This window comes from Ruditapes philippinarum, unplaced genomic scaffold (genome assembly GCF_026571515.1).
Source record: "Ruditapes philippinarum isolate M1 unplaced genomic scaffold, ASM2657151v2 ctg1326_1_1_1_1, whole genome shotgun sequence".
In the NCBI taxonomy this organism is placed as follows: domain Eukaryota; kingdom Metazoa; phylum Mollusca; class Bivalvia; order Venerida; family Veneridae; genus Ruditapes; species Ruditapes philippinarum.
The window spans coordinates 41,831-167,219 of record NW_026865722.1 but is presented as its reverse complement, the minus strand read 5'-3'; the positions used below and the strand labels follow the sequence as shown (position 1 = coordinate 167,219).

The following is a 125,389-nucleotide window of genomic DNA, read 5'->3' as shown; positions in this document are numbered from 1 at the left end:
CGTCATTTGCGTTACATACAAACATAGTGGAAAAACGCTCTAAATTAAGCTTTTCACTATAGGCGCGAAATTAAAAAATGACTCTTTATAAAATGACAACCGTTTTTATTTTTTATATGATTGTGATAAAAAGAAAATAATATTAAATGTTTCAATGTGTAATTAATTTAACTCGTTACCAAAGCCTCGCATAAAAATTTAATGCTTATATTCACTTAATTTAATAAATCTAGTATTTAATCCACAGTCTCGGACATAAACAGTGTTAAGGTCTATACTTAAGTGTTGTTATATTTTTCTAACCCTTGATGATAATTGAATCCCTAGTATGCTAGGGGACGTAAGGAATTTTGCATGGTTTCATTATCCCTCATGTACAGAGTCAACCAAACAGAGTCTGCAATTTTCATGTTATTTTGTTGTGAACATGTGATTTATGCTTACGAGTTACCAAACATTTTGCAGATTTTTTAAAACAAATCCAGTGACACTCTACTAAATTCATTGTTACTGCTTTTTGATGAATGAAAATAGAAAAATGTTCAATTGTATTTTTAACAGACTACTCAAATTTGAATTAAGAAAATAGATACATGTATATTGATGTTCTAAATGGTTATTTACTTCAAATCACATGTTTAGATCACGTAAATACCAAGTAAATGCGAATGATTAAAATATCAGTCTCGAAATGAAAGCACAAATAAGAAATAAGCTTTGAATAGGTTTTGAAAATAAACTTTTCATACACAGTATTTAAAGTAAGATTATATTTTCTAATTAACTTAAATATCATCATAACCATTCCTAAAAACGGAGAGAAGAATTATCGATGAAAGCATGCTCGCAGATTAGATTTTTTGTTCAGGTTGGCATATAATGGCGAAAGGTTAAAGGCCAACCTTTGCAAGGGTTATCAAACTGTAAAATAAATACGAAGAGTGTGTGTATCTCTGTAACCAACGCTTTAAAAAGTAAATATGTAAATCAGATTGTTAATATTCGTTGTTTAAGTTTATTAAATCGTATCATTCAAATACACGTACATTATCTATATGCAATTTGATATACATATATATATTTGCACGACCTGGGGGTGTTTTAGACATAATTGTTTTTATTAATACTTATAAATGAAATATTGAGAAATATTGATGAAATAAAATGCGTATTTTCTTTTTCCGTATTTTCACTGTAAAAATTTATTTTTGACTGCAGTGAAACATATTTTCCGTATTTTCACTGGTGTCTTGCCGGACTACTTTCTTTTAAATTCTGCCAGTACACAAAATTTAAGTGAAAGTCTTTCAAATTTTAATGACAAAAAGAGAAAAGTGTATATAAAAACAGAAAATTCAAGTTATTTCTATAAATACATGATTTATTTTCATATTGTGGCATGAAAATTACCATATTTCACTCGTTTCTACCGCCACTCATGAACTATTTATTTTCAAACCACTCTATTAAAATAAATCATGTATTTATAGAAAAAACTTGAATATCCTCTATATATTTCACATTTGTTTAAGTTATTCTTAAGTATATAATTTTAGATCACAATTGTATGGTGGCTGATTTGGACACCTTTGTGCGTCGTGTTGTCGCTAGCGACGACACGACTATGCACCGTTGGACTTTCGTCTTGTCGTCCTGTCGCTAACGATGCACGCAAAACGGAGACAAGACGATAAAGCGATAACTCCACCATAAAAATCAGCCATCATATAATTGTACCATATTACACATTTTATACACGGGTTTCTGTGAATAAATACATTCATGATAAATATTGTTTCCGAGATGTTATCAAGCTGTCTTATCTCTTATTTGGAGGGGTCAGATTACAATGCCCGTTTTTGTTGTTATTTATACAATTTAAGATAATACTCGTATATACTTTTTTCAATCACATAGATATATAAGAATCTGATAATATCTGAAACAATTTCATATTTATATCTTTTTCAACAACGCCATGTTTTGTTGGAAGGAAAACTCAAAACCTGCATATATGAAGCGAAAAATGAAAACTATGTAAACATTTGCAAAAGAATTAAAAAATACAAGAATAATAATAATAAATAAATAAAAAGGATTAAGGACTTTTCTATGATTTCAAATGTTATCACACTTAAGCAAAAAACCCTTGGGAAATCCTGCAGTGGGTTCATCAGTTTTACAAATTAACCATAATGTAGACATCGGGAAATTATTATTGCCTGTTTATAAAATAAAATGACAAAAATGTTTTTAACGCAGACGGCGGTGGATTCGATTGCAACGCAATGCGTTAGGCCCGATACAATTTATGTATATTTTGAGGGTATAACTTGACGTAACGCACTTTTCTTTTTAGTACAACCCTTTCTTATTTTGACATCATCTGAGAAACGTGTTTATTTGATATTTAAATTGATATTATTATTTATACGCTCGTACAAATAGATGTTCGAGTTCCGCTTTCATTTTCCTTCCATTGAAAATTCCTCAAAAATTATCATGGAATAATCCACGTTCGGTTATTACTAACTATCAAGTAGTTTTGTGTGTGAATGCACCATTCAAGTTGAAATGCGCAGTAAAGAAAAAACATACATAATGCCCTTTATCATTGTATTTGTATTACCAAGTTCATATCAAGAATCATGCATTTGACAACCCGGACCGTAGATGACCCGTTAGAAACTAGGAGTTATAATAGTTGACCTTGATGCGCCACCGACAGGAAATTAAGCGATGCGCAGGGAATTCCACAAATGTGATGAATCCAGACAAACTATCACATGTGTCAGACATTTTCATGTTACACGTGGTCACGTATTACACCTATATACCAATGCCGATTTCTGACTAATTAAAAGCAGCATAGCAGGGCCGTGCATATATTTTTGTATTACTGCATATGAGTTATATAAACGGCTTTTTTGGAAAATACAGTAAAGACTGCCTTAGTGACCCCTTGTTTATATCGACGTTCTGTCTTTAGTGACCATAATTAGGTGCGCCGAACACTATTTAATATATAAATGGTCTGTTTGTAGCGACTCCTTGTCTATTCTGTACAGCGACCATGATTTAGCGTCTCCCGTTACAGTATAAAAGCTGTGCAAAGCGACTTTTGCAAAAGGAGCAACTCGAATGGGGTTACAAAAAAAAAAAAAATAATGAAAGTTTTTAAAAAATTAAAATTAAAGAAATAAAAAAGTGAAATCAAAAGATGAGGAAGCAAGGCAAAAACAAAAGTTAAGGACATAAGAAGGTGAATATTACGGTTTGGAAAACCAGAATGTGTACATAAAAAGTTTAATAAAGGTTTCAAACAAATTTTACACATTTTTTCCCCTACAATGTTTGATAAATGTACATCAATACAGAAATTTAAACCTTTATTCATTTTTATTTTACTGTATGTATTTTATTGTAGACATTGTATCTTATTAGTAAAATTGAATTTAAACAAAGTCTTTTTTACACACAGATTTATCAATATAAATTACATTTTTAATCAAGATGTAACTTTTAAATAGTAATGTGATGGTGAAGTTTATAATCTTAACCATTGATACATGCAATTTTAATACTATCTTGTTTTAATAAATGATACATGGTATGTTTAATATATGTTTAATATAAATAAAAATTTTAAATAAACCCCAAGTATGGTTTTTTACTGCTTTTCAACAAGATATTGGCAAAATATGTTCATATATTCGAATTCTGTTCACAGTTACTCCCTGTCTATAATGACTTTTTTTCTTTCCTCCCATCGAAGGTCACTGTAAACAGTTTTTACTGTAATTTTCTATTTCTTTGAAAAAAAAAAAAACAGTATTAAAATAAGCGCAAGAATGCTTATTGAGTTGCAACGTTAAACCACAGCTTAACCGACATATATACTAATTTACCAGAATAACCCATCCTTGTTAAATATCTATTTTGACAGTCTTCTTTTTTCTCCCCAATGTAAGATTGTAAAACTTGGGACAATTGCCAAGGGGACAGTGCAACCGGCTATATCACGGCAATAAGTACAAGATGAATTCTAACTGGAGTTGTTTCTTGGGGCATGGGATGTGGTATGAATAAAAACTATGGTATTTACACACACGTTGGCATGTTCTATGATTGGATAGAGAGCGTTACAAAATTTATTGACAAGGAGGCGCCAGACTTTATCAATCATACTTGATCTTAGAAAGTGAATATTTGTTGATTTGACATGACTCAATATATAGCTTAATAACTTGTATTGCTTGATTTTGACTTTACTACTTTTATACCTGTTTTATTCTAAACGCAGTTGATAGGCAGTGATAAATTTATAACATTATCTTGATCAAACACTTGATAATCTTTAATTTCTATTTATATCGTATTTCTGTAAATAACATGATGTTTATTTTCAACATTTATAAGAGACGATGCCTAGATGTGAACAATCTCATAATGAGATAAGATGCACTTTGAGGGAGCTTAACTGAAGTCAAAAAAGCCTTTAACCATAACATTTGAAATTCTTACATAGATCAATTGAAGCATGTAAAATGGAATAATCTGCAAATGGTAATTACGAAACCATAAGCTCATTATCACATTGATCATTTTGCAAAAGACAACAAAATGAAAACTTGTATGTAAACCTTAAAACTATGGTTATTGGATAATTATTGCTATGAAAATTGTTTGTATCAGGTATACGAAAATGCTTCATGATCAAGTATTATACAAGTAAAATGGTTTCCTGCGGTGAACATTTTAATGATATAAAGATAATTCATTTAACTATTTTCAACATTATTTGGGGGCGGGGATAAATAAACGTTTGTAACAGGAACATAGTTGGCAATAATCGAACAATATAGAAGAAGGTCTTTGGAAACTGGATGTGACCGTTGAAGACCGGAGAAGGTCGAACATAAAACAATTATTTCTTTTTAAGAAAATGATTAAATAGGCCTACCATTTTATGAATAATTCCGAGCAAAAAATAAAAAAAGTAAACACACAAGTTTACGCAGAAAATATCTCTATTTATTATGGCAGATGCCACTACGAATAATTTAATTTTGTAGATTTTCAGTATAAACAATTTATTGTTTGTAAAACTTGAGATAGATTTTGAAGAAACATTGATAATTTTCAAAGACATCATTCAAGTTTTTCCACCTTAAACGGTAAAATAATTATAGAAAATTAGAGATATCACGTAATAGATTTTTGTTCTCAATTAGGTGTAATTCGGACTAATTCCCTACAGGTAAATCCGTAACGTACCGGAAAACGGTATTTAGCTGGGTTTTCGAAAAGGTCAATTAACCAATCATATACGGTTTACAGATCACATGCTCCTCCATGTACCGAAAACAGGTCACGTGCTCCTCCATGCCTCAAAAGTTAAACTTGTACCAATACCCTGCGGTCTCCAGACCGCAGGGAATGATCCTAGCCATCAAGCGTTTCAGCAAGATAACCAACCTCCAGTACCAATTTATTGTGCTTGTGGACATATATAATAATCCATAGTGAATTTTAGGAAGTAAATCAATTAATGTTATATTTCAATTATTGTCTTTTTTCGTTCTTTTAATAAATCATTGAAAGGCATAATGAAACATGAATCGCATATGTTTAGGTAAAGAAGATAAAATAACTTAAAGAAACTACTCATAACCAATTCATGAAATTCTGCACAATAATTTCGAAGGAAGTTTACGAAATGACGTTTGCTACATGAAAGGCTTTGCCCCTTAACTTTAATTATCGAAATTGCAATAAGCATATATGTCAAGGGTTGATAACTCAACGGTGAGATCGGGTATCCCAAATTTGTTTTCGCTTAACAAATGTCTGCTAAGTTTTCAAAAAGCATGCCAAATTTACAATAATTCTGTTATGTAACCTTGTTATATTTATTATAGGCCTGCATGCATGACACATTTTACAGAACCATTTTCGACGTAGTTCATTCTTACAATTTGAGGAAAATTAAGAAAGTTATTATTTTTTTTAAATAAATTAAGAAATTAATGATTATAAGCCATAGCGTAATATAAATGTGATATTGTCTTATTATAAATATCTGTAACTGTAAAACTTTTCTGCTGAAAACTTTTAAAATCATAAGTAAATCTTGAAACTGGTATGTTTATTTTTCAAATCTTTGGCATATTTGCAAATGACAGGAAAACGAAAAAATTTGTCACTTGTCTTTATTCCTGCCCGTCTTGTAATTCGTTATATCGACACACTATTAAGTGTTCAAATATTATATGTTTATTTTTGCAATGTTAGATATATATACGTTAGACATCTTTTTCATTACATTAAGAAAATGAACAAACGACAACTATGTGTCAAACATGTCAGTCAATTATAATATATCTATATTGAATAATATGCATAGTTGCATAGTTACTATCAAGGAGTATAAATGACATAAATTTAACAATATTTCAGATATATTTATCGTCATATGGCAAGAGGTATTCTAGAATCAATTGCAATCACATTTGTACCATACATTCGTTCCTCTAGCAATTAATTGCATACGCGTCAGTTAATTAAAACAGTTGCTTCATCAAGCGCAGATTTATGATCTTGACCTTAACCGTTAAACGACTTATGAAAAATTGCCATCATCTCTGCGATCGGAAAATTTTCAAACGTTTTTTTTTTGTTTGTTGAAATGTAATAATGAGATGCAAATTCAAATCCGCTAGATAATAGGTAGAGAAATATTTGGTTTGTTCAATCATAACAGAAAGAAAAAAATATTTGGTTGTAAAAAGACAGGATTATTTAAGTTGCTGTTTTTTAAATAGAGAATCTCTTTCATGCACTTCTGTCAAGAATTACGACAGAACCAGTTTTCTAGAACTACATCCGACAAAAAACATTCGCTGAAGACATTTTTTTTTAAATGTCTACTCTGATTCAGAAAACTTTGCATCAAGTGAGTGGGTGAATGTATTCTGTTCAGAGAATTTAGATTGTAGTATATTTAATAAGTTACACACTGCTACAGGTGTCATAACAGTTGTATGTTGAACTTTGATCTATTATGTTTGAACATGAAATTATATGTTTGAAACATAACAATCAAGAAATCATGACAAAGATGTATATCACGAAAATCATAATTTGGCAGAATAAGCATCAATGTAAACCTGAAATATCTCGGGAACTTACCGTGATTTGCTCCCGGGACCTCTTGAATACAAAATATGATAGACAAGATCAAAAAGGAAAGGCGGCGTTTAATGAATGCAACCCCAACACAACCCAGTAACAAGAACCATGGGCAAGGAGCCCAAGTTGACCCCAAGCAAAAACAGGACAGGGCACAAGGCAGAGGATGACAGGCTTATCACTAAAATAATAATTTGTAACTGATACGACATTTAAAGAAAATAAATAAATGACCATAAAGTCAAACGTCACAGGTGAATGGGGACTGGAGACCTGGGGAAAGGGGAGGGTAATTAAAGAAATAAGACAAGGGGCAAAGGGGAAGAGACTTACCGTAGACGAGAAAACAACAAGGGACACAAGCAAAAGTGTCACCAAAACGGTATGAAAAACATAAACATACATCTGAGGAAAATAGAGGGGCGCCGCCTTGGAACAGTCAGCAGCACAAGAACTGCTGGGGAGTTTAAACCGGTTTATGGTGCACCAAACTTCACTCTTAGCACCGCCATGTTCCTATAAACGAGGCAGTGTAAAATGAATACCCGCCAAGTGAAATTCTAACACTTGTTATGGTTACAAAAGGTTAAATAAGTAAAACACAGAAACATATGAAAGTAAACCCAATGACCATATCAAAAGTACTCAATGTCCTAAAGGAAGACAGAGCAACACGAAAATTATCTACAAGGGCCCGACGAATTAAGACAGAAGACGAGCATTAAGACAATTCAGTCCTAAAAGGCTTAAAAATTGTCTAGCATAGAGTATCCCACTTGATCCGTCAGTGTAATCAAAAGTGTCCATCTGTAAAAGGGTTGATCACCAAGCATGCAGTATGCCTTAAAATAGTAGGGTCATAACCTCTTTTAATAATACGTTTAATGATTTTAGTAAAAATAGCAGAAAAATTACCATGACCCAAGATCTTACGAAGCTTGTAAATCATATCACAATATAAATCAGGCTGGCTAATCCCTTATCGCAGAAGTGTTTTCAAATCACTATTGAATCTAAAAATTAAATAAAAAATTACGTTTGTAAAAATTTTGCAAAATATTTACGTAATTTATGATAGCGGTAGCCCTGCTAGTAATAAGATATTCCGCTCGTTGAAATCTTTAACGTTGCTACAAGCTCTAGGGAATGTAATTAACTGAGATGTTGCGTGGGGTACATCTCCGTCTAAATGTGGATAATTTACTATACAAAAATCAAAGTCATCTCTTTCATCATAGATTTTTGTGTGAATAGAATTGTTGTGAACAGTAATATGAAGATCCAAAAATGATGAAATAAGATTTCAAGAGTTAGCTTTATTAAGCAGTTCATGGGGTTAAATATTAGCCACAATTTGATCAAAGTGCGAATAATCTAAATTAAAAATATCATCAAGGTATCTGGAAGTATAATTAAATGTTATTATAACATTTTGGTGTGTATCACAGATAGCATTCTATATGGGACCCATATGGGCACCTAAATGGTCCTATTTGGGCTGCACATATGGGCCCCACATGGGAAATGCAACCGGGTTCCAAATGGGTCCCATATGGGCAACCCTTATTCTCAATATGGGATCAACATAGGCCCCATCTGGGCAGCCCATATACTCAGTATGGGCAGCCCTTGTACTAAATATGGGTTTCAAATGGGCAGCCCAGATACTTCCATTATGGGTAGATTTTGAATTCCGGGGTAGATCTATTATTTTCAAGTACTTCAATTATAAGTTTGCTGGACGTTAAGATAGCAACTGCTTGCTACAGGGCTTGCTACTTGTATTAAATATTCAAGTGTTGTTTTAACTCATTCTGTTTCCTGGAACAGACAGATTATGGTACAAAGCCTATATTATCCTGCAAGAAAACAACACACAATGTATATGCTTTAACAATGTAATTTTATTTAGTTATCTCACTCATAGTAAGAGTGTATCATATATATACAGATTCTCAAAGACACAACTGCAAACCTACTCCTGCAGCTCAATAACATTCTGTGAACACCTTTTATGTGAATTTAGATGTCAACAAAGAAACCTTTACTTATGTAAATAAACTTAGCAAAGTGTACAATATAAAAATCCGAGTAAATGTGTACATATTTGTAAATCCACATAATTTCATTTTGACTACATGGTTTTAAATTCAAAAATACGGAAATATTAATTATTATTCAAAAGTCCTATGTAGTAAATATTACTTTGTTAAACTAAATAAGCAGCATGTAATGGAAAACTGTTTATAATGTGTGAACAAAATAATTAAAAATGCAGTTTTATAACATTCGTTATCTTACAGATCATTATAAGGGAAAATGAAACTTATGCTAGACACTGGTAAAACTTTACAGAAGGTCTTTGGAACTCCAAGAAATATATGTGTATAATGTTTAAATTTTAGTGAATCAACAGTATGACCCCCTTATGTATTTTTAACTTTCTACATAATTCATAGAAAAGTATATTTACATTTACTGTAATTCATTACAAATTTCTATCTACCAATTACTTTAATTTTCAAATGAACACGCATTCTCAATACCATTTACAAATATTGAATCACGGAAAGTAAAAAAATATTGTTCAGAGATCATAAAAATAATGTTTGATTATGGAAAAAGAATATCTCCCGGACATAAATTTGAATTATTAAGATACCAACCATGTTCTCTCAGTTCCATATCAAATTGAGCAGGTCACTCTTATAAAAACAGGCACAGAAATGTACGTTATTTTGAGTGTCCCTTAAATTAGCAGCTCATAAAAATTTAACTGTTGAACTAGTAAGTAATTTTGTTTTCACGATTCCCTTCTCAAAAGATGTAGGATGGAAATAAACACATTTTTTGATAAATTATACCAATATATTCATGTGTTTGGAATTTTAAAACAATAACAAATTTTACAAATGAATGATACATATTTAACTATTTAAATGCATACTTCGAAGGTCTTTATATATTTATCAATGAAAATTAGTTCGACATTAGAATGTAATTGGTTATTTATGATACATATAAACTCCTCATATGCATGTAGCAGTTGTTTTTTCGCCCAAAATGCCTAATAATTTTGTAACGTACATTTCAGTTTCATACAAAAAACTTCAACAATAAATTAATTAAGAAGATCTGACATATTTCTGTTTGGTATTTTATTCCTTTTCTAAACATTTTAACAATTTACTACAAAAATCATCAACGCTAGGTCAGAAAAAGATATTGTATATGCACACAGAAATAAGATGCATTTTAATTGATGATTCTGTTCACATAAGGTAGAACGTACATGTAAACAACATTATATATATGCGTATTTAACCCTTTTTGACAAATACGTGTGTGATAAAATGCTTTAAAATAGCAATACCTAGCATTTTTGAAGACTTTCTTAAAGATTTTATTAAATACTGTTGATTCTCATTGGTAACGTACATTTCAGTTTTCTGGCATGGGTGTTGTACATAAAAAGACACCAAGTAATATTTAACATTAAATAAAATGTTTCCTTTTAAAATTTTTAAAACAACAAACATTTTAACTCCATAAAATAAATTAAAAACAAATGTGATCATCCTTGTATGTTACGTTATTCATTGTTATGAGGATAATTTTGCAGCAATGTCCAGAAATGTTTTGAGCCCCATTATGGTGTAATTGATTAAATTCGTTGCATTTTCATGTAAAAAAAAATATAAAAAAACATATCTTACTATCGCAAACTTCAATTTCATGTGCAACTTTGCAAGTAACATACATTTGAAGATGATTCGTCGAAAGTCCTGTTAATATAATTTTTTTTAAAAATTCGTATGTTTTAAGACATTATGTTTACCAAAATCACATTTGTGGAATGCATGTGTAACACATGGTGTTATGACACAGGGTAGATGTGGTAATTCATTTATTGTTTACATATACAGTCAAACTGAATATACAATATATCTTCTAAGTTCTCTATTGAAGTCAACTTTAATCAAGGCAAGATCTATGGGATCTTAAGCCTATTCCACAATAAACCAATGACAAATTAGAATCTATAGCACTTCACTTCACATCACATACATCCTGTCTCACGTGATGGTTAAAAACACTTGGATAGCTCAACCAAATGTAAATCATATAAACAAGTTCAAATTAACAGAATGTTCTCTTCTTCAACCATGTAAACCCTTTTCAAAACCTGCACAACATTCCCGCCAAACTCTCGCGAGATCACACAGAAAACAAGAAAATAAAAGACCAGCAAGAACTTATCAAAACCTAAAGAAATAAAACACCGGAAAGAGCTGACACGTTTCATAATACTGTCATACGAAAATATGACCCTGCTACACATGTAAAAATAAATGCTTTAGAAGTGTGACACATAAACTCGATTCTTTGTTGCTTTACAACATATTCCAGTGTTCTGTACACAATAAGGTAAATTCTGAAAAAAAATCATTTACTTTATACGAAACATTGCTTATATGAAACATTGTTTGCTTCTATTTTATAAAATATTGTTTCTTTCATTTCTTGCTTTGTTAGTCAAATATTTCGGATTCTGCAATAAGTAATTCTACAATAACGCACTTTCCAAATATAACTTTCGGTATCTTTTTCTCTCCCTGTAGCCTTTTTGAATCTCAGCCCTTAATTTGGGTCTCTGAAATGTACGTTACTACAACTGAAACGTACGTTACTTCTTGTTGATGTTAATGTTAGTAAGAAATCATTGTTTTGTAGACCTTTATAGTTCATATACAATGCACATTTGAGTGTGCAGATGCTAGAGAAAAGATTAAAATGTTCAATATCACCACAACTTTCAACTTAAACAACCACATATTGTACTAGTCCCAACTTTTGTAGATATAAACAAATATCTGAATAAAAATCATATGTAACTGATGTAAATACAGTTATCTTTAATTTGTTTTCGTTTCTAATCATCATATTCGTACTTGTTATGACGTGAAAACATATTCATGAACTAACTTTTAGAATTCGGGAGATACTCTTCATTGAAATTACTGATGCTAGTTTTGAAATGTACGTTACCAACAGTAACGTACATTTCATGGTACTTTTGAGCAGAAATATACTTTCCACTACTACCTTTAGTCTATATTATTAGGTATAAAGATCGTTGACAGGTTACATGGCCCTATACAAACGGCTATTTGTAAATATAACCCGAGCCATTAGGCGAGGGTTATATTGCAAACAGCCGTTTATATACGGCCATATAACCTGTCAACAATCTTTATAACGAATTTATAATACAGCAAGCATCATTTTTATACGAAAAAGTAACATTTTTATCATGAATCGACAGCAGCCGTGTGTATAAAACTATATAAACGTCACAATTATCCAATGAAAAATGACGTTACAAGCGTGCAGTATTATAATGCGAAAAGAACATGCTACCACATTTTTTTGAAATCCAGCAGAATGTTTTCATTTGATATATGTTTATATACATAAAATGTTTTCTAATATATATTGTGATATCATATATCAAACATGAATTTACCTTATAATATATCCACAGTGACACAATGCAAGATTTATTTAGGCTTTGATGTTACAAAGCTCTTCACTCCATATAAATTTTCTTCCCAAAGGTATCATAATTTAAGTGTAGTGGATATTTTTTAAATTGCGGCAACGTTCGTTTCGGTAACGTACATTTCTGACCACTTTTCAATGCAGATCTGGACAGAGTCTTGAGCAATTATAACAATTTCTCAACACATAACTTCTAATTGAGGGAAGCTTTAATTGCTTGACACAAGTCTACCTCTTTACATTTTCATCAGTTCCTGTAGCATCAGTAACGTACGTTTCGCGGGAAAATTACGTTTTAATTTTCTCAGAAAATCATCCGTCAATTACAGCATCTTTATATACAACTTTTAAAATACATTATTTTGGCCAATTTGGCCAATTATCTGCCAGAAAACTTCAAACTTTGAAAGATCTTACTTAAAAAAAATTTCTTCACTGTTTAAAAACGCACACCACAAAAGGCATGTATGAGTGGACTGGGAGAAACAACAATTTTTTTTAATTTTCTTTCATAGTTTTCAGTATATTCCACTGTTAAATTCACGCTAAGGCATTGTGAGATACAAAAAAAACCCCAAACAATTGTTTTATAAAAGACCAATTGAAACATGAACATATTTAAAGTTCATTTTTCTAATAGAGACAGTCACGTACGTTTCAATTTTAACTATTGTGCAATAAATATTTTTTCAAATCATGACATTGGACCATTTTTTGGTTTTGATTTAATTAAAACGGAACATGTTTGATGGAACAGATGCCTTAGATAAAATATATAGCACATAATAAGACGAATATGCTGCGTGAAAAGTGTTTTTATCTATTCTGTAAATGATATTGAGAATGCATGGAAATAGTATCTATGCTTTATATGATATTTAAATTTTCAGTTTTCTTTGTTTTGGACAAATTAAATAGATCTACATGAATAAATATAAAAAGTTGTTCATTACAACCATATATTACAATTTGGTATGGTAGTGCTGAAAAATAAAATATAATGCAGCTCGTGAAAAGTAACAAATATAATAAAACAAAACCTTGGCACAGTTGTTATACTGTTCATAGATGTGTAAACATAATATTATGCAGCTGATGAAAAAAAATTTAATTAACAAAACCTTGGCACGGTTGTAATAACAAAACCTTGGTACGGTTGTTATACTGTTTATAGATGTGTAAACAAAGTATACAGCTGATGAAAAGTAACAAATATAATACACAAAACCTTGGCACATAGAAATACTGTTTATAGACGTGTAAACAAAAAATGCAGCTTATGAAAAGTAACAAAACATTGGCACATAGAAATACTATTTATAGACGTTTAACAAAACTTATCCCTTATCCAAGGTCAAGTCCCTGATGATCTTAAATCTGCAAGAGTTGTTCCCCTCTATAAAAAGAACGACAAATTGTCTGTTGGTAATTACCGGCCTGTGTCCATTTTAAATGTTGTATCTAAAATCCTTGAAAAGGTGGTTTATGACCAGGTTGAAGCTTATTTTAAGGATAAAGATCTGCTGTATAAATTTTCATCAGGTTTCAGGAGTGGCTTCTCTACTGATACTTGTCTGATTCACTTTACAGACTTTATCAGGTATGAAAATGATAAAGGTAATGTTGTTGGTATGGTGCTGCTGGATTTGCAGAAAACGTTTGACACAGTCGACCATTCCATTCTTTTAATGAAACTGCAAGCATCAGGTCTTAGTATTGACGTCCTAAATTGGTTCAAATTATATTTATCAGATAGACAGCAGCTTGTAGATGTCTCTGGTACGTATTCTTCCAATTCCAAAATAACATGTGGTGTTCCTCAGAGCTCAAGCCTTGGACCCCTTCTCTTTTTAATTTATGTAAATGATATGTCAGCTGTGGTCAAAAATAAATTGCTTTTGTATGCTGATGATTCTGGTATCCTTGTATCTTGTAAAAGTTTATCTGTTGTTGAAAAGGCATTGACAGATGATATGGAATTGGTCAGCCAATGGTTAGTGGACAATAAGTTGTCATTGCACTTGGGTAAAACCGAGTCAATTTTATTTGGGTCCAGGCAAAAACAAAGGTCACAATCTAACCTGCATATAACCTGTTCTGGTACATCCATTGAATCAACTTCATCTATCAAGTATCTTGGGATTACTATAGACCAAAATCTGTCATTTTGCGCCATGACCGAGTCTGTTCTTAAAAAGGCCAACTCTCGGTTAAAATTTCTTTACCGCAAGAAAGAGTTTCTTACTCAGCATACCAAGAAACTTCTGGTTATGTCTCTTATTCAGTGTCACTATTATTACGCATGCTCTGTTGGGTATAATAGCTTGACACAGTCTTTAAAAAATAAGTTACAAACTTGTCAAAACAAAATAATGAGATTTGTACTTGACTTGGACTCTAGAGCCCACATTGACCCATCCCACTTTAAGTCCCTTAACTGGTTACCGGTCCACAAAAGAGTTGAACAGATAATGTTGTGTCATGTTTTTAAGATAAAAAAATGGCCTATCTCCGGATTACATGTCTGAACACTTTATTTCACAAGATTCCATTCATAATTATAGAACAAGACTTAGTCAAAAGGGTGGATATTGTCTACCAAAGGCCAGGGTTCTAAATCATTTGCTTTCTCTGGTATTAAATTATGGAATGATTTACCTGTAAAGTTAACGGAGATCAACAGGTTACAAAGTTTTAAGGTTGCCATCAAAAGTCATCTTATGAACAGTATTTAAAATTATTTAAACATGTTTTTACATATTTCGGCTCAGGATTTTAAATTGTCTGCCATTTATCTTATTACAATTTTGGTAATGTGTTTTAAATCCTAGCTGTAAACAGGAGTATCATTAACTCAAGATTTGACTGTGATATACATTCTTATGATTTATTAGTATTTTTAAACATGATTATATTTAGGTTTGCTTCTCTATGTCATGCCGCCAATACAAAGGACCACAATGGAAATAAGAGCTTTTTTGCCCTTTTTTTGTGTTATCCTTGGTTTTGGTGAGCATGTCAAAGTTTTACTCGTATGTGATATAGTATTTAATAATGCTCATTATTTAATCCTATGTTATATTGTCAACTATGTATATGCTTCCTTTGCCGAAATAAATCTATCTATCTATAACAAAATATGCAGCGAATGAAAAGTAACAAATATAATACACAAAACCTTGGCACGGTTGTAATACTGTTTATAGACGTGTAAACAAAATATGTCGCTGATGAAAAGTAACAAATATTATACACAAAACTTTGGCACATGGAAATACTGTTTATAGACGTGTAAACAAAATATGCAGCTAATGAAAAGTAACAAATTATGAATATAATACACAAAAGGTTGGCACGGTTGTTATACTGTTTATAGACGTGTAAAAAATATGCAGCTGATGAAAAGTAACAAATATAATACACAAAACCTTGGTACATAGAAATACTGTTTATAGACGTGTAAACAAAATATGCAGCTGATGAAAAGTAACAAATAGTTTGTACCAGTTTGTAAAAATAACCAGCTTCATTTCACATATCTTCATAAACAATAACAACAATAAAGGTAAGAAATAACAATAGTATACTTAACATTATTCACAGTATAACGCATTTCAATTGTTATTATCAATAGTTATAGTAACCTGTTGTGAAACTTTACTGTTGGTGTCAGTTTTCTGTTTGCTAATTTAATTCTCAATAAGAATTTAATTAATCTTTAATCTAATTTTATTTTATGCTTTTCAATGGTTTATCGAAATTAACGTTGAATTATATCCTGACTCACTAGCCACTTAGTGAAAAAAAATCATCGAATTTGATAACTGGATAAATATCAAAAAAGTTAACAAAGTATAATGAAAGCCGGAAAAAAATATGGCGACAACGTCATTAAAATGACTTCATCTTTGCGATGCTTCCTGATAAAAAATTTCTGGCATATTTCGACATTTAATTGAAATGAACCAAACAATAGTGGAGTTTTAGACATAAAGTAAACACATATACTGTATCAATGTAATATCATAATTTCACTTCTGAATACCAAAAGTTGTTATTTTCACTCATGGCTGCGCCACTTGTGAACAACACTTTAGGTATCCACTCTATGAAATTAATAATAATTGTGATATTACCCCGAAATGAACAATTATCCTATATATAACAGAAAAGTAATTAATTATGAATATATTCCTTTAAAAAATGTGAAATAATATAACAAAATTATTTTCAAAGATCAAATTTGTTGTGAAGAAGTTCATTTAAAAATTGTCAGTAAAATTAGTTGTTTCAGTAACTTATCTGATATTATCAAAGTTTCAACAATAACAACAATAAAGATTACAAGAAGCATCATTGTAAAGTATTTCAACTTATATCAAAGTTTCAACAATAACAACAATAAAGATTACAAGAAGCGTCATTGTTAAGTATTTCAACTTGATTTTAAAGGTTAATACCATATCTATGTATGTGTTCCCTGTTAGAAGATGCTATAATTGTATTGATCAGTATCAAAAACATTCCCGAAGCATTTAACGTCTTGATTTAAATAGTAACAATGATTAATGAAAAAAACAACAACAGCATATAGACAACAGAAAAACAGCATATAATGTCAACAACAAACATAAAATAGCAGCAGAATAAACTGACTAGAAGGCAAAGAATTTTGCATTTACAAGAAAGACATGCTATGCTGATGACCTCAAACATTAAAATTAGCAACAAAAAGTATAACAAGATAAACAAATGAGCCACTTACTGTAGTTCTGACACTTACCACATTTTAAAAATGGGTCAAAGACAGAAAAGGCCGGGTTGCATTTGTATACCAAATATCATGATGCTGTGATGTTACGAAAAAAATTTCCACTGACCATTAATGACGAAAATTTAACTAAGTCGGTAAACAGGAAGTGGATGAGCAACAGACCTGAACTAAAATCCCAAGGTATGGGACGACGTGTCAATGCTGTATGCCAAATATCAAGAGGCTGTGATAAGTAGTTGCTTAGAAAACTGTTACGAAAATTTCCTATCATTGACCATTAAAGTCGAAAATTTAACTAAAATAGATAAAAATAGAATCCCTAAAGAAAGCCCAACACGGCAAAATTGAAAATGTTGCAGGCTCGATTTGATTGAGCCTGTTCATGGACGGTACTGGAAAGTGCAAGCTACCGTCCACGCCCCCTAGCACCGGCTTAAGCAAAATTCAACATTTAAACATGAAATGGTAAAATTTTGAATTTAGAAACATCCGCAGATGTGTTCAAACTGTGGTTATCATGGAACCTTCAATGTGACACAGTAGTGTCATTCCATAAAAAGCGGCATATGGTGCCCAAGTAATAATAAGCGTGTGCCCTAAACGAGAAAAAAAATTGGCGGAACTAAATAAAATGGAATTTTGAAAGGGGATCAGAGGTTATGAAGCCTGCGTATCACAGATAAGACGTCAAAAGACAAATTTAAAAAGCAGGCAACATATCCTTAGGGTGATTCAACATTATTCAAGTAGGAATATTTGGAACCATCAAACTAGAAAATGCCGAAAAATTGAAACTAAAAATACCACAAGCACAACAATAATGTCGTGCTGAACGATCTTCAAGGATCGACAATATTACATCATGGATTAAATGTACGGTTATGTCGCTTAACAGGAAAATTATGAGCAACAAACCTGAAATCGAATCCCACATTATGGGACCATGTGTTAATGTTGTATGCAAAATATCAAGAGGCTTTGATTAGTAGTTTCTGAGAAAACTGTCACGAAAAAAGAATATACCATTGACCATTAAGTCGAAAATTAAACTAAGTCGATTAATAGATTGTGGATAAGTGACAAACCTGAAATCGAATCCCACATTATGGGAATACGTGTCAATGCTGTATGCCAAATATCAAGAGGCTGTGATAAGTAGTTGCTGAGAAAACTGTTACGAAAATAAATTTCTTACCATTGACCGTTAATGTCGAAAATTTAACTAAGTCGATCAACAGAAAATAGATGAGTGACAACCTGAAATCGAATCCCACAGTATGGGACCACGTGTAAATGCTTTATGCCAAATATCATGAGGCTGTGATAAGTAGTTGCTGAGAAAACTGTTATCAAAATTTCCTACCATTGACCATTAATGTCGAAAATTAAACTAAGTCGATAAACAGAAAGTAGATAAGTTACAAACCTGAATTCAAATCCCACAGTATGGGACCACGTGTCAATGTTGTATGCCAAATATCAAGAGACTGTGATAAGTAGTTACTGAGAAAACTGTCACGAAAATTTCCAGCCATTGATCATTAATGTCGAAAGTCGAAAATTTAACTAAATTGATCAACAGGAAGTGGATGAGTGACAAACCTGAAATCGAATCCCACAGTATTGGGCCACCTGTCAATGCTGTATGTCAAATATCAAGATGCTAGGATGAGTAGTTGCTAAGAAAACTGTTATATCCTATCATTGGCCATTAATGCCGAAAATTTAACTAAGTCGATTAACAGGAAGTGGAGGAGTAACAGATCTGAAATCGAATCCCAAAGTATGGGACCATGTGTCAATGTTGTTTGGTAAATATCAAAAGGTTGTGATAAGTAGTTGCTGAGAAAACTGTTACGAAAGTTTTTCCCCAACCGCCCGCCGCCCGCCCACCCACCGCCCATCATTCACCATACTATAACTCGGGTTTGCACATGTGCAACCCGGCAAAAAATACTTTGATATCTATTGACTTTCAATCATTGGAATAACTTATATGCCGATGACGAAAAAGTTCGAAAATGTAAAATAAAAGTCATTCATTTTATGCTTTTGTGTGTATTACTGATGTATCCGTGAAAATTATATTTGATAATTTCACAGTGAAAATGATCCAAATTTCAAACTTTTCAATGACGAGACTACTTTTTAAAGATTTTCCCCATGTGGTACCTTAATATCATTTTTGCTGACAATTCTGACATTCTCAGGACTGTTTCAAGACTAACCTATCCAAATAATATTCCTCTGAATAAAACAAAATTAATTTTCCTTAAAATACACAACTTTTAAAAATGGCCGCCACTTACATTTCACAAAGCCAGGTCATACATAAATTGCCTGAGTAACAGAAATAAGGTGGGATGGTGTGACTTTTTCTTCTAGAATTGGTTGTTTTTATAATTAAAACAAGCGATCATCCATATTTTTTGAATAAAATAAATAAAATCATTGTTATTCAACATTGATTGTCAAACTTATGTTTCAGCCCAAGACTTCCTGTATTTAAGACAAATTGGACTAAAATTCAACTAAAATTGATGTTAACAGTGGGGAAAACAGATTTAATATTAAAATTAATATTTCATTAGCATAAAATAAAAAAAACACTTTATTGTTTGTTGTGTAAGATGTTATTTTATATCATGGAGGAAACTTTAAAAAACTGTGTGAGAATACTGTTTTGAAAGCTCACTTGATGATATAAAATTTCATCTTACACACAAACAAACAAATATCTTCTATAAATTTGCATTTTTTTAGAATAAAAATATGTCTTATCACTTCCTTCATTTGCTTCAGGTAAGGTCTCGGACACTTTGTTTCTTGCTTTCCTTCCCCCATCGCGGTCCCGCGCCCCAGACAGCCACTTTGAAACCTCTATTTCTACATCCTTCTTCGTTGCAGTCTTTGTCGGCAAGTTCCTTTGGACATTCTACAAAACAAGCATCCTTATCCTTAAAGAATGAAATGAAATGCAGTAAAATGTAGGTATTGAAACCATTCAAAGGTCATAAATCACCTTGTAGCTTTTTGAGCAGAATAAATTGGAATATAAACTAATTGTGGTATGTTTTAACAAGATGTTTGTGTCCCGCTTTTACATAGCTTTAACAATATTTCTGTGATATCGCTACAGTCAGTTGTAAGCTGAGATCATTTACCGGTGTATCAGTGAAGAATGTTAAGGTAAGCAAATAACATGCTTTACAGGAAGGTTATTTCTGCTTATATTATGCATCATAACACAATGCATGTGATCAAAACCACAGAGCATGTAAAATATTCTCTCTTATTAATTTCCATAAAAGCTAGTCAAGCATTTTCCTTCATTAAAGCGATACCTGAAGACACAATAACAAAATCTTGGATAATTTATCTATTTTGAAAACCTTACTTAAAGACACCACTTTGCAAATTCGTAAAATATCACTTACTATACAATACATTCAGTATCTAGAGGTCCTCAAATTTTTTCGTCTCCTTCAGCCCCTTCAACATTCCTGCCAGTTCATTTGACATGGTTTCTTTCATCAAACAATCAACAGTTTCCCGCATTTCTGCCCCACCAAACATTGAGAGGAACAGCACCTTAAATAAAGCAAATAAACCTTAACCTTTTTTTAATCTAATTTTCACACTACTTAGTTTCAAAATTATATAATGTGCATTTGTGATGGGCTGCAAGTCACCAAATGACAAATAATTGTCAACTGGGCCTAAAAAACATGATCTGCCAAGAAAACTGTTTGGATTGACAAATTAAAAGATCTTTCCTCATATATTTACAGCCTAAAACAACACGTTAGTGACTTTTGCCTTTATGTTTGTCCCCTCCACCGAGTGTTATGGGGCACATTATCATTGGGTTTTTTTTTAAACAGGATTTTATACAATATCAACAGAATAATTTTTGTTATTATAATAACAGCTCAATTCCTGGATTTTGCGGGTACTAGTCATTTTCCTGGTATTTTGAAAGCTGCCAGTATTGGATTAATGAATCGACTGTCTTGTCCTAATAATCAATGTTGAAAACGAGGCCAACTGTCCATGTCTTGTGCTCACGGCTATTATAGCATATCTAAATAATAAGATAAGTGTGTCAATATGAATCAAACACTTGGTCAAAGACAGAAAAGACCGGTTGCATACGTATACAAAATATCATGAGGCTGTGATGTTACTAAAATTTTCCAACACTGCCTTACCATTGATGTTGAAAATTAAACTTAGTTGGTAAACCGAAAAAGAATGAGCATCAGACCTGAAATAAAATCCCACAATATGGGACCACATGTCATTGCTGTGAACCACATATCAAGACGCTGTGGTAAGTAGTTGCTGAGAAAACTGTTACGAAAATGTCCTACTATCTATTGATCATTAATTATGTCAAAATTTAACTAAGGCGGCAAACAGGAAAGAGATGAGCTACAGACCTGAAATCGAATCCCACAGTATGGGACAATGATTTGATGCTGTATACCAAATATCAAAAGGCTGTGATAAGTAGTTGTTGAGAAAACTGTTACGAAAATTTCCTACCATTGACCATTAATGTTGAAAATTTAACTAAGTCGGCAAACAGGAAGTAGAGAAGCGACAGACCTGAAAGCAAATCCCACTGTATGGGACCATATGTTGATGCTGTATGCCAAATATCAAGAGGCTGTGATAAGTAGTTGCTGAGAAAACTGTAACGGAAATTTAACTAACTCAGCAAACAGGAAGTGGATAAGCGACAGACCTGAAATCGAATCCCACAGTATAGGACTATGTGTTGATGCTGTATACTAAATATCAGAAGGCTGTGCTCAGTAGTTGCTGAGAAAACTGTTACGAAAATTTCCTACTATTGACCATTGATGTTGAAAATTTAACGAAGTCGGCAAACAGGAAGTAGATAAGCGACAGACCTGAAATCGAATCCAACGGTATGAGACCATATGCATATGCTGTGTGCCAAATATCAAAAGGTTGTGATAAGTAGTTGCTTAGAAAACTGTTACGAAAATTTCCCACTATTGACCATTAATGTTGAAAATTTAACTAAGTCGGCAAACAGGAAGTAGATGAGCGACAGACATGAAATCGAATCCCACAGTATGGGGCAATGTGTTGATGCTGTATACCAAGTATCAAAAGGCTGTGATAAGTAGTTGCTGAGAAAACTGTTACGAAAATGTCCTACTATTGACCATTAATGTTGAAAATTTAACGAAGTCGGCAAACAGGAAGTAGATGAGCGACAGACCTGAAAGCATATCCCACAGTATGGGACTTTGTGTTGATGCTGTATGCCAAATATCAAGAGGCTGTGATAAGTAGTTGCTGAGAAAACTGTAACGAAAATTTCTTACCATTGACCATCAATGTAGAAAATTTAACTAACTCAGCAAACAGGAAGTGGATAGGCGACAGACCTGAAATCGTATCACACAGTATAGGACTATGTGTTGATGCTGTATACTAAATATCAGAAGGCTGTGCTCAGTAGTTGCTGAGAAAACTGTTACGTAAATTTCCTTCTATTGACCATTGATGTTGAAAATTTAACGAAGTCGGCAAACAGGAAGTAGATAAGCGACAGACTTGAAATCGAATCCAACGGTATGAGACCATATGCATATGCTGTGTGCCAAATATCAAAAGGTTGTGATAAGAAGTTGCTTAGAAAACTGTTACGAAAATTTCCCACTATTGACCATTAATGTTGAAAATTTCACTAAGTCGGCAAACAGGAAGTAGATGAGCGATAGACATGAAATCGAATCCCACAGTATGGGGCAATGTGTTAATGCTGTATACCAAATATCAAAAGGCTGTGATAAGTAGTTGCTGAGAAAACTGTTACGAAAATTTCCTACTATTGACCATTAATGTTGAAAATTTAACGAAGTCGGCAAACAGGAAGTAGATGAGCGACAGACCTGAAATCGAATCCCGCAGTATTGGACTTTGTGTTGATGCTGTATACCAAATATCAAAAGGCTGTGATAAGTAGTTATTGAGAAAACTGTTACGAAAGTTTTTTTCCCCGCCCGCCCGCCGCCTGCCCGCCGCCCAACATTCACCATACTACAACCCGGATTTGTACCAGTGCAACCCGGCCAAATATTAAAACATGCCAGTTTTTAATTCCGAAATTAATGCAGCAAAGAGTTTGTCCATTGTGCAATATTTTCCAACATAAATACATGTATAGCAGAATAATAATACATTATCACCAAGTGTTCACCACAGACCAATATGTTATTTTGCATTTAAGCCAGTGGATATGGGGTATACTTTTTTCAGTTACTAATGGAGCAACATACATGACTAACACTGCTTACCACAGATGACAGCTTTGTCTGATCTCCCAAGAAGCTCATCTTCCATCTGCTCAGGAGAACACATAGGGAATGAAATATCTTCCGGAAGCTGTAGCGGTTGGTCATCTGCTGCTAACCTTGTCAACATTTGCATCGCTGCATCATCCTCATTCTCCTCCCGCATTGTCTCCAGTCTCGGAGAATCTGTGTATCAGCAGCTGAAAAAAAGGATTCATAATTCTAGGCCATATACTTTTAGAGCTTTGTGAATTACAAATGAAACAAGAACTTGTTTGTTAAAAACAAATGTCCCCGGCTCAGATTCTTGTCAGTAGCAATATTTAAAAAAATGTTTACCCATTCACTCAGTTATGGACAGAAAAATTGCCAAAAAATTGTTAACTCAAGTTATATTGCTTGACAAAGTCATGGCATTTTGTAATTATGAAAAATATAAGTTGCCAAGTCATTGCTCTGACTTGTGAAGTTGAAAAATACTCAACTTTATGCAAGTTATCTTCCTACCAAATATGAAATACATCTGTCATTAAATAAAGGCTGTATGGGCAAAAATGTAAAAATCTATTTTGAGCAGTGGTGACCTTAACCAAACTGACCCCTAGCTCTATCCAAAAGAATACCATGTAAGTTATCTTCCTACCAAGTATGAAATACATCTGTTAATAAATAAAGGCTGTATGGGCAAAAGTGTAAAAATCTATTTTTAGCACTGGTGACCTTGACCCAACTGACCCCTTACTCCATACAATGCAAGTTATTCCTACCAAATATGAAATACATCTGTCAATAAATAAAATCTGTATGGGCAAAAGTGTAAAAATCTATTTTTAGCACAAGTGACCTTGATCATATGATCCCTACCCCAACCAAAAGGATGAATACCATGATAGTTATTTTCCTACCAAATATAAAATATATATGTCAATAAATAAAGGCTGTAGGAGCAAAAGTGTAAAACTCTATTTTTAGCACTGATGACCTTGACCCAACTGACCAATAACTCCATCAATGTTTATGTTTCTATCAATTATAAATAGCATCTGTCTATAGAATAAGGTCAATACACCTGTAAAAATCTATTTTTAACATTGGTGACCTTGACATTGGTAACATTGACCTTGACCTAAATGACCCCTTACTTCACCCAAAGAAGGAGGATCACCCTTGGCATGTTTGTATAAAACTAAGACATCAACTAAAATATAAAGGCTGTATGAGCAAAAATGTTTATATTTATCTTTTAAACCAGTTACATTGACCTTGACCCTAGAGACCGCTTACTCCACAAAAAATTAGAGGACCATCAAAGGTATCCACCTACTAAATATGAAAGATACCATTAAAGAAATTAAGCAATTAGGAGAAATTTAAGATAAATCCCACTTGCTGAAATAGGTTAACCAGACAAGGCCCTATTTTCATAGTGAAAAAAGGGAAATAATTGGGAATTATGGATGACACAGTTATATAACTTGGCAATATCATGTACTTTGTATTGATAAGTAATTGTGGAAATTATAAAGCCATTAGTACAGATAGAACTTAAGATATTTCCAACTTGCCGTTTTAGGTTAACCATTATTCATTTTCTAAGTGCTGAAAAGGGCACTTACTTTGGTGACACTTTTGCTTGTGTCCCTTGTTGTTTTTTCGTCTACGGTAAGTATCTTCCCCATTGTCTTTAGTTTTTATTTCTTTGATTACCCCCCCCCCTTCCCCCGGTCTCCTGTCCCCTTCCCCTTTGTGGGCCTATTATTATTTTCTTTGAATTCCTAATCAGTTACAAATTATTTATCATTTAATGATTAACGTGTCGTTGCCCTGTCCTTTTTATGTTTGGGGTCCGCCTGGGCTCCTTGCCATTGGTTCTTGTTGCTGGGTCATGTGGGGGTTGCGTTCATTGAACGCCGCCTTTCCTTGTTGATCTTGTTTTTCATATTTGGTAAATATGAAAGCCAGAATTATGTAACTTGCCCAGATCATGTACTTTATATTGATTAGTAAGTGTGTAAACTTAGAAGCCATTGGTACATGTAGAACTTAAGAAAAATCCAACTTGCCATTCTAGGTTAACCTCGCACGGACAGACGGACGGACGGACGGTTCAATCATTATATGCCCGGTGGCATAAAAATCCAGTATTTAAAATTGTCCTTGTCTTTAACAGTAATTAACGCTAATCTCAAAAGGGTTGTTGAGTGCGCAAGGTCACAAAATGTGAAAATGATAAGAAATCATGAATTAAACTGATCTATTTTTTGAACTAGGGGAGTCACAAGGTGAAACTTTCCATTTTTGGCTGTGTCACTCAATCCAGCTTGTTATAACATTTATTGGCTTGTTTTGACGATAGAACATTTAATAAGTATGTACTGTAATGAATATATTTACAGCTCTGAAGTTTATAATAATCTGCCCCCAGGAGGGCGTATCAGAAGCACCTTGTATTGGAGAAGCACTTTGCACATCACTGATGGTTTCTCGCAATGCCTGTGCAGATAAGCGGGACGGAGGTGAAAGTAGGCTTTGTGCCTGTTTGGGCGTTGTTGCTTGGCCAATAACTTGTGGTGGCCTACTCTATGTGTCTGTCTCATTCTCATCAGTGCCACTATGGCCTATTTATAATAAAATGAAAATACATTAATAAATAATTATAAAATACATATACGTTAAGTGAGTTATTGCGCCAAGTGACAATATGATTATGACCCGTACTCAATGGCTGGCAAACATGTATTAGTTTATGTTTATGTACCGAATTGGTGTGCCGCAATTTTGTCTACCAAGGATTTTTAGCACAAATGCGCTCGTTTACTGATAAATATTTCATGAACTGGAAGGGCTAGAGACTTGGGGTCGGTCTCATTTGGAAGCTTAATACAAACGTGAAATAGTGATAAAAGTTTTTTTTTTAATTGTCTGGAGAATTGTTTTCACAACGGCCCCGGAAGTGAATCCCTTGCTTGTAGACTCGAATCTGGAATTTCCCTTATAGTATGTTTTTAAAGAGGGTCATGATTTACATTTTTTTTTTGGTTTTTTACTTTTTAAGGATAAACACAGGTTTAATTATCTACCAGGTCATATTTTGTCTTCCCAGGTCCGATACTCGTGCCTGTGCAACAGAGGGTTTGGTTGGTACTTGGAAAAAAAATGAATTTGTAATAATATTGTTTTTGCATTTAATATTTTAAAATGCTTATGAATGAAATGTTGGTACTAAATGAAAGGGGATTCTAAGACTAGGAGAGGACACTGGATATCAAATGATGGCGTCCCTTCAAAAAAGGATCTTTAAAATTTAGCCTAGATAGAAACAATATTATTTAAATTTTAGTGTCGACTCCGTCACAGTTAAGTAATTCAACAATAACAACTATACACATGCATAGGTCAGCTAAAGTGCCTAAGAGTGGGTGTAAATCATAGAAAATGTCGCAAATTAAACTGACAAACAACTATCGCGAAATTATGTTGCAAAGGCAAAACCAACACTAAGCGGCGTTTACAGCTTATGCCCCGGTCACATATTCACAAATAATGCCACGGAAGAGCTACGGTCTAATCGTTCACGGATTACTACGGAAATTTGTGAAATTCCGTAGTCTGCTACGGTTCCAGTACGGACTCACAGCGGTATGAGTACGGAGTTCGACGGATTTACCACCAAAAGCCCCGGGAGAGACATGAATTGTTACGGACCGACACGGTTTGGTACGGAGCGACACGAATCAGGACGGATGCACTAAGGAAATACTACGGTCTGCTACGGTATAATCACGGGTTAGTGCGAATTAGTACGGGTCTGATACGGAGAAGAACGAATTGATAAGGAGAAGAACGTATTGCCACGGACCTATACGGACTTTTTATATCCGTCCACAACCTCATGCATGCTCATTTTCAAAATGCCTCACAAGAAAAGAACAACTAGAAAACGAATTGCAGAGTTCAATGATTTTGGCGGAGAGGATTCGGCCTCATCGCGTCCGACCCCCGAGACATATCAGGTCCGATTAAAGTGAATTTCGTGAAGGACGCCGGATCCTCAACAGATTCGGCCATGAGAGCCTCATACTTAACATGAAGGGGATTTGTAATAGCCCATCTCTAGTCCACCATCTCCTCTTACCTGATTAGATATGAGCTAGTAATCATTAAAGAAAAATGTTGGTCAATACTGATTCTCTTTTGATTTTGAAATTCACTGTTCATTTTACAATAACATTAATTATCGTGAATGATTATGTTTTAAAAATATGTAGAAAGCTTGTTAATTAATCTTATTATCACATAAGGTGCAGCGTCCGAGGTTTATGAGACACTACGTTTTCTATACATATTTACTCCAATTTCACGATCCATATTAATGTTTGTAAATATGTAACATTTAATGATATTCTTTTACTTATGAATTGTAGTACGATATTAATATATTCATATATTTTTACCTATATGCATGTCATCAAGCAGCTCGACCACTTCCTCTGCATTCTGTGCTATTTCAATATAAAATTGCAGCCAGTAAATGGCAATAATCATTTATTGAATGTTCACGCAAATATGTCTATTTTAATAAGAAGGTACATGTAGTATTTATACCCTTGAAAAAGCACATGATACTATTAATTTATCCCACGTATGCAATATAAATCCGTGTTTATCCGTACTAAACAGTGGTGGACCGTACCATTCCGTATCGTTTCGTGTTGCAACGCAATAAACCGTATAAGACCGTGCTAATCCCTGCCTCTCCGTAGTACAACGTATTACGATCGTAGCTTTCCGTGACTATGCCGTATTAATCCGTAGCTTATACGTAGGGTAACCGTACAAATACGTAGTTCTCCGTACCAAACCGTGGAAATCCTTAGCAGGTTGAGGCCTACGAATCAGTACGGACTAGTACGGTTTCCGTACGGACCAGTACGTATCTGTACGAGTAGGGATACGCTACGGTTGATTTTTCTGAAGCAAATGTTTGTTCATGTTCAAAAATTGTCAAGGATCGCTACGGATATACAAGGACTACTACGATTGATTTCAATTACAATACGGAGAGCTACAGACTAGTACGGGTAGCTACGGACGATGCCGGAATTAATCCGTGGCTCTTCCGTGGGCGTATTCCGTAAATATGTGACCGGGGTATTACCTTCACACAATAAATGTGTTAATACCTAACCTATTTAAGTAAACTTCAGCAATAGTTATTTAATAATTAAACTGAAATGAATTTTCAAATTTTAAGCCAAAATTTTCCAAAACAATTCTTGAAGTTAAGATACTGAACATTTGAAAATTTCTAATCAATAAACAATTGCGAAAATAATGCATCTGCTGAAAATTGAAACATCAACAATCATTTGCTGAAAAAGAAAATATCAACAATCATTTTCCAATTTGCACCAACCTATAATAAAACACATTTAAAACACATACTCTATATCATTTATGTATACTGAAATAGATATATAAGAATAACATAAAGTTGAAATTTAATTCAAGGGTAATGGTACATTAAAGGCACATAATGAAATTTAACATGTTAAGGGTACAACACTTAATTTGTCAACATTAAAGGTATTGCACCATATTTTCTGAAAAGATAAATATAACATTTTCAGACACAAAATTCAGTTTAATGTCAACAAGAAATGCATTCAATATGAATAATGAAAACAAAGGCATTTCCTTAAACATTTCGAAATACAATATACATATTTCATTTACTTGTACTCTCTGTAAAATCTGAAATGTAAATTGCACACACAGAAATAATAAGGATTTCTGATATAGATTTCATGTTTAAACTGAAACTTAACAACAATTCTGTAATGTAAAACACAGAAATTGAGGTCAGTAAGCAAAACACATAAATCAAAACTGAAATAAATATATTTCAATCATTTACATGAAAATCAAAAGTAATATCTATTATGTGACATTCTCCCCTGATCTGCAAAAGATTGAGGATACAAAATGTCATGATTTTGAGAATCAACATTTGCTGTGATGGGTCTTACCCACTCACCATACCTATCTGGTGGTTTTCTAATTTGTGTTGACCTTTGAACAATACTGGGGTCATCTGTAACAAGAGAAAAATTGTTACCATTAGAAACATTTAAATTTAAATTAGATTTACTATTTGATAAAATAGCATTATTATGGGAACTACAAGATTGGTTTCCACCTGAAAAATTAGAATTAAGGTTATCAACAGAAAAATTATCTTTAGAATGTCAATTTGGAGAAACATGTTGAGTCCTTAAATTCTGTGAAAATGATGACATCTCTCCACCAGTAAATGACAACTGATCTTCACAAACAACATGTGTATCCTTGGTTGGCTGCACCAGTCTTAGTACACGGGGCTTGAATGCTGGTCTTATATGGGGTGGATGTATCTAGGAGTTTCACTTCCTGTGATGCAGTCTGAGTTTGACTTGCTCTGGTTTAACTCCTATAGTCTGTTCCCATCTGTCTGGTCTGGCTTTTGGCTTAGAAACTTGCTTTTCACTCTGTGTCTCATCGTCAGTGTACGGTATAGACATCAGAGGAAGAAGGAGGTTTCTATGTAGGGTCTTCTCTTTTCCCTTGCCAACTTCCTTCTTCAGCTTGTAGACTGGTATGTCTTCATTGGGTATGCCTAATATGATGTAAGGTTCTTTCTCCCACTTGTCATCTAACCTCACATAGCTCCTCTTCTTAATCAGACATCTGTGGGTAGTGCAAAGAATGTGTGCAAAGATAGACAAAAAAAGTGCTCGATAGTTGGGCAAGAATAATTCAGACCAAGAAAGGGACAATGAGTCAATAAATCAACACCCCAAGTTTTCAAGAAAAAAATACTGTGTTCGTAGAAAAATACCGATGACGCTGTGTGAAAACAAAACTGATCAAAATACAAAAATGTTACCTATTTATCTCAATAATATTTACTGTAAAATGTTGCTAAATGGTCAAAATATATCTGATCAAGTAATTACTGAAAAAAAACAACCTTGCAAAGAATGACAGACTATTCTCCCTTACCAGTTCCTCCCCCTGACGGTTCTCTCCCAAACCGTTTCCTCCACTGACAGTTCTCTCCCAAATTTGAAACATGTAGACTGTTCTTCCCCATTTTTTTAAAAGTTATCATTTTAGATCATTTTAGTTTTGACTTAATCTAATAATATTTCTTAAAGAAGATTGATAAAATGAATGTGTTAAAATATTTATCAGCTGAAAAGTGTGTGTAAATTTAACACCTTTTTTCCCTATTTTAATCCTATCAACACCTTCATTGTGAGAGATACAGATTATTGGACAGTGATTGATATACCTGTACTTATGTTAATGTCTAGCTTGTTATGTTCTTTCATTTGTGAAGTACCGAATAATGCGGTAACAAGTATGTTCTAGAGAATAAATAAGCAGCAACTGGTATCTGTATGTACGGAGCCCCTAAGGTGACATTTTCCACACTTTTTTCCCCGGAATTTAATTCGTTTTTACGAAATAATAATTCGTAATTACGAAATAATAATTCGTAATTACGAAATATTAATTCGTAAAAACGAAATATTAATTCGTTTTTACGAAATATTAATTCGTTTTTACGAAATATTAATTCGTAATTACGAAATATTAATTCGTAATTACGAAATATTAATTCGTAATTACGAAATATTAATTCGTTTTTACGAAATATTATTTCGTATTTACGAAATATTATTCGTTTTTACGAAATATTAATTCGTAATTACGAAATATTAATTCGTTTTTACGAAATATTATTTCGTAATTACGAAATATTAATTCGTAAAAACGAAATGTTATTTCGTAATTACGAAATAATAATTCGTAAATACGAAATAATATTTCGTAAAAACGAATTAATTTTTTTCTAGCGTTTCAAAGAGTTTTGGTAATAGTTATAAATAAGGCCTCAAAACTAAGTTCCTGACTTTATATAAGGCATGTACATGCAATATAATTAGTGATTTTTGTTCTTCCCAAGTTTTTTAACTTTACACTATTGTACAAAAATTAAAATAATCGCATGTCAATAGCGTTGAGCCACAGCCGTGATAGTACATGCGCTAGGAAAATTTAGTTAAAATGGGGGTATTGTGCTTCAAATCCAAACACGGACATTTCTAATAATAAATTGTGAGGAAATATTCATTTTTAATTGATTAGATTAGTGAAAGTCTGGACCCCCCCCCCCTCCCCCTCGTCCCATTAGTTTTACTAATGTATATGATAAAAGAACGGAATAATATAGCATGTTTCTGTTTTAAAGATACATGTCGTAAAAGATTGCCTCAAACATTAAAACATTGCTGATAGGAACATGTATTTGACAATGGGGAAAAAAGACCACTTTGGATAGAGAATGACTTCGCACTCGAAAATCCTGATCACTTAAATATAATAACTTGAAAACCATTCGGCTTATAGTCGCAAAGTTGATCAAGGCCTGTAAATGACCCATTTGCGAGATTAATAGGTTCTTTATCTAGGTCAAAATGACCTTAAATAAGATTTCGTAAAACGAATTAATATTTCGTAATTACGAAATAACATTTCGTTTTTACGAATTAATATTTCGTAATAACGAAATAATAATTCGTAATTACGAAATAACATTTCGTAAAAACGAATTAATATTTCGTAAATACGAATTAATATTTCGTAAAAACGAATTAATATTTCGTAAAAACGAATTGATATTTCGTAATTACGAATTAATATTTCGTAAAAACGAATTAAATGCCGGGGGAAAAGTGTCGAGAATGTCACCTTAGGGGCTCCGTATGTATGCAATCACATTACACATTTATTTTATACAAAATTGATTATCTATAGATCATGAAGTATTAACATGAAACAATATATAATACCAAATAGCTAATAAAAATACTTATTCATCAACACCTTTTCACAGCTATTTTAATCTAATCAATAACCTGATTCTTGAGTAATGAATTAATCAACACCTCAATTATCTTTGACAGCAAACTTAAAACACATGTTTATTGAAGTCCTTTCTTCATTATATAAAAGTATGAAATTTGGCAATAAAAATTCATTTATATTTTTCTTATAAATTCTATTCTTATTTATTAAAAAAGGAACAACACAAAACAACACAATAATTACTATCTAATGATTATCCTTATCAAATAAATTATTCATTATTTATCTTCAATGACTAAACACATTAAAAAGTATAGATCTACATTAGACCTAGTAAAATAAAAGATCTGAAAAATTTACTTATCAGCTTTTTTTCTAATATATATCAATTGATAATAAACTTATCTATCTAAATAGTTAAACAAACTATTTTTTTCTTTAATTTATATCAATTGATGATAAACTTATCCATCAACATCTAAATACTTCAATAAATTTTTATTTTTCTAATTTATATAAATTATAAATATATTGTATAAATTAAATTATGAATTAACTTATTCATTTATTTGACAGCTAAGCACTTCAATGGAATTTTCTTTTCTAAGTTATATCAATTAATAGCGAGGTCGATGAGCTGGCCCGAAGGGCCATGCTCCCAAAGCGAGCTTTACGGTAACGCGAGTACCTGCTATGTGATGGTTTTGAAAACATTCGTCCAAAGTACCGAATTGGACACATCGCAACTTTTCGAATTACAAGATAACGATAAAAGCCGATGTACTCTGATTGAAAACGGATGTGTTGACTATAGTCCAATAGATTAGACGTTACAGGCTTGTTATAGTTTTATGTTGGTCAAATCTGAGGTCTAATAGTTATTGCTCATAAACGCGAAGCATTTTTAAAAATTAAAAAAAGTATATTGACTTGCCTTTCAAGCTTTATTCAAAAGCGTATCTTCTGTTCTTGCAATTGCATAGTCTATCATTAACAAAAACTTTCAAACAATGTACTTATCAATTAAAAATAAAATATAAATATCAATATATTTCGCTCATCGGCCATACTGGTTAAGTAAAGCGTTTTACAGACTGTTCCAATTTTTCGAACGGAAAAATATATTCGAACACACTGACGGTACATGAGCAATTATTTCTTTGAAAAAATATTCCGTTAGAAACTTCTTGACTCTTTTAAACGCTTGCATTTGAATTAGCCAATCAGATTTCGCGCACTGTATGGCGGCCATTTGTATATCGGCTGTACAAGGTATTTTATTAAATGAGAGGATTTAATCATGACTTTTCGGATTTGACAGTTCAATTATTTTGTTAAAAGGTATTTATTTTTTAGTTTTGTTCATAAATATGTCAAAATTAAGGTGAATGCACGCTGTTTTAATTGTTTAAATGCATTAGATCTAAATCGATGTCTTATGTCATTTATTTTGCTACACGATTTTGCAAAGATCTGTTAAGACCTAACGTAACATGGAAAATGAAAAATGTAAAATATCAGATTAATGAATGATAAATATGAAATAGGTTACGTATAGGTATAATAGAAAGGGGGAACAAGAAAACGGAAGCAGTGTATAAAATACCGAATGACAATTTTAAAACGGAAAATGTAAAATAAAAATGAACGATTACTTTAAACTATCTTACGGTAAAAGAAATTCGAGCTTGCTTTGAGGCTTTGCCTTTTTCATATTAATAAACTTGTTAACCCATTTATTTAACATCAAAGTACTTCAATAATAATGTATGAACTAAAATGAAAATGGGGAGGAACTGTCTCCTTATTTGCAAATATGCAGACGGTTCTCTCCCAAAAAAGGGAGAGAACCGTAAGGGAAGAAACGTCACGGAAGGAACTGGTAAGGGAGACAATAGTCTGACTACTTGTCGGAGACCTTAAACCGGACACTTTTAGAACATTTTTCCGTACAGATTTCATAATTTTTAACCTAGAGACCAAAACATTCGACACATTTCAGCTAGGTTCTTATCCTAACTAGCAAACTAGTTTGTTTATTTATGATTTTATTGACATTTATATCTGAGAAACGGCAAGGAGGCTATCAAAATTACCTAAATTGTCTACACTACAGTACCATGTGTCCGGACAGATATGTACATGACATGATTTAATTCAGATAAAAGCTTGGGTGTTTTGATTTTTAACATGATATACAATATGTCAGCAACAAATGGTGAAGTTTGGATATTCTATTATTCACTCTGCAAAAGATTATAGCTGATATATGAGGTCAGGCATTGCTTTCTTAACCCGCAAATTTCAACGTCAACATTCTTGAAATAGATCCTGGTGTACGTAGTTCCGACGCACCTAAGAAACAATCACTATTTACCGTAACAAAATAAGGTGAAAACTAACAAATTACCTAAGCAGTGAAAAATTTATTCATTTCTTCATCTTTTACAACCTTTTTCATTAACTAAAAACTATCGTTAACACAAATATAATTAAAATATGACAAGCATAGATTTCCAATATGGCGGATATGAGAGTACAGAGAAACGACGCATTTGATTGGTTTCTATATTTAATCTTACTAAAACGAAAGTACACTTACTTTTTACTGGGAGAATGATGTACAGCAATTTTGTTAACAGCACGAAACATTTCAAGCACAAAAGTAAATAAATAAAAGTTGACGATTATTAGTTAATCAGGATTTCAGTTTTTTGAGAAGACTAAATTCAAACATGCTTTACAAATTACAGGTAGACCAAAACAATAAAGATAACATCCGTTTTATTGCCCTAACACTCACAATTGTGCTAAAATATTTTCTTTCATTAGTAGGTGGCTTTTTACATGTCAGTGAGGTTTCTTTGTACAAGAAAAAAGAAGCAGGAGAGACAGTTTCAGATATAACAGGAACAGTGTCAGACTCAATGAGTAGCTCATTTTCAGGCAGGAAAGAAGGTTTAAATCCTGGTCCTGGCTGGCTGCATGGCTTGGTCTTCTGACTGAGATTTCTCTTGCTGTAAATCAGTGAAAGGGAGAGGTTGGACTGGTTTTCAAAGGCTTTCTGAAAACAGACGGCAAAATCTTGGATAACAGTGCTTTATATTTAAATAGGCACTGAATTCAAGCTTACATATGTCATTATGTAATTTAGTGATTGACCTTTCACAGGACCAGGGTCTTTGAAATATAATTTCTATTTGAAAGACCCAGAAAAGACAGGTCTCGCAAAATTTATGTCCGCACCTATTGAAATGTTTTTCAAAGGCCTGAAACAACCTATAGATATCCATGGGCTGTAGAACATTGCATGTATGAGCAAGTGAATAAGTAAAATAATCATTTCTTGTCTTGTCCATTGAACAAAATTGAAATTGATGTGATATCTATGCTTATGATCATAAAATATAACAACTGGGCAAGATTCAGACCTTTCTGGAAGAAATCAGATGTGATTGGAGATAAAGCTTAAATCATATGCTTCAATCACTCTCTGAAACAGTACCATCTGTCACAGGAGTACTACCATTCAGCAATGCTGAATTTATGCCAGTAGCTGATATACAATACAGCATATTGACAAGCAGTAATTATGTCTCTTTGCATTTAAAAAAAATAAATAGCTGTTGTCATTGAAGTTGGTGAATAATTCCTGATCTTGACTTCAGGGATCTGTAAAAAATAACTTAGATAATATTAATAATAAAGCAATATAACAAAAAAGAACTTAATAGAATACAAATTTTAATATAAATGCATCCATAAAGTCACACAATAATGAGCTAACGTGTACACCTTCCTACACAGTGAATTATATATTTTTGGTGGTCACATACCATGTCATAATACTACCTCATGGCTTTCTAAAAATAGCGACGAGTTAGGGTATCGGCTGGTCCGACTGTCTTTTTATCAATTTTGAGAAAACTATAATTTCAAAATTATACAAAATTAGTAATAAGAAAAAACATCATTTTTAAGTGTTTTTATTAAAAAGTACGAAAAGGTTACGTCAAAACCGCCAACTTTCCACATTTTCGCTGATAGAAATAATCGAAATATTAACTTACAAAAAGCGCGGGAATGACGTCACACGGAAACCCCAGAACGAAATCGAAGTCTAAACAAAATTGGCGTCGTAATCAAGATGCGTCAAAATAAAGTACTGGAGGAGACATTAAAATATCACCATTTACGGACTGTTGAAATAAATTTATTCACTTAATTTTAAAATAAACATGCACTTATTGTTAATAAAAAAGTGACTGACAACCACCGAACAAAGAAAATACTAAATTACGCATTTTCGGAGCCGTCCGGGTTTGTTGGTTGTCCGGTTTTGGTGGTTCCCAACCAGTATCCCTCGCGAAAATATATGAAAAATTTACGTTTTACATGTCAACACATAAAAAACACATACCTCAATATTCACACTATACACAATGATATATAATCAAATTATTTACAAAACAAAAATATTTACAAGGAAATTTTACATGAGTTACCAGTTAAATTGGGATTCAGAATAAAAGTTCTGCTCACTGTCCATTGGGTAACAAGACAACTCACCCCCAGACAACTCACCTCCCAAAAAACCAAGACTTCTCACCCCTCAAGACAGTTCACCCCCCAAAATAGGTAAGACAATTCACCCCTTATAAATGATTATCATGTTTTCCTCAAAAGAGTTTTAATTTAAAAAAAAGAAATCAAAAAGTCAGTATATTTATTTGTTATGTCATATTTATTCACAAAATATAACTGTATAACAAGTTATACATGTAACATGATGTATACTGGTCTCCTGCTGATAAGAGGGCCTCAGGGTAAAAATGCAGATGTATGCAATATTTATTTAAAATTTCCTGTTTTTTTCCATAATACATGTAAGACATAGATAAAAGACTATAATTTTTTGTATATATAATCAAATGTAAAAAGTAATCATAATGGCATAAATGCATGTTAGATACATGTATTATTGTCATTATTGTCTTTGAAGTGGAATTTTCTAATCAGTGTTAACTATTCTAGACAGACCTAGATTTCTCAAAATAATTTAATTGGGCACGCACAAAATTTATTTGTATATGATGTATCATAAGCATCCAATGGGTTGTCTGAATATTTAATGTGTTACTTTAATCATTAATTTTACATAATTTAGATCTAGCTTTTCAATTTCATTTGTAAAATATAATAAGAAATTAATCAGAAGTTCACAGATTTAAGATAATTACCATATCTACCATCTATCTAGATAACTACCACTTTAATTGCTGAAAAAAATAATGTATATTATACTTCTCTTTAATTTATCTGAGTCACTTAACACCTAATTAGAGACAATCAAGTTCAAATGAAGTGTGAAAGGGGTTAAGGCCTATTAATTATCATAAATGAATCCCTTCCACAACGAAAGGGATTAAAGAGATATGATTATCACATATTTTATTTTATAAAAATATATCAATTAAGTAAAGAAACACAACAAATTTTTTTATTGCATCTTCTAATTTCTAATTTTAAGATAAATTTCATCAAAATTAAATTAAAAGAAATGGGGGGTGAATTGTCTGTGTCATTTTTCCAATAATGTGGGGTGAACTGTCTGAGGGGTGAATAGTCTGGAAAAACTGGCTGAGGGTGAATCGTCTGGGGGGTGAATCGTCTGTAAGCCGTCCATTGTAGTGACTCATCCCGGCTCCTCGTAACTTCTACACGTCGAGAATGACGAATTTCTATGGAACGCGTTATCTGCCAGTAACTTATGGTGGCTGATTTGTGCCATTCGTGTTTTCGCCCTGCGACCCGGCCAAGCGAAAAGTCGAGAATTAACAAGTTAAAATGGCGGAGGCGCGGAGCGAAAACACTCTAATTAGCCGGAGCGCGGAGCGAAAGGTTAAGATTTTATTGTAAAACCGCGGGGCCGCGAAGCGAAATATTTATTGTTGTAAGGCGCTAATTAGCGTGCTGTTGTTCGCGCCCCCGCCAAAATATTCATTAAAAACTCGACTTTTCGCTCTGCGCCTTTGTTAATTAACGTGTTTTCGACCCGCGCCCCCGCCGTTTTATTTCTTAAATCTCGCCTCGCGCCGCCGCTAATTAGCGTGTTTTCGCCCCGCGACCCCGCCGTATAATTCCTTAAATTTCGCTCCGCGCCCACGCGGGGCGAAGTTGTTATTTCTTGATTTTCGTGTTTCCGTCTTCCACAGAATAATAGAAGAAAATATCTATTATATATATACAATGTATTATACTATCAGTATCTATACTGTATTGATTTTTTTGTTTTACCTGTTAAAATGTCACAAGTTTACAGATACAATGCAAATCTCCTACGCAGGGATCTCCCCTTACAGGATTAGAACAGAACAGAGCATACGTTTTATTTAGACTTGTACATAGTACATCGTCATGCATATAGATATATAAAACAATTATCACGTCACGTGATCATGGTACTACAAAGTACAATATGATACTTAGAATATATAATAAAATGTAAGTTGTTATGAGTAATAAGTAAATATTTTCTCAATCAAAGCAGTAATAGAAATTCTACTGGCAACCTCACAGGATATTGTATACCATATTTTACCTAGTGAGTCTAACCATCCAACTGAAAGTAAAACTCTCTCCCGATAAAGGCGAAGGATAGATGTTAACCAGCAGCAAAACTAAATACTTATTGAGCAGTTTCTTTCTAGATATACAACAGTATCATTAAAAATTATACATGTTAACACACAAATATCATATGATTTTGTATCAAATAAGAGAAGATACTTTTATTATTTAAGAACAATGCATGATTACACAAACAAACATGATGTTATAATATATGAGAATTGTAAAAAAAATATTTTCCAAGAGGATGTTAAAAAATCAAATATTTAAGAGAGTATTTCTGATTGCCAGACTTTCTTTAATGTATCTTGCTAAATTCATCAATAAAAGCTTGTTTGAAGTTTGCAATAACTGAATAAATTTGAACATCGATGGTCTAACATAAAAATATTTTTTTATATATGTCTTACGAATATTATTATAACAAGGACAAACCAGAACAAAATGATATTCATCTTCGATATCAAGAGTATAAGACGGACGAGATTTAAGAAATAAAACGGCGGGGCCGCAGGGCAAAAACACGCTTATTAGCGTGGGCGCGGGGCGAGATTTAAGAAAAAAACTTCGCCCCGCGGGGTCGCGTGACGAGATATAAAACGGCGGGGATGCGGAGCGAAAGCACGCTTATTATCGGGGGCGCCAAGCGAGGTTTAATAAATGTATAAAACGGCAGGGGCGCAGAGCGAAAACACGCTAATTAGCGGCTGCGCGGAGCGAAAACACGAGATTTTAACTACAAAAACGGCGGGTTGCGGGGCGACAACACGCTAATTAGCGGGGGGGGGGCGGAGCGAAAAGTCGAGGTTTTAAAGAATAATTTGGCGGGGGCGCGGACAATAGCGCCATATAACAATAAATATTTCGCTTCCCGGCCCCGCGGTTTTATAATTTAATCTCGACCTTTCGCCCCGCGCCACCGCTAATTAGCGTGTTTTCGCTCCGCGCCCCCGCCATTTTAACTTGTTAATTCTCGACTTTTCGCTTGGCGGGGCGCGGGGCGAAAAAGCGAAATGGCACAAATCAGCCACAATAGATAATAGATTTAAGATGAAAAAAAAAACAATACACGACGACTTTTGCATGAGAACTTTGAAATGTTAGCTGAATTATTTTACTTGTGTCACACAAGTGCCAAGTGGTAAATGCAAAAACTGAAATGATCTGACATACATAAATCTAAACCTCTTAGAGCTAAAATAATCTGTCAAGTAGATTTGTGTTTGGTTAAGGTTCTTGTAACACTTGTAGCATTTTTTTTGTAAGTGATGTCACAGCAAGAGATGGGAAAGGGATAAATATTAAAATAAACAGTTATTTATTTATTTATTAAGATGTGTTCAAACACTTTTAACATGGCGTTTTCTTCGTGAAATATTGTACAATATAAACAAAACGTTGGTTCTTTTTGATAAACACTCGATCCAACCTAGGAATATATTTTGCCCTGGAAAATATAAAAGATAAAAAGGTTTATTGTAAAATTAATGTTTGGGTTTTATTCAACTGTCGACCACTTTCGGCAAAACATACGTTAAAAAATCAAAAATGACTTTTATGGGGCATGGCAACTGTTTTTTCAGGAAGGCAAAAGCTATAAATAAGCTCTACATTATAATTAGATAATGAATTCGAAAATACACAAGTAATTTTGATAAAGATCAGTAAAAGAATAATTATAAGATAATAAGAAAAGTTAGCGAAATATGATGGTAGTATCTATTTTCACAACAGAAGAAAAGATATAACTAGAAAAATAACTATACATTCATCATGTCCGCTTTTGAAAAAAGGGTGACTAAGAAGTTTCACTGACTTTTTCAAGAAATGTTTTAATATCTTTACTCAGAATCGACTTATTGTCATGTAAACATCTACATCAGTAGTTTACTTATGAAACACTTTCTAGTTTGAATGATATTGCTAACTGTTGTCTGTAAAATTCTTTATGCATGTAGGTAAATGTGTACAATATATAATTTGAACATATATTTGTGTTTATAATGTGTGCGTATTTGTGTATATATTTGTGTATTTGATTATTGCACATATTTTGTATTGATTTGTGTACTACTGATTTTTATAGTTATTCGTGTATAGGGTTTCACTTGAAAGAAGATAATTAGATATTGTACAGCTTTCATCAAGAATAAAAAATGAACTATATTGTACATTATCTAAACCTTTCCAACACTTTTTATTTTTCCAAAAATCTTTAATTCATAGAATCTATAACTTTATAGCGAGAAATAGGTTGTTTATAAATACAACAGGCTTTCTGCTAAGTGAGCTCTTGAAACACTCGACCTAACCAACTATGTTTCAGCAGGATAAAAAAATCACATCCTGTTTTCCAAGTATCCGAGTAATTTGAGATATATATACATTGTATGTACGAGAAACAAGTGAATACTTGGATTTGCAAGCCAGTGTGAAACCAGCGTCTGTTTGTTATAAATGCGTTTTATAAAAACAAGATGCATGGATTAAACTGTTTGATTTTCGCCATTTTGGCGAAGTGTAGCTTTTCCTACGTACTATTTCCAGATGTTCTTGAAACGGCTTTACAGAATTTACGTTCTAAGAGGGAAGGTAGGTTTAATTTTAGATCATGATAACTTGATAAGATCTATTTCTGGATTTTGATATAAATACACATGCATTTACTTATGATAATTCCTAACTCAAGGCGGTATTGATCGAGCATTTTGTTCAGACTTTCTTAATCCCTTTCCCCATCTGAATATGTGTATCAGTAACGGTCTTTTTCTAACTTTGATTTTTAAATACACGAAATTAAATGTAAATATACTATATAATACTTTGTCTTATATTAAAATGATTAAATAAATGTATATAAACAATTATAATCATTACTGTTTCATTTACGTGTATTCATATGTTGAGATGTATTGGAAATCAGTATCAGTATAAAACTCCTACTGTTTATTGAATTAAGCTTTCATGATATATAGGTAGATAATTTTATTGACTTGAACAGTACAGATTTTTTGTCTTTTTATCATACATTTGCATATACATATATAACATAATTTTATCATCTAACACAATTTACATTGTTAACATATTGTGGAGGATGAATAAGATGTTCACATATAAATCAATTTCACACACAAAAAATCAAAGTGAAGTAAATGCCTTCCATAATCGGCATTGTAAAAACATTTGGAAATATTTTATATTGTAGCTTGATTTTCACTCTTTAATAATAGGCTTTAATATATTGTTTTCTAAAATGTTCTTACAACAAATAAGAGATAGCAAAGTGGTTTTCATCTCCAATATCTCTATTTTGACAAAAATACAATATTTTTTCCACTCTGTTTCTAGAATAGCGTCAAGTTTCAATAGCCAGTTTATGTGAAGATAATCCTAATTTTTGATAAAGCATTTCTAAACTTGAATGACAATTAATCTAAATATGGTTCAAAACTAAATTCTGTTTTAAATTGCTTTTATATATAGCAGTAATGTTCCACATTCCTGCAATCGTTTGAACCAGTTTTGCTTAAAAGTTTCTATTAGCCGAGCTTAAAAGAATGTGGATGAAACTAACCTAGATCAACTAGATCGGCTGTTCCAAACATATGAAAACCAATGACAGTCCTATGATATGCCCATTTATTTTGATAATGTTACATTTACAAAAAATACCATATAACCTGTTTAATAATGAATCATGTATTGCCTCTCATTATTTAATCTAAAGCTGCATTTTCTATAAACAGCACCATGTGGTGAAGAAATTGATTTAGAACTAGAGGGCGGTGTAGCTGCAATTCAGCTCCGGACGGAAGAATTCAACGGCACAGAATTTTACAGGTATTTCATGTTGAAAATTCAAAATAATTGTTATAAGACAGATTTCTACTACGGCGGTAGAGGAAAATTTGTTTCTACGTGACTTGAGTATACCAAGTAAAAACAAAAAACACACACAATAAATGAAGCTAACTCTTATCTCACACGATATTAGTCTATTTATAAGCTGTAAATATGTTATGCACCAAAACAACCAATCTTGTTATTTCACAGATGGTAAAGTAAACAATCTCAAAAAATTTAGATATCAAGAAGAATTTGAAAGTTTTTATGGATATAGGGTATACCATCATCAAAACTTTTCTGAACTTTGTTGTTAAATTAAATCTGAAGAGTTCAGTGTATATCCACTGCTTTTTCTTAAGTCCTGTCCATACACATTTCCGTAAGTTAAGCCTTCATTATATGACACTTAAACAATCATGTATATATAAACTAACTTTCCAAAGTGAGAAAATTTTAATTTGTTTTCTCAGCCACCAACTATATAACAGTTCTAGGAAAAGTAGAAATATTCAAGTAATAATTTACATGTTATGTGATTAAGAAATTATTGACTGATTTAACAGTATTTATCACCCTATTTCAAGTACGTGACGAACGCAATAAGTGCTATTGCAGCATATTTTGTACATATTTAGGTCATAATTACAATTTGAAATGCGTTAATTACTTTCTTTATTCGCTACAAACCTTTTTTACATTTAAATACATTTAAAAAAAAGATTCATGAAAGTTTGTATGAATCTGGGGGCATGCTGGCTTTAATTAAGAAGACATAATACTTTTAAGAAGTTAACAAACGACCTGATTTACAGATTTCTATTGTATATGTTTTCAAGTTTATTCAAATTGCAATCTCCTTTCTATTCAGAGTAAATGAAGACTGTAAATGGACGGTTAAGACCGCTCAAGATCATTTCATGATCTTAAAATCCGACTACTTCAGCGTCGAAGAGAGCGAGAACTGTATGTAAGTAATCAATAGTTTTCTAAAATTCATATTGTAACCTATATAAAGCTAGTACAATAGAGTAACTGGGAGTCATTTTCTGTCTCAGGACTTCAGTTATGCAAAATGTATGTACCTGAAGTTTTGAGACATTAAGCGATTTCATCTCCCCTTGTTCAGCAAACTATCATACAGGAGTTGAGACAGGCCCTCTTAGAGCAGTAGGTTCGAATCCCACAAGACGCCATACGCGGGCTTATCAGCGGCATAATGAGACAGTGTCAGGTCGTAATCATCGGAAATGGGCGCAACACTCGATATTGAGATCTTTCCACTTTTGGCTCATTTTCAAACGCATTCCACTTGTATCACCCATGCACACAAAAAAACAAGAAAAACCCTTATCTAGAATACACGGTTCTCAAGCTTCAGTGATAAATCAACACATAACAAAAAAACAAAAAATTAATATACTTGAAATTGAATATCAAAATTATCAAAACATTACTATTAACTAATTAATTGTTGTATACCCATTTAAAATATACACCATCGTGATCCCTATCAGATTCTGTGTAGTATATTTAAGATATCACGCACGTCAAAATCAATCTATCCCTCGTAGAATGCTTCTACGACTATGTATGGTGGCTAATTTGGTACATTGCGCGTTGCAATTTCGATAGCGACAACGCAACCTATATCGTTATCGCCTTTTCGTCTTGTCCCTAACGGCGCGTTGTCGCGATGTCGTCTTGTCTCTAGCAAAGCACGCCAAACGGCGCGTTGTCGTGCGGCGCGTTGTCGTGCGACGCGTTGTCGCGATATCGCATGGCTAATAAGCCAATCCTTCGACAATGTGACATCGCGACAACACGCCGCACGACAACGACATCGTTAGCGACAGGGCGACAAGCCGAAAGTCCGACAATGCGCCGTTTGGCGCTTTGTCCTGTTGACGCTAGCGTCAACACGACGCACAAAAGCGTTCCAAATCAGCCCCATAGCTATGTTATATAACAGGCTCTCATAAATATGGCCAGTAAAGACAACATAAACATCTCTGTACTGGTCAGGGGAAGTAACCACTGCGAAAATTTTTAGTGTATTCACAAACTCCGTGTAACGGTTATTTTACCTGATTAGTAGTGCGGTTTGTTTAGCAGACGCTTGGCTATTTGTCCCAATTCCCAGAGTTCAACAGGGACAAAATTTAATGTTACTCCAGCAGCATAGAAATTGAATCGTTGCAACACTAAACATATCACAGACGCGTTGATGTCATGCTCAGCAATCTTCAAGGACTGGAAATAAGACATCTCTGACATCTTCTACACAATTCAAATCACACTGATATACATTGATCTACAGTTCCCAACCTTAATATAAAGAAAATTTACATAAAATTTTGAAAAAGAAAATGCAACGGTTGTCATGGAATATTGAATGTGACACATTTGTCATTCAATGAAATTCTGCATCTGATACCCAAAATAAAAGTCACGTGGTAGAACCTCTTTAATAAGATGCGTGCATGTAAAAGCCAATGTGTTTATGTATGAAAATCTGCATCGTCACGTTAAACCCAGCTTTGTTTTCACAATACCGGTAATTCACTACAAATTTATAGAAATAAACACTTCACTATTAAAAAAGTCTGTAGTGGTTGATCTTATGGTATAAACTATACTTAAATTATATACGAGTATCCCGCCTAAACACTTAAAAGTTTATAAGAGCATCCACTTATGGTACAATGTCGTAGCCTGACAAATTTACACATTGTGTTCCCCCCGAAGTGTATTATTTCAACATATTTCCACTACAATGTCGGATCTTGATCGTATTTTATTGTTTTTCTCTGTTATAAACTTATATGTACTGAATATTTTGTCTTCCCTATAATTATATCGTCATTTAAAATTAATATTATTAAAAAAGATTTATAGCATAGTTTGTCAGCGGCATTTTTTATACTTTAATTGACACAAGTTGCGAAGAACGGTAGATGATAAGGTACATTCAGCATGTTATCCAGATAGGCCATGCCAATCTTTTGAAAATAAATGCCGCCCTTTTGGTTAAATATATGGCCATTTTTATGTTTACTTGCTTATAAAATTACAGATACATATCAGTAAAATGAAATTGTTATTTGCGACTTTTAAAATGACAACTCTAACACAAACAATAACACTTGGTTTGGAAATCTGTATGTAACTTTAAGGTATATAGTTTCTCAAAATCCATCTTAAAGCTACTTGCTTTAAACTTGTTTATTATAAAACTGTGACGTCATGTCAAACTAACAGATAATTCGAACCTTACCTTTTGCAAAATTATGAATGCATTTCAAAAGTGCAAATCTTGTTTTGCCCTTTTTTGCCACTTTTTAACATAAAATTTCTTGTTAAACCTTTGTAATATTTATCTCTCAAAAATTAAGTTTATGTTACAGAAATCGCCTGCAATAGCAATACGTTTAGTTATTTATCTGGATAGCTGATAACAGATTCACAAAATAAAAAAATACAAGGCATATAATGCTTTCAGAATGACTTTAAGGTATATTTTATGCTTTATAAGTGCTTGTTTTTAATCACTTTTATTAATATTGTAATTATTATATTTGGTAGCTGGGACTATGTTGAGATTACAGAAAAGGGCGTTGATGGGACAACAAGCAAATACTGTGGTTGGGACCCATTGACATATATCACATTTGGGAGCGAAATCCAACTACAGTTCAAGTCGGATGAGACATATGAAGACAAGGGTTTTAAATTCATCATCGAGTCGAGTAAAAGTAAGTATTTTACTACTTATAAAATGATACCAATTGACTTCCAGCGTTTTGATTTAATCTCACCAATTAAGCATTATCAGAGTCAGAAAAAATCTACATAAACTCCATATTGTACTCTAGGTAATTCTGTTACAATACAAAGTTGTGTTGATTTCTAATATTTTCTTTTGTTATTTACAATTTATGGTCTGATTTATATTATTGATTACAATACTGGTTCTATTGGATTTCTTTACAGAGGTCAAAAACGTATATTTGACTTAATTAGCGTCTTGTCCAATATAGGCTTCACAGGTGTTTATTCGTCCAGCAGAATTCAATATTGTACTCAACAATGTATAAAAATCTCAACTTATTACTATTTATATAAGTCAATGAAATCTGAGACCAATTTATATACACTCAAAGTCGGCTGTAGCTGACTCCTCACTTTTTATGTCTACTGCACTTACAATTGAAACACCGACAAAAATCCTATTTTATATTTTTTTAAATACTTTAAAATCGTTGATTTATGTTTGTCACAATAACTTGACCTATAAGAGGGAGACAAACCCGCTTGGTATTATCGTATCATGCTTCGTAGATTTATACCGCAGACCCTATAATATACCCATTACTTCATGAGCATTTTGTGAAAAATGGCTGTTTTCATTGAAAAGTCTCCCGTTACAAGTTCAAATTGCTATAAAACTATAAAAACTGCTTCAATACTAATCAAACTTGGCACAAGTGTTGACTGGACCCTTGCCTTTGCAACAACATGCTCAGGCTCAAATTTCCTGTTATCATGGCAACGTGTGAACATCTCAAAATTGCCAAAAATCACTATTTTGCGTTGATTTTTTCCATCAAAATTGACTTCAAAGTGCTGCAACTTCTCAATGGATTGAGATAGAGTCAAATGCTTTTCAGCGTTGGTTACCTTATGATCGATCTGGGGTTATTTTAGCCTCTAACAAATCTAAAATTTTCTTGGCGATGAGAGGGACTCCGCCCACTTCAAACCCCCTAACAGAAGGGCGCACATCCCCCTTCTGGCAACCCCCTGATGTATTTTTTTTGTTGGGGGCCGCGCCGAAAAAGTGATCACATTTTTTAATAACATTTCTCAAACAAAAACAAGTGTTGGGGGCCTAAATTAGGCATTTTTTTCCATTTGAGACACAAAAAAGAGGGGGGGGGGGGTGAAACAGGCGTTAAAAGGCGTATATATCGCGTAATGGGTTAACAGAAAATGATGAAAAAACTTGAAATTACCCAAAATCGCGTTTTTGAATGTTTAAACATGGCCTAACATATAAATTTGAAGAAAAATTGTTGTTTTGTAGATTTTTTTGATTTTCTTCATTAACAGAAAATGATGAAAATACTTGAAATTGCCCAAAATCGCGTTTTCCCATGTTTAAACATGGCCTAATATATAAATTTGAAGAAAAATTGTTGTTTTGTAGATTTTTTTTATTTTCTCCATTAACCTTTTCCCCCATGAGCATATTGTGAAAAATGGCCATTTTCACTGAAAAGCCTCCTGTTACAAGTTCAAACTGCTATGAAACTATGAAAAATGCTTCAATACTAATCAAACTTGGCACAAATGTTGACTGGACCATTGCCTTTGTAACGACATGCTCAGTCTTAAATTTCCTGTTACCATGGCAACGAGGGGACATCTCAAAATTGCCAAAAATCACTTTTTTGCCTCGATTTTTTCCATCAAAATTTATTTCAAAGTGCTGCAACTTCTCAAGGGAATGAGATAGAGTCAAAGGCTTTTCAGCGTTGGTTACACGTTACCTTATGATCGACCTGGGCTCATTTTAAGCCTCTCACAAGTCCAAAATTTTCTTGGCGATGAGGGGGACTCCGCCCCCCTTCAAACCCCCCAAACAGAAGGGGGCACATCCCCCTTCTGGCAACCCCCTGATGTAATATTTGGATGGGGGACGGCACCTAAAAAAAAATGGTCACTTTTTTTAACAACATTTCTCAAACAAAAGACAGTGTTTGGGGCCTAAATAAGGCATTTTTTCACTGTTTGAGGCCTCAAAAGGGGGGGGGGGCAAAAAGCCGTCGAAACACGCTTATATAAGGGAAAAGGTTAACAGAAAATGATGAAAATACTTGAAATTGCCCAAAATCGCGTTTTCCCATGTTTAAACATGGCCTAACATATAAATTTGAAGAAAAATTGTTGTTTTGTAGATTTTTTTGATTTTTCTTCATTAACAGAAAATGATGAAAAATACTTGAAATTGCCCAAAATAGCGTTTTCCCATGTTTAAACATGTAGTCCAAGAGATGGCGGGGTTTTATTGCAATTTATCGTATCACCAAAAGAAACATTGCCATTATGAAGTATATTGTTTGTAGTTTCTAAAAACCCATTTCTTAAGATACGCAGCCCGGGCAAAAATATGAAAATTCAAGATGGCCGCCAATATGGCCGCCATAAATTACAAAATACCATATAATTTTTGTTTCTTGATTTTTTTACATACGGATTTTGTACAATATAGTTTTAATTGCACAATATCAGGTAAAATATGGCTACTTTATGATTCAATCAAGCAAAAATGACAGTTTTATGGCAAACTTTAAAATTATCACTATCAATTTACCTAAAAAGTGGTAAAAATAGCATTTTTTGACAATATGATGACTTTCGTTTTTCCGTATTAAAACAGTATAAATGGAATTGCATTGAAATTGTGTGTACTTTATCAATTTAACATAGCTAGACAAGTTAAGCATAAAAAAATTATTATCTGAGTATTTATGATGTAACAGTAGAGCTTCAAAAGTGGGAGGGGTAAAATTACCGATTTTTTTTTAAAAAAATTACAATGTTCCCAAAACATGCCTTTACATTATAATTTCAGTTTAATGTATAGGATATTGTGTTTAAATTGTATCTTATTTGTCATTTGCACATTTCTTGATAAGTTAAGCAAAAAACTTCATTACCTGATCATTTATCACAGATGAGTACAGCTTCAAAAGTGGGTGGGGTAAAATAACTCCCAAGAAAGCGCGTTAGAAATAAATAAGCTCCTAAAACTTGCCCTTATTTTACAATTTAAGTGCAATAATCATATATTAATTGAATTTTGTGGTAAGATATATAAATATGTATTACATTTAAGAAAAAAAGAAACATCATGTCATAGCAACCTTTAAGATTATCACAATTAACCAAAAATTTATTAGGTAAAAAAAACCGCAGTTTTTGCATTTTGTTGCCTTTTAGTATATCTTTTTGACATAAAGTAGAAGAATTGGGCTACAGCTGTTTTAGTTGATTATAGCTGTAATAGTTTGCCATAAAAATCATTACAAGAGAATGTATCACAGAGGGATAGAGTTAAAAAAATGGGTCCGACATAACATTTTAAAAATTAAAGTGCTAACAGAACATGCTTTTACTTTTTAATGTTTAATAGTCATGTTTTTGCTATTTTCTGACAATTATTATCAATAAATTATGTTAACGATGTTCCTAGCATAGTAATATTTTGGTAAAACACTTTTATTGCAGATATTTATGTGAAATCTACGAAATTCTTACTGAATAATTTTGAATAAAAAAAGTTTGGAAAGCTGCACTCCCTATTGTTGGTGAAGTAAATATGGTCTTTACTAAAAAAACGCCAGTTATAATGACGTTATGTATTTATACTGTGTTTATCTATAGTGTATGGAGTGAAAACTTATCAAAATATTGTATGTGTGTACTCAAAAAGATGTTTTTTATGGTAAAAAAGAGGCTGTATAGCAAATACAAGTATTTTCACATTTCAGTATATAAATTCTTTAATCCATTAAGAAAAAAACATCATTTAAATGTTTTATTTATCATAATTAATTCACACACAAATGTATAAAAACAACATACTAGTATTTTGGTAACTTTTGTTTCATCTTTGTAATATAAAATAGATGTAAGTGTGTTTTAATTGAAATTGTCGCGAGGCATGTGTCTCAGAAAAGAAGCTCTAAAAAAGTGTGTGGGATAAAATTGAACTTAGACCAGAAGACATCACGATGCTTATACAACATACTCTTATGGACAGAAAACAGTTTTTATTACGTTCTTTCTACAAAAAAAAAAATGTAATTTTATTAATTTTGATACATATTTATAACACCTGTAATTGATTATGTTTTTCTTAAAGGCCCATTATGCCTCAGAAAAGCTTTTATCTTCCTTTCTCTAAAACTTTTTTTAATTTTGGTATAGTTTTATGTTATCGGCATATCTTTACTCACTGGCAAATCACTTGAACTATTTTACATGTTACATTTTTGCAATACGTATAGTTTTTGTGAATGGAAGGAAGTTAAGTACTACTTTGCTTACATTTTGCTACATTTACTACAAAGTATTTTAGATTTATTGCTATTTTATTCAGGTAACAAGCATATTACATTCTCTTAAACCGTTATTTAATTTATTTGTTTTTTTAGGCATAATTTGCCTTTGATAAAGGTAAGAAATTTTGCATCATAATTACAATTAAGAAAGTGTGCATTAAAAACATCAAAATATACACTTATATATTAATCAAGAACATTATATCTGTGAAATGCATTTTGTGAGAGTGTAGTTGTGAAATATGATATGAACACATTATCATTTTTTTTAATTTGACAAAGGTAAGAAGAATTGTCATTTATAAAATTAGCAACCATATTTGAATAAGTTTAGCAAAAGTTGTGAATGTTACTGCACACAAAACATCCAAATAGTTAAAACATGTTTAAGCTATCAATACTTGTCATAGAAATACATACATCTTGAAATTATGCACTAATACATTCTGTACAAAAGTCGATTTAAAAGCAACAATTTTCACACAAAGCAACCGACCAGCATTTAGTTGTAATTTACATTTATAAGTACATAGTCGCTTTTCCCTTCAGATCAACTAGCTATGTTATGTGTTGTCTCACTATTCAGCAGAAATAAGATTTTAAATGTCAGTACTTTGTGAGTGCATCAAAATCACACTGAGCACTGACTGTGTAGATGGCAAAAATGATGCGTCAGCTCCTGACAGTTTGATCAATCTGTGATGTTATCTTGTATATATTGAAAATCTTTCAGCACAATAACATTGCTGTGTTGAATAGTTTTAGTTTTTTTTTCTTTTTGACTTTTTTTCCCATTGGGTGAATCTAAAATTCCTTCGTGAATACTAAATATCACCCTTAAGGATGTGTTGACTGACTTAAGATTTCTCCTTTGGTGGCTTTTATCTGATATTAAGACTCCATAACCCTATCTTAAAAATTTTCAATTATTTAGTTCAACATAATTTTCATATTTAGGCTACATGCATTATTTTTACTTGGGTCCATATACTGTTTTTTGATGGAGTGGCGCAATGGTTACATTGAAGATCCTTGATTACTGTCTTATGAACTTGTCTACGGATGTTTAACATTTTAAGTTTCACTTTTATAATTTCACTACATTTTTGTTTAAATACTGAATTTTGCTTGGAGGACGTTGTAAGAAGCTTGCATATATCACTGCTGTCAAGAAACGAGCGTAAGTGTGCCATATTGTGTATTCTTAAAGCTTTCCGTTTTTCATTCCATTTGCTTGAACGATTTTGAGCATATTTATTCTAAACAATGCTAGTCTGGCATAAGTTACAGGTGTGAATAGGGAAAAAAATACAATCCCTAAAGAACTTAATTCCAATAAACAGTAAAATTGAAAATGTTGCAGACTTGGTTTATTGAGCCTGTTCATGGATGGTACTGACGAGTGCAAACTACCATCCACAACCCCAAGCACCAGGATAATTCAGCCTTTAGCATGAAATAGTTAAATTTGAGTTTTGAAACATTCGCAGATGTGTTAATACGGGGGTCATCATAAAAAAGCTCAATTTGACTTTTTTTCAGCCAGTAACATTTAAAAGTGGCGTATGGTCCCACAATTATCAGGATGTGTTAATGAGAAAGCGATGGGTGAAACATAAATTTGGTGTTCTATAACAAATGTTTTTGGTCTTATTTCGGCTTTCGATCCACCTAACCAGATTTCCTTGATAATTAAGTAGCCTATTATATGAGCAAGTGACCCCTGTTTACCTCACATGGTATTTGAATAAGCGATGAGAGATTTATTTTCAAAGAGAAATTTACTTTGTCGGAGGATCAAGCAAGTGACTCCTTAATTTCTTATCTAATGCTCTCTCATTGAGCTAGGCAGGCATACTACAGATGGACATAACGACTGGCTTAATTATATGGCATTTATTAACCTTCTTTGTTGTTGTTATCATGCCCTAAATCTATCTATGAAAATTGTGCTTGCATATTACCTGCATAGCAAGAAACCTAAGCTCTCAGATTATATTGTATACATTTGGAAACATCGTCATAATTATAGTAAAGTTTACATCTTGAGTTCGTACAATATGAAATGGAGTGGTTGAAAGGAAATCAAATATATCCTGACACGATGCTTTATAAATGATGAAGATGATTACTGGAGATCTGGAAGATAAAGATGATGATGATGATGATGGTGATGATTATCCATTTAATAAAGCAGCATTTTTTACGCATAATATTTCCAAAATCTATCAAAGATTTACAAATTTATGTACAAATTATGACAATTGACAATTATGACCTTAACCTTTGAGCCAGAACTTGATTATTTCTTGTTCGACCTTAAAATGAAACACACATCTGTGCAACTCAGAATTGTTGACCAGACAAGAGTATCAACGCATGAAATGAAAAATTAAGAGGTGACTTTGAGCAACACATCTTGTTTTGGCGTGATACACATCAGATCAATGTAAAAAAAGTTATGCATAATTGTAAAAAAATCATCCATGAATGACAATGTCGTTGGAAAGACAACACCATATATTAATCATATTATGAATATGGAAGTACAAGTGTGACTTGTGATGCCAACACAAGTGTTGAGAATTGAGTACCGCTCAAGCCGGTGCTAGGGGGCGTGAGGGATGTTGCACTTATTCATTATCTCTCATGTACAGACTCAATCAAACCGAGTCTGCAATTCTTATGTAATTTTGTTGTGATTAATGCTTCCGAGGGATCACTTTGTTTCCAGAATTTTGATTTTTGAATGTCACACATCGATATAATGTCAAAAAGTATTTTTATTAATTTATTTCAAAACTCCATCCAGGAATGACATAATTATTGACTTGACATGACCATCAGTGCACAATTTATGTATGCAAAATATGCAAAGGTATGGACCACACTCAAAGTAAGGAATATGGAAGAAGGGATGGCACTGTACAAATAATAATTCCTCTCAATTTTTTTGTAGGGGAGGGGCATAAAATGCTGCTTTTATTTTATGTATTGAAATTGACTTTTTTCTTTTGTGCAGAAATTGTGTTTTAAATTTAATTGATATGTCCATTAAGGCTTAAGTACCTTTTGCTATCCACTATAATTGCAATTTTCTATGACTGTGATTTTATTCAGTATGATATTTGCACAACATTCATTAATAAATGCTCCTTTCATCAATGACAATAACCATTTCTCTTTTCTTTCATGTTAGATAATAAAGTAGTCAAAGTTAAAATGATACTGATGATGCGTCAACCAAAACTAAAGTTTATATTAAAATGTAATGAGATTGAATATCCATTTTACAAATTTTGCTGAAAGAACATTATAAAAAACATTTTCAAAAAAGTATTTATCCATACAATAATTTTGTTTTCAAAACATATAAAATGCCATCACATAATTGTTTGGACATATATTATAGAACAAAAGAAGCAAGTTTATTATATTTAATGGTTGAGGTGTTATTTTTCCCCACCGAGTTTTAAAAAATCTAAGATATATGATAAGTTAACTACTTTTAATGACTTGTCAAGCTATAATCATCAACTGATAAAAGACAGACAACTATGACATAATTTTATTCTACGATATATCTTTAGGCAACAAAATCTCAAAAAATGTGTTTCGGTACCATTTTTTGTGATAATTTTAAATTGCGATGTCATGATGTTTCTTTCTTCTTTAATGTAATTCAATCTTTATTTTTCTTTATCACAAAAATTCAATTACATCATAAAATACACTAAAATTGTAAAGTAAAGGCAGGTTTTAGAAGCTTAATAATTTTGAACTTTTTTTCTTCTTTTTTTTCCTCTTTCTTTCTCGGTTATTTTACCCAACCCACTTTTGAAGCTGTACTCATTTGTGATAAATGATCAGGTAATGAAGTTTTTATGCTTAATCTTATCAAGAAATGTTTCAAATGACAAAAAATAAGATTATAATTTAAACTCAATATCCTATACATTAACTGAAATAATAATTTGTTTTGGGAACATTTGTAATTTTAAATATTTTTTTTTCGGTAATTTTACCCCACCCACTTTTGAAGCTCTACTCTTACATCATTAATACTCAGATAATGATTTTTTATGCTTAACTTGTCTAGCTATGTTAAATTGATAAAATACACACAATTTCAAAGCAATTCCATTTATATTGTTTTAATACGGAAAAACGAAAGTCATCATATTATCAAAAAATGCTATTTTTTACCACTTTTTTGGTAAATTGATAGTGATAATTTTAAAGTTTGCCATATAATTGTCATTTTTGCTTGATTGAATCATAAAGTAGCCATATTTTACCTGATATTGTGCAATTAAAACTACATTGTACAAAATCCGTATGTAAAAAATCAAGAAACAAAAATCATATGGTATTTTGTAATTTATGGCGGCCATATTGGCGGCCATCTTGAATTTTCATATTTTTGCCCGGGCTGTGTAACTTAAGAAATGGGCTTTTAGAAACTTCAAACAATATACTTTATAATGGCAATGTTTCTTTTGGTGATACGGTAAATTGCAATAAAACCCCGCCATCTCTTGGACTAATGGCCTTACACATAAATTTGAAGAAAAATTGTTGTTTTGTAGATTTTTTTTTGATTTTTTTCATTAACAGAAAATGATGAAAATACTTGAAATTGCCCAAAGTCGCGTTTTCCCATGTTTAAACATGGCCTAACATATAAATTTGAAGAAAAATTGTTGTTTTGTAGATTTTTTTGATTTTTTTTCATTAACAGAAAATGATGAAAATACTTGAAATTGCCCAAAGTCGCGTTTTCCCATGTTTAAACATGGCCTAACATATAAATTTGAAGAAAAATTGTTGTTTTGTAGCTTTTTTTAATTTCTTCATTAGCAGAAAATGATGAAACTACTTGAAATTGCCCAAAATCGCGTTTTCCCATGTTTAAACATGGCCTAACATATAAATTTGAAGAAAAATTGTTGTTTTGTAGATTTTTTTATTTTCTTCATTAAACAGAGCAATTTATAGGGATGAAAAAATTAATGTTTTTGTTAAAATGATGAACCTATTGCAGAAGGTGGGGGTGACTCTAAGTGCATAGGCAGTATATTTGGTGGTGAAGATTCAAGTATAATGAATAAAGTGGATTTAGGAGAGGATTGTTTTTACAGAATACAGGTAATGACATAGTAACATTCCAGCTTTACAGGTGGAGAAACGCTCAAGTGCCCCTTTGTGCATTATTTCAGGCATGTTACATAAGCTAGCTAGATCATATCATATTATTCAGTCCCTGGCAGGATTCGAACCCAAAGCGGTTAGAGGCATGTGGTTTAAAATCAAAGACCTTAACCACTTCGCCACGGACACCTATTGAATACAATCGGTTTACGCAATGTTAATGGGTCTCATTGCATATTATCAATTACTTTATGTCATGATAAGCTTGTGTCAATCGATCCAGCGTCGTTCAACCACTGATTGGGACCAGAGAACTATATATCTATTTCCGAAAGTCAACCGGATCCCGTAAGATCAAATAGCTCCGTAGGATACAATGAATTTAGACAGATTAAGTATATATAAAGGAAGATAATTAAATTCAATACAGTTATACTTTCTCCTACGTGGGATCAGATAAAAATACAAGTGTGCAGATATAAATTATTACAGAAATGAAAGAATATATACACACATACCACCACATCGATATGCCAGTCCAATTACGGCACAGCGCCTAGCAGTTGAGTCATGAAAGCATAGCCACTGCTAACCACCATCACAAAAAAAGATTGTTTCAGAACAGCTTTATATACAGTCACAAACTGCACTACCCATTGAATCAGGCTCAACATTCGAATAAAAAGAGTTTGTTCTCTGTAATCATGTCTCACAAATCATCGATGAGATTTTTATTGTCTTCTTCACTGATTGGGACCAGAGAACTATATATCTATTTCCGAAAGTCACTGAATCCCGTAAGATCAAATAGATCCGTAGGATACAATGAATTTAGACATATAAAGTATATATAAAGGGAGATAATTAAATTCAATCCCTACGTTGGATCAGATAAAGATACAAGTGTGCAGATAAATTATTACAGAAATGAGAGAATATATACACACATACCACCACATCGATATGCAAGTCCAATTACGGCACACCGCCTAGCAGAACAGCCATGAAAGCATAGCCACTGCTCATCCACCATCACAAAATATGATGGTTTCAGAACAGCTTTATATACAGTCACAAACTGCACTACACATTGAAACAGGTAAATAGCCGTTTATATACGGCCATACAACCTGTCAACACTCTTTATAACGAATTTATAATACATGAATCGACAGCAGCCGTGTATATAAAACTATATAAACGTCACGATTAGCCAATGAAAAATGACGCTACAAACGTGCAGTATTATATATTTATACATAATAACATATGATTTTTCAGGCACCCGGGGACAAAGTTCTAACGTTGGAACTAAAAATGCTACAATTTGGCTCGGCTAGTTGTGAGGAGGAAAGTATAACCATTTATGAAGGACACAGTACACGTAAGTATTTGAATGTATTTTAATGACTAACTGTGATTATATTAAGAACAAACCCACAACTAAACGTCTATTTTTCCGTTTTGATATATTTTTTCTATTCATATTCAACTGCACCACAGACAAATGCGTCGCCATAGCTTTAAACTTTAACCTTTGCATGTTTACTTTTTGGAGTAGACTTCTTACAACACGCTGTTTGTTTGTTTGTTTGTTTCATTTTACGCCTTTTTCCAACAGTATTTCAGTCATATAGGCGGGTAGTTTCCTAACCCGCAAAAAGTATAAGGACCATCATGTCTTTTATTTTTCTCGTATTTCGTTCAACAGATTAAATTTAGTTCTATTGTGTAGGAAGCTATAGGCTTACAGGCACTCTTTCGTCTAGCGCTCATTAGATTATTAATGCGACGCGTTAGCCATCCCTATTTGCCAAATTGACTTTTTTGAAAAGTAACAATGGATCACAGTTCATTTCTGCTGAATATGCCAAACAGACAGAAACGCAACACAAAACATCATCCTAAATACATAGTCAACAAGTACAAATGTTGCTGCAATGCAGCAATTGAGAAGCTCCGCGCAAAAAAATGCGCTCATTACAGATACCTTACCAAATTATTCCTACGCACAGGTCATGTTGTATTCAGATTAAGTACTATTGTAGATTTTTTCCGAATGTTTTGTAAACCATTTTTTTGCATAATTATACTTCTCTTATGCACTGTCCATAATTAAAAAGAGGGGAAAGATATTTAATATAAAAAATGCTTTCACTGATGCCTACCTGGCAATGAAAGTAATTCCATTGACTACAAACAAGACTTACAAGACTTGTAAATGTTATGTGACTTGACTGTACTGTGTTCCGTTTGTGTCACTACTGTAGTCAGTAACATAAGATGATGAAAATATCAAAGTCTATTTTTTATTATTATAATAACAAATATACAAATAGTAACAAAAGGGACTAATATTATGATTTAGTGTCCAACTTTATTTGTCATCCAATGAAAACGCTGTATTTCTGTGCGTTAATTTTCATAGAAGAACAAAAGTCGATACTATATCGAATTCGTCCATAGTCGACTTCTATTTTTTATAGTACTTCATAGAACCGCATAGTGACGTAATAAAGTGAATGATAATGAGGCCAAATAAAGGTTGACACTAAATATGTTAGTATTCATCCGTGCTGTTCTACAGAAATTAGAAACATTCTCCTGTCTTCATGTTCAAACTGCAGATCAAAGTTTCTGTTGTTATCATGATGTCTATCTATTGCCTATGCTTAATAAGGGTCCATCCGCTCGTAAGGCCACAAAATGCAGCTGTCGCTGTCGAATACGGACCCCGGACATGTCATACCCTTACTTGTTTTTCTTTTTCACAAAGTGGTATGCTATTTCACTGACGCTAGTTAAATGTAACTTTATAAACTAAAGTTTAATCATTTCAAAACAAACAATATATCAACATGTTATTATTAAACATTTAATTTCATAAATATAAATTAAAAATAATTATCAAAAGCAAAATTGTTAAAGTGTTATGCCTGAAATCTTCTTTATATTGACAAATTCATTCACTATTAGTATACTTGATATGCTGTGTGTAAATGTAGTTAAAATGTAACAAATTATAATTTCATGTACTACTAAAAAAGGGAAATAACAAATTTATAACCTAAGTGTCAAAAATCAGAACATTAATAGCTATTTATAGCTTTCGAATTCATGTACAGCAGAACTGCTTTCCGGTTCTCATTCATTAATATGACATGCTGCGAATCACCGACGGGGAAACTAATATAGAAATCGAAAGGAGTTCTTGAATGCGGATTTACTTTTAGCTTTAAATCGAAAGGATTTATTGATCAAATCCGGGCCCATGGACAAAAAATATAGTAAACACAAATAGCTCCGCGCCTGTGGGCGCGGAGCAATCAAATGGTTTCATTAAAAAGATAGTTGTGGATGCAAAGAACATAATGAAAAAAAAAGAAGATCTAGAAGAATCGATTAATAATTGACATTCGTAGAGCATATGATCACCTTCATTAGGATGCGGTTATTCGCCTGCCCAATTATTAATCGAAAGAAGGTTAAAGCATATTTTATCTACAAATGAGAAATATAAATTAATGATAATATTAAATCTCCCATTAACAACAAAACATCAAGAACTAGCTGTAAATTTTTTTAATATTTTTGTATCTTAGTTATCAAATAAATCGGAGTTAGTGTTTGAATTATATCAATTACTTGTCTAATTGGAATTAATGCAATGGATATGTTTTCATTATACTTAAATCCAAAGGTTGTAATTCTTATATTAGCATACTCTTAATGAACTACCAAATGACAAAAATCAATGTCAAAAATATCTTAATGTTATAAGAACTACTGCCGTAATACATTAAAATAATGTCCTTTAGATTGGCAATGCTGATTTTTATGGGTTTGTATCATTAGTATCGTCTGTAGTCTGTATATTTTAAACCAAGTGATTTGCATGTTTCGACGGGGATATAAATTCAACGAATTAGCTTGTTCATATTCTAAAGTGTACCTGCATTAATTACTTTTCAGAAGGAAAACCCCTCGGTACAATATGTAGTGACAGTGTTCTGGGAATTCTGCCTTATCATGCAAGTTCAATGTTTATTGAGTACAGAAATCCTCTTAAACAAGAAGGTGAACGTTTTACTATTGATTATATGTTTGTCGAGGACAACTTTACTCCAGCACCTGTACCATCAACAACCCCATCTCCAGTTGGTGGAAATAATGGTAATGCTAACTATTGTTACACAGAATTAATGAAAAAAAAATAAACATTTGTAACCGGTAAAACTATAAACAAATATTTCATAAACAAGAACATGGTAGTATACATTAGGTAATGCATTTTCTTTTGTGATAGATGTAATGTAAGCAGTATCAAAATATGAATTTTTTTTTGTATAGGATTATCATTATATTGTTTTGTTTTTAGACTGTAGTCGAATGTACAAAGGAGTCGATATGGAGAGCGACATTTTGGTATATACAGCACCTAAATACGAAAACAACAAAGATTGTATAGTTGTTGTACGTAACGATCAATTACCTAATCACGTGGTACAGGTAGAATTCGACTACTTCGACATTGAAGAATCGGACAACTGTATCTTTGATTTCTTGAGAGTTTTATCTGGAGAAAGAAATGGTATTGAAATTGTAGTTTCAAATTTTTGCAAATTCTTAAATTAATTACTATAAATCACATGCCAAGAATGCATGTGAGATTAGCAGTGCCTAATTGATACTCTTTCAAATTACAGATGCATAGTTTGTGTTATTACCCATCACTTTTTTCGTAATGTTAATTTCCCATAGGCCTCTTGGAGCTATTCTTACTGTTAATGCAAGTGTACCACGTGACTAAGAATTTTGTACTGTTACATAGGTAACGGTATTTTTTAACAGTATATAAGCTGGAGACGTGGTCTATTTTCTAAATAAAATGAAATAAAGTTGCCGCCATTTTTCTCTCGATTTATTCTAATTTTCGACAATAGGGCCTAGGGCATCACCAAAGTAACTATGACTCTCATAAAATTTAGTTCTTTGCACCCTAGAGTTCTTTTCGCGTATAAACTATCTTTTTATTGAAGAGACAAAAAGTAAACATCCGTTTTCAACGGAAGAAATTGTTATGTGAATAATAATAAGGATTATTAACAATTTTAACCAGTGAAACGTTACAGATAGAGTTGGTGACATCTGTAGGATATCATCGTTATTTTGTAAATGCACTTTGTCAGAATATTCTGGATACAGATGGATCATATTTCACAGATCATAACCTTATAAATGGGTTATTGTTTTGTTTTCTAAATAAAACACAGCTTATTATATGTTTATGACTGGTATAGATATCATCACTTGCTTAAAGAATAAAAATAAAGAAGCTTCTCAAGTAGGCATACAGTACACTTAAAACTTGCATGGTAAGGACAGTTTAGTTATTACTACTCTTGGTTTATTTTTGTTACAGTTAGATTTTGTTTACAAATTAAGTTCTTCACAGTATTTGTTCAGGGTAATAAAATAAATAACACATGGGTTTGTGTGTAACAGTAAAAATACCATCCCTCGTAAAAATACTGTTACCTTCGGCTACATCTCGGCTACCCACAAACCCATGTGTTTTTATATATTGATACTTCTACTAACACCATCGGAAATTTCCTTTATATAAGCTAAGAAGGTCGGACGCGTGATATATTTCACAGCAGATACACTGGCCGTTCTTATTTTCTCCCTTCCATATTTGCAAACCCGTACATTGACGACGTGATTTTGTTTGAAAAATCTGATAAATAAGAAACAACTTTTTGTTGAATTTTGCTCTGAAAACTATCTAGAATGATAGAAAATGGTCTAAGAAAATAAATCCGAACACAAATAGCCTTAATTCAGTCATAAGTGCTGTCCAGACTTTTGAAGTGTTGTAAATGCGACGTCACAATGCAGCACAAAACAACGCCTGCAAAAACTGTAAATGATAACGCTATTTCAATATTGCAAAACAAGAAGTTAAATATCACTTTAATTTCTCTATAAATACTCTGTATTTCGCTTGAAAAGTATAAAAATACGAATCTCTTTCATAAGTATAAGCTATCTTCGACGGAATTATTTTGATGACCCGATTCTATCATTTATTCTACAGACTCTGCTTTGCTTGGTGGACCATACTGTGGTGAAAGTCTACATGGGCGAACTTTCCTAACACGCGGTAACTCTCTTCGCCTTGAATTCAAAACAGACGTGTCATTTGCCCTCAAAGGATTTCAAGCAAAAATTTCATTCGTACCAAATAAAGGTAAAACAATTTGCTGCAATATCTAGCTGTTATTTAATTAACTACTAACCTGTTCTATTTTACAAACTGTTTAGAATATCTGCTGTAAGTATGTTTATGTTTTGTTGAACATAAATCATTTGTATTCTTTTCATAGCTATCTATTTGTTATGTTTTATCTATGAAAATTAAGTACTTTAGTGTGTTTTACTATATTTACAGAATGCAGATGCAATGGAAATAAGATGTGCATTCGCCAGGACTTTGAGAAAAAGTTAGTTTTGCCTTGAAACATTGCTGCTTTTCATTAAATCCGAACTTTACGGTAGCAAATCATATTTATAAACGTACCAAATACAATATACACGTAGATTAAAAAGAAATTCAGACAGGTCTTAAAAACATCCTTGACCAGACTATTAAAAAATGTTGTAAATCCACGATACCTTGCCCAAGATACTCGATATTGTGTTTAAATGTAAAGTTTATACATTTTAAGATGTATTCTTGGACAAAAGTGTGAGGTAAATAGCTGTCAAAATGGCGGAACTTGCATCAAAACAGCTTCTGTAGCGACATGTTACTGTCCTAAAGGTTTCCAAGGAGAAGATTGTTCACAAAGCGATGTAAGAATATCTTGTTTAAACATTTAATGTTTTTGTTTTAAAAAAGCAACTTCGATTCGATTATTCGTATTTGTATGTTATTTTAATCTTATGAAGATTGCTCATACGTGTGTGCGTCTTACTTGCGTTTGGCAGGTTCTATACATATTTGCAGCTGTGCCGTTTGTTTTACTTGGGCAGACATTTTGCATTTGTATGGCATATTTTGTACGGAGCCCCTAAGGTGACATTCTCGACACTTTTACCCCGGCATTTAATTCGTTTTTACGAAATATTAATTCGTTTTTACGAAATATCAATTCGTATTTACGAAATATAAATTCGTTTTTACGAAATATTATTTCGTAATAACGAAATATTAATTCGTAAAAACGAAATGTTATTTCGTTATTACGAAATAATAATTCGTTTTACGAAATATTAATTTGTATTTACGAAATATTAATTCGTTTTTACGAAATGTTATTTCGTAATTACGAAATATTATTTCGTTATTACGAAATATTAATTCGTAAAAACGAAATGATATTTCGTAATTACGAAATAATAATTCGTTTTTACGAAATATTATTTCGTTTTTACGAAATATTAATTCGTATTTACGAAATATTATTTCGTTATTACGAAATATTAATTCGTAAAAACGAAATGTTATTTCGTAATTACGAAATATTAATTCGTTTTTACGAAATCTTATTGAGCTTGATAAAGCACCTACTTATCTCACAAATGGGTTATTTACAAGCCTTGATCAACCTTGCGATTATATCAAGTTATTATATTTAAGTGAACAGGGTTTTTGAGTGAGAAGTCATTCTCTATCCAAAATGGTCTATTTTCCCCATTGTCAAATACATGTTCCTATCAGCAATGTTTTAATGTTTGAGGCAATCTTTTATGATATGTTTCTTTAAAACAGAAACATGCTATATTATTCCGTTCTTTTATCATATACATTAGTAAAACTAATGGGACGAGGGGGTGGGTTGGTCCAGATTTTCACTAATCTAATCAATTTAAAAAAGAATATTTCCTTACAATTTATTATTAGAAATGTCCGTGTTTCGATTTGAAGCACAGGACCACCATTTTAACTAAATTTTCCTAGCGCGTGTACTATCACGGCTGTGGCTCAACGCTATTGACAGGCGATTATTTTAATTTATGTACAATAGTGTAAAGTTAAAAAAACGTGGGGAGAACAAAAATCACTATTTATATTGCATGTACATGCATTATATTCAGTCAGGAACTTAGTTTTGAGGCCTTATTTATAACTATTACCAACACTCTTTGAAACCGTAGAAAAAATTTAATTCGTTTTTACGAAATATTATTTCGTATTTACGAATTATTATTTCGTAATTACGAAATAATATTTCGTTTTTACGAATTAATATTTCGTTATTACGAAATAATATTTCGTAATTACGAAATAATATTTCGTAAATACGAAATAATATTTCGTAAAAACGAATTAATATTTCGTAATTACGAAATAATATTTCGTAATTACGAAATAATATTTCGTAATTACGAATTAATATTTCGTAAAAACGAATTAATATTTCGTAATTACGAATTAATATTTCGTAAAAACGAATTAATATTTCGTAAAAACGAATTAATATTTCGTAAAAACGAATTATTATTTCGTAAAAACGAATTATTATTTCGTAAAAACGAATTAAGTTCCGGGGAAAAAAAGTGTAGAAAATGTCATCTTAGGGGCTCCGTAATTTTGGAATATTTCGCATGTAAAGCTCTCTTTTTACTATTTTAATGACAACGTTATATATCTAGCCAAACTTTTAAGTCTGTCAATGCTTTAACATTTGACTGTGAAGCATGATAAAGTAGTAGATCTACCTACTAGATTTGGGGAAATAAATCTTAAAGGGGTTTTATTCTTTGTTTTTACTTAGATCGATTTGTAAAGTTAAAGTTGCTTTGGTGACAATTAAATTCATGATGTTAAATGCTATTCCTATTTTTAATCATCATGTGCCAGGGAGAAAAGTCTTACCATATACGCTTTACCACCGCACCCGTAGACCGAACGATAAAGAGAGGTGAAAGTCGCGTAGAAGAATGTGAAGTTGAGGTTCCATATGGAGAGAAGAAAGATGTAAAATATAATTGGTAAGAATAGTTTCTATTTTTAAAAAGACTTTCATACGAAAACAAAAGATATTGAATTATTTGTAACGTAAACTGTTTACAGACAACAAAGTACGTCCCTTTCTACAACACTTCTCGTTCCTTTTCAAATTTTATCACATACCCTTGCCGCTTTAACGGCTCTGAAAAAAATGTATTGAACAGCCGTGCATATATTTTGACGTGACGTAATTTTGGTTAGATAAAAATACCGTCAAGACGCGCAAAATGTTAGCGTTATGCTATAGGCGAGTAAATGAAAAATGGTTCTTTTTCACTTCAAACGGTCTTTATTTTTGGTATGTGATAAATAGAATAATACATTCGTGAAAGTTTATTACACTATTTATTGAACTCGTTAAATAAAATAATATTATGCTCGCCAGAGGCTCGCATAATATAATTTTAATAAACTCATTCAATAAATTAAGTATCAAGCTGAGGCTCGCTTAATAGTATTTAATTTATCGAGTTCAATAAAAACTTTTGAACAAAGGGAGCTAATACGTGAAGCTGGGGTGAAATTAAATGCCAGGAAAAGCAAATATTTTATAAATGAGCACTTCCCACAAGATGTTGAACTTAGGCGACGCAAGATTTTTCCTGTGCTACGTAAATACAAGGGCAAAAGAGATCAATATACAGTGCATTTTAAGAATGACACGCTGAATGTTAACGGACTCACATACGATCCTGATACCGAGGCATGGTTTGATACACGACCCCCTAAACCAAAAGAAGCCAGCATCACTCAATCATCCTGCTCGAACCCCCGTTTGCAGGCTAGGAATACAAATTTAGATACCATATCCTCCAGAAATGGTTCCCCAAAATCGAATCCAATAAACGATAGAAAGGTTTATCGTGCTCAAAATTCTAGATCGTATACGTCTGCCAAGCAAAATTTAAATTTTGTGACTCCTACCAGCAACCGTTTTGATCCTCTGCGTCAACACGAGCAGCAGAATAAACACAAAGCAAACTCGCCATTAGAAGACACGGAATTAAAACGTGTTTGCGATAATGAACCAAACTTGAGTTTTATCGCCGACAATTTCATTTCAAATAATACCAGTGAAAGTGTAACTATAAACATGATTAGTTTGCCAGGTCCTCAATTAACCGGCGCGACAGTCAGTCACGTATCCACCAGTGGCAAAATCTAGGACAGGTCGGGAGATTTAACCGTGCAAATTGACACTTCGGTTACCGATACTTATTGTGAATGTGTATTACAAAATGATTTTTGTAGTTGTGATAAGAACGTTTTGGATGAACAGTCATTACACAATAACAATATATGCTATTTGAAAATACTTAATTTGAATGTATGCGGTTTATTATGTAAACAAAATTGTCCTGATTTTTGTGAATTTATTGATAAATATAACATTGTATGTTTTGAGGAAACCAAACTTGATTCTTTATGTAGTGTGAATTTTGAAAACTTTAAATTGCATTTTAAAAATCGCAAGGATGTAATGAAAAGACGGTCAGGCGGCCTTTGTCTAGGGATTAAAAATTACCTAACACCGTTTGTGCGCATTATTGAATCAGAAAGTAAACTTATTCTATGGTTTGTACTGTCCAAACAAGTAACAAAAAGTAATGATATTTTATATGGTGTCGTGTATGTGCCACCTGAATCATCTGATTTCTCTACTGGCGAACCTTTTGCAGAAATTCAAGGTGAACTTGATTCATTCAGTAATAAATATTCTTCTGTCTGTCTGTTAGGAGATTGGAACTCAAGAATAAGAAATATGAAAGATTATATAGAACCAGATTTTGACCTCTTTCATGAAAATGGTTTAGACGATTTGTATTATGAATTTCAATCAGACATGGAATGTTTTAAAGATACAAATATTAATCTTAAACGAGTCAGTCAAGATAAAAGCTGTAATAATTTTGGTTATAAATTCATAGATTTTCTGCAATTCAATAATTTTTTAATACTAAATTGCAGGACGAAAGGTGATTAAATGGGGAAAAATACCTGTAAGTCGAGTAGTACCGTGGATTATGCTGTTTGTTCCAAAAACTTACTTAAACGCGTTGAATCTTTAGAAGTTTTAGAATTTTGTCCTCTTTTGTCTGATGTCCATAACCTTATATGCCTAACGTTTAATTGGACTATTTGCCCAGTAAATGATAAAAGTAACAAAACTTCAGGTATTAAACTATGGAAACAAGAAAATCAAGGTGCGTTTATAGCAAATCTAGATACAGAAAATGTAGATTATATTTATCAGCGTCTCTGTTTGATGGAATCAAATAATAACATCGTTGAATCAGAATTGCAAAATATTGTAAATGATATATCTACTGTCTTTATTGAAAGTGCTAAAGAAAGTTTTGGCTATACAACAAGAAATAAAACATATCCCTACGAAAATAGAAATAATACACCGAAATGGTTTAATTCAGAATGTAAAAATGCCCGAAAAAATTTTCATAGATCAAAATTTACGTATAAGATACATAAAACAGAAAGAAATAGACAAACTTTAAACGAAAACAGTAAACATTATAAGAAAATTCTAAACAAATCAAATAAAGCATTTAAAAGACGAAATATTGCAAAAATTAAAAATCTAAAAAATAAACATCCCAAGCAATACTGGAAGGCACTATCAGGGGGGAAGAAAATAAACGTTAAAGCGGAACTAGATACGCTCTATAACCATTTTAAAAATGTAAACTCGCAAAATACTGATGAAGAATTTTTTGAAATTCCAAACGATATGACAGAAAACTTAAATAGGGATCTAAATGGAGATATCACAGCCGAAGAAATAGAATTAGCGGTAAAACATTTAAAAAATAATAAAGCTGGGGGATTTGACCAAATCTTAAATGAACACATTAAAGCCTCGATGCCCATTATGAAAGATATTTACGTCAAGCTTTTTAATATTGTTTTTAAAAGTGGAATTATTCCCAATTCTTGGACAGTGGGTGTCATTCAACCATTTTTGAAAATATAGGGTCTCAAATAGATGCTTCAAATTACCGTCCTATTACTTTGTTAAGCAGTATGAGCAAACTTTTTACTGCTATCTTAAATTCGTGATTACAAATGTTTTCTGACAAAAATGACTTAATCAACCAGTTTCAAGCAGGTTTTAGAAACAATTTCTAAACAGTTGATAATATGTTTGTTCTTTCTTGTCCTACCGAAGCTGTAAAAAACAATATATTGTGCTTTTGTCGATCTTAAGGCCGCATTTGATACGGTGTTGTGAAATGGCTTTGGGCAAAGTTACTGATGAATAATATTAAAGGCAACTTTCTTAATGTCATTAAAAGAATGTATGAAAATGCAAAGTCGTGCGTCTCACTCTCTGTAAATGGTATGAAATCCGACTTTTTTATATGCAATATAGGCGTTAGACAAGGGGAAAATTTATCTCCCTTGCTGTTCTCATTCTATTTAAATGACCTACATGATTTTTTCAACTCTAGCAACTTTGTTAATGGTGTAACCTGCAATAAACATGGTCAGGATGATTCATTTCTTAACTATTTAAAACTGTTTGTACTTTTATACGCTGATGATACTGTTATACTTGCTGAATCAGCACTGGATTTACAAAATTCTTTGCACTTATATGAGCAATATTGTGATATTTGGAAATTGCAAGTTAATATTTCAAAAACAAATATTGTTATTTTTTCTAAAGGAAGACCAAGACAATTTACATTTACTTTTAAAGGAGAAAACATTGAAGTTACAAACGATTACAAATATTTGGGTATTTTATTTAGTAGAAGTGGTTCTTTTTTAAATGCAAAGCGTGCTATAGCACAACAAGCTACACGAGCAATGTATTCCCTCATAAAGAAAGCAAGAGATTTGTTAATGCCAATAGATTTGCAAATAGAACTTTTCATGAAAACTGTTAAGCCAATTTTGTTATATGGATGCGAAATATGGGGATATGGAAATTTGGACATAATCGAAAAAGTACAATTAAAATTTTTGAAATTTGTTTTAAATGTTAAAGCAAGTACACCTAATAGTATTATATATGGTGAAACTGGAGTTCAACCATTGATTATTGATATTAAAACAAGAATGATTTCTTTTTGGTCAAATTTGATTTACCCCAAATCTAACAAATTGTCAACTACATTGTATTGTTTATTACTTAGTCAATTTAACAATTCAAATACTGTACAAAAGAATAAATTTTTATGGTTAACTAATATCAAAAACATTTTAATTTCATGCGGCTTAAGTGGTATTTGGACGCACCATGAGTTTCCAAACACCAAATGGTTAACAACTACTGTAAAACAGAAACTTTCTGATCTTTTCTTGAATGATTGGTACTCAAATATATTGAAAATTCGAGCAAATGTGCAAATTATAAACTTTTTAAAACAAAATTTGAATTTGAGAAATACTTAATAAATACACCACCTAAATACTTAAGATATATGATAAACTTCCGAACAAGAAGCCATAGACTCCCTGTAGAAACTGGATCTTGGCATAGAATCCCATTAAATCTTAGAATTTGTACGAAATGCAACAATAGTATTGGCGATGAATTCCACTATCTTTTCGAATGTTCTTTTTTGTTAGGCACTCGTAAGCGCTTGTTAAAAGCAAAATATTACAACAGACCGAATATCATTATTTATAAAGAATTAATGGAAAACAAGTGTTTTAAAAAAGTGGAATATAGAAAATTTTGTGAATTGGTCAAAGAAATAATTTGTTTATATAGTAACTGAAAAAAAAAATTGGGTTAAACAATTTTGGTTATTCTCCCGTTGTTACTATTGGTGAGAAATATCCTGAGAAATATCATGTATTTTTTTTCTCTCTCTTCTTCTTTTTTTTATTTTCCTTATTTATATTGAAATTACACACAGATTTAGCAGGTTTAAAATATATCATGCTATATGTACAATTATGTATGATTGTATTTGTTTTTTTTGTATGTTTTCTTTTTCATTCACTGTTTTCGAGAATGACGCTATAAATTAGTATAGACACAATTATTTATTTCATAGAATTTCGATCTTTCCAAGTGGATTTATGATTGATCGGTGCCTCGATTTATATCTATTGTATTATTTACCTCATGTTGTCATGTATATATTGTGCATGTCTTGAGTGAAATAAAGATATTGTATTGTATTGTAATAAATTAAGTATTAAACTTACACTCATTCAATAGCCTCTATTCATTTACTGTACTGAAATATACGATTTAAATTTCTGATAACGGATAACTTTAAGATTTTTAAAGCTCAGTTATCGTTTTACGCTTTGTTAACTGTATTATTTGTTATTCGAATGTATGCGAATTTAATCGATAAAATTATGCGTTTATCAATTAAATTTTCCTACATTATTGTGTCTTATAAACTGAAAGAACGCCCCACGTAATAGAAAGACAAATTTAACAACTGAAGTTGTCTTCTGGCCTCACTAAGTTGGCATTTTCTTTTCTTTGATATAATTAAATTATAAGGTGTTTTTTTATAAGATAATACTTGTTATTGATTATAGCGTTTAAACTTATTAACGATGATAATAACATCAAAATTAATACACATTCTAAAAGGCTTTATACTATACCTTAATTGTTAAACCGATAGGGTGATCCACAGGGATAAGACACTTTGATCTGATATTATCCCATCCTGCTACCCCACCCTCTCCCTTCAGTCCCTAATACAACCCCCAAAAATATAATTAAAAAAGTCAATTTCCTCTTTTAGTATTCATAACATCAATAATATTGACACTATTAGAAGAAGAAGAAATAGTTTATTTCGGTCCTTATACATTTACAGTATCTCGTTACATACAATAATAACAAATATAATAATTCTGTGATCACATGACAAAAGCAAAGAAAAAAATAATAAGAAGAAAATAAAAAGTTTTAACTGATAACATTCTAGAAAATTTGTTTTCAAACGGAGAACAGACAGCTGCAAATAAAGGAACAAAGAACATCACAACATCATTATCATTCATAGAAATTAAAAATTAGACAATGTTCATTATACATCTTTTGTATTAGTTTTACAAGGGTTTTATCTTCTACGTGCTTTTATTGCTTTGATTCTACCCAAGTTTACATTCAATGTCATAACTCAGCCAAAAGTATATATTTTTAAAAGACTTGTTCTCGGTCAATGCAGTATAGATATATGTATACAATAACATCTTCCATATTAAAGCAGCACGCCTCTAGATTCATGTTAATTTTCATAAAATGTTTGGAAATGTATTTAAAAGTAAAATAATGTGAGGTGAACAAATAAAGTAATTTATATATTGCAATTGGTACTTACAATCCAGGAATATTAACAAAAAGGGGTCAACAATTGCAAAAAAGCCCTTACTGTGTGAGTAACGCAGTAAAAATATGGAGGTAAAATAAGTGCAGTGCAAAGAACAGTAACTCTTCCTTGCCTTATTTTGGAATTATTGAATTTTGAATTTTTTCCAGGGACATAACTCTGAAACTACAAGAGGTGTACTTTCCTGTGTCCAAAACCTATTCGGGGAGCATCACCCGGCTCAAACCGGGCTCTTGTTTATTTTTTATTCAGATCGTAGGAAATACTATTTTTATTTGTTAATTTGCTACATATTTTATATTTATTATAATGTGATTTGAGCTATTAGTGGTGAAGGTGTTAAGGGTACTTTCAAAGTTTTGGAAACTTATTGGCCACTTTTAAAAATTCGAAAGGGTATTTATTGCCCAGAGTTCGGAAACTAATGGGTCACCTTTTCAATAGGATTGAATACTAGTACTAGATTTATTTAGGTTGACATTTGTATGAAAGGCATATTTATTTCGGGAAGAATTGAGTTCATTATTTCATTATTATTGCTGTACCTAATAAGATTTTATTTGTTTTCATATGCCCGGCGACCTTCGGGACGTATAATAGAATTGCGTTTTCCGCCCGTCTGCACGTCCGTCTCTCCGAAATATCATCTGGGTACTTGTGACTACATATTTTCCCCTTCTTTTAAATCATTCATCACATACATTTTCATATCGACAATTTCCTTTATGTAGCTTAATTGAACAATAAAAAAATGGAGCACCCATTCTCAGATTGATATTATTTAAATTGACAAGAAATCATTTTCATGAAGAAAATCCCGATCTCAAAAACAAATTTTAATGAAATTGAAACAATATAAGAGCAACAAAGGTGAATTCGTTCATTGTGTAGAAGGCAAGTCTATGGTCAAGCTGAAATGTAGACACACATCTTCATCGATGATCATCACTTTTCCGTGTAAAGTTATGGTTATGGTTAATGGTTATGTTATGGACTATATTTGAATCGTATATCTCTTTCGCCTCTTCTTACACATATTGTCAGTACGACAATGAGGATCATAAAAGGAAAGGAGTTGGACAAGGCACATGCGCTAAAACCGATGTACTTTAATAAATAAATTTGATTTGACACGTTTTAACCATTCTTAATTCAGTCAGAATTGATAGTAAAACCCCGCATAACAAATCGTTCAAGCTGCAGTCAACATGTAAAAAGTAAAGTTTCTCCCCTTGGAAATTGGCGGCAATAATGTAATAATTCGTCATTGACAATTACAGGATGACAGGTGTTTCATTGCATCATTTAAATCGAATATATATTTTCATGAATTAAAAGTAAGAAGAATCTACTTGTCAATATGTATATTGCTGTTTATCATGTGTGCATGCCTTATGGTATGTCATGATAACATTGAGACTCAACCTGACCTAGCCCTGGACTGGTAGTTTAACGCAGCCCATGCTTAAGCTGTCGTCGGTCGATCAGTTGGATTATAAATTATGTATTATATAGCACCTACTGATTTGTTTAAGTACGTCATTGGGGACAGGGATGAGGCTGGCCACTTTCCGGTAATTTGTACATCTACACTACATGGTATACAGAGAAATGTCGGCATATTATCTGCGGACGGAAGTAATATTATTATATGGGTTTAAGTCGAAGGAGGGTATGAAACAATCGTTTGTCGCCTTATTCTCATTTAAATTCAATACTGTTAACAATACCGCCGTATAAACACATTTACGGATGTGTCGTAGTTCAAAATTTCACCATTTTCGTGTTTAAATGGCACATTCAAGTTCCATCCATGATTCAATCAAACCAAGCCTTTAACATTTTCAATTTTGTCTATTTTAGCGATTTTTAGGGATTCCTTTTTTTAGCTCACCTGTCACAAAGTGACGTGGTGAGCTTTTGTGATCGCCTTTTGTCAAACGTCCGTCGTCAGTCCATCCGTAAGCTTTAACTTTAAACGACATCTCCTCATAAATCGCTAAGCCAATTTCATCCAAACTTAATAGAAATGTTCCTTTGGTAGTCAACTTTAAAAATTGTTCAAAGAATTTGATTTTAAGTAGAACTCTGGTTGCCATGGCAACCGAATCTGTTTGCCATGGCAACCGAAAAAACACATTAAACTATCTTCTTTTAGAAAACCGAAAGAGCTAGAGCTTAAACATTTGGCATGAAATATCCTCTAATCAGTGTCTAAATAAAAACCCTGGGTCTAAATAAAAGCCCTAGGGTCAAAATTGATCCCGCCCCGGGGGTCATTGATTTTCCTTATTTGTATATAGTAAAAACTTAAAAAAGCTTCTTTTAAAAACCCAAAACAGGTAGGACTTAGATATAAAGCATGAAACATCTTCTAACTGGTGTCTATCACATATGTTCAAATAAGAGACTTTGGGTTAAAATGGGCCCCGCCCCATGGGTCATTGAATTTCCTTATATGTGTATAGTAATAACTTTAAAAAATCCTCTTATAAAAAACCCAAAGAGCTAGAGTTTAGATACTGAGCATGAAATATCTTCCAGCGAGTGTCTACCGCGATTGTTCAAACAAAAGCCCTGGGTCAAAATTGGCCCCTCCAAGGGGGTCATTATTTTTCCCTATACGTATAAAGTAATAATTTCTCATAAAAACCTCAAAGAGCTACAGCTTAGATATTTATCATGAATCATCTTCTAATGGGTGTCTACCAAGTTTGTTCAAATAAAAGCCCCTGGTTTAAAATTGGCTTTGGCCAAGGGGTTATATACAGGTGAGCGATTTTAGGGCCATCATGGCCCTCTTGTTCTTTGTTAATGAGTCTTTTCCAATCGTATGCAATCGATTTGGGTCTCAGATCCAAATATTCAATTCGGCATAAATAATCTCCATCCCCTTTGTTGGACGAAATTTGTGTTGTATTATGCATTTTTAGATTAATCAGTCATACATATTTTATATAATTCAAATGAATGACGAACACAATGTTGAACAGATACATATTTTTATTTCATACCGGGAACATTAAACATCACATGATTTATAAATGTTGTTTGACAATATGCGAGTCAGCATCGGATATGCTGTTCATATGTCGGATATGATTAAATAGTTTTCTATTTATAACTCATTACAACTTACTGATTTTGTAACACGCTTTGTTGACATTTTATGTGGGAAGTTGCCATATACATACATATGATATATTTATAGTGATATATATATATACTGATTTTAAAAGTCCAGTTGGAGTTCGATATTGAGAGTTGTACAGCGTTGTACTCTTATGTAGAATTAAAGTGTAAAAAGTTAGTTCTGCGTTTTTCTTTCCCATACAACACTGCATTTGTGAATAGTAAAATGCAAATTTTCAAGGAAGCTTAGGGCTAATAATGAAATGGACGATCTTGAGGCGTATAAACAATCTAAACGCGAATTTATATCTTAATAAAAAATGTTTATCAAACCGATTGCAAACGGGAGCTTATTCTTATAAGAAATGACCCCAAAATGTACTTCTAATACTTTTAGAAGAAGTGATATTTCATGATAAGACTGGTATAATAATTTTTCTCAGTTGCTAAGCAACACTGATGATCTTATCGGATGGATGAAAATTTTCCGAAAACAGTGATAACGGTGTGCTGAACGAGGGCGTAACAGAAAATAAGGTATTATCTGCCATAAACAAATTAACATCCTAGGAATCGCCAGGTTCGGTTATGTTAATATGTTAAATTTGTTAAACATTCACAATAATACTATAACAAACGTAAACTCGTTTGTATGCCCCGGGCCTATATTAATTGAACAGTCCGTCCGTCTGTCCGTATGAGGTTAACCTAACTCGGCAAGTTGGATTTTTAGCTCACCTGAGCTTGCAATCAGGGTGAGCTTTTAGGATCGTTTAATATCTGTCGTTCATCCAAAGTTGTTCGTTAACACACTATCGGTCACATTTTTGCCTCAATCATCATCAAACTTTATCAGGGTGCTTGTCTAGGTAATAGGTCCGATGTCTTTGAACATGGGTCATCTCAAATGAAAAATAGGTGTCATGAGCTTAAATAGAAAAATCTTGTTAATACTCTAATAATGGCTACCGTTTTTATCAAAATAACTATTGCATTCATTTTTACCAATTGATTGCCATTTTCAGCAAATGAAGAATTGGTTAACCTAAAACGGCAAGTTGGATATATCCTAAGTTCTATCTATACTTAGGAGTTCATAACTATCACATTTACTTATCAGTACAAAGTATATGATATTGCCAAGTTATATAATTGTGGCATCCATTTTCCCCTGTTATTTCCTTTATATCACTTTGAAAATGGGGCCTTTTACGGTTAACCTATTCCGGCAAGTTGGATTTATCTTATATATCTTCTAATTTATTACTTTATTTATTTAATGATATCTTCATATTTGGTTGATTGATACCTTAAATGGTTCTTTAATTTTTATGGAGTAAAGGGTATCAAGGGTTAAGGTCAAGGTCACTGGTGTAAAAAACAAATTTAAACACTAGCTCATACATCCTTAAGTTTTTAGCTGATGTTATTCATGTTTAATTCAACCTGCTAAGCGGGGTCCACATCCTTTGGGTTTAGTTCGGGGTCATTTGGGTAAAGGTCCAGATCAGCAATGTAAACAATAGATTTTTACTTTTTTTACAGGTGTGTTAACCTTATTCTATTGACAGTTATCTATTATAATTTGTAGGAACATAAAACTGGGTCTCTTTCTTCGGATGGAGTAAAAGTTCATGTGTGTCAAGGTCACTAGTGCTTAAACTAAATGTTCATACTTTTTCTAATACGACTTTTATTTATTGACATTTGGTTGGAAAATAAATCGCATGGTATTCTTCCTTCTGATGAGGTAGGGGTCAGTGAACCAAGATCCACAGTGCTAAAATATTTGTTTTTACATTTGTCCATATTGCCCTTTATTTAATGCCAAATGTATTTCATATCTGGTAGGAAGATAACTTGCATGGTATTCTTCCCTTGGATGGAGTAAGTGGTCGCTTGGGTCAAGGTCACCAGTACTAAAATATATTTCTACCCTTTTGCCCATATAGCCTTTATTTATTGGCAGATTTATTTCATATTTGCTAGGAAGATATATATATTATAGTTTTTAAATTGAGTAAGGGGTCAGTAAGGTCAAGGGTGCCAAAATTGATTTTTATGCATTGGCTTATATAGCCGTTGTTTAAAGCCTGAAGTTTTTCATATTTGAGAGAAACATACCTTGGATAGTCAAGTGCTGGGAGTCACAAAGTCAATGTTATCTGTAATGATTTTTTTACACTTTTTTATTATAGCCTTCAACAGACTCAATCAAACCGAGCCTGCAACATTTTCAATTTTGCCGTATTGGGCTTTCTTTAGGGATTCTGTTTTTTTCTATTTTGTTTTTTTTACCAATGTCTCATATTGACATACCTAAGTCGGTCCTTTGAGTTCGGATGGAATTTGGGGCTGCTGGGTTCAAGGTTAAGTCTTGCACTCACATGTAAGATAATAGTATTTGATCAAGCTGAATATTTTTCAACTCCATTACAACTTATATTTGTCATAATTCCAAAACGCCATGACTCTGTCAAGTTATATGATGTACAGACTCAATCAAACCGAGTCTGCAATTCTTATGTTATTTTGTTGTGATTAATGCTTCCGAGGGATCACTTTGTTTCCGGAATTTTATATAATTGTGTTTACATTCCTTCATTGAGATGATTGTTAAACATATTTTGAAATATTGTTACTGACAAGAATCTGAGCCTGGGCATGTGTTTTACCTTGTGCCCTGCCCTGTTCGTGTTTGGGGCCCACCTGGGCTCCTTGACACTGGTAACTGTTGCTGGGTCGTGTGGGTGTTGTGTTCATTGAACGCCGCCTTTCCTTGTTGATCTAGTTCGTCATATTTTACAAACATGTTTAAAGTGGAGGTAATGCATTAGGTTGGTCATACTTTAATCACATGCCGATGTATGACTTGCATCTATGACACATTAATTTTCTGTATTTCTAATGCTGTACAAATATTTCGTATGCTGTTCAATTGTTTCATCTAATGTTATTCATTTGTTTCATGATATTCGGTTTAGTTTCATGCACATCATACAATAAAAAAGATGTGAACACACAAAAGTGTTGTTATTCATATGATGTTATGTAGTAGGCAAAGGTTTCTATAGAAATAAATGCCTTTAATTAAGTTTCCAAACACTTGCAAATAAGTTCGCCATACATTTTGATAAGTGTTCCATTAGTTTTCGAAATTTTGAAAAGTTGCTCATGAATAAGTAAATTAATAAACAAAATAAATAAATAAATAAATAAAAGAGTTAATAACTTTGATATGATATATTTTATACGGCCATTTAACGTTTATTTTTATCTCACCTGTCACAAAATGACATGATGAGCTTTTGTGATCGCTTTTCGTCTGTCGTCCGTCTGGCGTCCGTCCGTTCGTTAACTTTTACTTTCAACGACATCTCATAAACAACTGAGCCAATTTCATCCAAACTTCACAGGAATGTTTATTTGGAAGAATTTAATTCCAAGCAAAACTCTGGTTGCCATGGCAACCGAAAGAAAAAACTTAAAATATTCTTTTTTAGAAAACCGAAAGAGCAAGAGCCTAAATATTTGGCATTAAATATCATCAAGTCAGTGTCTACCAAATTTGTTCAAATAATTGCACTAGGGTCAAAATTGGCTCCGCCTCGGGGGTCATTGATTTTCCTTAATTGTATATAGTTAAAACTTTTTTGATAAAAAAAACAAATACCTATGGCTTAGATGTTAAGCATGAAACATTTTCTAATGGGTGTCTACCAAGTTTGTTCAAATAAAAGCCCTGGCGTAAAAATTGGCCTCGTCCCAGGGGGTCATTGATTTTCCTTGTTTGTATATAGTAGAAACTCTAAAAATCTTCTTTAAAAAAAAGCTAGAGCTTAGATATAAAGCATGAAACATCTTCTTGTGTGTGTCTACCAAGTTTGGTCAAATAAAAGCTCTGGGGTAAAATTGGCCCCGCCCCAGGGAGTCAGTGTTTCTCTTTATGTATATAGTAAAAAATTAAAAAATCTTCTTTTAAAAACCCAAAAGAGCTATAGCTAAGATATTCAGCATGAAACATCTTCTAATGTGTGTCTACCAAGTTTATTCAAATAAGGGCCCTTGGGGTCATTGATTTTCCTAATATGTGTATAGTAAAAACTTAAAAAAATCTTTTTATAAAAAACACACAAAGTTAGAGTTTAGATACTAAGCATGATATATCTTCTAGTGAGTGTCTACCAAGTTTATTCAAATAAAAGACCCTGGTTATTAAATTGATCTCGGCCCAGGGACCTATATACAGGTGAGCGATTTCAGGGCCATCATGGCCCTCTTGTTTTACAAACATAAGGTTAATTTATATAAACATGATGTTTTCATGTTATAACTTTTTAAGGGGGAATAGAAAATGTCCTAACTATATATCAATTGGTAAGTATGTTTTATTTCCAGGTCATTAAAAGGAACATTGATAGAGCCTTACAGTAAAAAGACAGGATTTGGAACTCATCCAGGTGGAGTATTACAGGTGCGTTATGGTTTTTGTAGCATTATAAATTTGAATTATGTGAATTTGTTAGCAGGTATGTTACGATAATTATTTCGATTATATGCGTAGAACAGGTACATTGCAGTGTTTCTTATTTCATTCATTATTAATGATAAAAGCCGTATCTTTTTCTCATTCGCGTATGTATGATATATAAATTTACTGCGTATGAAGTTCTAAATATCAAAATACTTATTTCTTCTTTTTATTGTTGGCGAAATAGAGAGGATGAGGTTTTTCATTTTAACAGACACAAGGCTCCTTTGTTATTCTCCTTCGTTAAGATATTTGATGGTCAAAACAGGTTCCGTAGAACTTGATTTTTCCAATAATTCATACTTAGTGAAAGGCAGGTTTAGCATGTATTCAGATAACAGCATAACTTTTCTTGATGCAGTACAAGCAAGGAAGAAAAATTGTATTTTTAAATAAAGTAATATCTCAAAGCATAACATATCAAAATTGGAACTGCAAACAGTAGTAGTAGCATATGGTGTATGGTATCGAAGATCGACCATATGAACCGGAGATGAGTCAAGTTTGTCCAAATTCCTTTATCATATATATATTCAACTCTAACTATTCTACTTAACTATGCTAATGTTTAAGATTAATGACTTTTCTGACGAATTGGAGGGACAATATTCATGTTTTGCGATAACTTCTGGTGGAATAGCAGAACACACATTTGAGTATAGGATTGCAGAGGATTGTAACGTCAGTAAGTCTAAAACATTAGCAACACAACAAAGATTTTATGTATAACACATTAAAAAAGAAATATAAATGCAAATTTATCGAAGAAAAGATTAAAAGTAGAGTTTTATAAGCAACCAGAAATAAATGTTATATTTGCCCATTTACAATAAAGTTAACCAATTGCAAATACACAAGTTTTCGTTGAATGTTATTTATATTATGGTCTCTTTTCATACAGATTCCTAGTAGACTGAGGTGATTTCAAATAGTAGATACTACACTGTACTTATCTCTCACTCTAATACATAATATCTTTGAATTATTGTGACGTTTAAGTTCAATTTGGTAATTTTTGTTTGTTTGGTTGTTTTTGACATTGTTTTCCATATTCAATGTTACAAGGAATATTTCCTGGACCTCAGTCAGAGAGTAAAAAGATTAACGAAATGGCTTTACTTATATGCCGCGTGGACCAACAGGCCAAAGAAGTTAGATGGAAGAAAGATGGAGTTTACATTGATTATGACAAGGATGATAGAATTAAGGTATGTTTACATTTAAAAAAATCAATTTAGTACGTATTTCCATACGATTGCAAACATTTATCATTTAATAATGTCCTATATTTTGGAATTGTTTAGCCCAACCATTAAAAGATGGAGAGACATACGAAATGAGTAAAATTCAAATTGCAGTTTTGTATATTTAATGAAATTAAATAGCAAATATATTATTCTTGACATTTCATTAATTGGAAACCGTCATTGGTATTTAACCCATTACCTCATATATACGCGAAACAACGCACCTTCGACCTCCCTTTTTTAGGCCTCAAATTGTAAAAAATGTCCCTTTTTGGCCCCAAACACATGTTTTCGTTTGAGAAATGTTGATAAAAAGTGACCACTTTTCATGCGCGGCCCCAACCAAAAGATACATCAGGGGAATGCAAGAATGGGGATGTGCCTCCTTCTGTTTGGGGGGTTTGAAGTCCCCCTCATCGCCAATAATATTTTGGACTTGTGAGATCGATCATAAGGTAACGCGTAACCAAATCTGAAAAGCATTTGAGTTTTTCTCAATCCATTGAGAAGCAGAGCTGCATTACTGGTACTGCAGTAGATACTGCAGCGATTTTGCAAGTACTGGTACTGATACTGAATTACTCTTACAAAATTGTGCTTCTACTGGTACTGGTATTGCATTACTGACTTAAAAAGTGGCACTGCTACTGCATTACTTGGCAGTACTTTTGATTTTGATAAAAGTAGCATCAATTTTTCTCATAAAATAAAGCTGTAAATTACATTATTTTATTTTTGTGAAAAAAGAATCTATAGATAATTTGCTGCAATAGTCCTTCAAATGTTAACATAGTATTCATCATAAAATAAGCACCAAAGACTTTAGGTAAAAATTAAATTGAGATAGACAGACTCAATAACTCATTACCCTAAAATATCCTTATTAAAATCTTTTATTACTTTGTATTTACTAGTAAAAGAGCAAAATAATCACTTATTGCTTCTAATCTAAATAATCCTATTTCAAGTGATATTGTTAGCATCATAAAAATTTGTTATTTACTTTGGTATAAATTGAACAGAGGTGTTAAAGGCAACAAAAGACTGTTGTGTTTCTAATGAAAGAAGATTGCATTGTATTACAGTTGACTGGTAACTAAACAATAAGATATGACATGAATATATGTTGTTTATATTGTTTGTAAAAAGTATGTTAAAACTATAAAGTTGTAAAAATGTTATGTTAACTTTAAAGTAAATTATGATTTTATTTCTTTGCTGAATAATATTTCCAATTATTTGTTTGGCACTGTGTATTTATTCAAACTTTGATGAATATATAAAAGTAATGGTACTGATACTTAATTACTTCACCAAAAAAAGTACTGGTACTGCAGTACCGAGCTCAAATCTAGTACTAGTACTGGTAATGGTACTGCATAATTTGCCAAGTACTGGTACTGGTACTTAAGTACTACATCCTTAGTACTAATGCAGCTCTGTTGAGAAGGTGCAGCACTTTGAAATCAATTTTGACGTTTGATTAGTATTGAAGCAGTTTTTATAGTTTTATAGCAATTTGAACTTGTAACGGGAGACTTTACAATGAAAACAGCAATTTTTCACAAAATGCTCATGAAGTAATGGGTTAACAGTCAGATAGGTAGACAGTAAATTTTATTGACAGTAGAACATTTTTGTTATACATTTAACATATACGTATACACAAACATATATTTGTCAAGCGATCAAATAAGATTCAAACAATTATTACATTTTTATCACATAAATAAATCAAGATATTTCAAGAAGGATGAGCAACCTAGTTAATAAGACAAGTTTGATGTTTCAATTTTTGCAATTTACAGTAAAAAATTCTAGAAACAAAGTGATCCCTCGGAAGCATTAATCACAACAAAATAACATAAGAATTGCAGACTCGGTTTGATTGAGTCTGTACATTTCTTAACAGAAACACAATTATCACAATTCAAAAGCTCTATAAACTTCATTACATTTGCCCCTATGAAATATGCTTTAATGAATTGTTTCCTTATATTTGTGTACACTGGGCATACCATAACAAAATGATATTCGTTTTCTTAATTTCGATTGCTACAAAATACACAATATCGCACATTTCTTTCTACTCTATTCCGGTTTCAATGGCCAACTTGTGCGATGATAGTCTAAGCTAAGACAAAACGCTTCTAAATTTAAATTGCAATATATCTAAATATTTTTTTAAACCCTAATGAAATTTTAAAATGTTTGAAATGTTCTGCATCCCCGTAGCCGTTGGTGCCAGTTTTGTTCAAAAAAATATATTACTCTGTCTAGAAAAACTAGAGTCAACACAGAATAAATTGTTTCAAACACATGAAGAACTATAACAATATAAAAGGTTACTGTAATTTCTATTAACCGTACATTTACAAAAATAATTTGCTCACAATATATAAGAATACCTTACTAATTTACACAAGAATTATAATTATAATTATAATTAATAATACGCACATACCTATTTATATACAATGGGTAACGCCTCAATTCTCCATAAACACCTATATTACTACATGTTGTTTAAACTTTCAAAATAGATTTGTAAACATTTAAATTGATACGTTCAATTTCTTTCGATTTACCAGAACCAGAAAATTCACACACATAATTTAGAGTAGTTGTACCAAAGGCGTCCAATAGCTGGCAAATAACGCTATGTTTATGATTTAATACTTTGATATTATACATTAAAACATTTAGAGCCTTAATACCTTAAGCTGCCAATGTTTCTTGATTTAATACTAATGAACCCTTGTAATTAAAAACATTCTTGATTATTAAAATTATCAACAATTTCTCTTTCCTTGTTGTTATAAGACCAACATTCATCATGTTTAAAAGGGCCGCTTTTTCTAAAAATAATAATATTCGTCTTCAAAGTATTCACTTATAGATCTAATTAATTACAAAATGTAAAATGCAAGTTGAGGCTATTTGTATGTCGCTTACAGTATCGTCTACAATAACCATGTCGTCTGCAAAAAGTATGAAAGTTATATCTTTAGTGATAAGTCGCTAGCATCTTTTTCATGCAAAACTAGTTCTAGGTTATCAATAAATAAGGGGAACATCAAAAGGAGACATAACCTCTCCTTGTTCCTTGTTTTGTTTAAGGCCTGCAGCGCATTCGAAGAATTACGAATATGAATTAAAACCTTTAACACAATTTTAACATGTGAATACATATTAAATCATATACTTTACTATTCTAAATAGCTTTCCATCGATGCCTAATTTATACAATTTTAGCAAAAGGTCATTTAGATAAACACTATCAAATGCTCTTTTCATATCAACCATACAGTATTACAATTAAAACTTTGTGTACAATAAGATTTAAAACAAACACAGCATCAATTGTTTAACGACCCGTGCGAAAGTCAAATTGCGCGTCATTAACAAAGTTAAAAGTTTCTGACCAATTGCTCAGCCGCTTATTCAGTATTCTTGTAAAGGGTTTCGATAAACAACTTACAAGTGCAATGCCTAGTTACGCACGTCTCACGGATCGTTCTTTTAAAAATAGTTACGATAACTCCACATGACCATTCAACTGGAAAATGTCCGAAATTTAGAATGACATTAAACAACCAAATGGGAGAGTATATCATAGCATTCTATAAAATATTCGTTTATTAAAATACCCATGCAACAGGCTTTAGTCTTCTTCAATTTCTTAAGAAAAAATTCCAAATCAGCAGTAGTAATTGGCTTATCTAGCTCATCAACACTGTCTGTCCCACAGTGCTTACATATGGTTTTATGTGGTTATAGTAGTAGTAGTAAATTTTCTTTGAAGCCAGTTATTTGTATACAAGAACTTTAATGTGTCCATAAGTCTAAAAGTACTATGGGGTAGTCACTTTAAATCCAAAAGTGTGAGTGTCCGTCTCTCTCCTCCCGACGTAAGGAATTTCGAGTACATGCTGTAACGAATACCATATTTAATTGACACAATTTTATAAACAATTTAAACATCTTGCTAGTGAATAATACCATATGATACCAATATTTGTGTTCTTTAATTGTTTTAATGCTGTCACATAAACAAAATATTTTTAGCTCGACAATTTGCAGAATAATCGAGCTAATGCAGTCACACATTTGTCGGCGTCGGTATCCCGGTGGTTAAGTTTTTGCGTGCAAGCAAGTATCTCCATAACTACTGAAGGGATTGGATTGAAACTTCACACACTTGTTCGCTGTGATTACCTAACATGGTTGTTTCAAGTCCCAAACTTCTGATTTGCTTTTTTGCATATTAATGCCCCTTTGTCGACTTAGAAATCCTTGGTTAAGTTTTTGCGTGTAAGCTGGCTTCTCCATAGCTATTGAAAGGAATTGATTGAAACTTCAGACACTTGTTCTCTGTGCTTATCTTACATGATTGGCACAAGTCCCATAACTCTTTTTTTGCATAGGTATGTCCCTTTTTCAACTTAGAAATTCTTGGAAAAGATTTTGCTTGTAAGCCGGTATCTCGATAACTACTGAAGGGTTTGTGCCTTTTTGAGACAATTTTATGCATTCATAATTATAAAGCAGTGATTTACTCGATAATACATCTTATTAACAAGCCTTTGTACATTTTCGGACAATTTATGTATTTATATAATTAAGCATTGTTATACTCCATGAAACACCCCTGTGTTTCTTTTTTCAAAAAGTCGAGCGTCACTGTCCTCCCACAGCTCTTGCTATATCATTGTTTTAACATTATTGGACCGTACACCGGATAAGATCGTGTTTTGAGTCAACAGATGGATAAAATTACCAGGGCAAAGAAAATTTTCAATTTGTCAGCTAAAATGACACTTATTTGACCTGGGTTTGATTTTATGTTTCCCTTCTACAGCGAAAAAGATGCTAACACCTAGTGTACTGGATATAGCAAATACTGTGAATATACTGTATTGGTATAAATAACAAATATGAGTCATAAATCACCATTTGAGTCGGTTTGAGTAAATTTCTAATATTAATTAAGATAAATAGGTAATATTGGACCGGATAAAGATTTATTACCGTGTACCAAACGCCGGAAGTTCTTCGGTCCAGTCTTATAAAATGCGAAATAAATTTGACTTTGGTACAAATAATTATTATTATTATTATTTAGCAATTTGCATTGTCAAAACTATAATAAAAATTGAATCAAATATCTTTTTTTTTCACTGTTAAATGTAAATAATTTTATTCATACTTTGCATTCATCTTACATACACCACTATTTTCCATCTTTACAAAAAGGCAATGTTTTTAAAGTCACACCTGTTTTTTTTAATGATCACCAAAACAATCAGCAGAAAGTAGTGGTCTGTTTTTCAAGCTTAATTTGACTTTCATGACAGGACATGAGAAAAAAACATTTGTATTCATTGTGTAACAACAAGAGCAAATGTGTTGTATTTTTCTTGTGACTACACCATGTTTTTTTTTATGCGAACAGTTTGTTTTCATTTTTTTCACAATACTAATGGTTCATTATTCTGTTGGTCAAAACTAAATCTTTATTATTGACAGAAAATGGCTAATGATTACTTACGTATCTTAAACGTTGGAATGCAGGACGCGGGAGTTTACCAGTGCGAGGCCGAAGACGAAAACGGTTGCTATAGTTATAAGGAAGGCAAACTTCAGGTGGTAGACGTAAAGTCGTTCAGTTCATGTACGTGTTTTCATTTCCAATTAATAAGCTTTTTTTAAAAACTTAGATCATATTGTTTTATCTGTTAAGGTTCTTTCGAATCATTATTACATGTCTTGATTTTCTTGTTACGATTGATTCAAAATATGAAAAAATACACGACTCAGCAACACAAAACTACCGACAAGACGCCCAGCAGGATGAACAGGACACAGGGTATTAATTTGAATAAAAGTCAGAATAGGAAATCATAGAAAACCGACAAGGAAATTAAAGACAGGTCTTCAAAAGTGAAAGAACTTGAGGAGGAAAGGGGGAGTAAAATTAAAAAATACTATGAACAGTCTCAAGCAAACCAAGCGTTTCAATTGTGCCGTTTTGAAATTTTCTGCTCTCTACGCAAGAAAGACACTAAGACCTTCCGTTAGGATACTAAGATGACTTTTAGACCCCTTTACTCTTAGACCCCCTTTTTACACGACTTTTAGACCTCTAGTGGGTTAGACATTTCGACCCCTATATCAATTTTTGTACTTTAACAGGCCAGTAAGATATTTCGAGAATTTTTGTTAGGCAGATAGCAAATATTGTAATTGTTTTCATTACAAGATCGGACAAAGTTTTGAAAAAGAGGGGAAATAAAATTGTTTTTAATTATTTACTGTTTTACGTTACATAAAGTAATAATATAATTTTTTGATTATATATTTTTTTAAGCTGGGACATAATTCATATTAGTGGAGGAAATATAATAAATAGCGCGATTTTTACATTGCGTGATTATTCATAATATCTACAATTTCTATATAAATTTGTAAAGATTTAGTTTATGTTTTCCCTTTAAAACACATTTATGTTATATTGGTGATGAATATTTATACTTGTCTACTTAATTAATGTTATATATTTAATTAAATTGTAGGCAGTTCGATGTTGCGATTATCTCGATTTACGATATGATAAAGAAACCTAAGTACATGTACCAATGTCTTTCAATACATATCGCTCAATAATTAATTGGTTGTGATTTGTTGATGTTTTCGACTTAAAGTTTTTTCACAACAGCAATGTACATTTGTATATTATGATATATAGTATTGTAGTTATGTTTAATGAAAAATAAATAATATAGTCTCATCCACTTCATGTATTGTCATTTTAACATAAAAAGTGAAGTTAATTTTCAAAATCTTTTTTTTTTTCAAATAGTTTACATCTTGTATTTCATATACGCATTTTTCGCTTAAACATTTTGTGTAATTTGAATTTAAATGTAATATTGCCTCAAAAGGCTTTAAAGTAATATTTTCGACAACAAACGTAATTAAGAACAAATCTTAATTTTCTTTAATATCTTAAAGTCAATATGTGTTCCTTTTAATATCTTTGTCTAAATCGCGATGTGAATACGCATGTCGCGAGTCGTTGATGACTAAATAAAACACCCTGTCAATTATAAATTTTGTTGCGCTAAATAAAAAGTAGCTGCATTTCATTATAAGCGGGGTAGGCTACATTACTAAATTAAAGCGCATTTCGTTTGGTCAATTTATTACCATTTCCAAAAATTTATATTAAAGTTCACATAAGTTATAGATATATGTCCGACTCATGAAAAAATATTCGTTTTACTTAATAAAGACAGTTCATTTCAAATAACAATCAATTATAATTACTACAAGTTATTTGAAATCTGTATTTGAATGGTGCTGCTCATGTCAACACTCTAAAACGCGGAGAGTATTGCTTTGTGTCTTTATTACATCATAACAGTGTTACGTTAAAATTAGAATTTGTGTACACGCATATGATGTAGGAAATTCGCTTTCTGATAGTTCTCAAACTATATGATTATTTCATGTATAACAATACACGCACATGTACATGTATTTTCATTAAAAAAAAGTATTAAAAGAACCAAAAAGTCTCAAATTTCCTAAGTTCTTAAGAAGGAAACTAATAAGTGTACATGGACGAAAATGAATGACAGTATTTGCTTACAAAAATGTGAATTACAAAACAACTGATAGAAATGTATTTAAATTAAACAAACACAATTACACGAAACCGTATCCAATGTAAATTGTTATTACTTAAATTATAAAATAATGTATAAATATACACACATATACATGTATATATTATATTTTCTGTTTAAATTTAATGTGTATGTTTCTGTTTAACTTACAATACTTGACTTGAATAATGATTATAAATAACAAATAACGACTGATTTTTTTAACTTATAATTCAATATATCTAATTTATTAAACATATCAAAATGTTAAACATCAATCTGGTAAAAAACATTTTTTTCTGAATTAATGTCTACATGCACATTTTTTCTAAAATAACGTCTAATATTAATGTACTTTGTAGAATAAGGGGTCGAAATGTCCAGTCAATTTAAGTGGTCAAATTGTCTTAGGGGTATAAGTGTCATGGGTCGAGATGTTTTAGGGGTCGATGTGTCAAGGGGTCGGGATGTCATAGAGTCATCTCTACTTGACCGTAGACGAGAAGGGACACAAATGCGTCTTAACAAAATCATGTAGCAAGAAACAAGACATTCATGTGAGGATCATAGAGGAAGCCATATTTGCTTCAAAATGCTACACTTCTATTTTCTTAAGACAGTTCAAACTGAGTTAGTAATTTTAATCGCTCGGTTTTAAAAACATTTACCCATTTTGATTTTCGGAAACTGGAGTGCAATTGCATATAAATATGAAAAAGGCATTGAATATTTCACACATGTATTTATAAAACATCATTAAGTCAATTATCACTAAAACATAATGATCAAATATTTGAAACAAACACTGATAAGGCGAACGCACAAAATCATTTCTTCCAAGCGCAAACTCAACTAAATGAAACCAACAACCAACTACCAAACACTTGTGTTAATCCAGTAGCTCCAAAACTACATTTTCTTACAATTACTCCGACCGAAGTAACTGATGCACTTCTACCTCTGAAAGCCGGCAAAGCCACAGGTCCAGACAAAATCAACAACTTTGTTTTGAAACAACTATCTGTCGAATTATCTACTCCTCTGTGTAATCTTTTCAACTATTCAATACAGTCAGGGAGAGTTCCCACAGAGTGGAACATTGCTCAAGTCTGTGCTATCCATAAGAAAAATGACCCACAAGATATTAGTTATTACAGACTGACCTCGTTACTTAGCGCCCTCAATAAAGTTCTTGAGCGTATCCTACACAAACACATCTTCAACTCTTATCATGAACATCACTTTTTCTCGACCTTGCAATCTGGTTTCATGCCTAACGACTCTACTGTCAATCAACTAACTTCCATTTATTATTCCTTCTGTCAAGCCCTAGATGATGGGAAAGAAGTCAGGGCTGTTTTTTGTGACATATCAAAAGCCTTTGACAGGGTGTGGCACCGTGGTCTTCTCTTTAAATTACATCAAAGTGGTATTTCCGGTCAAATCCTTACGTGGTTTGAAAGTTATCTTTCAGACAGAAAACAGTTTGTTGTTGTTTCTGGTACTTCCTCTGATACTGTTACTATCTCAGCTGGTGTTACTCAAGGTTCCATTCTTGGACCGCTTTTGCTTCTAGTGTACATCAATGACATTGTAACCCGTATCTTATTACCCATACGTCTTTTTGCTGATGATACAACTTTGTATATCATTGTCGAAAATCCAGTTACTGCTGCTGAACAACTCAATATAGATCTTCAAAACATCAATGCTTGGGCACATCAATGGCTTGTTTCCTTCAATCCCTCCAAAACTGAGTCTTTTATAATCACACAAAAACAAAATAAAGCAGTTCATCCACCTGTAGTTTTCAATAATACAATTGTATCAAACGTTCATATCCACAAACACTTAGGTTTAACTTTTTCAGAAAATGGCTCCTGGACAAACCACATTCAAGACATCAAAAACAAAGCGTGTCAGCGTATAAATATTCTTAGAACCTTCAAATTTACCCTTGACAGAAAATCTATCGAAATTATATATATTTCCTTTATCCGTCCAATCCTTGAATACGCTGACACTGTATGGGACAACATCACAAAAGGCGAACAAGAAGACATTGAACAAATCCAATTAGAAGCCGCTCGAATCATTTCCGGTGCTACTCAACTTGTGTCTCTTTCTAAACTTTATCAAGAAACTGCATTAGAACCACTCAAAACCAGAAGGACTAAGCACAAACTCATTCTTTTCTATTAAATGGTTAACTCTCTCGTTCCTCCCTATCTCTCAAATCTTGTTCCAACATCAGTTGGTAGTGAAACTCCTTATGGGCTTCGCAATTCGGAAAATATCAGAAACGTCCACTGTAAGTCTTAGCTATTTTCCAATTCTTTCCTTCCATCAACTATTAACGCTTGGAATAATTTAGCACCCGACGTCCAAAACTCATCCACTTTATCATCTTTCAAACATGCTTTAAATAGAAAATAACAAAAATTCCATCTTACTATTATACTGGAAGCAGAGAAGTGTCTATTCAACATGCTAGATTACGAATGCATTGCAGTTCTCTTAAAGAACATCTTTTTTCTAAAAATATCATTGAAAGCCCATTATGCACTTGTGGAGAAATTGAAGACACAAAACACTTTCTTCTTGCATGTCCAATTTATACTAATCAAAGAACAACCATGTTAAACAACATCAGCAATATCACACCAATCATTGAAAACATTCTCCTGTTTGGAAATGAATCTCTTGACTCGGACAAAAACGAAACTATTTTTTAAACATGTGTAAGGCTTTATAACACATACACGAAGATTTAAGCGCTAATTAAAACCCACTATCGCTTCGTCCCTGAAAAAGACCCACACATCTCAAATCTTTCTTCCCCTCCTAACTTTACTCCATGGACTTTCCCTACCTTTATTTTCTCTCTTTGATAATTACTTAACTTAAAATGTTTTAAAAATCAAAACATTTTTCTTTCTGATCTTTTTTTCTATTTTATCTGTTTTTCTTTTTGTTTAAAACCAGGTCTACCCTTTCGTTTATTTATTATGTTCCGGTTCATAAATGTTTCAAATGAAGTAACAACGTCAGTGCAGATTCTTATGACAGACAGAAGCGAGGCTTAGTATAAGCTACAAAGCTTTATCCTCTATTCTGTATGCTATACTAACACAATGATTGTTTTTATTATATTTATATTTGTTATTACTAGATTGTGTAAAATTGTATAACATGTGTGTAAATCTATTTGGAAAATAAATATTGTTTAAACCAATTATCACATTTCCGCTTTTCCTTGCGGATTTACTGTAAAATATATTTTATTTAAGTGATAATATTTTTCTTAGATATAAATTATGCTTGACAAATCGGTGAAGTATTAAGTATCCTATTCAGGTTTTCTTATATCAAAAATATATGTTCTTTGGAAAGATGAACATAATAAACTCAAGTCATAAAAATTTTTCTATTAGATTGTGGAATATCCGTTCATGAAGAGGCACTGTTGAGTGCAAAAATTTCAAAGGGATCTGAAGCACCTCCAAAAATGTACCCATGGCATGTAACATTCAGATCTACAGGAGTAAGTACAACAATATATTATTATGAATATGTAAAGTGTAAAACGCAAAATATTAATTAATAATCTTTGTATCTGTGTATCATACAACAAAAAAATAAAGTTGTATTTAGGTTATTATTAGGTTTATTAAAACATTTCATAATTTCTTTATTGGTATGACCTTTGTAGGAAGAATCAAAGCAAAGTCAAATTTTTAAGGATCTTTGCCGCGTAAGCAGACTCTGCGTTTGCATTTCCATAATATTCTGTTAAATTATATGTACTAAATAAAGGAACTACTGAGTTAAGAGTTTTTTTCTATTGCTTAACTTATGTTGTAATCATATTTCAGTGAGTGTTTGAAATATATTTAGAATTATATGTTAGAATATAAACGAAGCATAGCCATTTTCCTCTGTGTAAATTTTGTAATGTAAAAAAAAACTATTCTAAACGGCTTATGTTTTGTAAAATCATGCTTAGCAACTGACATTTGTGACAAATGCAGACTCGATTTGCTTATTTTATATTGGCGTATACATAGATAACTTTATTTTTATGGAACTAATCGAACAAGACCGTTCGAATCTGCAACTTAACAAAACGATAAATACGGTCAGATCTTTGGCACATCCCGTTATATCGGTTTCTGCGGAAATGAGGCGGGGTTAACAGATGCCATCTGGTAAAGGCGAAAAATTGAGCTGAAATGACCATTATAGTACAATGTTCAAATGAACATCATCAAAAACAGAATATACCCGACAGGCACATCGATATCAGAGGACACATAGTGAGACCCCGTTCCATCCCACCATATGGGGTTCTGCAGAACTGAGGCTGGGGCTCATAGGGGCTATTCGGAAATTACCATTTATAGTACGATTTTGAGCTCAACGTCTGTAAAATACTAGAGTATTCACGACGTACACACCTATACCAGCGGACACTCGGTCAGAGGCCCTAACAATGCAACTTTGTGAAGTGTTGCTTGATTGAGACTGGGGAATAGTGAGAGTTAAATAACCATCTATAGTACGATTTTTGGCTCAACGTCATCCAGTTTTCCCAACGGACACACCTCTATAAGCGAACACCCGGACTTACCATGCACACATTTATTAGCTGCGGTTTTTATTATTATGGCTAGCCGGATAACCAGAGATCGAGGTGATAAGTAATCTTTAAAGATCCTGTAACACAATTTTATTTTTTTTTATCAAAAATGTAATGCTAAAATTAAGATCTATCAATTTTGTAAGTCAAAAAAGCATTATTTATAAAGATATTACCAAATTTAACATTTCATGTTAATAGAGGGGGGTAATAAACAATTTATTTTCTGTAAAGTGTAAGTCAAAATTTCCAATAAGAAATGAACGCATATAATTAAATGATTACATATAATATGTACAAATATTTGCAGTACATATTTTATATATTCTTCGATGTTTGAAAATTGTTTATTATCATAATTATACACGTATATAATTTCACTTAAGTGTGGTATGCCACCTCATTTACAACATACAGGATCTTTATTACAATATGCGAAAAATACAGGTTTTACTGTATCATCTCTTGCTAGCAGGTTCAGTCGGGACAGGATTCCAACTTGACGGAGTAGCCGGCACAGCCGGACTAGACAAACAAACCTGTGTTCTGGTCGTTCCGGCAGTTCCGACTGTCTCGCTAATTTTACGAAGATATCGGAATCATTGATTGTAATTTTAACAGTAAATATTGTATACCACTAAAATACATAATTAGTGTAATCATTTTTTTCTAGTGTATGTTTGCAGGAATAACCATGTCTTTTCATTGCTTTTAATATGAGAAACATATCTTGTATCGTTATTTATAAATTCGTTTGAAAATAACCAATGCTCTCAAAATGTAAACCAGAAAAAACATTAATATTGAACGATTTTAAATTTGTTCTTTATTCATTTTAACTATTGCATTTGAAAGTTATTGCAGAACTTTGAATCCTTTGAACGAAGGGTTCCAAATAAAAACCGAGTAATGAATCCGAATTGGAAAAGATAACAAATTTCATAGGGTGAGAATATCTTTATGTTGGAAACTATTCAAAAGAGTGCAAGGACATCCATATGCTTTGACAAATATTTTTAATTTTTGATAAAAAGTGATTTCTCGGAAGCATTAATCATAAGAAAAATTTCAAGAGAATTGCAGACTCGGTTTGATTGAGTATGTACATGAGAGATACTGAATACGTGCAACATCCCTCACGGCTCCTAGTACCGGCTTGAGCGGTACCCAATTCTCAACACCCAATAGTGCCGGCATCAATGATCCCGAAGGACCAGAAAAATATAACACCACTGAAGTGAAGTAAGGGCAACTTTTTACAGCTGCCACACAGCACTTGACACCTGCTGTTGTACAATATAAAAATACTCGTATGTTTATGTTCAGGTATGAGTTTAAAGAGATAACATTAATTTGAAAACGATAAGTTGAAGATTTACCCCAACAAAAAAAAAAAACAAATACAAAAAAAAACAAACAGCAACAAAGGCAACAACAAAAAAGGTCAATCTAAGACAGCACATTTTTTATCTTGCTGCTGTATAGTTTGTTTTAGCTTCAGGATAATTCAATATTTAAAGGCCCAGTTTGCCTCACAAATGCTCTTCTTTATATGTCACTAAGTTTTGTTGAGTCCTGTTAAAGTTTTCAAACCTTTACCCATTTGTCAATAACCTGATCCATATTTTGTTTTGTGTTGCATATTTGCCATGTGTACAGTTATAATGATTTGGAATGATATATGGAGGTCAAGTTATTACTTTGTTTCCATTGTGTTTAAATCAGCGCTACTCTCTTAAGTAATAAGAATCTAACATATTAACAAACCATTATTTTATTTACACATTATAAAACTCAGGTTTGCTTTTTCTAAAGTAAAAAAAAAACTCGCGTTTGTGACACAATGTTTGTCAAATGAATGTTATTGTACTATGAATTGTTACATTTTATTTGCAAATTTAAGTTCAACGCATAAAAAATTGTATGGCATGATTTCATGCTTTTTTCTTTCTTTTTTGGGGTAAATTAGAGAAAATTCATTAAAACTTTCAAATATAATTAAAAAAATGGATTGTAAAATTCTAAATAATACGTGTTCGTTTCAAAAAAACATAATGTCATCGTTTTTGTACATTTTATTTGATTGTAAACTATGAATTGTTACATTTTATTTGCAAATTTTAGTTCAACGCATACAAAAATTGTATGGCATGATTTCATGCTTTTTTCTTTCTTTTTTGGAGTAAATTAGAGAAAATTCATTAAAACTTTCAAATGTAATTTAAAAAATGGATTGTAAAATTCTAAATAATACGTGTTCGTTTAAAAAAAACATAATGTCATCGTTTTTGAACATTTTATTTGATTTTTGAAAGACTTGTTCATTAGGGATTTCGTTGTGTTGTAATGCATTCTTTATGGATTCCTCCATTTGCATGAATTTAATTAAAACTTAAGGTAAAATTTAAAAAAAATGAAAAAATAAAGAATAAAAACCTAAAACTTTAATGTATTCTATATTGCAAGGATGCGTCCATGAAAAGGGTGTTTTGTGGTGGAACATTGATTTCACAGAGTTTCGTTGTCACGGCTGCTCATTGCATTAAGCAGTTCAGCAAGGTCTTTGGTGTTGATTTTGGGGCAAAAAATGTTGAACTTTTACTTGGTAAATATAATCAATCTTAAAATTATGTAATTAACATTTAAAGAATAAAAATAAAATCTGAGTTTTGTGCAATGTTCAGTACTTAGAAATAAAAAATATAATTGGACACCAGGTACATTTTTATAAGTTCTGGCCATTGTTTTCTCGTTTAGGGCATACGCATTTATTAACTTGGAGACAATAGATAATTTAACATGGAATGACACAAACGTGTCACATTGAAGGCTTCATGATAACCACTGTAGGAACACATCTGCAGGTGTTTCCAAATACAACATTTCACAAGTTTTATGTTTAAATGTTGCATTCTACATAAAACTTTGCTATGGGACATGGACGGTAACTTCAACTGTCCAGTACTGTCTATGAACTGTCCGTTTTTATTAGCGTTTTGTGCGTTCTTTAGGGATACTGTAATTTCTCTGTTTTATTATTAAGTGATGTACATTTCACTGTGGAAATTATGGACTTGTTTAGTAATTATTATGTATTTGAGAGCAACCTTGTTATATGATAACCATCTTGTATTTTTATCTAATCATTCGGCAATGCATAGTTTACAGCAATCATATAGAATAAAGCAATCATCTGAGGCAATAATACGATACAAAATTTTAAAAATCATAATGGATTTGTTTCAGGTTTATGCACTTAAACCCATTTCAAACCTTTATTTTCCAAGAACCATTATCGTCTGTAAACGTCAATAATTTTGAGGGTTTTAATTTTAGTTAAGAAAAAAAAACAAATAAACTATTTCAATATTTTAATAAGATTATGTCAATTTCTTATATTAATTTATTCAGGTACCACCGATTGTCTAGGAACTCAGAATGATGGGAAAAGAAGAAGAGTACATAGTTTTACTGTTCATCCAGATTACGAAGAAGGAGGAACTTTTGATAATGATATAGCATTGATAGAATTGGACAGTTTGGTTGAATACACCGATAACATACGTCCTATTTGTGTTGAACCGGCGGAATACAATGACAGGGTGTTTCTAGAAAACAGTGGCTCCTTTGGACGCGTGATTGGGAAAGTCGCTGGCTGCGGTGCAACAAAACCTCATGGCAAAGGAATGCCCGACAGACTGAGGGTAGTATTTAAAGATATAAATACTAAGATTCAAAGATAGTAAATGTTTTTTGTCCTTTTTGTCGAACACTGGTTAGTGATTCTTTACTAGATTTTATTAAGGTATTTAAATGTTTTATATAGGCAAATAAAAGAGGGGTTTACCATCAGTTGTAAGACAGAGACATTTAAAGATAAGATACACTTTAAAGGATCTTTAAGGGATCATATGACCGATTGTAAAAGTACAGTCTTTGTAAATGTGATAAACTAACGTGAGACAGTCAGGTTGAAGTGCGTATATGTATAGAATTTGCAACAACTCTATATGTCAATGACAACAATGCATAACAATGTACCGCATATGTCAAAAACAATTGCAAAATAAACGAATTACCAATCAATTGCTAAACAATTTAAAATCGGATTACATCGATCACGTACCGAAACACAGTGCAAATTACAAATGCGTTTATACCTAAAAAATGTTCCTGTCATAAAAAAACGAACCTGAAACTATAACTATCATATAAACAGAATTTTAATTTGTTTGTTCCTATGTCAAAATGTAATTTTAAAAACATCAACGATTACAAAGCAATATGTTAAATGATTATTGAAAATAACTTATATTTTGATATTTTCATTTGATATTCAAAAGGAGATTTATTTAGTTTAAGTCCTCTTTTTCAATTCTTTTAGTTTAAGGCATTTTATAACAGAGAAACATGTCTTGAATCAATTGGCAACGAACACAATAGACTCACTTACACAATGCCTGGGCTCGGGTTGCGTTCACTAAAAGTCCCCCTTCTTTGTTGATCTTGTTTTTCATATTTTTAGTTTAATGCATTTTATATCATTAACCTGTTTCATATTATAGGATGTATATATTCCGTATGTGGATAGAGAAACATGTCGTGAATCAATGGGCAACGAACGTGATAAACTCACTGACACAATGTTTTGTGCTGGGAGTAATGTAAGTATCATATATTTGCAAGGATTGTTTTCATTACATCGAACATACTCTAAGGTTGAGTGTTTCTGTTTTGCTTTGAAATATAATGAGAATTGTAAGACAATAGATGAAACAGGATAAAGTGTGCTGTTTTTAATCTGATAGCCTAGTTATGTTTAACATCAATTATATTCATTTCTCAAATCACTCATTAACATTTTTGATAAAAAGAAAACACGCACGCACAGAAATGATATTATCTGGTATATGAAAAATATTTGCCCATATTTCTATTTCCTTGCAAAAGGTATACAAATAAGCACAATGGCATTAATGTATTTCAATGTTTAACCAAAGTTTAGCTGTCATGCCAAACATTCATTACTTTATTATAATATATCATCTTCTTTAAAGAGACACAGGCAAAACTTTTATTTGTTCTAACTGATTTTTCAATCAGATATTCTTTTTAAGATATACTATGCTCAAATTTGACATCAGAAAATATTGATAATTACTGCATAGTCTCTTTGTAAATATGAACTAAACATGTTTTTACTTCACACCAAGTTGATATGTCACGTTTTAAACTCTACACACTATAGGTCGCCACAATATGAATATATAGTGTCGTTAAAAGAACTGGCAGTGTTTTTAAGAAAAGACCAACTTTACTTGTCCTATAATAGAGAATGTGACTTCCAATGTATAGTTTTATCTTTTTTATACAAATTCAACATATTCAGTAAGAATTTCATAGGTTTTAATGAATTTCTTCGATCAAAATAGTTTACTTAAAGATTAGCATAGTATATCTTTAAATGTCCCCGAAATGAACACAGTAAGCAGTTTAAGGTGTAAAGATTTCTCCTTTTGAAGTTGCCTAACGTGTGTCAGGTAAGGAGATGTAAGACTTAATGCTAAATATCGCAGTGAACCATTGGAACGAAAAGATTATTATCAAGACAAAGACCTACATTTGTTTTTCACTAAAACTATAATCCAAGTTTGTTCTTGTAACCCCCGAGGCTTGTTCTTGTAATGCAATTTTCTTTAACATAATTTTGTGATTCTGTTTGCTTTTAAATTTAAAAAGCAAACAATACATTACATTTCAAAACACAAATATGCTGGACATTATAAAACAAATTTCATTGTTAGCGAGATTTGAGTAAATAAAAATATATACTAGTAATATTTTTTGTCATTCACTTGCCTGTGGCTTTTAAATATTCATATTTGCCAGTTTTTTTTATTTTTTCTTCCCAATCAAAGATTGCTAGAACTGGAGACACTTGCCAAGGGGACAGTGGAGGTGGCTTAATCATGGCAACGAGCACAAGATGGGTTCTCACTGGCGTCGTTTCTTGGGGCAGGGGATGTGATGTGAATAAACACTACGGTGTTTACACAAACGTTGGCATGTTCTATGACTGGATAGAGAGCGTTACAAAATTTAACGAAGAGGAGGTGCCAGACTTTATCAATCATAATTGATCTTAAATAGTGATTATTTGTTGATTTGTCATGCCACAATTAGTATAAAGCTCATTTACTCAAACGTTTATACCTGTTTTACTTGAAATGAAGTTGATAGACAACGATAAATATAAAGTTTTAATCTTAATCTCGATCAATGTTGATGATACGTATTTCACTTATTAAATCTAGTCATTGTTGTTTATTTGTAACATTTATATATAAAGCTTGCCTAAAACTTGCCAGACACGTTGTTTAGTTCTGAAAAAAGAAAAAAAAAAACTCACTATTTCAGAATACTTTAATAACAGAGACATTTAATGATAAGATACACTTTTAAGGAGCTTCTTTAGGCCAAAAGCCGTGAACCGTAATATTTGAAATTCTTACATAGGTCACGTGAAGCACTTAAATTGGAACACTCTGCAAAGGATAATTACGAAATTTGCTATTAATCAAATTGGAAATTATTATTCTGGGCTATTCCGTGCGCGCTATGGGCGTAAGGTGTTGCATCACTTTTCATTTTTTGGGTCATAAGATATAATTATATGTTATTTCTTTATTTGTTGAAGAAAATGTATGGAAGAGGCTGGCATGTATTTTATCAAATTGATTATTTAGAGCAATATTTAATGATAGAGTTAGATAAGGATAGGCAATAAAAGATTAATTGCAAAATATTAAAATCTATCAAGCTGATATTGCTTTATTTGTAAATTAAAAGAGAAAGACAAATAACGATTTACATATACATGCATCTACTCGTAAAAAACTACCATATATGCTATTTTGAAAACCTTGATAATTATTTCTATTTTACACTCCAGCATATTATAATAACAGAGACATTTAATGAAAAGAAATTGGGGTCACTATCCTAGTTTTTAAAATGACATTGACTTCGATTTGCTTTTTAATTTTAGACAATTTCAATAGTAATTAACTTATACATAGGTCCAACAAACCTTATTTCAAATACATGTAATTTTTTTCAAGATTTTATCCTAGTCGAACGTTCGATTTCATTTTATTCCGTCAAAGCTTAACTCAAAATTCTTATAAACATATCGCATAAGTGTAGGTAAAGAAGAAAGATTAAAATAAACAAACTACTCATTACCAATTCTGTAATTTGCACAAGTTTTAGAAAGGAAGTTTGCTATATGAAAATTGGAAAATATATGGCGTTTGAACCTAAGTTGTTCATAATCTGGCATTGAAATAAGCAAATAAGGGCAAAAAAATCAACAATCAGGTCGAGGATTCCTTAAGTTTTCCCTTGACATCTTTTTGTTACCATATTATAAGATCATGCAACGTGTATCATACAACGTTAAAGTACGCATTTAAAGGCAGTATGCAAGACATAATTTATAGGACCTTTTCCTGCAAAGCAAATTAAAATTCTTTTTGTTTCAATTTGAGTTTACTTATTGATAATAAAATTTAAAATTTATTGATTTTAAGCCATACATTACGTAAATACCTTTGAATCTGATGATATTACTTTAATATCTCTAACTGTTTTTGTTTCTGCTTAAAACTTCTGACAACCATTATTAAATCTAATCACTGTTATATTCATTTTTCAATTCAACTGAATATTTGAAAATGCCAGAGAAAAATTGCAAGCAAATAAATTTGTCACTCGTCTATTTTCCTTTCCTTTTTGTTATTCTAATAATGGATACTTCAGTCACAGTCCTGTTTTTATTTTTGCAATGTTCAAATATAAATGTTGAACATCTACCGTTTTGCATTTAGAAAATGAACGAAGAAAAAACTGTGTTAAAACATTTCAGTGAGTTCTTAATATTATATTATGCTTTTATATTATATGCAAATTTGTATAAACATTTTGTCTTATCGGAGTAAGAGTGCTCTGTTGCTGACATGTTTCCTGTCAAGATGCCATAAAATAATATAGATTGATTAACATAGTAGGACTTTTTATTCTTAGCTTACTTATCAAATATGTAATGTATGTAAATGTGTAATAAAGTCAGTTATTAAAAACATTATTAAGTTTATCTAAAACCATTTGAGTATACGTCATTTGTGTTACATACAAAAATAGCGGAAAAGCGCCTTAAAGTAAGCGTTTTTTTGTAGGCGTGCCTATGAAAAATGACTCTTTATATCGTTTCTTGTTTGGATAATTCAATGCGTAATGTATCGACCTCGTTACCAAAGGCTCACATAAACGATTATATTCAGTTCGTTCTTAAATCTACACTCATTCAGTATCTTCTATATGTCTCGTGTTTTTAGCTAAAATAGTGAATCTAAAGCACTAAAGAACATCCGAGCAGGCAATATATTGCAGCCTCACTTTGATTAAATCTGTTCATAGAGTCCGTTTTTTCATAAACCGTGTTAAGAATTTTACTTTAGTGTTGTTATATTTTTCTAGTCCTTCGGGATAATTGATTTCAGCACGTAAATGATTGAAAATTCAATATGCTAAGGGGGCATAAGGGATCTTGCACGTTTTCATTATCCTCAACTACAGACTCAATCGAAGAGTTCAAAAAACTTCACACTTATTGGTTTGTTCCATGAACGGATTCAAAAGTGTCTCTATAAGCTTATAGCTTCCAACACAACCGAACCAAAATGAATTCTATATAAACCAATCAAACAGAGTCTGCAATTTTCATGTTTCATGTTTCATCTTCTTGTGTTTAATGCTTACGAGCAATCAACATTTCCAGGTTTTTAAACAAATCCAGTGACATTCTACTACTTTTAGCCTTACTGCTGTTTGATTATAAGACCGAATTAGTCAAATGTTCATTTGTTTTTTTTTTTTAACAAATAACTTCGATTTTAATTGAGAAAATAGATAATAAAAAAAGAAATTAATATCGAAAAGATACGAAAGCCTAATAGTGTCAAATAAAATAAAAAATAAGAAATGCAAAGGCGTTATAACGCGAATAAAGGCATTATTACGCGAATCAAAAGGCGTAATAACGCGAATAAAGGCGTTATAACGCGAATCAAAAGGCGTAATAACGCGAATAAAGGCGTAGCAACGCAAATAAAGGCGTTATAACGCGAATCAAAAGGCGTAATAACGCGAATAAAGGCGTTATAACGCGAATCAAAAGGCGTAATAACGCAAATAAAGACGTAATAACGCGAATCAAAAGGCGTAATAACGCGAATAAAGGCGTAATAACGCAAATAAAAAGGCTTAGTAAAGCAAATAAAGGCGTAGTAACGCGAACCAAAAGGCGTAATAACGCAAATTAAAACGCATTATAATGCCAATTTATACCATATTTATACTAATCAAATTGCCTAGTAACGCGAGAAAGGAAGACCAATATTGATCTGAATTTATTGCTCAAAATTTAAACTCCTATAGAATAATACAATATACATTTACAATAACTATCATTCCATTTGCACAGTAATAATGCAAACTATTTGTCATAAACTAATGAAGACTCTTTAATATTTGCCAATATAAGATGACTTGGTGACTTATAGGTCATAAAGTATTACCTCCTTCAAATAACAATCCTCCTATGAAGTTTAAATATTGTGGGCCAAATGGTACTTAAGTTATGCTCCGGAAACCAAATTGCTAACGGACAGACAGACGGACGGACGGACGTTCCAACATTTTGGGTTTAGGGGATATTTTCTTTGTTATTTTCTTTGTTTTTACAAGGGCTACTAGCCCATAAACCCTTTGATCACGGAATGAACCTATTGTTCTCTTTTGTTCTCTTTACTGTTATATAGCCCCTAAACCCTAAATGTTTGCTCGGACGGACGGACGCCAGGGGGTATAACATAATATGCCCAAAATTCTTTCGGGCATATAATAAAACGTACATCTAGATCAATTCATTTAAATCAACATTGTTCTTCCTTGCATACATTACTAGGCCACTGTTTGGAATTTATATGGTATTAAATTAGCTTTATAACGCCTTTTGTATTGCGTTATTACGTCTTTTGGTTCGTGTTATTACGCCTTTTGATTCGCGTTATAATGCCTTTATTCGCGTAATTACGCCTTTTGATTCGCGTAATTACGCCTATTGTTTTGCGTTATTACGCGAATAAAGGCGTTATTACGCCTTTCAATTCGCGTTATAACGCCTTTATTCGCGTTAGAACGCCTTTTGATTCGCGTAATTACGCCTATTATTTTGCGTTATTACGCGAATAAAGGCGTTATTACGCCTTTAAATTCGCGTTATAACGCCTTTATTCGCGTTTTTACGCCTTTCTATTCGCGTTATAACGCCTTAATTCGCGTTATAACGCTTTTGATTTGCGTAATTACGCCTAGTGTTTCGCGTTATTACGCGAATAAAGGTGTTATTACGCCTTTCAATTCGCGTTATAACGCCTTTATTCGCGTTATTACGCCTTTCAATTGGCGTTATAACGCCTTTTAATTCGCGTTATTACGCCTTTCAATTCGTGTTTTAACGCCTTTATTTGCGTTATAACGCGAAACAAAAGGTGTAATAACGCGAATCAAAAGGCGTAATAACGCGAATAAAGGCGTTATCACGCGAATCAAAAGGCGTAATAACGCGAACCAAAAGGCGTAATAACGCAAAACAAAAGGTGTTATAACGCTAATTTAATACCATATAAATTCCAAACAATGGCTTAGTCATGTAAGAAAGGAAGAACAATGTTGATCTAAATGAATTGATCAAGATGTACGTTTTATTTTCAATTCTGTAAGGATACGTCCTAAGACCACAGTTTGATTTTTTAAAATCTTTTATTAGGAAGTGCTTTCGTCGGATTAGAGGTTACTATCACCCAACTTTAGATACTTTTCTACAAGGACAAAGAAGACAATGTCCCCTATAATTGTGACTTAACAGAAACACTTTCACCCTTCTAAGCATACCTATCAATAATTAAGATATACTTCACCCTAATGTGATTTACTTATACCTTACGTTTTTTCAAAATCTTGTTACCTATAGCCTATTACCTATGGCGTAATTGGGAACGACATTCACATAATTAGAAGATACTACAGATTATTAAGTAATTATACAGGACATATCCGTAGATAATTGAACATATGACGCACATATAAGATAAGATATAAGAACAGAAAAGAAAAGATAAGAAAAGAAATTCATTTACTATAGTGACGTGTTTAAAATCAATGATGTGATACATGTGAATTCAGAGTAACTTTATTTAAGTCCAGTCCAATGGACCTATAAGTCACCAAGTCATCTTATATTGGCAAATATTAAAGAGTCTTCATTAGTTTATGACAAATAGTTTGCATTATTACTGTGCAAATGGAATGATAGTTATTGTAAATGTATATTGTATTATTCTGTACGAGTTTATATCTTGAGCAATAAATTCAGATCAATATTGGTCTTCCTTTCTCGAGTTACTAGGCAATTTGATTAGTATAAATATGGTATTAAATTGGCATTATAATGCGTTTTAATTTGCGTTATATTACGCCTTTTGGTTCGCGTTACTACGCCTTTATTTGCTTTACTAAGCCTTTTTATTTGCGTTATTACGCCTTTATTCGCGTTATTACGCCTTTGATTCGCGTTATTACGCCTTTATTTGCGTTATTACGCCTTTTGATTCGCGTTATAACGCGAATAAAGGCGTTACTACGCCTTTTGATTCGCGTGATAACGCCTTTATTCGCGTTGCTACGCCTTTTGATTCGCGTTATAACGCGAATAAAGGCATTACTACGCCTTTTGATTCGCGTTATAACGCCTTTATTCGCGTAATTACGCCTTTTGATTCGCGTAATAACGCGAATAAAGGCATTACTACGCCTTTTGATTCGCGTTATAACGCGAATAAAGGCGTTATTACGCCTTTTGATTCGCGTTATAACGCGAATAAAGGCGTTACTACGCCTTTTGATTCGCGTTATAACGCCTTTATTTGCGTTATTACGCCTTTTGATTCGCGTTATAACGCCTTTATTCGCGTTATTACGCCTTTTGATTCGCGTAATTACGCCTTTTCATTTTTATTTTTTTATTTTATTTGACACTATTAGGCTTTCGTAAAATGAAGATACAAAAAAAGAAGAATAAAACGTAAATTTATTGGTTTTGAAAACGCAATATTCAAAGTAAGAATATATTTTCTGATTAACATAAATATCATAATAACCATTCTTAAAACAGAAAGAAGTATTGCCAATTATAACATGCTCGCAGATGAGTTGTCCAGGGTTGGCATATTATGGCGAAAGGTAAAATGCTATCATTTTGGGCCAAGCCCTGGCTAGAGTTATCCAAATTAGTATAAATACGAAGATTGTGAAATGGTATATCACTGTAATCAACGCTTTAAAAGATGTTAACCAAAATACAGATATTAATTATTACGTTTTTTTAATTACATCAGGTACAATTACACGTACATTATCTTTATGTTATGTTATATGTTGTTATGACTAAGGGATATAAAAGATACAAATGTTTTTAAATTTCACATTTCTAAAATTTATTGCATTTTAATCACAATCGTAACGTATTACACATTTTTCATCAGATTTCTATCAAATAAATCCTTTTGTGATTGTTATTAGGATGGCGTTAGTACATGTCAGATTACAATGTTTCTTTTCAGAAATCAGGTATATATATATATATATATATATATATATATATATATATATATATATATATACAAACACATTCCTCCATTTACGGGGCATCGGTCGATTTGAGACCATACTTGTGGGGTGTATATTTAATGTGGGGCATACATAAGGCCTCGCAACTCTGGCATGTTTAAAACGATGTATGGGGGCGTAGGCTACCCTTCTAACATAGTGCCCGTAGGCCGGTTTTAGTAGTAAATGATATATGTCCCACAAATGTATATATTTTAATGGGGTTTTCAATTATTGGTCAATATGTTTTCACCTATGGTAAAATCAAATATATAGTTTATATATATAACTAAGTACCCTTAGTTCTGTTGTATGGAAATGTTCATTATAGGCCTATATAGTGGCGTATATAAAAACTGACTGCATGAAATAATGCCACTCAACTCGGTCTTATATATGGGCCCCGTAAGTGAAGATATGTGTGAATATATATATATATATATATATATATATATATATAAAGGGAGATAATTAAATTCAATACAGTTATACTTTCCCCTGCGTGGGATCACTTAAGATACAAGTGTGCAGATAAATTGATAGAAATGAGAGAATATTTTTCCATTGCCATGGTGGTATGTGTGTATATATTCTCTCATTTCTATATATATATATATATATATATATATATATATATATATATATATATTTGGAGAAAATAAACGTTCATACAGTGCTAAAGTATAAATACCCAAGTACTTTCGGCGTTTTATGCCTTCATCAGGGGTGTATTACATGTATAATGTGCACACAATCGAGCACAAAATCTCAATACGTGTGTACTGTATAGTATTAAAAATTGAACTGAATATATATATATATATATATATATGTTTGTGAAAAATATTTGCATCTACAAAATACCTTTCAAAAACACTGGATCCAAAGAAGGATACAAGATCGTGGGGAAAAAAACAATAAATTTGGAGAAAATAAACGTTCATACAGTGCTAAAGTATAAATACCCAAGTACTTTCGGCGTATTATGCCTTCATCAGGGGTGTATTACATGTATACAATCGAGCATAAAATCTCAATACGTGTGTACTGTATAGTATCAAAAAATGAACTGAAACACAGTCGCTAGAAATGTGATAAAATTACATCGATTATGAATAGACCGTTATTGAATGGTCATTGTGTAGTACTTTACAAAAGAGAATATAGCCTGCGGTCAATATGGCATAAACTCGGTTAAATATATCTATAAAACTGTGTTTAAAAGAAAAATATATATATATAAACTAAAAAATAAAACTTCACATATAAGGGCGTTTTGTGTTTTTATTACTATAAGTATGATGTAAGAAAATGCAAGTTACAAACAGTATGATGTTATATGAAGTGGAAATTTACGATAAGGTGAAAGTAAAAACGAAGCTCTCAGGCAATGGAAAAATAGCCCTCCCCGACACCGCCTGATGACTAAAGTTAGGTTTTAAAGTTTGTCAAGAATGGGCGAGAATACGTGTGTAAATTAGTCTCCTTTATTGATTCCTGATGGCTCTAGCGTATTCAGTCGGCGAATCCAGTATGTCGCGCGTGATTTCTGTGTTATATCTGACCACTTTGTGTTATGTTCAATACAACAGAGGGACACGTCTTTAAAACTGTGTCCCTCAAGGTGAAAATGTTCAGCAACTGGGGATCTGTTAAATTTTCGCGTTTTCCAGTCAGAGCGGTGTAAGTTCATTCGTTTATTTAATGGAAGTTTGGTTTCACCGACATATTGTTTGTTACACATTTTGCAAGAAATAAGATAAATAACGTTAGCCGTTTTACAATTCATTATGTCTTTGAGAGATGTTTTGGCCCCTATTTTTGAAGAGAATGTTTTTGTAAGGAGCATGACAGCACAGGTTTGGCATCTTGGTGTGCCACATGGTCCGGACTGACCTTCTTTATATGTCATTATTGGTCTCAGTTGGGCTCAAACAAGCATGTCCATGAGGCTTTTAGGTCTCCTATATGCAATGGTTGGTTTAGTTGGGAACATCTTGTTAAGTTTCTGTGAAGACTCAATAATTGGCCAATGTTTGTCAAGGATGGCTCTAGTGTTAGGTAAGTCTAGGTGATATGTGAGCACAAATGGAATTTTATTTTGTGTAGAACCACTAGATTGATGTTTGTACTCTACTAAGTCCTTCCTGTGCTTGCTGTCTGCATTTAAGATTGCGTTTGCAATGTCTTCTTCCTTGTATCCTCGCTTCCTAAGATGTTCAGACAGTTCTTTTGCTCTGATATAGAACGTGCTGGGATTTGAACAGATTCGATTGATTCTCAAAGCAAAACTGTATGGTATGTTCTTACAACAGTGTCGAGGGTGGCAGCTGCTTGGAAGAAGGTATTGATGTTTATCGGTAGGTTTTGAATACAAATCAGTAATTATATGATTGTCTTTAATATGAGATACTGTGTCGAGAAAAACATGTTGTTCGTTTGATACCTCAGTGGTGAACTTTATAGATTTGTGAAAAGTATTAGCTCTGTAAAGAAAATCTTGCAAAGCTTCTTCCCCGTGACACCATTGCATGTCAATGTCATCTATATAGCGTAACCAACTGAATGGTTTAAGAGGTATTGCAGCTAGCAGTTGTCCTTCTAATTTGCCCATAAACACGTTGGCGTAAGATGGTGCCATTTTAGTCCCCATAGCCGTGCCCTGTACCTGTAGGAAATGTTTGTCACAGAAAACAAAGTTGTTGCATTTCAGAATAAGTACGAGAAGTTCGATAAGTGTTTCTGTGGGAGGATTCTTTATTATACGAGAATCCCATGCTTCTTTGCACGCTGCAATGCCATCTTCGTGGGGATGTTAGTGTATAATGCAGTAACATCCATAGACACCAAAAGGGTTTGGTCAGGTAAATCTTTCTGAGATTCTAATTTTCTTAGATAATCAGTGGTGTCCTGCAAATGAGAAGGCAAAGCGCATACAAATGGCCGAAGATGGTGGTCAACAAATTCTGAGATACGTTCTGTTGGGTGACCGTTGGCAGATACAATGGGGCGGCCTGGGATTCCTTCTTTGTGTATTTTAGGAAGAAGGTAAAATCTACCAGCTTTAGGCTTAGGGACTATTAAGTAGTCTTTGTTTTTCTCAGAGATGTATCCTTGTTTCAACATGTCTTCAACAACAGAGGATACTTTGTCTGCAAATTCTAGTGTAGGATCATAATCTAATGGCTTGTAGAAGTTGGTGTCTTTGAGCTGACGTTCGGCTTCTGAAATATAGTGGTCTCTGTCCAAGATGACTACAGCTGAGCCCTTATCGGCAGGTTTAATAACAATGTCAGTTCTGTTTTTGAGGCTATTAAGAGCTTGTTTCTGTGGTCTTGAAAGATTATTGTAATATGACGATTTTGGTTGAAATAAATTGATATCGGTCTCAATGTTTTGAATAAACATTTCTAAAGGAACAGACTGGCGTGGTGGTTTCCAAGTACTTTTCAGTTGAAACATGGGATACAGGACATCTTCAAAGTCTTGTGTTTCTGTTAGTGAATTGTCGTTTTTGTTTAGGCTGCTGGAGGATTGAGAGGAAAATGTGTCAGCATCAGAGGGGTCAGGTGTGCAGCTATTGTCATAGAGCGGATCTGGCATCTGGAAATGAGATTTAAGTCTCAGCCTTCTACTGAACGCCTTGGTGTCTTCAACAAGTTTACCTCTATCATATGACTTCGGTCTAGGACAGAAATTAAGGCCTTTTTTCATATAACATCATACTGTTTGTAACTTGCATTTTCTTACATCATACTTATAGTAATAAAAACACAAAACGCCCTTATATGTGAAGTTTTATTTTTTAGTTTATATATTTTTTTTCTTTTAAACACAGTTTTATACGAGTAGATATATTTAACCGAGTTTATGCCATATTGACCGCAGGCTATATTCTCTTTTGTAAAGTACTACACAATGACCATTCAATAACGGTCTATTCATAATCGATGTAATTTTATCACCTTTCTAGCGACTGTGTTTCAGTTCAATTTTTGATACTATACAGTATTGAGATTTTGTGCTCGATTGTATACATGTAATACACCCCTGATGAAGGCATAATACGCCGAAAGTACTTGGGTATTTATACTTTAGCACTGTATGAACGTTTATTTTCTCCAAATTTATATATATATATATATATATATATATATACAAAAAATGAAAATAAGTGCCGGAAAAAAGTCACATATAAATAAAACAAAAAAAAACAGTCCATGAGTTAACTTATTTAATTATTTGCCAACCGGTTTCTCTTATGATCATACCGGTTGGCAAATAATTAAATAAGTTTACTCATTGACTGTGTTTTTTGTTTTATTTATATATATATATATATATATATATATATATATATATATATATATATATATATATATATATATATATATATATATATATATATATGTGTGTGTGTGTGTGTGTGTGTGTGTGTGTGTGTGTGTTTGTGTGTGTGTGTGTGTGTGTGAAATAGTTTCATATACATATCTTTTTCAACAAAGCCTTGTTATACCCCGCCGATGACCGTCCGTACATCCATCCGTCCGACATTTTTGTCTGGAGCATATCTGAAAAAGTATTTGAGGTATCACTTTTTAAATTTCATAGGTGGATAGATCATATTGAGGAGGATTGCAGTGCACAAGAATAATAACTCTACCCTGTATAATTTTTCAATTATTGCTCTTTGTTATTTTTCAAACTTAATTTTTGTCCAGAGCATAACTCAAAAAGCTTTTGAGATATCAACATGAAACTTCAAAGGTGGAAAGATCTCACCCAGGATGTGTGCAGTGCATAAGAATGATAACTCTACCATTAATAATTTTTGAGTTATTGCCCTTTGTTATTTTTTATACAAAGTTTTTCTCCTGAGTGGAGCATAACTCAAAAAGTCTTTGAAATGTCAACATGAAACTTCTTAGGTGAATAAATCTTATTGAGGAAGAATGCTGTGTGCAAGAATGATAACTCTATCCTTTATAATTTTTGAGTTATTGCTCTTTGTTATTTTTCATGCTTTTTGTCCGGAGCTTATCTCAAAAAGTGTAAGAGATATCAACTTGAAACTTCAAAAGTGGATAGATCTCATTGAGGAAGAGTGCAGCAATTAAGAATAAAAACCTACCCTGCATTAGTTTTCAATTATTGCCCTATATTATTTCCAAACTTAATTTTTGTCGAGAGCATAGCTCAAAAAGCCTTTCACATATCAACATGAAACTTCATGGGTTGATAGATCTTACTCAGTAGGTGTGCAGTACGCAAGAATTATAACTCTACCATTAATAAGTTTCGAGTTATTGCTCTTTGTTATTCTTCATACTTTTTGTCTTGAGCTTATCTCAAAACGTGTTGAACCTTCATATGTTGATAGATCTCATTGAGGAGGGGTGCAGCACGCAAGAATGATAATCTACCCTGTATTATTTAGTAGTTATTGACCTTTGTTATTTTCATCCATCAGTATTCACATTGGTTTCAAATCTGTAATCACTTCAGCTATCAGTTTTCAATACCAAGCGACCTCTTTAAATTGAATTATTCTGCTCTACTACATATACATTCTTCCAATGAACAAACACATTCGGCGGTGGATGGCCATGGTAACATGGCTCTTGTTTTGTTGATAAGACAAAATAATCTGTCTAAATGAAGCGAAAGTGAAAACGATATTAGAATTTTCAAATGAAAAGTAACAAGAATTAAAAATAAATAAATCATTAAATAAATAGTAAATATAGATTACGGACTTTTTTGAGATTTCAAGATTTTCTCACACTTGGGCGAAATGTTAAGACATCATCTTGCGCATTTCATTGCGTTCATCAGTCGAAAAGCATTCGTCGGTTTGCATAAAAAGTAACGTGCTGTCGGTTCATTATAAACTCATTTGCACATTAAACGAACCTTTGTGATATTTTGAGAATTGGTACAAATAATAGTAAATATTTACGAATTGTAATAATTCTTATAACAGGTGAAAGCGAATGATTAACGAATAGTTTATATTAAGAAAACTAACAGACAGACAGACAGATAACTTTATTTCACCCAGGTATATCAAAGTATACAACATGAGGTTTAACAATATTTTGTAGCAATAATAGTGTCCGGTATAAAAAGCAGGTCTATAACATGAATGATACAATAGTTATACAATAGGTATATATAGAGGATATTTGTTTGTTTGTGTGTAAGATGAAATTTTATTTCATCGAGTGGGCTTTAAAAACAGTATTCTCACGAGTGGCGTAGCCACGAGTGAGAATACTGTTTTTAAAGTTCACGAGATGAAATAAAATTACATCTTACACAACAAACAAACAAATTTTCTTTTTATTTTATGCTAAAAAACAAGTTTAAACGAAATTTCCATAATATAAACATAAATATTAAAATCTGTTTCCCCATTGAGAGCCCCATTTCGTGAGAATTTCTCATTAAAAACAAGAAGTCTTGAGCTGAAAAATAAGTCCGACAATCAACATTAAATGACAGTGATATTATTTATTTTGTTTAAAAAATATAAATGATCGCTTGTTTTAATAATAAAACAAACAATTCGTGTAGGAGAAAATTCCAACCATCCATCCATATTTCTGTTACCTACTGCGAATTTATATTAGACCTGGCTTTGTTAAATGTAAGCGGCAACCATTTTTTAAAGTTGTGTATTTCACGGGAGGAAAATAATTTGTGTTTGATTCAGAGGGATATCATTTGGAATTGTTAGTCATACACCTTTTTAAAAGAAAGAAAACATATTTGAGGATTGAAACAGACAAAAATTAAGTGTTGACAGATGTGAAAACATGAAAAAAGCAGCTATGAAAATGGAAGACTTGGAACTTGCTCGGAACGCTGGGTTGGTTTACTTGTTCTACGAGCTGTAGCTGTCATTGCTTTTCAATTTTTTATAAAGCATACGGCAGTTATTACTCGTAGGATACTTTAATATGCCCGAATGTCATCAAGAGCAGTTTGCATGTGGAAGGAATGTATTTTTCAGACTGTAAAAATGAAACAAAAAATTTAGAGACGAAATTTGGTGATTGGAATTTGAATGAATAGAAGTAAGTTTTCTTCTTTTTATTACTTTTGACGTTTAAGGTATTTATCAATTTCAGCTTTCCTTTTTCTTTAAACAGCCTGACATTGTCAGAATTGTCAGCAAAAATAAAATTGAGGTACCACATGGGGAAAATCTTAAAAAAGTAGTTTCGTCATTGAAAAAAATGAAATTATATTTTGATAATTTTCACTGTGAAATTACCAAATATAATTTTCATGGATAAATCAGTAATCCACTGAAAAGCATAAAATAAATAAGTATTCATCCGATTGTGGGGGAACCCAGATGCTCCTCTGCACACACAAAACATTCTAACATGCATATAATTATATTGTTTACCATCACTGGTTATAGAAAAAAAATACTGCTCAAATATGACATGTTAGAAAAAAAAACAGCTGTAGAGAGAAAAAAAAATAGAATGTTCGCACAAGGTACGCCGGTGCATTCTAAGTTTTAAATCTAAAATAAAAGTAAGAGCTCGTGAAAATCGTGCATTTGCACAATAACGCCGTGTTTACAATGAATTTTCTAGTCAGTCATTGTGATTTTAACGAAAGTAGTTCTTCACTGCTTAGCGACAAACACCAAAAGTAGGTCATAAATGCAAGCACTGACAACTCGTGCTGGATTTTTACTTAATTGTCAGACAGGTAAATAAAGTTTTTGTTGTTGTTGTTGTTTTTTTTTTTTTTAATTTAGATACTGATTAGAACTATTTAAACAGGTTCCGACTGTGTTTTCAAAAAAAATGACATGTTCGTATCTACACACACGCAGAGATATCATTAGGGGAACAAAATAACAATTATATACCTCTTAGGACATACCTTGAAATTCTAACATTATTACACGTACAAATTTACACAACTTCATTAGAGTATGTTCATCTTTACATGATAGAATGTTTTGAAAAAAGTAGGAAGTTTCAACTAAGTTGGGGATGTACAGATTTCTTTCAGAATTAAAAAAATGACAGTTTAATAAATAATGTTGCTCAGAACCTATTTCTCTAGAGTTGCAGAGCTTGCAAATGTTATTTATTGTGTTATCACGAGACCATCGCGCTGTTTCTATTGGAAGGCGGTTATTACAAGTTCGAAATTTGAAAAGTATTATGTAATCTTATTTTTGAAGAATATTAAAATATTTCTCATATTCTAGCGCATGTTTAAATGAATTATATATTCTCCCTTTATTGGAATTTTGTAGTAGACTTGCCCAGTGTTGCTTATATTGGTCTATTAGAGTTTGCTTGACAGTAATGTGCAAGTTTTTATTGATAATGAATTGTTGATTTAGCCAAGAATCAGCTCTTCCATTTGCGTCAATATTTCTTTTATTTTATTAGTCCATTTAAAATTAGTGTTTGTTTGGTTAAGCATGTAGTAATAGATTTTTGAAGATAGTTTATTTTCTTTACCAAGAAGCAAACGTGTTCAGAAGGATATCATTTTTGTATAAACGTTTATATAAATTGGGTATCGGCCTACTTCTCCATGTAGCATATACTTAGGTCTGCTATTCCGTGCATAAGTTAAGCGTCTTCGGAAGGTGTTGTGTACTTTTTCTAACAGATCAAGATTTTCATAACCGAATATTTCAGATCCATATGTTAAGATAGGAACAACAGTATTATCAAATAATTTCATAGCAAGATCCGGGGGTAAGTCGGCATTGTTTAATTTTGTAAATAAAAGATGCATTGCTTTATTAGCTTGTTGGCTGATGTGTTGTCTGGCTTTAAGGAAAGATCCGGTCGCAGAAAAAGTTTAGCCTAATTAGTGATAACTGTCGGTATTTTACAGATTATGTTCTCCTAAGGTAAAATTATAATTATTACGATTTCTACATCCGAATTTAATGACTTTTGTTTTATTAAGATTTACTTTTAATTTCCCTTGATCACAGTACTCGTTAAAATTATTTAAAATGTTTTGAAAATCAGAGGGGTTATCTGAAACTATAACAGTATCGTCTGCATATAGAAGAATCAATAGTTTAAGCCAAATTTCGTCACTGAAAATGTCATCTAGCTCTATGCCGACGGCACCGTTACCTTCCAGATAGGATTGTAGATCATTCAAATAGAGAGAGAAGAGGATCGGACTCAAATTTTCTCCTTGTCTAACGCCTATTTCTGAGGAGAAGAAGTTGGACGTGTTTCCATTATGAGAAACACATGACTTAATGTTTTGGTACATATTAAAAATCACTCTAAATAAGTTACCATCTATAAGGTTTTGGGTGAGTTTATGCCAAAGTCCAAAACGCCAAATTTTGTCAAAACATTGCGAAAAATCAACGAATGCACAAAAAGTTTCTTCTTTTCTTTTTCAGTATTTCAATTAATGCATACAATGTAAAAATATGATCTGAACAGGAGTATGATTTCCTAAAACCTGCTTGGTTTTCATTAAGTAGTTCAGTATTTTCGATATAGCTTGTTAGCCGTAAGTTAATGACAGATGCAAAAAGTTTACCAAGACATGATAAGATAGTGATTGGTCTGTATGAGCTTGTATCCTTTGGGTTACCCTTGTTTTTATAAATAGGTATTATATAACCTTCAAGCCATGACTTTGGTAATAAACCAGAGTCTAGAACTTCATTAAACAGCTTATTATAAATAGGTAACAAAAGATCTTTTGTAGCTTTTATGTATTCATTTAAAATGTCATCGGATGGACTACAGACTTTCCCGTTGTTAAGATTGTTAATACACTTAAGGATTTCAGCATCTGTTATAGGTTCATCACGGTAAAGGTTTGAATTTTCAAGAAAATCATATGACAAAAACATGTCATTTTCATCATCAATATGGGGATTCGTATTCATATTTTTGAAAAAGTCGGAAAATTCAGTTATTGACGGAGATTCTTCGTTTCTTGTTTTAGGTTTAAGTTTTTAAAGGAAATTCCAATATTGTTTAGGTTTTTTCCGTGCATAGTTCTTAGTTTCTTTGCATTATTGTGTTTATATTTATTTCTATAGTGTGATAGTATTTTTATATTTTTACTAGAATTTTGTAGTTTTATTTTATTTTCTGCGGAACGATTATTTTTATAGTCATTCCGTGCGATATGGTAATTGACCTAGAGCACTCGGGTCCGAACCAAGGTTTATTATTAAAATTCGTGTTGGATTTGCGTTTTGGTTCGAAAGTTTTTGTTTGGGCATTCTGGGATAGCGTTTTAAGTTCGTCTGTTATTTGTTCAATATTTGGCCGTGTGCTTACACCGGGAGGAGAATAGATCATGCCAAATATTCTATCGATATGACTAACATCAATATTTTGGCAGAATGAGTTCTTTTTTTCATCTCGCCATTGTGGTTTTATGTAACTATTCTTAAAATTGTTTTGTGTTTGTGTTGTAGAATTTTTTTTTAAGTTAATAGACCAATACAAAGCATTGTGTCCGTCTGAGAAGAGGGAATCCGTTTCTAATATTTCAAATTTTTCAAAAAGCGAAAAGCAATTAGCAGTGACTATTAGATAATCTATTACAGATTTGTCTCTAAAGGTAAAATTTCCAGTCAAATCATTGCCATAGCGACCATTTACAATAAATAGATTATTATTCCTACATAAATCAATTAGCATTAAGCCATGGGAGTTACACCTTTTATCTTTTGACTTCCTATCAAGATTAATTTATAATTTCTAAAGTATTACATAGCTATCAAAATGAGATATTGAAGATTCATCAATTTCAAACAATTCATTTAAAAAGGGGTCAGAGGGAAAATAGTCAGCAAGCTCGGTAACTCGTGCGTTAACATCTCCTACCAAATATACATATTTATTTAAACTACATCTTGAAATTATTTCATTTTCGAAACTGTTAATGTCACTTTCGTTCAGAAACCTTGAATTTTCAGGTGGGAAATATATAACAACTAGAACAGAATTCTCAGATATATTAAATAAATGTTTATCAATAGATATCCACAATATATACTCATTGTCACCAGGTAGAATTTTCACAAACTGAGAGTACTTGTCTCTTACATATACACCTATACCACCAGATTTATGTTTGTAACACTGTTGTCTATGCTTTGCCAGAAATACAAAGTCGTTTATATCCACTTAATCATTACTGTCAAGGTGCGATTCAACAACACAGAAAAAATCATATTTTTTGACAAATTCTTCGAAATCAAGACAGTTAAGTCGTTTTTTTTACATTTAAAGAACAAAATTTTAAGGTACTATGATTGTCAATAATTTCATATAAGGAATTCCCCCCTCTGTCCTATGTTGGATTGCCGCTCTTCCTATCATCTCTAGGCGATTGATTAGAATTGCCATTCGTCCAGGGTCGGGAAAAGTTTTCGTTCCTCGTTTCATGATTATGCGGGGTTTTCCTTGTTGTGGAACGACCACGCTGTGGAGGCGGTGATCTAATTATCCTCCCGTTTGGCGAAACAGATTCATTCTGCCGACGTCTTGTGGTATTTAGTTGTGGGGTGACAGATCGTGCTCCCCTCCCTTGGTACGTTCCTGATTGATTGTGCACTGATATATCTTGTTCACTGACCCGGATATTTTCTGTCACGTGATCACTTATTGGCACGTTTTGTTTACGCGGTGATACATAATTGCGTGACCTATTTTTTTTAAATCAGCTGAGTTTTGTTTTGAGTTCATAACAATATCCCAATCAGGAAATCGGTCAAGTACAGTTTCACCGTCACGTATAATTTTTGCAGGATATTTAAGAACTGTTTTACTGTCTAGGTACCTTTCTCTAATAGATTTGTATGTTGCCTATACATGTTGCCTTCCTAGCTGACGCAATCTCGGGAGGAAAATCTTTATTTATACTGTAAGATGTACCACGTAGCATATAGGCCCTAGATAGGATATATTGTACATCACAAAAATTCACAAGAGTTACAAATATAGGTCGCGTTCTCCCTCTATCAAATTTTCCAAATCTATAGGCCTTTTCAATGTGCGTTTGCCATTCGATGTTCAGATGGTCACAAAAGAAATCTGAGACACTCTTGTTACAATCCTCGCCCCTTGTTTCTTGAACACCCCCTAGGAAAAGGTTACATCTTCTGTTTCGGGTTTCGTGATCAATAGATCTGTATTCTAGATATTTCAATCTTTCTTCATAAGAGGATAGTTTTGAATCAATGTAATCTACTTTGTTTTCTAGGTGTATGCAACTGTTTAGTTTTTCCTCTATTTCATCAATTTTATTTCCGTTTGAACTTATTTCGGAGAATATGAGAGATAGTTTTTCATCATTGGGTAAAAGTTTATAGTCATCTATAGATATATCTGTACTTCCAGTACTTATGCGTTGCCTTTTTGAACGTTTACCTTTCTTTGAATGTTTATCAACAAAAACGTGATCATTATCAATGTCAGTACGTCCTTGACTACTCGATGTCCGACTGAAGATTTCAAACCGGTTTTGTGTCAATATAACATCATTTGACGAGATGTTTGTAGCATCTGTGTGTTTACCTGATATATTATTCATTTCAGTACCAATTTTACCTTTTGTAACACAATATTTATGTAGAGAATGGCCAGTATAAAAAGTTTTTTCAATTAGTAAACAAAGTCTGCCATCTTGATAACTACCTGAAGTAGTACGAATCATTACGAAATGTAACTATGGCATGCAAACAGATGCGAATCATAACCAATTTACATTGCATGAGTAATTCAGGGGTTAGTTTTGCGTTTCGCTTCTTAGTTTCTTGATTTCTTGTACAAAAAGGAACTTTCTGTCATCATACTTTTCAATTATCTTTTAAGAATAAAAATACATTCATTTTAATAAACTTATAACGCTTTATATGCGATATGCATTTCAACCTCGTTTATATAATAAGTTAATGAATTCTGGTGTATATCTTGAATAATCTGTTAGTTATTTATGTGTTTGTAAGTGCCTTAAAGTTTTTATAAGTTTATTAATTTACTTCAAACTATTTTTCTATTAATATCATTGTCCGATATCTTGAACAAAAAGGATCTATCTGAGATATATTGGAGCGTGTTAGACAGCAACTGTGTTAAGCCAGTGATTGTAAATTAAAAGAGCCGAAGCACTTCATTTGTGTAGAAAACAGAAAATATGGTATCTGTAAACAGCTGGTGGTAGAACTGAGGAAAAGGCTGTCCTGATTTGACAAGTAGCAAGCCTAACGGTTTGATGAAAATGTTCAGTCTGCAATAGTAAGAGAACACATTTATTGACAGGGTAGATATTTTATTTCGAGAGCAGATACTGGAAAAATTGCTGTGTCCGGACATTTTTTACAGTTATCACACAACATTGAACATTTGCTGATGTGAGCTAAAACAGAGAACCTTGGTCATAATATAAATTCGCTAGCTTGCTTACATGTTCAATCAAACTGAGCCTGCTGCAATTTCATTTTTGCTGATTTGGGCGTATTTACATATGTTTACTATTTTATAAAATATGATAAACAAGATCAACAAGGAAAGGCGGCGTTCAATGAACGCAACCCCCACATAATATGAGGTTATGACCATTTGCATTCACGTCTTATAGCGGCGAGTATTTTCAGTGAGTTATATTTCAATCCAAATAAGTAGACAAGACACAATATCCAAAGGGATTGGTTACACAACATGCATATACGTGTCCCTCTGTTGTATTGTGGTCAGATATAACACGGAAATCACGCGAGACATACTGGATTCGCCGACTGAATACGCTAGAGCCATCAGGAATCAATAAAGGATACTAATTTACACACTTATTCTCGCCCATTCTTGACAAACTTAAAAACCTAACTTTAGTCATCAGGCGGTGTCGGGGAGGGCTATTTTTCCCTTGCCTGAGAGCTTCGTTTTTACTTTCACCTTATCGTAAATTTCCACTTCATATAACATCATACTGTTTGTTACTTGCATTTTCTTACATCATACTTATAGTAATAAAACACACAAAACGCCCTTATATGTGAAGTTTTATTTTTTTTAATTTATATATATTTTTTTCTTTTAAACGATATATTTAACCGAGTTTATGCCATATTAAAATAGCTTTACCAATGTAAAGCCTTACGTTGTGCAACGGTTATACAAAATGTTATCCATCACATAGGAATAATCAGAGAACAAAACATAAGCCCATTAACCTAAAGTTATGTCAAAATGTGTTTCTATCTATGTTTAAAGTAAAAATATTGAAAATAATAACAGCAAATAATGATAGCAATACCATAATAATGACAATCTATAAATATCCGGTAGTCAAAAGGACATTCATTATAAAAAACACTCTCTGAACTTAGACATCAATTTACAATCTGGAGATAAGTGGATATTCAAAAGTGACTTCTGAGATATTTTCAATAGAAAAATGGAAAAACGGCAAAATTGAAAATGTATCAGAAATCCATAAAGCATAAAATATGATAAACAAGATCGACAAGGAAAGGCGGCATTAAATGAACGCAGCCCCCACCCGACCCAGCAACAAGCGCCAGCGGCAAGGAGCCCAGGAGGACCCCAAAGAAAAACAGGACAGGGCACAAGGCATGCGATATCAAGACAAAATATTTCAGTTAGAAGGCTAGAATCTTATGCAACATACCGAAATTTCGTTTTAACTTAAGACTCCCACTAGTATTTAATACTAATTTATTAATTAAAGACAAAATAAGGCGAAATTAAAGTACCTCTAATTGGCGAAATATTCAAATTAAAAGGAGAATGAATGTATATTACGGTAATTTAATTTTATACGAATTTATTTTAGTTCGATTGTTTTGGAAGCTGTAAGCTTATTGTAACACTCTTAAATCCGTTTCTGGAACCAACCAGTACTAACCAATGAATGCAAAGTTTCTTGTTCAAAGAACGACGGCTTGCCCCTGACGGGGTTTGAACCGATGCGGCCAGCAATCCATAGGTTACTAGTTCAACGGAGTGACGAATCGGCCACTAAATTTAGTTTAATGATTTATTTAATTAAACGACTTAGAAGTTAACAGTTTACATTGTTTAATAAATGAAAATATATTAAAAACGAGAATAAAGATCAACAAGGCAAAGGCAAACTTCAAAGAACATAACCCTAGATATAACAGCAGGGCACCCTAGGCGGCACCAAACCAAAACTGGGAAAGGACATTAGGTTAGCAAAGGGAGGGGAAGGACACGTTATTAATGAAAGTGAGATATAGGCTCATACGGCAATTTAACGGACAAAGTGTGTAAGTGGAAAATAGGTGTTGGGAATAAGGTAAAACATGGGAGAGAGGACAAAATACTTACCGTTTATGACAATTTTACAAAAATAAGACTTCACAAAACAGGCAAACATCAAAACATGTTGCAAAACACACGTGAAACACGTGAAGGAACAAAAAGGGGTGCCGCTTTGAAACGGTCAGCAGTAGTAACATCACTGGTATGTTCAAAACCGGATTGGTTTTGTATTTAAAATCTGCGATGCTAAGAGCTTAGATATATGGTTTGTAGAGTTGTCAAGTACACTTCTACATAAGTTACTTGAAATCGAAATTGGCTGGACCCCGGGGGACATATTTAATTTATAAAGACGTGCATATGAAAACACCCCAGAAACAAACAGTTTCAAAAGCTTAGACATTTTGCTTGAACCATCAATTTGTAGTCTTCTACAAAAGCAGGGATTTTCTTGGCTTATTTTATAGCCGTTAATGGGTCATACTCCAAATTGAAAATAGTATATTATTTCCCCAATCCACAGGAAAATATTCCCAATTGAAAGTTTCAAAATAAAAATATTGAATAAAGAATTCTAAAATCTTTGAAAATAATAGACGGGTTTGATTTTCAGAAAAGACCCTCCCTCCGTTAAGAGTCTAACGGCATTTTTAGTACAAGCAGGTAGTCAATCGTTTTTACATAATTCGGGTACGCTGAATCCATTTTTTGCTCTACCACGGCTGTACTTGAAGTCCTTGACCTTCAAAAGTTCATATCAAAATGGCCGTCATTGTCCTTTACCATCTACTTAAAAAATTATTTTTTCTGGTACATATCGTATCGTTTTTCCGTTAATCTACATGGAATAAAGTTTCCATTACCTTAAGAAATAATTGGCTGATAAATATACATGTTTTACACATTGACTGCTATGCCGGCCATCTTTGATTTCAAAATGGACACCTTTTTAATAAATATAAGTAAAGTGCCTTTAAACAAATAGATCCTTCTGTAGGAATGAGTATCAAAAATTGAATAATGATATGAGCAACATGTCATGTCGAATTGTACACACTGTGTAGGTATACTGCACACTTTAATTTACATCATTACTTCAAACTATCACAGGTCATTCTTTTTGGACAATTAATCTATATCAGGTATCTGAGATCCAAAATGTCTTACAGTCTTTTACAGTTGGACACTACGCTTTCCTCTTTTGATTGCATCTGACGGACCAAGTGGGAGACTCTATGATGGATAGTTCGTAAAGCCCTTTGGGACTGAATTGTCTTAATGTTCGTCTTCTGCCTTGCTTCGTCGGGCCCTTGTAGGTGAATTTCTTGTTGCTCTGTCTTCCTTTAGGACATTGAGTACTTTTGTTATGGTCATTGAATTTACTTTTATATGTTTCTACATGATCATTTTAGTGTTTTACTTATTTAACCTTTTGTAACCATGACAACTGTTAGAATTTCACTTGGCGGGGATTCATTTTATTTACACTGTCTCGTTTATAGGAACATGGTGGGGCTAAGAGCGAGGTTTGGTGCACCATTAACCGGTTTAAACTCCCCAGCAGTCATAATTATGCTGCTGACCGTTCCAAGGCGGCGCCCCACTCTGTTCCTCAGATGTATGTCTATGTTGTTTCATACTGTTTTGGTGACACTTTTGCTTGTGTCCCTTGTTGTTTTCTCGTCTACGGTAAGTATCTTCCCCATTGCCTCTAGATTTTATTTCTTTGATTAACCCCCCCATCCCCCGGTCTCCTGTCCCCTTCCCCCGGTCTCCTGTCCCCTTCCCCTTTGTGGGTCTTTTATTATTTTCTTTGGGTTCCTAATCAGTTATAAATTATTATTATTTTCTTTGAATTCCTAATCAGTTATAAATTATTTATCATTTAATGTTTAACATATGTTAAGTCCGTGCTCTGTCTTTGCCCTGTCCTGTTTTTGTTTGGGGTCCGCCTGGGCTCCTTGCCATTGGTTCTTGTTGCTGGGTCATGTGGGGGTTGCGTTCATTGAACGCCGCCTTTCCTTGTTGATCTTTTTTATCATATTTTACATACAACCTGCACATTTTAATTTACCATTAGATGTTTAAGTAATCTTTTTTTTGATAGAATAGCATTTGTGTAAACCTTTATGGACACTAGATCATTTTATAACTTGAATGCCAAGAGTCAATGTCAGTATGTAAATATTTTAAAAATTGCCTGTCATCTTCACAGGTCAGCGACTATGTCTTTGAGCCCGCATGTCTTTGCAACAATATCTTTTTTACGACCCGATTTCAAATAGAAAAAAAAAACAACAACAGAATCCAAAAACAGCGATCAAAACGGCAAAATTGAAAACGTTTTAGGCTCGATTTGATTGAGCCTGTACATGGACGTTACTGGAAATTGCAAGGTACCGTCCAAGCACACCAGCACCGTCCTACGCAAAATTTATATATCAAAGGGGGAAATTGTGAGATTCGGAATTTAGAAACACCCGCAGATGTGTTTATACGATACTTTTTACTTTTGTATTGATATAGCTACTTTATAAAGGGTCGTATTTATCAATCAAACTTTAAACATGCCTAGACATGGTTAAAACAGATCATCTATTTATTATTTGAAATAAACTCAAATAAATGGTAAAATCATTTTAATCTTTATTATCTTTCACCTTGAAAAGAAAGTCTCGCAAACATGAACCATAAACAGTCTACGAGCTTGCACTGTCTTACGGTTAATGAATAATATAGAGTAAAACATTATAGGTCTACCGCGGGTATTTGATGATAGTACATGCATAGAAGATTAGACCAATTCTGCAATTAATATATTGACGATTTGCTGTTTACACTTTTTTATTAACACAGAATGACTTGATAGAGCATTTTGTTTGTTCTTTTGCTACTAAATTATGTAAAATATATGCCGTCGAAGCCTATGTCTTTAAATTTTATTAACTTAACTGAAAATACGAGGTTTTTTGCGTTTTGTCTTAATTCATTGGTATTCAGTCACTGTCTTAGTTAATATCAACGTCTACATTATAATTATGTCACTTTGCCAAGGACGCTGCACCTTATTCAATCTCATGTTTTAAAATCATTCAAGTGACTGAGATATATTCAAATCTTCATTCTTATTTTGTTCTTGGCTATCTTGAGTATCTTTTTCCGTTATGATATAACATATTTTTGATATCATTTTATCTCATATTTTTCCAACTATCAACCCATAAAATATTTCTGATATCATTTTATCTCATATTTTTTCAATTAATATCAACCCATAAAATTACTTTGGTATTTCTTAATGTAAGATAAACAAGGGCGTGCCACTTGAAATGTCTCTTAAGCTCGGCTCAGTTAAGGATCCATTACCTTTGTTGCTGGGTCGTGTTGGGACTGTGTTTATTGAATGCCACCTTTCTTTGTTAATCTTCTTTTCCAGTTTTACATTGAAGGCATGGTCACTGTAGTCTTACAAGTTTTTCAAACATTAGAAACATTAAGAAGCATTTATTTATATCATCAACATTTCTTATTATTTTAAAAAGCATCCATGAATAAATGACAAAGATATAGACACAACCATCAATGTTCTAAATTGACCCATCTAGCTATCAACCTAGTGTTTAAGCATTACAGGTAGTCCTAATGTGCCACAAATTTATGCCTAGTTACGCTATTATCCATCCACTGAATGACAGAATTCATGACCTGACATGACCTTCAAAATATTTATATGAAATGAAATATGACCTTTATTGTCTAAATCTTACTTTATGCGATAACTCTTTTCTCACTCAAGACAAATTGTTTCAAAATACCACGTACTTATTCTTAGCTCCCGCTGAATAACACATATATGGACTGGACATGGCCACAAATGCACTCTCATATCATGACTTTTGAAATACAAGTGTGACCTTGGAACTTTTGTCCGCTTCATGTCATCTTATAAAGAGGCGCCATATTTATCCAAAAATGATTTTTAATTCATCCATGAATGACAAAATCGTTAACCAGACTTTTAAGAGACTTTAAGGAAATATTTTGTTCGACGGGAAAGTGTGATTTTGGTCTTTGATTTACATCATCAGCTGGGTTTTACATATGACTTATTGTCCCAATGTGCCATACATTTATGCATTTTTTTTATTATTTATGAATTATTTCAAAAGGCATCAATTAATGAGAAAGTTATAGATCGGACGCAAA

General features: G+C 32.4%; 1 protein-coding gene and 1 long non-coding RNA gene across 2 annotated transcripts; one reads left to right on the top strand and one right to left on the bottom strand.

The window, feature by feature from the left end:
* Positions 1 to 26,134: 26,134 nt before the first annotated feature.
* On the bottom strand, positions 26,135 to 37,340 carry LOC132730095 (uncharacterized). Its single transcript, XR_009625717.1, has 2 exons — positions 37,281 to 37,340; positions 26,135 to 26,480 (listed from the first exon to the last, which is right to left on the bottom strand). It is a non-coding gene; the product is annotated as an uncharacterized LOC132730095 (long non-coding RNA).
* A 4,445-nt stretch (positions 37,341 to 41,785) lies between these two features.
* On the top strand, positions 41,786 to 101,244 carry LOC132730094 (uncharacterized). Its single transcript, XM_060715948.1, has 21 exons — positions 41,786 to 41,997; positions 43,155 to 43,248; positions 44,123 to 44,221; positions 46,837 to 47,006; positions 56,425 to 56,528; positions 57,813 to 57,915; positions 60,504 to 60,704; positions 60,910 to 61,122; positions 62,632 to 62,784; positions 62,986 to 63,037; positions 63,263 to 63,389; positions 65,401 to 65,531; positions 79,413 to 79,488; positions 80,119 to 80,230; positions 80,611 to 80,753; positions 86,322 to 86,466; positions 91,897 to 92,006; positions 95,568 to 95,706; positions 96,513 to 96,805; positions 97,667 to 97,765; positions 99,020 to 101,244. The coding sequence occupies exons 1-21, from the start codon at positions 41,883 to 41,885 to the stop codon at positions 99,239 to 99,241; spliced, it is 2,901 nt and encodes a 966-aa protein (XP_060571931.1). The 5' UTR covers positions 41,786 to 41,882; the 3' UTR covers positions 99,242 to 101,244.
* The last annotated feature ends 24,145 nt before the right edge of the window (positions 101,245 to 125,389 follow it).

Excerpts from the sequence above, each read along its gene's own strand:
- LOC132730094 (XM_060715948.1), top strand. The coding sequence starts at position 41,883 with ATGCATGGATTAAACTGTTTGATTTTCGCCATTTTGGCGAAGTGTAGC. Across the intron at positions 62,785-62,985 it reads TTCATTCGTACCAAATAAAG|AATGCAGATGCAATGGAAAT; the intron begins GTAAAACAATTT and ends CTATATTTACAG. Across the intron at positions 96,806-97,666 it reads GAATGCCCGACAGACTGAGG|GATGTATATATTCCGTATGT; the intron begins GTAGTATTTAAA and ends TTCATATTATAG.